This window comes from Coregonus lavaretus (assembly GCF_964263955.1).
Source record: "Coregonus lavaretus genome assembly, chromosome: 28".
Lineage (NCBI taxonomy): Eukaryota > Metazoa > Chordata > Actinopteri > Salmoniformes > Salmonidae > Coregonus > Coregonus lavaretus.
The window spans coordinates 20,136,547-20,280,725 of NC_140015.1; the positions used below are offsets into that span (position 1 = coordinate 20,136,547).

At 44.8% G+C, this 144,179-nt stretch overlaps 5 protein-coding genes and 1 pseudogene across 8 annotated transcripts in view; 4 read left to right on the plus strand and 2 right to left on the minus strand.

Annotated features, from left to right (window-relative positions):
- Positions 1 to 33,317: 33,317 nt before the first annotated feature.
- Positions 33,318 to 54,572, minus strand: LOC311104001 (uncharacterized protein). The gene is made up of 17 exons (XM_084145644.1): positions 54,372 to 54,572; positions 53,596 to 53,791; positions 53,260 to 53,443; positions 52,853 to 52,928; positions 52,490 to 52,638; positions 50,578 to 52,389; positions 47,831 to 48,280; positions 47,271 to 47,651; positions 43,967 to 44,086; positions 41,845 to 42,390; positions 41,286 to 41,729; positions 40,656 to 41,147; positions 39,979 to 40,521; positions 37,970 to 38,184; positions 36,872 to 37,163; positions 36,613 to 36,778; positions 33,318 to 36,297 (listed from the first exon to the last, which is right to left on the minus strand). The coding sequence occupies exons 2-17, from the start codon at positions 53,719 to 53,721 to the stop codon at positions 35,928 to 35,930; spliced, it is 6,366 nt and encodes a 2,121-aa protein (XP_084001770.1). The 5' UTR covers positions 53,722 to 53,791; positions 54,372 to 54,572; the 3' UTR covers positions 33,318 to 35,927.
- Positions 54,573 to 57,243: 2,671 nt separating this feature from the next.
- LOC311104011 (N-acetylmuramoyl-L-alanine amidase-like) lies at positions 57,244 to 61,385 on the minus strand. Its single transcript, XM_084145656.1, has 5 exons — positions 61,291 to 61,385; positions 60,175 to 61,020; positions 59,744 to 59,954; positions 57,755 to 58,049; positions 57,244 to 57,325 (listed from the first exon to the last, which is right to left on the minus strand). The coding sequence occupies exons 1-5, from the start codon at positions 61,370 to 61,372 to the stop codon at positions 57,311 to 57,313; spliced, it is 1,449 nt and encodes a 482-aa protein (XP_084001782.1). The 5' UTR covers positions 61,373 to 61,385; the 3' UTR covers positions 57,244 to 57,310.
- Positions 61,386 to 62,341: 956 nt separating this feature from the next.
- LOC311104019 (trafficking protein particle complex subunit 5-like) lies at positions 62,342 to 64,666 on the plus strand. Of its 2 annotated transcripts, none has more exons than XM_084145667.1 (3): positions 62,342 to 62,411; positions 63,134 to 63,406; positions 63,534 to 64,666. In XM_084145667.1, the coding sequence occupies exons 2-3, from the start codon at positions 63,137 to 63,139 to the stop codon at positions 63,828 to 63,830; spliced, it is 567 nt and encodes a 188-aa protein (XP_084001793.1). In that variant the 5' UTR covers positions 62,342 to 62,411; positions 63,134 to 63,136; the 3' UTR covers positions 63,831 to 64,666. The 2 variants fall into 2 exon arrangements, with proteins under 2 accessions (XP_084001793.1, XP_084001792.1); XM_084145666.1 differs by having other exon boundaries at positions 62,359 to 62,411; positions 63,119 to 63,406.
- A 476-nt stretch (positions 64,667 to 65,142) lies between these two features.
- On the plus strand, positions 65,143 to 79,393 carry LOC311104009 (mucolipin-1-like). Its single transcript, XM_084145654.1, has 14 exons — positions 65,143 to 65,330; positions 68,241 to 68,476; positions 68,579 to 68,740; positions 68,949 to 69,105; positions 69,862 to 69,946; positions 70,197 to 70,293; positions 72,455 to 72,554; positions 72,721 to 72,827; positions 76,214 to 76,363; positions 76,497 to 76,598; positions 76,749 to 76,871; positions 76,994 to 77,200; positions 77,447 to 77,603; positions 77,706 to 79,393. Exons 1-13 carry the CDS (start codon positions 65,291 to 65,293, stop codon positions 77,576 to 77,578), a joined length of 1,698 nt encoding a protein of 565 aa, XP_084001780.1. The 5' UTR covers positions 65,143 to 65,290; the 3' UTR covers positions 77,579 to 77,603; positions 77,706 to 79,393.
- A 5,020-nt stretch (positions 79,394 to 84,413) lies between these two features.
- On the plus strand, positions 84,414 to 113,245 carry LOC311104002 (uncharacterized protein). Of its 2 annotated transcripts, none has more exons than XM_084145645.1 (5): positions 84,414 to 84,679; positions 98,236 to 98,952; positions 99,323 to 99,410; positions 108,240 to 108,466; positions 108,734 to 113,245. In XM_084145645.1, exons 2-5 carry the CDS (start codon positions 98,331 to 98,333, stop codon positions 112,213 to 112,215), a joined length of 4,419 nt encoding a protein of 1,472 aa, XP_084001771.1. In that variant the 5' UTR covers positions 84,414 to 84,679; positions 98,236 to 98,330; the 3' UTR covers positions 112,216 to 113,245. The 2 variants fall into 2 exon arrangements, with proteins under 2 accessions (XP_084001771.1, XP_084001772.1); XM_084145646.1 differs by having other exon boundaries at positions 84,414 to 84,531.
- A 25,534-nt stretch (positions 113,246 to 138,779) lies between these two features.
- Positions 138,780 to 144,179, plus strand: part of LOC311104003 (serine/threonine-protein kinase N1-like) — a 15,560-nt pseudogene continuing 10,160 nt past the window's right edge. Inside the window, exons 1-8 of the transcript in view lie at positions 138,780 to 138,878; positions 141,059 to 141,180; positions 141,288 to 141,469; positions 141,621 to 141,763; positions 141,987 to 142,107; positions 143,189 to 143,334; positions 143,515 to 143,728; positions 143,971 to 144,162. The product of the transcript in view is annotated as a serine/threonine-protein kinase N1-like (transcript). The remainder of the gene's footprint in view (positions 138,879 to 141,058; positions 141,181 to 141,287; positions 141,470 to 141,620; positions 141,764 to 141,986; positions 142,108 to 143,188; positions 143,335 to 143,514; positions 143,729 to 143,970; positions 144,163 to 144,179) is intronic.

A 144,179-nucleotide genomic window follows, 5' to 3' on the forward strand; every position in this document is an offset into this window, starting at 1 on the left:
GGAATCAGCCCAGAACTACACGGGAGGATCTTGTCAATGATCTCAAGGCAGCTGGGACCATAGTCACCAAGAAAACTATTGGTAACACACTATGCCGTGAAGGACTGAAATCCTGCAGCGCCCGCAAAGTCCCCCTGCTCAAGAAAGCACATATACAGGCCCGTCTGAAGTTTGCCAATGAACATCTGAATGATTCAGAGGAGAACTGGGTGAAAGTGTTGTGGTCAGATGAGACCAAAATCGAGCTCTTTGGCATCAACTCAACTCGCCGTGTCTGGAGGAGGAAGAATGCTGCCTATGACCCCAAGAACACCATCCCCACCGTCAAACATGGCGGTGGAAACATTATGCTTTGGGGGTGTTTTTCTGCTAAGGGGACAGGACAACTTCACCGCATCAAAGGGACGATGGACGGGGCCATGTACCGTCAAATCTTGGGTGAGAACCTCCTTCCCTCAGCCAGGGCATTGAAAATGGGTCGTGGATGGGTATTCCAGCATGACAATGACCCAAAACACACGGCCAAGGCAACAAAGGAGTGGCTCAAGAAGAAGCACATTAAGGTCCTGGAGTGGCCTAGCCAGTCTCCAGACCTTAATCCCATAGAAAATCTGTGGAGGGAGCTGAAGGTTCGAGTTGCCAAATGTCAGCCTCGAAACCTTAATGACTTGGAGAAGATCTGCAAAGAGGAGTGGGACAAAATCCCTCCTGAGATGTGTGCAAACCTTGGGACCAACTACAAGAAACGCCACCAAGTACTAAGTCATGTTTTGCAGAGGGGGCAAATACTTATTTCCCTCATTAAAATGCAAATCAAAATTTTTTCTGGATTGTTTTGTTGTTATTCTGTCTCTCACTGTTCAAATAAACCTACCATTAAAATTATAGACTGATCATTTCTTTGCCAGTGGGCAAACGTACAAAATCAGCAGGGGATCAAATACTTTTTTCCCTCACTGTATATACATTTTACACTACCATCATTGGCACTGTTGTTGGGAATGTAGTGTGCTTGAGTGTATATCACATGTACACTGAACAAAAATATACTGTAAGTGTTGGTCCCATGTTGGTCCAACGCCCCTACCTTTGTTTTTAAGGTAGCTGTGACCAACAGATACATATCTGTATTCCCAATCATGTGAAATCAATAGATTAGGGCCTAATGAATTTATTTCAATTGACTGATTTCCTTATATGAACTGTAACTCAGTAAAATCTTAGAAATTGTAGCATGTTGCGTTTAGATTTTTGTGTATATCCGAATGTGTATATCCGAATGTTTTTTTGTTTTGTACTGTATGCATCGTGAGATGTATAGGGTATGTGTGTGTCTGTGTCTGTGTGCACAGTGCATGCGTGTTAATGGTAAAGTGCTTATTTGTATATATCAGAGTGTGGCTTGAACTGGGTGTTTGTGCTGTGCTGAGTCCAAGCCTCCAATAATAGCCCCATTCATCAGGTGCCAGCCCTCTCCTGCCTGCAGGGTCCCTGGGACAGACTGAACTGAAACCAGATGCTCTGGCTCCTCCACTGCACTGTGCATCCATGTAAAACTTCCCCTGATTCACTCTCATCTACTCTGAAGTGTTTTCCACACGCCTGTTATTTTCCCTTTATCCCCTGTGATTGGTTCACTCTCTGCGGTACCTTACAGTGGATTAAAATGCTGGGTCAACATCGAGGCTGCACCTGAGGGGGTTTTGGGGTTAGCCAAACTAGGCCAGAGAGATGTAATGGCAAAATGATCACTGTCTGGTTTTTACCATTCGATGACGTGTCCTGAGTGTTGCAGTCTGTCAAAGTTGTGCCTGATTGTAAAGTGATTGAACATTGTGGATACTTAGATACTTCCTCAGTCTACTCCCTCAGTCCCCAGAGGAAAGCTGGGTCCTATAGCATTTCTAAATTATGTGTTCAATGATACATCAATTAATCAATGATACATCTTCATGGTTATTCATTCCTGCTTTTAGTCCACACATAAGTCATCATGTAACCAAATAAGTTGTCATATATGCCTAAGACATAATATTAGCATATGTGTGGAAGCAGGAAGCTTATAAGAAATCCCGCTATGCCCTCCGACGAACCATCAAACAGGCAAAGCGTCAATACAGGACTAAGATCGAATCGTACTACACCGGCTCTGACGCTCGTCGGATGTGGCAGGGCTTGCAAACTATTACAGACTGCAAAGGGAAGCACAGCCGCGAGCTGCCCAGTGACACGAGCCTACCAGACGAGCTAAATTACTTCTATGCTCGCTTCGAGGCAAGTAACACTGAAACATGCATGAGAGCATCAGCTGTTCCGGACGACTGTGTGATCACACTCTCCGAAGCCGATGTGAATAAGACCTTTAAACAGGTCAACATTCACAAGGCTGCAGGGCCAGACGGATTACCAGGACATGTACTCCAAGCATGCGCTGACCAACTGTCAAGTGTCTTCACTGACATTTTCAACATGTCCCTGACTGAGTCTGTAATACAAACATGTTGCAGACCACCATAGTCCCTGTGCAAGAACACTAAGGTAACCTGCCTAAATGACTACCGACCTGTAGCACTCACGTCTGTAGCCATGAAGTGCTTTGAAAGGCTGGTCATGGCTCACATCAACACCATTATCCCAGAAACCCTAGACCCACTCCAATTTGCATACCGCTCCAACAGATCCACAGATGATGCAATCTCTATTGCGCTCCACACTGCTCTTTCACACCTGGACAAAAGGAACACCTATGTCAGAATGCTATTAATTGACTACAGCTCAGCGTTCAACACCATAGTGCCCTCAAAGCTCATCACTAAGCTACTACACCTGGGACTAAATACCTCCCTCTGCAACTGGATCCTGGACTTCCTGACGGGCCGCCCCCCAGGTGGTAAGGGTAGGGAACAACACATCCGCCACACTGATCCTCAACACGGGGGCCCCTCAGGGGTGCGTGCTCAGTCCCCTCCTGTACTCCCTGTTCACTCATGACTGCATGGCCAGGCACGACTGCAACACCATCATTAAGTTGCCGATGACACAACAGTGGTAGGCCTGATCACCGACAACGACGAGACAGCCTATAGGGAGAAGGTCAGAGACCTGGCCATGTGGTGCCAGGACAACAACCTCTCCCTCAACGTGATCAAGACAAAGGAGATGATTGTGGACTACAGGAAAAAGAAGAGGACCGAGCACGCCCCCATTCTCATCGACGGGGCTGTAGTGGAGCAGGTTGAGAGCTTCAAGTTCCTTTGTGTCCACATCACCAACAAAATAACATGGTCCAAGCACACCAAGACAGTTGTGAAGAGGGCACGACAAAACCTATTCCCCCTAAGGAGACTGAAATGATTTGGCATGGGTCCGGAGATCCTCAAAAGGTTCTACAGCTGCACCATCGAGAGCATCCTGACTGGTTGCATCACTGCCTGGTATGGCAAATGCTCGGCCTCTGACCGCAAGGCACTACAGAGGGTAGTGCGTACGGCCCAGTACATCACTGGGGCCAAGCTTCCTGCCATCCAGGACCTCTATACCAGGCGGTGTCAGAGGAAGGCCCTAAAAATTGTCAAAGACTCCAGCCACCCTAGTCATAGACTGTTCTCTCTGCTACCGCATGGCACCGGAACACCAAGTCTAGGTCCAAGAGGCTTCTAAACAGCTTCTACCACCAAGCCATAAGATTCCTGAACATCTAATCAAATGGCTACCCAGACTATTTGCGCCCCGCCCCCTCTTTTACACTGCTACTCTCTGTTTATTATTTACATTTAAGTCATTTAGCAGACGCTCTTATCCAGAGTGACTTACAGTTAGTGCATACATTTATTTTTATACTGGCCCCCCCTGGGAATCAAACCCACAACCCTGGCGTTGCAAATGCCATGCTCTACCAACTGAGCTACACGGACTATGCATAGTCACTTTAATAACTCTACCTACATGTACATATTACCTCAATTACCTCGACTAACCGGTGCCCCCGCACACTGACTCAGTATATAGCCTCGCTATTGTTATTTTTACTGCTGCTCTTTAATTATTTGTTTATTTTATTTCGTATTATTTTATATTGTATTTTTTTGTGTGATTTTTTTGGGGTATTCTTTCTTAAAACTGCATTGTTGGTTAAGGGCTTGTAAGTAAGCGTTTCACTGTAAGGTCTACACCTGTTGTATTCGGCGCATGTGACAAATACAAATAGGTTTGATTTGATTTGATTTGAATTGTGTGTACTATGAAATTGGTCAGAGACAATTCTATGACTTCAAGGTTCAGCTATAGTTGAGGTAATCAGTGAGGTTTTCCTGGCTTGATAAGTGCAGTTACCCCCCCCCCCCATCCGTATAGGCTATTTTTGGCCTCTTCAATATCTGGCTCAACCTCAGTGCTTGAACAATGCACAACAAAAGCACATCTAAACAATCAAGGGAAGGGTACAGTTCACCTTCCTTGTAATGTCACTAAGTCTGATTAACAGTCACTCTCCATTTCTATATAATATAATCTTTCATTTGATCTAGCAGTGGCATTTCTTCTCGACCCCCGAGGTCAAGGGGCCGTCCCGTGGTCCTCTGTAGCTCAATTGGTAGAGCATGGCGCTTGTAACGCCAGGGTAGTGGGTTCGATCCCCGGGACCACCCATACGTAAAATTGTATGCACACATGACTGTAAGTCCCTTTGGATAAAAGCGTCTGCTAAATGGCATATTATTATTATTAAACAACTCATCCTGCGCTGCAAACATGGACATCCTATTTGCATGGGTTTGTGTATCAAGGGACGCAAGCTAAACCTTTGTTTATTCCAGTTGGCTAATGCTGTATCAAAACAAGAGCAGGGGGGAAATAAGTTCTGCTGGCTGGAGTTTGCCGGCTATGGGACGCCTGTGAAGAGCCAACTAGCCCAAACAAACAGCAGTTCCTCTGATTGAGTCACCGTCCCTGGGAATCTGCTGTAAACAAGGCTGTCAACAGCAGCCGAGGCTTGATTGATCAATCATAATGTTCTGACACCCTCCAAAATCTCTCTGTGATACCTAGAGCTGGAGGACTGTAGCACAGCAGGTGTAAAAGTGTGTGTAATCAGAGGTGTAATCAACTACTGGGTCCATTCAGAAACGCCTTGAGAGATGATGCCACCAATCAAATATGGCTTGGCTACAGTAGTGAAGGCCATCATACTGAACCCTGTTCTGCATCGGGTGCCCATCTCTTAAATACGCTTAGGCTTCAGAGTGAGAGACTATTTACGTTCAAGGGGCTTATCTAACTGAGTGACTGCAGATGTCAATACCACTTCAAAAGATTTTCACCCCTCGGCAATCAAACACCTCAAACTGAAAACACATAACTTATCAACGTCATTAGCATTGAGCATAATGTGTGAGCAGGTCATTTGGGGAAACATAGTCTGACAGACAACTGCTCAGCGGATGTATCAGTCCCAGTTCCTTGGTGTGTTGCCAACCATGATAGGATCTCTCTTAAGGCACTTTCTAAATATCCATAAAGCTCTCTATGAAAGTTACTCCACTGACATAACCCTTGTAAAACATTAATGACTCTAGAAGCTTCTTGACCATCAGTCCCATCCAAAAACCTTAGCCTACAGAGAACATCTGACACATGTCTCCTATTGGAATGCGTGTCTGAGTTCTTTTTTTGCAAAAATACTGGTGGGGCTCACAGCCTTGCACTTTGAACCGCTCTTTTAACTAGGTCTGAGGAACACGTCATGGTGTGAGCCTGTTTTTCCTATGGGGAACTGGCCATGCCTCCAGATGCCTTGGCATTTAGCGCTGATGCAGTAAATCACCTAACGGCTGAGAGACGATCAGAGTATGATGATGAGCTCATTTGCCCTGTACCACCTGGGTGAGGTAACTCATGCTTCAATCTGCAACATCATCATAGGGCATGTCATCATGATGCTCTGTTGTCAGCATTGCTGCAGGTGCAGTATTGGAAGGATAGGCCCATGCACAGCATTCGAATCAAAGCGGCACTAGAATAAATACTGTACCTATGAGATGATGGGCAAGCCGGCCAACAACTTGAGAGGAGAGTTGAAAAGGTTGACATTGGTTTCTTTGACAGGCTCTTGGCTTAAGTGTTTATAGTTATTCACCCTGTGTCTCTAGACTTCAGTCTGTCTTGTGACCAGAGAGGACCCATCAACAATTAGGCACCGTTCACATTATGTCCCTTTAAGGGTTTCGGCGAGACGTCATCTCACTGACGTTCTGAGAACGTTCTAGGAACATTAAAACATGACATTAACCTCTGGACCATAAGACGACATTCAGTGCAGGTCCCCGTTTGGTTGCAGTATAACGTAATAATAAGGTATTTTGATGTCCATTAAGGAACGTTACGAAAAGGTTCCTATTTGGGTCTGATAGGATGTTATCCATGGGACATTTCATTATGGTCAAGGGGACGTCACATGATGATCCATTTTCTCTGGGGAATATTTGTTTAGTTCCCTGTAAGTTGCCAGGACATCATTGAGGACCATGTCAGGACCTTTTTATGATGTTCTCAGGACTTTCATTTTACTAGTCTTCAGGACGTCACGTGATGGTCCCAGGTGTCCCAAACCGTTATAAATAAAGTAAGGAAATAGTATGGGGGGTTTTAAGGTAAGTGGTATACTGTTCGGCTAAAATAGTGTGAAAAAGCTTTAATCAATGACTAAATAATTACATTTGACATGATCACTTAGTACTGACTTTTTAATATGACCCACAAAGCACCACAAAGTCTGTAGTATTCCCAGAAGTCCCCTACATATTCATTACCTATAATACATCTCTGCACTTAGCAAAAGAGTGCTATCTGCACTGCTATTTTAGTTATCAGTTAATCTGACTATTCTCTCATCATTGATTGAATTTACTTATGTCAGCAATTTGAGAGTTTTCTGTATAGTTGTTTAATGTTGGTGGGGCATATGATTTTGTTTTAATGTTACTCCTGAATCTGTTACGCTATGGTTCAACCCAGCACTCAGAGAAACAAACACGACTAAGGGAGTGGAGGAAACAAAAATTATTTTAATAAAAGTTCAATTTGTCTTAGTCCAAAAAACAACTAAAGAAAAGGAACAGAGTGGGCTAGTCGGCTCCGGAGGAAGGAGAGGCTGAGGCAGGCAGGCAGGCAGGCAGGCAGGCAGGGAGGTATGTCTGAACTGAAGACAAAACAAACGACAGGTTAAGGAGAGTAAAAAGCCAGGCTGAAGACTAAGATAATATAACTTTACTGGTGAGCCAAGTTACCGCTCTAGTAAGAACAACGATCTGGCGCCGGTGGAGAGCCATGCCCAGGAATTAGTAGTGCAGGTTGATGAGAGAATAGGATGCAGCTGCGTAGGCAGGAATCACTGGAAACAACCCGCAGCTGCACAGGAGAGGCAGATCCTGAGCACGCCCCCTGATCCACTCCAGACACACCCACATAAAGGGGACAAACACACATACAGATACAACAGACAAAGAGGGGACAAAACAAGGAGGAAGGGAAACAGAAAAGGGAGAGACAAGCTGCCCACATAACATAATCACTATGATAAATGTAATAGGTTTTCTTGAGTGTATTTTTAACAGCTTTACTTTGAAGTGCAAAGTGTAGTAACACAGATGAAATCAGTCATTGAAACAGACGGTGGCGTAGCAGGAAGATCGGAATGCCGTGATCCAAGAGGTTGTGAGTTCAAATCCGACATGTTAAATAACAATTACTGTATAAATAATCATTTTCAATGTAATCGTGTGTCAAATATGTATGTTAAATGCACAGTTTGTGTGTGTGGGGGGATGTCCCTAACATTGCCAACAGGCAAAGAGATGTGAATGGATCAGTGGTTCACCAGCAGGGCCTTGATGGGCTTGGCAACAGTAACAAGGGGTGATGTGTAATGAAACTAGTGCGCGTGTGCCCTAGGTAGAACACCTCCATGTCACCATGACCCAACGTCCTGAGAACGTTCTAAAATTATCCTTGGGGACGTCCCCGGAACAAACTGGGAACTAGACAAAACCTCCACAGGACCATAACACAATGTCCCGAGATCATCCTAAAATAGTCCTGGGAACTAACTGGGAACTAGACAAAACCTCCAAAGGACCATGAAACAAGGTCCTGACGACTTTAGGTGACCATTTCGTGAGCTTCCGGGGACGTCCTAACAACAATTGTTGTTTGCAGGGCAATAATAGGAGTGCAACCTGATGAAAGAGTACACTTCTTAATGAATCCTTAAATCACACAAACATCATTTACTGTAACTACTGGAAGACACTGTTGAGGAAGTGGACCCCAAAGATTTCATCCATCATATGACATCAACTAAACTAAACAAAGTCAAATACCAAACTATTTCCTGCAGGAATTAGCTCCTTTTTTTCAGCCAAAAGTCTGAGTGATGGAATCATTTTGTTTGTGCTCTGTTCTGAAGCCCATTCCCTTTGGCCAGACCAACTGTTCTCTAAGCTTCTGGACCAGACCCACATCTGTCCTTCCAGATCCCCTGATTTCAACAAACAGGCACACTCACAGTAGAGCACAGGTGTCAGTCCATTAGATCTGTTATCAAAAACAAATTGTTTTGATTTAGGTCACAAAATAAAATGTGCATATTGCTGAGTTCTGGTTAGTGTCACACAGTTTTAAACAGTGTCACATGCACTTCCTCTGAAACACTTGGTTCAAACCAATCATGGAAAAAACTGTATCAAAGATTATGTTGAAAAGACGTGCAAACCATTGACCATTCAACTGTTGTGATTCTTGTCTGCTAAATGGCATATTATCTCTCCCACCTGCATAGCTTTATGAATCAACATGTGACTTCACCCTGCATAACCCAGTGACCCCATTAGTAGGCCTTATGGGAAATGGATAAGAGTGCGAAACAATAGTCATATGAAGACAATATGCACTTAAGAAACAGTGGCTTGCGAAATTATTCACCCCCCTTGGCATTTTTCCTATTTTGTTGCCTTACAACCTGGAATGAAGATGGAGTTTTGGGGGGTTTGTATCATTTGATTTACACAACATGCCTACCACCTTGAAGATGCAAAATAATTTTTTTTGTGAAACAAACAAGAAATAAGACAAAAAAACAGAAAACTTGAGCGTGCATAACTATTCACCCCCCCAAAGTCAATACTTTGTAGAGCCACCTTTTGCAGCAATTACAGCTGCAAGTATCTTGGGGTATGTCTCTATAAGCTTGGCACATCTAGCCACTGGGATTTTTGCCCATTCTTCAAGGCAAAACTGCTCCAGCTCCTTCAAGTTGGATGGGTTCCGCTGGTGTGCAGCAATCTTTAAGTCATACCACAGATTCTCAATTGGATTGAGGTCTGGGCTTTGACTAGGCCATTCCAAGACATTTAAATGTTTCTCCTTAAACCACTCAAGTGTTGCTTTAGCAGTATGCTTAGGGTCATTGTCCTGCTGGAAGGTGAACCTCCGTCCCAGTCTCAAATCTCTGGAAGACTGAAACAGGTGTCCCTCAAGAATTTCCCTGTATTTAGCGCCAGCCATCATTCCTTCAATTCTGACCAGTTTCCCAGTCCCTGACAATGAAAAACATCCCCACAGCATGATGCTGCCACCACCATGCTTCACTGTGGGGATGGTGTTCTCGGGGTGATGAGAGGTGTTGGGTTTGCGCCAGACATAGTGTTTTCCTTGATGGCCAAAAAGCTCAATTTTAGTCTCATCTGACCAGAGTACCTTCTTCCATATGTTTGGGGAGTCTCCCAAATGCCTTTTGGCAAACACCAAACGTGTTTGCTTATTTTTTTCTTTAAGCAATGGCTTTTTTCTGGCCACTCTTCCGTAAAGCCCAGCTCTGTGGAGTGTACGGCTTAAAGTGGTCCTATGGACAGATACTCCAATCTCCGCTGTGGAGCTTTGCAGCTCCTTCAGGGTTATCTTTGGTCTCTTTGTTGCCTCTCTGATTAATGCCCTCCTTGCCTAGTCCGTGAGCTTTGGTGGGCGGCCCTCTCTTGGCAGGTTTGTTGTGGTGCCATATTCTTTCCATTTTTTAGTAGTGGATTTAATGGTGCTCCGTGGGATGTTCAAAGTTTTGGATATTTTTTTATAACCCAATCCTGATCTGTTCTTCTCCACAACTTTGTCCCTGACCTGTTTGGAGAGCTCCTTGGTCTTCATGGTGCCGCTAGCTTGGTGGTGCCCCTTGCTTAGTGGTGTTGCAGACTCTGGGGCCTTTCAGAACAGGTGTATATATACTGAGATCATGTGACACTTAGATTACACACAGGTGGACTTTATTTAACTAATTATGTGACTTCTGAAGGTAATTGGTTGCACCAGATCTTATTTAAGGTATTCATAGCACCACTTTCCGTTATTTAGTTTTTAGAATATTTTGAAACAAGTTATTTTTTTCATTTCACTTCACCAATTTGGACTATTTTATGTATGTCCATTACATGAAATCCAAATAAAAATCCATTTAAATTACAGGTTGCAATGTAACAAAATAGGGAAAAACGCCAAGGGGGATGAATACTTTTGCAAGGCACTGTACAGTATACACATAACAGCCTACTTTACCTCCTCATTCCATTGTTTTCCTCTCACCCAGGTAATGTGATAAGTCAGAAGCAATAACATCGCTGATCCTGGGAGCCTTGTTTAGAGATAAAGATAAACAGAGCAGGGTGGATCTGTGGATTAGGCTACACTTCACTCAACAGTTCTAGCTGCGCCTACGACTGGCACTGGATAAAGGCTAAATACTAAATGGAAATGTTTTAGTACTTATTTTTAGTAAAGAGAACAAAGAACAAAGAGAGTAAGGTTTTTAACGGGGAGCACTTTCTGGTACAACGAAACATGATGGTAAATGGTTTAGCTTAGTTACTATAATGTGAATGTATCAGTTGTTGACATTTTAAGTACAAAAAATGGTCGTTTTCAGCCTCAGGGCTGTGCACGTTAAAGCTGGGCACGTTCTGAATGGTGCACCAGCTGATCCTGGAATGGGGATTATGTGTAGAAGTGGAGGTTATGGAGGATATGGCTGGGAGTGAAGGTTACAACTTCAAAGAAACCACTAAGAAAGTTTTGCTCTAACCTGTTTAAAAGTCACCCTACCAACTCTTATGTCATATAAATCTGAAATCTCAACTCCAAATAAAGAAATCATTTTTGACATTTACAGCATTGATATTGAAGTCCAAAAAACATTTATGAAGCGCAAGAAGCCCTTTGTATTACTTTAAATCAAACGTCTTTACTCGAATTTTCCATTTGAAAAGACTCTTCTATTGAGGATGACATGTTAAAAGCAATATTTCCCAATTACTTCATGTTTTCAATACTTTTGGATTTATGAGCGGTGGGCTTCCATCTGTCTGTTCAGGAGCTCAACGATTGGATGTCCAAGTCCCTTGTAAATAACATGGAATCGTAATGCTTTTCACTCAGTATTGCATGATAGCAGACACACCAAATTCTTCAGTACATAATGTGCTCATCTGGAGTTAAGAAGCTACCACTGGGTCACAGTGAAAACGGCCAATAATGAATCTCTAGTCTGTTACCTCAGGCATACAGTAGCACTGAAACCTATTGAACGATAGCTTTGAAATAGATAGACCTTCTAAAAGAAACAATTTTTTTTTTTTTAAATGTAAGTGGGCAAGCAAATATATAGATTAATGTCTGCACGGAGGAGGGAAATAATACACAATATCTATACAGTACATAGTGTCTACAAAGTCTGACATAAATATGGGCAACATTAGGCAGGTTTGGACGCCATCTGTATTTTGTGGTGCAATGCATCATTCTAGCCTTTCTGGAGATTGATGGGTTCATAGTGACCACCAATGCTCCTGTGCGTGTGTGCGTGTGTGTGTGTGTGTGTGTGTGTGTGTGTGTGTGTGTGTGTGTGTGTGTGTGTGTGTGTGCATTAGTCATGGATGGAGATAAGTCTCAAGTGAGAGGAGGCATGGGGAATAAGGAATGAGGAGATACGGTATTCTGGAGACATCCTCTACAGTACATGATTTACATCAGTGAAGGTCTCTTACTGGGGAACCCACACTGTTCTTACCATCCTCCATGGGAGTCATTACATACAGTATATCCATATCTTTGGACCCAGTCCTGATATGAGTATAGACCAAAACAGACCACTGATAACACTAAAATATGGCTCTAAATCTGTAGTGATCAGCCTCTCTCATTGACTATGTGTTCCTCGTCCTTTTGTGGTCAGGCAGCGGTCAGAGACACCCTACTAATCCACACAGCTGGGTAGTATCATTCAGGCAGACTTCTGTGCAACGGCACATAAAGAAAGAAAAAAGAGAGCAGAAGGCTAACACTGCATCCCACACAGTGTTCTGAGTCGGGGGAGGACTGACGAACAGAGACATTTAGAATCATACTTTTCTGGCGCAACCTTATATGGACTTCATTCATCAACAACCACGCATTGACCAACATCTGTGTCATTTTGTAACTGAAGATTCAAGAGGAAGCATGTGAAAACTATGACAAAATTAAGAGGATATAAATACTCAACAGAAAAATGTTCACAGTGTGACAGAAAATCTAAATAGGACTAGTCACAGGGGTTTGATTTAATGGTCTTTAAAAGTTCTGCTGGCTATTCTGTCCACACACGTTGTTCCCTGTCTCTCACGTACAATCAATATTCCTCTCCTCAGATCCATCGACTGCCATTGACTGCACCTAAATTACAACTGTCTGTCAGCAGTTAGCCAATAGACCAGGCTAAAGGACTTATGCACAAAACACTATCTTCAATCTCTGGGTGAATGGATGGCAGCGATTCACTTTTCACATTCCTTCTTACTTCAGAATCACTGAGTTCGTTTTTGGCATTCCTCTATTTCAATGTGGGAGTTTATATTTAACTATGCATCAAGATACCTACAGTATCTATAAATGATGGAATAATGGCTACGCAAATTCTCAGAATAGACTCTGCTACGGTAACAGAGTAGGCTGTAGGGACTGGGTGTTACATATCTGTGCGGAATGTTTCTGTGTTAACATAGAGTAAACACCCCAAAATACAGCACTCTTAGGAAGTGTTGTACTTTGAGATTTTATCACCTCCTGTACTGGTTTTAGTTTTACGCTTTGTGTTTAAAACTGTGCAGTCCTGTTTAAAGTCTCAACCAAGGCACCCGCTATGTGTCACTGTGATGTAGCAGTAGTCCATTAGGGAATTATAAGATTTACGTAATCTATTTTTACCAGAAGTTCCATACAGTCTCACTTTTATTCCTTCCTGAGGGAAAGATTTGGGTTCATCCAAGGATACAGTACATGGCAAAACTTTGCATACTGAGCCATTCCTGGTTTGATTTTGAAGTTATGCATTTATTTTTTATTCTTTTTCATATTGAATCATTACTTTAAACTAAATGCTTCTCTTAGTTCCCTCTATTTAGTTGCATTTGACTGCCAGCTGCCTCAATGGCCTCACTATCCTCTGCAGTAGATGGGGGGGAACTGCAGTTACTGCAGTTTCTCAATAATTGGATTAAACACCCAAAAATGTATCACATTGTAACTAGATGAAGACAGGGCATGATCTGTCAATCAAACAAATGACATTAATCCAACATGAAATAAAATGTATGACTAAGTCAGTCAGTGAGAGCAGGAAACACCTCGACATATGACGTAATAGTAGTCTGAATGTTTTTATGACGGATGTCTGACAACTCTTCTCATTTGGCTCAGTAAAAAAAATAAGAGAATCCATGGAATACGTTTCGCTCAATATCTTAAGCAACCTGTTTGGGCCTTGTTGACTCTATTTTAATGTAACGAGGCAGAGGAATTAAATAAATCAGGCACATGAGAATAACTTTGTGGTGAAGCAATATGAGGGTGTCACGATCGTTTACGGACGAGACGGACCAACGACAAAACAACAAACGAAACGTGAAGTCCAAGGTAGACAAATAACATACCTCACACGGAACAAGATCCCACCACTGACTGGTGCCAAAAGGCTGCCTAAGTATGGTCCCCAATCAGAGACAACGAGCTACAGCTGCCTCTGATTGGGAACCACCCTGGCCAACATAGATCTAAACGATCTAGAAACGAAACATAGAAATAAACACAACACGAAATATACACACCCTGGCTCAACATTTAAGAGTCCCCAGAGCCAGGGCGTGACAGAGGGTCAGAGGTGACTAGAAAGGGAAAGGCGAGTTCGGCTGAGAATTTAGTAGAATCATTAAATCTATCATAAATAAACCCACATGCTTTTTCAGTCAACTGTGATGAGAGAGACCATCACTACTAGAACAGTCCCAATTGAATCATGCCGAACTGTGAGTGACCACAGAAATATTGTTTAGAGATGAGCCTACCCACTGGGAAAAAACTGGTTGAATCATTTCAACCCCAAAAATATATGCGATGACGTTGAATTAACGTGGAAAACTAATTGGAGTTGCAAAAAGTCATCAACGTAAGGGCATTTCATATTTTTTTCACCTAACTTTTAACCTAAATCCAATGACACAGTGACATGTTTTGTTGATTTCACATTGAATTCACAATGGTTGACAACTCAACCAAACGTAAATCAAAACTAGATGTTGAACTGATGTCTGTGCTTACATCCAACAACATAGTCAGTCCTAATTAAAATTTGCTCACAGGCGATTTTCATAAGCACTGAAATGCAGCATTCAGCAAAATGGAGCTGCTAAATACGACACTATCAATTATGCATGTTGAGGTAATGAGACATGGACTCATGAGAGCAGCAGCTAACTGGAACACTGATACTGTATGATGTCTCAATAGGAGTTTATTAGGTTGCAGCTTACCATGGGGCACAACTACCTCATTGATTCCCATCACAGCCAGGAAGAAGCCCAGCCTATAAATAAAATATGGTGTCCCGTGTGGATGAGCCCCAGACAGCAATTAAAACAGGATGCGGAGAAGACCTGGAGGAAAAAGGTGTGGAGGACACAACTGAGCAAATTATCACAATCAGGGCTTTCCCAGAATAGGAATCATGCAGGGTGGCGTTCTGAACATCTTGTCAATGGGAACATCTGAGCGGATTGGTGTAAGTCGCTCTGGATAAGAGCGTCTGCTAAATGACGTAAATGTAAATGTAATTGGCTGCCATCCCTACAGGGGACATAGCATGTATCATTATCCCACATAGTACATGTACAGGACAGGTGTAGGATCTAAAATTGCGGCAGTTTGCTACAGCAGGAAAATAATCCTGCAGCAAAAGGAAATTTGAATTATTATGTAGATTATTATTAATGGACATTTTTATAGGGGTTAATACATTTTTCGTAAGGGAAAATCTCATCTGAAATTTCAAAGTGTAAATTACAAACTTCAGAAGCCTTTTTAAACCTCAAATACACTACAAGTTTTAAATGTCCTGCATTGCAGGAAAGTTCTCCTGCAACAGGGTTGTGACGAGGACTGTACATCTGTTATATCCCACACATTAGATTTACCACCAGTGGGGTGTGAAGAAAAACAGGAAAAGGGCAGAAACAGAAAAATGTGTGGAAATCTCCACTGGAACAATATGTCTCAGCTGTGTGTTACCAGTTCCAATTGGATTTCATTTGGATACTCCCATCAAAGGCTTTCAAACGGTTACATTGATTTGGAAACACATCTAATAATCAGAGATCATGTTCACGAGTGCATGTGGAGAGGACTCATTACATTTATATTACATAGAAACATAAATGGAGCAAGTAGTTATTAACTTGTTTTTTAGCGTAGCCTTTGGTTTAGAGGGCAACAGAGACTGATGATCTGCACTATGGTGGAATCTAGCCCTTTATAGTGAAAGTATAAAGCTGAGGAGAAGCAAACAGGCCACATTAAGCCCCCTACTGAGTTCATGTATTTTGAACAGCATTATTACGCAGCATCGTAACACTGTCTATTCCATTCGTTTTCTATTCATTTCCAGTCAGAAAAGACATGAGCTCTGTGCTGTAAAACAATTTCACAAATCTGCATGATGTACTCTATACTGCCATGAGAAGAATCATTGTTTGACATGCAGAGAGGAGATATGTAGCCTCTGTTGACCCAACTCTCCATCCCAACTGTGATGGATGAAGCAAAAGCACACATATCAGTAATATCTGTATTGCATGAACTTTCCACACATACACAGTTCATGTATATGTATGACCAGTCTCTGAGTATGACACATGCCTTCATTTCCTCTGCTATACAACAATGGAGCAGAGAACATAATGATTTGAAGGCTTCCAGTCCTGTGTTCCAAAGGGTCTGGTCTGATGTATGGAAAAGGATTATCAAAGAGGGATCCCTCTGACTCCTGTACAGAGAGCCAAGAGCATGAATCAGAGTTACGAGAAATAGATCTGAACTCTGTTGCACTCAATGGAACAAGTGACAATTACTGAACCATAAAACTCGATTTCTGACCCTAATGTGTTGCTCTAATGTTCCACTCGAGTGATCACAGACTTGGCCCCAGAAAAAAGCTGGTCATTCTGGGTTTTCTCTCCCAACCAGATGTAGTAAACCCCTCTGCATCTTGGAAAAGGCCAGTTCAGTTTGATAGTGGGAATACGAAGAATTTGCTTCACTATTAGCCCCTTGGTTGCTGATCCTGATCAGAAGTCCCTTACTACTGTCTTTCCCTAAAGGGTAATATCTAGAAGAGGTTAATGTTTTGAGGCAAAATTCACAATCAGTGAACTGCAACTCATGTGAAATTGATGGGTTCCTTCGAATTTCATTCATACGCCTGATGGGTTCCTTCGAATTTCATTTGTAAGCCATGGCGCATGCAAAAAAGTTTCCAGTGTATTTTCAGTTATACTGACAACAATTTAGAAGATATTACTGAGTTATAGTTCATATAAGGAAATCAGTCAATTGAAATGAATTCATTAGGCCCTAATCTATGGATTTCACATGACTGGGCAGGGGTGCAGCCATTGGTGGGCCTGGGAGGGCATAGGCCCACCCACTTGGCAGCCAGGCCCACCCACTGGGGAGCCAGGCCCAGCCAATCAGAATGTGTTTTTCCCCACAAAAGGGCTTTATTGCTTAGTTCTATTGATTTAAAGGACTACGCAATCATGTTTGGTCAACGAAAACATTTTCCATAATCCATTTTTATTTCCATAAGCAAAGAAAGCTCTCATACCTAAACTAATGTCAGAGCATCTCTCTACCCCAAAAGCAGGAGATGATGTATATTATCACCTGCTAAATTTAACAAAGTGAAGAAGCGATGAGCGACTATTTACTGAAGTGGATGCTGTTTCTCTGTCAGGTTTGTTTAGACACGAGACTATCCTCTCCAAACAAATGTGCTCTCCTGAGACAAGAAAAGTGTGTTTTTCTCTAAACAGAATGTAGTGTTTTCAGCACAAGTCACAGGCCCAGCATGTGGCCAGCATAAACACTTATTCCTGTGCCAAACTAAGAGAGAGAGAGAGAGAGAGAGAGAGAGAGAGAGAGAGAGAGAGAGAGAGAGAGAGAGAGAGAGAGAGAAGAGAGAGAGAGAAAGAGAGAGGGAGACAGAGAAAGAGACAGAAAGACAGAGAGAGAGAGAGAGAGAGAGAGAGAGAGAGAGAGAGAGAGAGAGAGAGAGAGAGAGAGAGAGAGAGAGAGAGAGAGAGAGAGAGAGAGAGAGAGAGAGAGAGAGAGAGAGAGAGAGAGAGAGAGAGAGAGAGAGAGAGAGAGAGAGAGGAGGGGTGCAGCTAGGTCATGACTGCGACATTAGATCCCCTTCACCTTCCTCCGCTTGGTGCCGGGCTGGGTGTTTTGGCGGAAAAGGAAACGGCAAGGCCTTGCGTCCTTGTACTATGTCCCAGGGAGTGGACAGCCTGTTTCCATTTAAGGGTGAGTTACCTTGCCAGTGAGCTTGCTGTCCTGCTTGCTGTCCTGCTACAGCTTGCTGTGGCCGTGTTGCTTTTGCATGCATTTCAGACTGAATGGGTGTCTTGGCTCAAGCAGAGGAAAGAGGTTGGAGGCACGGCACAAAAAATATTTGTTTTGTGTGTCATATTAGACAACACGCCAGAAATGTCAAGTACACCTTCAGTTGGAGAAGATGCTGAGGAGAAGAGGAGGGAGAAGAGAACTAGACATCCTGAGAGAGAGAAACACATACAGGCTCAGGCTGACAGTGTGGAGGTTTAGTGTGTGACAAAGAGCAGGCCTTCTCCTCTGTCTGTCTGGAGGCGGACCGCATCAAAGAGACAAACAGATCCTGAAGGTTTCATCTTCACACTCTCTCTGTTTAGAAGCCTTGTCGGACAGCCCACTCACATAATCCTGTTTGATGAATGCTCTCACTGGGCCTCTGGAGACACCACTGCCAAACCCTGACTGGCTCACGGCTGAACTTCTTCATGCCAATGCTACGCTGTTGGTCTCTGTCAAAAAATGATTGAGATAAGAGTGGCAAGGCAAGGGGGACTCGTAGAGATTTTGAGTAGCAGAGTTTCTACCTCTAAGATGAGGTTTCAACCACATCTCTGCAAATTGCTATTTACAGAGTATTTCATTGGACACCTTTTCCAGTGACAGCATGTTTGATGCTTGTTGCCAATATGTGACAATATCTCAACCTATCCAAGCTGTACCAATGAACCATACATACAGTGGGGAAAAAAGTATTTAGTCAGCCACCAATTGTGCAAGTTCTCCCACTTAAAAAGATGAGAGAGGCCTGTAATTTTCATCATAGGTACACGTCAACTATGACAGACAAATTGAGAAAAAAAAATCCAGAAAATCACATTGTAGGATTTTTAATGAATTTATTGTCACGAACGCTGACAGATGAAGCAGACCAAGGCGCAGCGTGATAAGCGTACATTCTTTATAGAAGTACACAACACGAACCAAAACAATAAACCAAACGATACGTGAAGTCCTGGGTTAAACACAAAACCTTTCGGAACAAGATCCCACAATAAACAGTGCCAAACAGGCTGCCTAAGTATGGTCCCCAATCAGAGACAACGAGCTACAGCTGTCTCTGATTGGGAACCACCCTGGCCAACATAGAAATACACGAACTAGAACACAAACCTAGAAAACTAAACAAAGGAAAATCCACACCCTGGCTCAAAATTCAAGAGTCCCCAGAGCGCGGACTGCAACCGCGCCACACCAACACAAGAGGGTAGGGGTCGGGTGGGCATTCCGCCTCGGAGGCGGATCCGGCTCCGGGCGTGACCACCCCTCTATCTCTACCCCCCCGTAGCGCCCCTGGTCTGGACTGGCCCCGCTGGCCGGAGCTGGACTGGACACCGGTGGAGCGGATTGCTCTGGCTCCGGTGTGGAGCAGCTGACCGGTGCCGGACCAGGCACCGGTGGAACAGGCACGGACCGTGCTGGACTGACGACGCGCACTACTGGCTTGGTGCGGGGAGCAGGAACAGGCCGGACCGGGCTGACAACGTGCACCACTGGCTTGGTGCAGGGAGCAGGCACAGGCCGGACCGGGCTGACAACGCGCACCACTGGCTTGGTGCGGGGAGCAGGAACGGGCCGGACCGGGCTTAAGACGCGCACCACTGACTTGGTGCGGGAAGCAGGAACGGGCCGGACTGGGCTGATGACGCGCACCACTGGCTTGGTGCGGGGAGCAGGAACGGGCCGGACCGGGCTGACGACGCGCACCACTGGCTTGGTGCGGGGAGCAAGAACAGGCCGGACCGGGCTGACAACGCGCACCACTGGCTTGGTGCGGGGAGCAGGAACAGGCCGGACCGGGCTGACGACGCGCACCACAAGCTTGGTGCGGGGAGCAGGAACAGGCCGGACCGGGCTGGCGACGCGCACCACTGGCTTGGTTCGGGGAGCAGGAACGAGCCGGACCGGGCTGACGACGCGCACCATTGGCTTGGTGCGGGGAGCAGTAACAGGCCGGACCGGGCTGGCGACGCGCACCACAGGCTTAGTGCGGGGAGCAGGAACGGGCCTGACCGTACTGGGAACACACACCACTGGCCTTGTGCGGGAATCAGGAACGGGCCAGACCGGACTGGTGGTGACACACACCACTTGCTTGGTGCGAGGAGCGGGACTGGGTTTCCTCATAAACCTCCGCTCCCTCTGCTGCCTACTCAGTTCCTCTCGCCGTGCCTCCACACTCTCCTTTTCCCTCGTGACCAGTGACCCCCGTAACCTAGCGGCCTCCTCTGCTAACCGGCTGACCCGCTCTATCGCGGCCTCCTGCTGCCTCGTCGTCCACGGCGTGAGCCCCCACCTAAACATTTTTGGGCTTGTCTCTCCCCCGTGCTCATGGGCTCCATCCCTCTTGCCAGACTCTCACTCATCTCCTCCCAGGTCAATCCTCTCTCCTCGTCACGCTGCTTGATCCAGTCGAGGTGGGATCTTCTGTCACGATCGTCGAAGGAAGTGACGGACCAAGGCGCAGCGTGATAAGCGTACATTCTTTATAGAAGTACACTACACGAACCAAAACAATAAACCAAATGATACGTGAAGTCCTGGGTTAAACACAAAACCTTTCGGAACAAGATCCCACAATAAACAGTGCAAAAAAGGCTGCCTAAGTATGGTCCCCAATCAGAGACAACGAGCTACAGCTGTCTCTGATTGGGAAACACCCTGGCCAACATAGAAATACACGAACTAGAACACAAACCTAGAAAACTAAACAAAGGAAAATCCACACCCTGGCTCAACATTCAAGAGTCCCCAGAGCCAGGGCGTGACATTTATTTGCAAATTATGGTGGAAAATAAGTATTTGGTCACCTACAAACAAGCAAGATTTCTGGCTCTTACAGACCTGTAACTTCTTCTTTAAGAGGCTCCTCTGTCCTCCACTCGTTACCTGTATTAATGGCACCTGTTTGAACTTGTTATCAGTATAAAAGACACCTGTCCACAACCTCAAACAGTCACACTCCAAACTCCACTATGGCCAAGACCAAAGAGCTGTCAAAGGACACCAGAAACAAAATTGTAGACCTGCACCAGGCTGGGAAGACTGAATCTGCAATAGGTAAGCAGCTTGGTTTGAAGAAATCAACTGTGGGAGCAATTATTAGGAAATGGAAGACATACAAGACCACTGATAATCTCCCTCGATCTGGGGCTCCACGCAATATCTCACCCCGTGGGGTCAAAATGATCACAAGAACGGTGAGCAAAAATCCCAGAACCACACGGGGGGACCTAGTGAATGACCTGCAGAGAGCTGGGACCAAAGTAACAAAGCCTACCATCAGTAACACACTACGCCGCCAGGGACTCAAATCCTGCAGTGCCAGACGTGTCCCCCTGCTTAAGCCAGTACATGTCCAGGCCCGTCTGAAGTTTGCTAGAGTGCATTTGGATGATCCAGAAGAGGATTGGGAGAATGTCATATGGTCAGATGAAACCAAAATATAACTTTTTGGTAAAAACTCAACTCGTCGTGTTTGGAGGACAAAGAATGCTGAGTTGCATCCAAAGAACACCATACCTACTGTGAAGCATGGGGGTGGAAACATCATGCTTTGTGGCTGTTTTTCTGCAAAGGGACCAGGACGACTGATCCGTGTAAAGGAAAGAATGGATGGGGCCATGTATCGTGAGATTTTGAGTGAAAACCTCCTTCCATCAGCAAGGGCATTGAAGATGAAACGTGGCTGGGTCTTTCAGCATGACAATGATCCCAAACACACCGCCCGGGCAACGAAGGAGTGGCTTCGTAAGAAGCATTTCAAGGTCCTGGAGTGGCCTAGCCAGTCTCCAGATCTCAACCCCATAGAAAATCTTTGGAGGGAGTTGAAAGTCTGTGTTGCCCAGCGACAGCCCCAAAACATCACTGCTCTAGAGGAGATCTGCATGGAGGAATAGGCCAAAATACCAGCAACAGTGTGTGAAAACCTTGTGAAGACTTACAGAAAACGTTTGACCTGTGTCATTGCCAACAAAGGGTATATAACAAAGTATTGAGAAACTTTTGTTATTGACCAAATACTTATTTTCCACCATAATTTGCAAATAAATTCATTAAAAATCCTACAATGTGATTTTCTGGAGAGAAAAAAATCTCAGTTTGTCTGTCATAGTTGACGTGTACCTATGATGAAAATTACAGGCCTCTCTCATCTTTTTAAGTGGGAGAACTTGCACAATTGGTGGCTGACTAAATACTTTTTTCCCCCACTGTAATATCATGCTAAGTGAATGTTGGCTAAGATTTTCTTTAAAATAATTTCCCGATATTCATTCTATTATCATTAAATGCTTAGTAGGTTTCATTAGCTGCTATGAGCAAAGGGAAACTCTTTTGGACTCTCTCCCAAAATGTCGCCAAGAGAATGACTGGAAATCCCTCATGCTTTCCCACAGCCTTCTAATCGCTTAATTAAAACCAACTCTCTGACATCCTTCACATCTGCACACACACATGGTGAACAAATGACTTTCTCTCTTGAAAAAGAGTTAAAACAAGTGGTACTGGCACAAGGGTGTGTACTGGTGCAAGTTTGAAATATTACGTTGACATATTATACTGAACAAAAATATAAACGCAACATGTAAAGTGTTGGTCCCATCATCTCATGAGCTGAAATAAAAGGTCGCCAGGGTTGTGGGTTCGATTCCCACGGGGGGCCAGTATTAAAAAAATAAAAAATAAAATAATGTATGCACTCGCTCTGGATAAGAGTGTCTGCTAAATGACTAAAATGTAAATGTAAAAACACTTAATGAAGTATTCCTTAAAGAAGAGGTCTATCTGTCAGCTATCCCAGAGGATCTTCAGTAATAGCAGAGAGAGCTGAAAATACACCTGCAGCCAAGTCATGAAACTAATAAATCACTGTGGATTAAAACATGTCTGGTATCAAATGTCTGATGGCTTGTGTGTGAGAGAAGACATCAGAGACCAGCTTATCCCATGACATCCATCATACAACCCCATATCCATCTGAGACCCAGCAAATTATTTTTGTCCTCTCTAGTGGTTCTTGGTCCGTATCTCGGAGGCCATACAAGCCACTGTATTAAGTCCTGTTGTCCCTTTGAGAGGACATTCTGGGCTTTTCAATTATATCACATGTGTGGGGATGTGAACTTGACAACTGTATCTTGCTGGTTCTTTAAAAAAGGCTGCCGTCAAAATTAGCACATTTTATGGACATTTTAAAAGAAGCGTGTATAATTATTAATTATAATTTTTGTGAGTTTGACATTCAAATTGTTTCTAGTAAGTGAATATCTCAGGAATAGTTAAGTGAGTTGTCAGGACTCCGTAATAAATAAGAGCTTATCAAGAAATGTCCTCTGTAGTGGACATCCGGATGCCGCAACTATGTTTTTCACCTTCTGTACCCATTGACTGTAATGTTCATATTTATGTCCTAATAACCACTACAGAAGACAATTTTGCATTTACAATAAAATATAAATAACAATATTGTTTTGGTTTTCTCTTTCTTGGTAACATGTTTTTTTCCACCCCAAACACTTAAGTTATGTAAAAAAAAATAACAAATCACATAGTAAACTCTATTTAATCTACATGGTTCACTTCAAGTGGGAATTATAGGCCATATTTAATGAATTGTGTACATTTATGTGCAAACAGATAGCGACCTCAGACAATCTGCTGTGCATTCAGTTCACTGATGGCGTGTGCTATTTTAACATGGGACAAAGTAGTCACAAGCAGACCTTGTGTAGGTACCAGGTAGGAGTTGCGTGTCAGGGCATAGGCTAGGCTTTTATAGTTTCTGCTTCAAATGTACCTAGCAGATTGTCTTTTGTTTTGTTCTGCCTTTCAGATAATTCACATCTCTTATCGGAGTTTGAGCTGGTGTCCGTTTTCTGCAGTTCCTCCATTCACAGTCAACAGGCTGTAACATCTCAGATGTCCTCAAACATAATGGGGCTATATTCACATAGCTTGATTCAAGCATTGCTTTGTTCCATCCAGTCAATGGGAAAGTACACATGAGGACAACCCAGCTGGAACATAACGTTCTGAGAACCGTTTCTTAGAGCTTGGTGAGAGTGTGGCTGTCCTATGGTTATTTTGCATACAACTTTGCCTGAACTTTCTGGTAATGGTGCAGGTGTCACACTCTGGCTCTGGGGACTTTATATGTTGAGTCAGGGTGTGTAGATTCCGTGTGTTTTTTGTGCTGTGTTTTAGTGTCTAGTTGTTCTATGTCTAGGTTGGCCTGAGTGACTCCCAATCAGAGGCAACGAGTGTCAGCTGTTTGCTGGTTGTCTCTGATTGGGAGCCATATTTAAACTGTCGGTTTTCCTTTGTGTTTTGTGGGTTCTTGTTTCGTGTTGGTTGTGTTTGACCGTTTACTGTCACGTTACCGTCTTTTGTTGTTTTGATCGCGTTTCACTAAATAAATGAGTATGTTTGCCTGCAACGCTGCGCCTTGGTCCTCATCTTTGGTAGACGACCGTGACAGAAGAACCCACCAAAACTGGACCAAGCAGCGAGTCGAGGAGCCATCGCCAGGGAGATCCCTAGCAGATCTCCGTGGCAGCCTCGACTGGGTCAAGCCGAGGGAAGAGCAGAGAGAGTGGACGTGGGAACAATGGAGGAAGAGCCTCGACTGGGTCAAGCCCATTGAGGAGCTGAATAGCGGGAGTTGGAAGCAGAGGAGTGAGAGTTGGGCGAGAAGTATAGAGGCCTGGCCCACGGGGAGGAGAGAACCCCAGAAAATTTTTAGGGGGGGGCTCACGACGTGGACGACGGGGCAGCAGGAGGCCGCGAAGGAGCGGTCCAGCGGGTGTGCAGAGGAGGCCGCCAGGTTAAGGGGGCCACTGGTCACAGAGGAGAGGGAGAATGTGGAGGCACGGAGAGAGGTACTGGGGTGTGTTACCAGTCCGGTCCGGCCCGTTCCTGATCCCTGCGTAGGGCCAGTGGTGTGTGTCCTCAGTACGGTCCGGCCTGTTCCTGTTCCTCGCATCGAGCCTGTGGTGCGTGTCGTCAGCCCGGCCCGGCCTGTTCCTGCTCCCCACACCGAGCCTATGGTGCGCTTCGTCAGCCCTGTCCGGCCTGTTCCTGCTCCCCGCACAAAGTCTGTGGTGCGTTTCGTCAGCCCTGTCCGGCCCGTTCCTGCTCTCCGCACCAAGTCTGTGGTGCGCGTCGCCAGCCCAGTCCGGCCCATTCCTGCTCCCCGCACCAGGTCTGTGGTGCGTTTCGTCAGCCCTGTCCGGCCTGTTCCTGCTCTCCGCACCAAGTCTGTGGTGCGCGTCGCCAGCCCAGTCCGGCCCATTCCTGCTCCCCACACCAAGTCTGTGGGGCGTTTCGTCAGCCCTGTCCGGCCCGCTCCTGCTCTCCACACCAGGCCAGTGGTGTGCGTCGTCAGTCCGGTGAGGCCCGTTCCGGCTCCACGCACCAAGCCAGGGGTGCGTATCGTCAGCCCGGTCCGGTCCGTTGCTGCTCCACGCACCAAGCCAGAGGTGCGCATCGTCAGCCAGGTCCGGTCCGTTCCTGCCTCACGCGCCAAGCCAGGGGTGCGCGTCGTCAGTCCGGTGCCTGATCAGGTACTGGTCAGCTGCTCCACAACGGAGCTTAAGCAATCCGCTCCGTCGATGTCCAGTCCTGATCCAGTCAGCGGGGTCAGACCGGACCAGGGGCGCTACGGGGGGATTATGGAAGGGTGGTGGTCAAGCCCGGAGCCGGAGCCGCCTCCGAGGAGGAATGCCCACCCAGCCCTCCCCTGTTTGGGGTTTTGTTGAGGCGCGGTCGCAGTCCCTTTGGGGGGGGGTATTCTGTGGGAATTTCAGTACTTCAGCATAATGTTTCTTACAGGTTTCCTCATGGTTCTATTTAAAGTCATGTTCTCAAATTGTTCCGAGAATGTTAAGAAAACGTTCCATAAAAACCACAAGAAAACTTTAGTAACGTTCAGAGAACGTTCTAAGAATGTTATTCAAATCAAATTGTATTTGCCACATGCACCGAATACAACAGGTGCAGACCTTACAGTGAAATGCTTACTTATAAGCCCTTAACCAATGCAAATAGTCTGGGTAGCCATGATTTGCTGTTCAGGAGTATTATGGCTTGGGGGTAGAAGCTGTTTAGAAGCCTTTTGGACCTAGACTTGGCGCTCCGGTACCGCTTGCCGTGCGGTAGCAGAGAGAAGAGTCTATGACTAGGGTGGCTGGAGTCTTTGACAATTTTTAGGGCCTTCCTCTGACACCGCCTGGTATAGAGGTCCTGGATGGCAGGAAGCTTGGCCCCAGTGATGTACTGGGCCGTACGCACTACCGTCTGTAGTGCCTTGCGGTTGGAGGCCGAGCAGTTGCCATACCAGGCGGTGATGCAACCAGTCAGGATGCTCTTGATGGTGCAGCTGTATAACTTTTTGAGGATCTGCGGACCCATGCTAAATCTTTTCAGTCTCCTGAGGGGGAATAGGCTTTGTCGTGCCCTCTTCACGACTGTCTTGGTGTGTTTGGACTATGATAGTTTGTTTGTGATGTGGACACCAAGGAACTTGAAGCTCTCAACCTGTTCCTCTACAGCCCTGTCGATGAGAATGGGGGCGTGCTCAGTCCTCTTTTTTGTCCTGTAGTCCACAATCATCTCCTTTATCTTGATCACGTTGAGGGAGAGGTTGTTATCCTGGCACCACACGGCCAGATTCTGTCCTCATCGTTATCGGTGATCAGGCCTACCACTGTTGTGTCGTCGGCAAACTTTGTTTATTATTATTTATGTTTTTTTTCCCGCATATATATATATACATATATACACATACACACATATACACACATAAATACATATTCATACATATCCTTTAAAAAATATTTCCCTTTATTACTTTCCAACCCCACCACCCCTTCCCTAATTGGAGTAAACTAGTGAACAACAACGCTTAGGCCTCTACTTCCAGCTTATACATACTATATACATTTTATGGACCCAGTCAATTTTGCAATCATTCTATTTTGTTTGTTTTTACTCGTGAACTTCCTCTACCCTCAATCCCTCCGATCATCTTCATAATGTCCATCCGGTTTGCCTCTACATGCCATATCTTTCTAACTGTGCTCTTTCACAAAAGCTCTCAACCTATAACCTATATACTTATTATGGACACAGTATGCTTTACATTAGTTATCTTGTTGTTATTAGTTGTTATTAGTCCCATCCTTCAGCTCCATTCAACACCTCCCTTCTATCTCTTAACACCATCCATATTGGATTTCTATTTGCCATATATTTTTTAACTGTACTGTGATGTTTCACAAAAGTTCTGAACCCTTCTATTCTCATTGTTTCTACAGATTGTAAATTGAATATAAACATTTTTGCTAAAAGTATTATTATATTATTGATTGATTGACTATGACTTTTCAGATCACCCAGTAGTGCTATCTGCAGGGTTAGCTCCAGGTAAATATTGTAATCCTTCAGCCATTCCTGGACCTGTGACCAAAAACAAGCTACAAATGGACAGTACCAAAACAAATGATCTAATGATTCTGTCTCTTCGCAGCAAAATCTGCAGAGCTGGGAAGATTGTATCCCCCATATAAATAACATTATATTGGTAGCAAGAATTTTGTATAATAATTTAAATTGAAAAATTATAAGTTTTGAATCCGGCATCGTTTTGCGTATCAGTTCATAAACACTATGCCATGGAATCGGTACGTCAAAAATCTCTTCCCAACTATTTTGCAATCTATATGGGACGGCTGTCAATCCTTTGATCCTTAAATGAAACTGGTATACTTTTTTATTTATCACAATTTTCTTTAACCAATGATGTTCTTTAATGCAGGGCCGACAGACAAGTTCCTTACTTTTTCCCCCTTCCACTTTCCTCTTCCATTTTTGCGGTAATGCTGCAATTATTTGGTTGTAATTTTGGGTCGTCTGCAAACTTAATGATGGTGTTGGAGTCGTGCCTGGCCATGCAGTCATGGGTGAACAGGGAGTACAGGAGGGGACTGAGCACGCACCCATGAGGTGCCCCCGTGTTGAGGATCATCGTGGCAGATGTGTTGTTACCTACCCTTACCACCTGGGGGCGTCCCATCAGGAAGTCCAGGATCCAGTTGCAGAGGGAGGGGTTTAGTCCCAGGTGTCTTAGCTTAGTGATGAGCTTTGAGGGCACTATGGTGTTGAACGCTGAGCTCTAGTCAATGAATAGCATTCTCATGTAGGTGTTCCTCTTGTCCAGGTGGGAAAGGGCAGTGTGGAGTGCAATAGAGATTGCATCATCTGTGGATCTGTTGGGGTACACGTCCTGGTAATCCATCTGGACCTGCGGCCTTGTGAATGTTGACCTGCTTAAAAGTCTTACTCACATCGGCTATGGAGAGCGTGATCACATAGTCATCCGGAACAGCTGATGCTATCATGCATGCTTCAGTGTTGCTTGCCTCGAAGCGAGCATAGAAGTGATTTAGCTCGTCTGGTAGGCTTGTGTCACTGGGCAGCTCGCGGCTGTGCTTCCCTTTGTAGTCTGTAATAGTTTGCAAGCCCTGCCACATCCGACGAGCGTCAGAGCCGGTGTAATACAATTCAATCTTAGTCCTGTACTGACTCTTTGCCTGTTTGATGGTTCGTCGGAGGGTATAGCGGGATTTCTTATAAGTGTCCGGGTTAGAGTCCCGTTCCTTGAAAGCGGCAGCTCTACCATTTAGCTCAGTGCGGATGTTGCCTGTAATCCATGGCTTCTGGTTGGGGTATGTACGTACGGTCACTGTGGGGACGATGTCATCGATGCACTTATTGATGAAGCCAGTGACTGATGTGGTGCACTCCTCAATGCCATCGAAGAATCCCGGAACATATTCCAGTCTGTGCTAGCAAAACAGTCCTGTAACTTAGTATCTGCGTCATCTGACCACTTTTTTATTAACCGAGTCACTGGTGCTTCCTGCTTTAGTTTTTGCTTATAAGCAGGAATCAGGAGGATAGAGTTATGGTCAGATTTGCCAAATGGAGGGCGAGGGAGAGCTTTGTACGCGTCCCTGTGTGTGGAGTAAAGGTGGTCCAGAGTTTTTTTTCTTCTGGTTGCACATTTAACATGCTGGTAGAAATTAGGTAGAACGGATTTAAGTTTCCCTGCATTAAAGTCCCCGGCCACTAGGAGCGCTGCTTCTGGATGAGCGTTTTCCTGTTTGTTTATGGCCTTATACAGCTCATTGAGTGCAATCTTAGTGCCAGCATCGGTTTGTGGTGGTAAATAGACAGCTACGAAAAATATAGAAGAAAACTCTCTTGGTAAATAGTGTGGTCTACAGCTTATCTTGAGATACACTACCTCAGGCGAGCAAAACCTGAAGACTTCCTTAGTATTAGATTTTATGCACCAGCTGTTGTTTACAAATATACACAGACCGCCACCCCTTGTCTTACCAGAGTCAGCCGTTCTATCCTGCCATCTGTAAGTTATCCATGTCGTCGTTCAGTCACGACTTGGTGAAACATAAGATATTACATTTCTTAATGTCCCGTTGGTAGGATATCCTTGATCTTAGGTCGTCCATTTTGTTTTCAAATGATTGTACGTTGGCTAATAGGATTGATGGAAGAGGCAGATTATTCGCTCGCCGTCGGATCCTTACAAGGCACCCTGACCTATGTCCACGATATCTCTGTCTCTTTCTCATGCGAATGACGGGGATTTGGGCCTTGTCGGATGTCTGTAGAATATCCTTTGCGTCCGACTCGTTGAATAATTTTTTTCCGTCCAATACGAAGTGAGTAATCACTGTCCTGATATCCAGAAGCTCTTTTTGGTCATAAGAGACGGTGGCAGAAACATTATGTACAGAATAAATTACAAATAACGCGAAAAAACACACATAATAGCACAATTTGTTAGAGGGCCGTAAAACGGCAGCCATCTACACCGGTGCCATCTTTTCAGTCTTTCCATTCTCAGCATCAACAAAACTCTCTCTATCTTCTAACTTGTTAAATCAAATCAAAAAATCTAATTTTATTGGTCACTGTCACGCCCTGGCTCTGGGACTCTGTTATGTTGAGCCAGGGTGTGTTGTTTCTATGTGTTTTGTTTCTAGGTTCTTTATCTAGTTATTTGTTTCTAGGTTGGCCGGTGTGGTTCTCAATCATAGGCAATGTGAATCAGCTGTTGCTTGTTGTCTCTGATTGGGAACCATACTTAGGCAGCCTGTTTGGCCACAGTGTTTGTGGGATCTTGTTCCGTGTATGGTTAGTGTTTGTAACCAAGGACGTCACGTTATCGTTTTGTTGTTTTGTTCTCTAATAAATAAATAAGTATGTTCACTCATCACGCTGCGCATTGGTCCACTTCCTCCAGCGATCGTGACAGTCACATACACATATTTAGCAGATGTTATTGCGGGTGTAGCGAAATGCTTGTTAAGTGTGTTCAGGTGTGTTGGCCGCGCCCACTAATTGGCCACACCTGATCTTAGTGAGTGCTTGTTTCCTTTGAAATGGGGTCTGTTTGAATATACTAAAATGAACAGCTTTGTATGCATAAAAAAACATGACATACTAGCTCCATCCTAGTGGCCCAGAGGACTAAATCCATGGATAGAAAACCGAAGATTATAGGTTTGAATCTCACTGATGCTGTGTCACAATAAAAAATGTGTTTAAACGATTCATGTCTAAGGAAATTAATTTCTGTATGTTCTATCTGTGCTCGGAATTCAGAAAAGTTAATTCAAAATAAGATAGCAGTGTTATTGAAAGTTTTAAGGAAGTGATTCAAAAACTCAAAAAAAACTATAATTTCCTTTCAGAGTGTTAATAAAACCTCCCAGGAAAACTTAAAATTTGTACATTTGACATTTTAGTCATTTAGCAGACGCTCTTATCCAAAGCGACTTACAGTAGTGAGAGCATACATTTTAAAGGAATCAGAGTAAAACATTCTCAGAACCTCCCTGCAACCTAAAGACATTTTCGAAGAACAGGCAAAATGTTTACTTCTGTTCTCAGATTTTTTTTTTTTGTTTTACAAATGTTCAGTTTTAAAGTTCAGGAAATGGATGGCTTCGTTCCCACAACCAATGTGAAACCAAAAACATACGTTCCCACAACTTCCAAGGAACCAAATGTGCTAGCTGGGAACGCTGCCTTGTGCACCAACACAGAATGCATTTGTAATTTACTGTGAGACACTTTATGAAACATATTCAGGAATTAATCTAAAAATAGGTCTGATCACATGGGCTTTTACGCATTTTGCATGATGAAGGATTCATTGTGTTGTTTATGTATCATGCATACAAACGTTTTCTCTAGTGTGTCAACTGACAAATTACATCCTGGAATATATTTCTTCATATGTCAACATTTACAAAATGTTATATAATTTCCTTGTTTACAAAAATGCTGAATTTTTCATAAATAAATACGGAGTATGCTAACCAATAAAAAAAACGTCCTAATATTGAGTTGCACCCCCCCTCCCTCCTTTGGGTGGTGGACCATTCTTGATTCACACAGGAAACTGTTGAGCGTGAAAAACCCAGCAGTGTTGCAGTTCTTGACACAAACTGGTGTGCCTGGCACCTACTACCATAACCCGTTCAGGCACTTAAATATTTTGTCTTGCCCATTCACCCTCTGAATGGCACACATACACAATCCATATCTCAGTTTGGATTTAACAAGTGACATCAATAAGGGATCATAGCTTTCACCTGGATTCACCTGGTCAGTCTATGTCATGGAAAGAGCAGGTGTTCTTAATGTTTTGTACACTCAGTGTATAAAACAGATTTATGACTAAGGTGCGGAGTTAAGTATAGAGTAATCTGTCTGACAGATACAGTGACTTCATGTAGTCTATGGATGTCGGTCAGATTGGTACTGCATCTTCCACAATTCAAAGGAAGGCCCCTGACCTTAGTGTCATCATCTGTTTGCGCGGGTGGCTGGATAGTCCTGTTGTTTACCCATCCTGTATCCACAGTACGTAGAACAATATTCCTGATTGTTGTTACACCCCCTCGCTGTTTTGGCTGCCTCTTTGTTTGGTTCAACCCATTCTATTCATTGCAGGGTTAGTGACCCTTTTATTTTCCTCTGAAACATCTCCAGTCCACATCCCATGGGTTCCATCTGTCAGAGTTTCACACTAACATCTGGTGGGAAACGCATCCCTCAACACAGGAATTTGAAAGGAAAGTTGACACGAGTGTCAACAAAAAATGGGAGCCTGAAGTAACAAAGCAATATTTAATGTAAACAAAAACCAAGTATGTATAAAAATGCTTTCCATCCGTCCCAATGTTTAGTTTTCATGACTGAATTCATCTTGTCAAAATAATGACTCTATTAAGATGTTGGTATTATAAACACGGAAAACCATATGCCAACAAACTATCTAAGAGGCTGGGAGGGAAACCAGAGGGTTGAGATTTAAGTACTTGTTCACACACCACAAAACATGGCCAACAGTAACCAACCATGGACAGTAGCTACAAGTTTGTGATCTCCACCACTTTCAGCACCTCTCTCCACAGTAACCCCAGCAGTTGATAGACATCTACTGTGTGATAAAGTTATTCACCATATGAGGTTCCACCTCTGCTAGGATTCCAGAAGGAGAAGTCAGAAACCAATAGAACCTACAGCAGGTGTCAAACTCGTTCCATGGAGGGCCGAGTGTCTGCTGGTTTTTGGTTTCTACTTTTAATGTGTCCAATTAAGACGGATTTGCAGTCAAAGAAAATGTCAATGCTTTCAACAATTGTACAGCCATTCTATTGTAACTCGTTACTCACCGCATTGACTAGCTAGCTACATTAGCTCATTGACTTGAAGACACTGGGTCACAATGTAGGTTAATTGGAATTGATCTAGGAAGTGGCTCCCTGGGTTTCAGGAAGCAAGAATGTTGTCTTTAAATACTTTTTTTTATTTTTTTTTATCCCAATTGATTATGACAGTTGTGCAGAATCTCAGCATAATAAATTGGGGTAGTCAAGCCTGATAAATGTGTCACAAATCATACATAACATTTTCTTTCTTGACCTATTTTATAATCTTTCCTATTTTCTATATTGGATGTGCCTTCTGTTCTCAGGACAGAATACTTGTTGATCTTGTATTGTAAAAGCAGCTTCTTGATATTAAACATAGGGAGCCTCTTCAGGATGACTGTAACATAACCTGTCATTTAGCTCCTCCTGCTGGCCCAATACATGTTAGTAAAGTGTACTCCAACATTCTTTCCCTCTGAAGCCTTGCTGTCGGAAAGACATTACATTAACATGATCAAGCATTTAAGAACACTAAATTCAAAAGTGGCTGAGTTTGAAATCACATTTAATGTTTGTTCAGGAGCTGATTCACATGAACCTCAACCCTTTGTGTTCAGTACAATTCTTTAATCTTTTCATTATCATCATCAGATAATGGTCTTTGCTCTCCACAGACACTCACACACTCATTCACACACACACACCAACCCTCTGCAGCCAGTCATACCAGCTGAGGGGTATAAACAGGCAATCTTAAAGGGGACTTAGATGTAACACCAGCGGCAACTCATCTTACACGGTAACAGTCACATACCTGCCAGAGGCTAACCCTATCACGATGTGAACACTCACTGGTGGAGAAAAATCTGAACGTGCAAAAGTGGTCCCCTTTAAAGACTGAAGTATTTAGAGTCCTCTGATCTTAGGACATGACAATCACTAATTTTCTCCTGTCTTCAGTCACTCCCTATCCTCACCATCCCATTCTCATGAGCACCAATGTTCAGCTTAGAGAAACTAGCTAACAAAGAAAATAAAAAATACTCATCTAGGTTTCACCTTCCTGGACTGCAAATACAGAAATGCACAGAGCAATAAAAAATACATGGCATAGAAGGTTGAAACTAAATCACGATAAAAGGAATCAATATCTTTTTTTTTGTAACTAGCTGTTAATATAACTGTTAATAGCTCTATTAGCATCAACAGTTTCATAAGTACATGTAGTTATATATACGTATCTATACTCCATAAAGGTATGGGGAATTGTTAGGGTCGAACAGTCATGTTTTCAACATAGTTTAATGCTGGACCAAACTTGAAAAGTAAATTTCACTACGGACTCTTCAGTTATTGCGTCACTCTGCAGGCAATATAAACAGTTATCTGAAGCAACGTGAAGACGCCCCAATTTAGAAGCTGTTCCACCAGAGGACATACGTAATACGTCTGGATTTAAGGGCACCACTACTTCACAGAGCTCTGATAGAGCAACGCGTCAGTGCCCTGGGTGCAATAATGCAGTAGTGTAACAGTTCCATGAAGCCAAGGCCGCTTATGTATGTCACTGCAACAGTCAGTCAACTCTGTGGTTCACATACTGGGAGACACTGGATCCAGATGTACACCGATACATGTCCCTCATCCAACGAGGAGCCTTGGTTGCTCCGTAGCTGTGCAGAGCTCCTCTCTATGAACAGGTCCCATGTAAACAGCTTACAGAGGCGAGACCAGGGAGTAAACACACTCTTTGGCACATCCTTAGGAGAATGGCGGATGCAGTCAAGTCCTGATCAGACTAAATATTAGACCAGGTCCCATGATTAGCTAGATTTGAGCTATGGAGAGGTCCTGTGTGTTAGCTACTGTTTACCTCTGTCTAGCATTTAAAAGTCCCTGACAGACATACATATGCACCTCTTGTGCAAAAAAACACACAAACAAACACACATAGCTTATGCACTTAGATAAAAGTGTCACTGACCTAATTTCAAACATTCCAATGTTCTAATTGAGCCTAAAAACAACCTAGTTCACCACATTAAAATGTATAATAAATAACAACCAAGGTTTTGGGTTTCATTGACAAGGCAAGAAAGAAATGGGAACATTTGTCCTCATTGAAATAGTGACCTTCAACATTTCTATGGACCCTTTCATCTAAAGAATAGATGAGTATCATCAAGAGCTTAAATGCCATTAGCTAAACAGTGTTGGGGACATCAAACTATGCAATAACATAATGACCAATCAAATTTAACATGGCACAGTCATCTCAAAGAAGAAGTGCATTAAAAGGGATAGTTCACCCAAATTACAAAATTACACATGGCTAATTATGTAACTTGGGGGATCTATCCCTTTAACTACATTCAGAAAACGTTCAGAGTTACTGTGTGACTGCACCTGTCAGCCTAACACTAAGGTGAATGGGACGTCCCTTCAAGGTGCTGCTTCCTCTACAGGGTACTTCCTTTTCTCGCAAAGGGGCCTTTTCCCCGTCATCACTGCCCTAATCAATGTGGCATTTAGTTAAGTGCGCTGTGACATTGTCTACGTTAAAATTGCCTTTTCAAAATAAAAGTGTAAATGGGCGTTTTAAGTCTGTACCATAGACTAAGCATTAATACAAAAACATTATTTAAACTCCTTTTAAAATGTTGGTGAGGGGACTAAAGCAGGAGCCATGAGTGGGCTCCTCTTAAGTGCTTCAAATATAAATGGGGGAGCCTCTCAGGTCTTTGTAAAGCACCATTTAGAGCAGGGAGAGAGGTCAAAGTTCAATAGGGTTTGAGTTAACCTCTCGGTTAACCACTGAGCGGCAGGAAGAGTAACTGACCACGTTACAAACTGAACATTCAGTTCAAACAAGTCAAAACAAAGACGAAACAGCAGACCCCAAAGCCCTGGACAGTTGCAATCACACACTCTGGTCAGGGGATCTTGGGTTCCCATGGCAATGGGGCTTTGTAACCGTCTGCAGAGCTTCCTAGGAGAGGCTGGGGGTTGAGAGAGCTTTTGGGGGGAAAGCTTCTCTTTAAAACACTTCAACAACAGGTTCCCAGTGTTGAGGCCAAAGGAACAAGTGGATGGAAAAAAGGCATGGCAAAGATGTGGCAGAACAAAAGGGTTAGAAGAATGTGTGGATTGTTATGGACCTGGGGGTTACAATGCCGGGGTGGGGATGGGGATCAGGATTGGGGTGAGGGTGGACTCTGCTGAGGCTGTTGCCATTAGAGTGGCAGTGACAATTGGAGCAGACTCAGCCATAGGGGGAGGAGAGGGGCTGCAAGGAGGGAGGACAATAGGAGCTGTGGTGTGGGTGGAGGGTGGGGTTGAGGTGGGGGCAGGTGTTGTGGTGAACCTGGAGGTAGTGGCTGGGACTGAGGTTGAGGTTGGGTGGTGGTCTTGGGCTGGGGGGTCCGTGGCAGAGGGAGCAGGCTTGTTGTAGTTGAGGTTGAGGATGTGCTGCTGGAGGTGGCGGATCCAGTCCTCCTGCACAGAGAGAGGACCCTGGAACTCCACCTCACAGAACCTGCCGGAGAGAGGCAGAGTGCACACTGTTCTCACACAGAGTCATCATACAACCACAGCAGCTAGACTGGAACGGTAAATGGATATTTTCTTAAATTTCGTTTTAATAAACCAACAGATTATAATTATCATGAACGTTTTTTATGGCCCCTGGGCCGACAGACTATATGCAGTCATTCACACAACTTCCAAATCTCAAATGCCTCCCTATTCCCAAAATAGAGCATTACTTCTGACCAGGGCTATAAAGGAGTGCACTATATTGGGAATATGGCACACTTTGAGATTAGCCGATGAGTTCCCCAAAGAAACTCACCGGCACTTGAGGGAGTAGATCTTTCCCACCACTTTGACCAGGGGGGTGGAAGGGGGTTTGGGCACCAGGGCAGGAATAGTGCCGGTGCGAGGGGGCTTGGGGGTGCCACTGTCCCTCTCTCCTCCCTCTGAGTGAGAGGGGTGTTTAAGAGGTCGCCGCTCAAAGCCTGGACATGAGGAGGAGAGAACACCAGGCTGAGCATGAGATGGACAGGTATGTGTGTATGGCGAATAGTTGTGTGTGTTTGTGTCACACTCACCTCTGGGCAGGCGCACGTTGAGCTCGCTGCGGGCCACCTGTGTGTGGGGAGGGAGGGTGTTGGAGAGTTGGGCGGGGCTGGGACTGTGACTGCTATGGCTGGGTCGGGAGGGGGGAGTGAGACCGGCATCACCCTCTGCTGCCCGTGGTGATGCCAGGGTGAGCTCCCGGCCTACCCGTCTGGCCTGGGCCAGCCCCAGAGCCACCCACTGGGAGGAGGAGGAATGCTTCTGGGAGGGCACGGGGGGGAGGAGGTCAGAGTCGGACGATGGGGAGAGAGACGAGCTGCTTTTCTGCAACATAAAGGAGAGGAGAGGGATGAGTGCTTCTCATTAAAACAGCTGTCTCAATGTACTCTAATACAAGGACATTACAGAGTAAACTTCTAGTCTTTATGTGTGTCAACTCATAACAGAGGGAGTGACGCAAATACACAATGCTAATTCAGGAGGGATGGAAAAGTCTATTTTCTAGAACAGCAAAAGATAATTCATCTGAAGATGAAGGATCTATGCCACCCGGCACTCTGGTTACTATAGCAACTATTAAGTAATACCTAAGCCTGTTGTGTCCCCCACAGGGGAAATATGCTTATATGAGACTCTTTGTGTTGGGGCTACATGATAGCAGATCTGACTGAGGCATTTAAATCACAAAATGGCTGGTGGTGGCTGAGGCCAATTCTATTTTTTACGTTTAAAAGCTCATCTAATGGCAGGTGTTGTTAGTTTGAGAGAGCTAAAGCCTTATGGTAAATAATACACTTGACCTTTAATGATATGGGTTGTCCTGGTAATGTTCTAAACAGCCCTCACAATGTGCCGACAGCCCTCATAGCTGTCCGAAACCCACAACTTAACACAACTTAAATGGACGGGGTCGGCACTAATAAAAAACGACTTTGTAATATTGCAGCTTGATTGTGCATTGTGTGCACAATGTCACACTGTTTACTCTAAATCAATATAAATAATTGCTGCCTTCACATGGACATTGGAAAATAGAACTTTCGAGATAAATCCCACTGCAAGTATTGTGAGTAACACAGTCCTTTTACTATCATTAGATAAACTACAAAATAAATAAATTCCTCCCTGACCTTCTTGGAGGTGGAGCGGGTGGAGCCCTGCATGTAGCTGCGGTGCATCTCCACCACCTTGTGGGGCCGGCTGCGCATCCAGGCACTCAGCGTCTCGATGGGCGAACCGTTCACACACCACTCTGTCACGCCAAACTGCCGCAGGTGGGCCCGCGCGTGGCTAGCCAGCGCCTTGCGGTTCTCAAAGTAGAACCCACACAGCTCACAGCTGGCATCTGGGGAGGGGGTCAGGGGGTGAGAGAAGGCAAAGGAGGGGTGTTGTCGGTCAGAGCTGGGCATAAGTTAGAGACATTTGATTAATGTTTCATAAAATAAAATGTATATAAGATAACATACAGTGGCTTGCGAAAGTATTCACCCCCCTTGGCATTTTTCCTATTTTGTTGCCTTACACAACATGCCTACCACTTTGACGATGCAAAATATTTTTTCTTGTGAAACAAACAAGAAATAAGACAATAAAAAAAACAGAAAACTTGAGCGTGCATAACTACCCCCCCCCCCACCTTTTGCAGCAATTACAGCTGCAAGTCTCTTGGGGTATGTCTCTATAAGCTTGGCACATCTAGCCACTGGGATTTTTGCCCATTCTTCAAGGCAAAACTGCTCCAGCTCCTTCAAGTTGGATGGGTTGCGCTGGTGTACAGCAATCTTTAAGTCATACCACATATTCTCAATTGGATTGAGGTCTGGGCTTGGACTAGGCCATTCCAAGACATTTAAATGTTTCCCCTTAAACCACTCGAGTGTTGCTTTAGCAGTATGCATAGGGTCATTGTCCTGCTGGAAGGTGAACCTCCGTCCCAGTCTCAAATCTCTGGAAGACTGAAACAGGTTTCCCTCAAGAATTTCCCTGTATTTAGCGCCATCCATCATTCCTTCAATTCTGACCAGTTTCCCAGTCCCTGCCGATGAAAAACATCTCCACAGCATGATGCTGCCACCACCATGCTTCACTGTGGGGATGGTGTTCTCGTGGTGATGAGTGGTGTTTGGTTTGCACCAGACATAGTGTTTTCCTTGATGGCCAAAAAGCTCAATTTTAGTCTAATCTGACCAGAGCACCTTCTTCCATATGTTTGGGGAGTCTCCCACATGCCTTTTGGCAAACACCAAACGTGTTTGCTTATTTTTTTCTTTAAGCAATGGCTTTTTTCTGGCCACTCTTCCGTAAAGCCCAGCTCTGTGGAGTGTACAGCTTAAAGTGGTCCTATGGACCAATCTCCGCTGTGGAGCTTTGCAGCTCCTTCAGGGTTATCGTTGGTCTCTTTGTTGCCTCTCTGATTAATGCCATCCTTGCCTGGTTCGTGAGTTTTGGTGGGTGGCCCTCTCTTGGCAGGTTTGTTGGTGTGCCATATTCTTTCAATTTTTTTATAATGGATTTAATGGTGCTCCGTGGGATGTTCAAAGTTTCTGATATTTTTTTATAACCCAACCCTGATCTGTACTTCTCCACTACTTTGTCCCTGACGTGTTTAGAGAGCTCCTTGGTCTTCATGGTGCCGCTTGCTTGGTGGTGCCCCTTGCTTAGTGGTGTTGCAGACTCTGGGGCCTTTCAGAACAGGTGTATATATACTGAGATCATGTGACACTTAGATTGCACACAGGTGGACTTTATTTTACTAATTATGTGACTTCTGAAGGTAATTGGTTGCACCAGATCTTATTTAGGGGCTTCATAGCAAAGGGGGTGAATACATATGCACGCACCACTTTTACGTTATTTATTTTCTAGAATTTTTTGAAAGAAGTTATTTTTTTCATTTCACTTCATCAATTTGGACTATTTTGTGTCTGTCCATTACATGAAATCCAAATAGAAATCCATTTAAATTACAGGTTGTAATGCAACAAAGTAGGGGAAAAAATGCCAAGGGGGATGAATACTTTTGCAAGGCACTGTATGTGTCATTCTCTACCAAATGCAATGAGTCTGTACTAAAAGACAGCCAGCAAGTTAAAGGATGACTGCAACTCTTCTGAGGATCTTTAGTAAGGTCATGGCTTACCCAGGTGCCCTCCCACATGCTTGTCTGGAGAGGACTTCCCTTTGACAGAGAGGTCATGTGGCTGGGGCGAGAAGGGCTGGGGGTGGGGTGGTGACCTCTCGACTGGACAGCCCTCCTCCGACAGGGGTCTCTTACCCAGCAGGGACACCGCAAAAAACGTCCCGGCGGGAGGGGTGGAGGAGAGGCCCACCGCCCCCAGGCCGTGCTTATGAAGCCGGGAGCCAGAATGCAGCAGGTTGAGGGGGGATTTGCGGGAGAACCTGGGCGACTGGTAACCCAGGCCCCCCACCAGGCCTTCCCAAGTGGGGCTGGACCCCTGGCTGGTCTCCTTCTTCTGCCCCGGGGCCGGGGACGAGGTGCCCCCTTTCTTGTGCATGAGTTCTCTCAGGGTGTCTATGGGGGAGCCGTTGACTGACCACTCTGTGATGCCCATCTGGCGCAGGTGGGAACGGGCGTGGCTGGAGAGACCTTTACGGTTCTCAAAGTACTCCCCACAGAACTCACAGCGGATGTCCCGAGTGGGCTCTACTTCCTGGGCTGTGACTGTGGGAGGAACAAAGGGAGGGGGGAGGAGACAGAGAGATGGAAAAAGAGATAGTAGAGAATAAAAACAAGGCATCACTTCTGTATGGGTATTATCTCAATAACTACAAGATGGTCTTTCAACTTGGACTCACCCAAGTTAAGAGGGAGCATATTGTCAGAGCTGCTCCAGCTGCAATTCAGTGGCTCAGAGGAGTATCCCGCTGCTCCCCCCACCGCTCCTGGCATGGTGACTTCCAGCTGCATAGGCTCAGGCTTCAGCTTGACTATCAGGCCAGGGGAGGCTGGTGGAGCTGAGCCCATCTTACGCACTGTGGACTGGTGGCTGGGTGGGTGGGCGAAGGCAAAAGGGAGGCGACTCAGGATGCTGGGCGAGGCAGAGGAGGACAAGGGGGAGCGAGGGGGTCCGGGGGATGGAGGGGGAGATTTTAGGGGCTTGAGGGGCAGGGCGCAGGGTAGACCTCGACGTGTGATCAGCTCTCGCAAAGTGTCTATGGGGGAGCCATTGACTGTCCACTCTGTGATGCCCATCTGGCGCAGGTGGGAACGCGCGTGACTGGAGAGGCCTTTACGGTTTTCAAAATATTCCCCACAGAACTCACAGCCGATCTCCTTCACTGGTTCACCTGATGGAGAGATGGAGGGTAGAGATGAAGATCAACTTAAAATAAGCACCTCAAGAAACTGTACATCAACAAGTCACTGATGCTGTATTGATTTGAATGGAGTATGAATATAGTTTCCATCATATGACAAACACTCACTGTGGGGGATGGGCGTGAGTTCCCCGCCACTCAAACGGAAGACCTGTAATTGGGAGGACTTGGGACGTTTGGAGGGCGGGCCAAACATTGAGGAAGCTGAGGCAGAGATAGCTTTGGACCTAGATCCGCCTCCCATCGTAGTGACCTTGTAGAGGAGGGGTGAGGAGGAGGTGGTGAGGAGGGAGCGTTTGGGGGAGGAGAGGCTGGCTGTGAGGCCGCTGAGCCCCTGGGGCCCCTCAGGCTGCAGGGCGCTGGCTCTGTGCTTGAAGTCATCCGTGTGGATGAGCTGGTTTAGGAGGTCTATGGGGGAACCCTTGGACTCAGAGTACTCCACCCCAAAGTGACGCAGGTGGGCTCGGGCATGGCTGGACAGGCCCTTCCGCGTCTCGAACCAGGCGCCACACAACTGGCACACTATGTCCTTGTTGGGGTCCACCTCCAATGCTGCACAGATGAGGAAATGGGGGTATGAGGAAATGTTTTACTTCAGACACCTTTACAACCTGTGCATGAATCAGTAGGATATGAATGACCAGAGAGAGGGCACTGACACACTTACTGAGGTTGAGTGGGGCATCAGTCTCCTGTGGGGCCCAGAAGGGTTTAGCAGAGAGGTTAGAGGTGGTGCTCTTCATCCCTCCAGGCTTATGGTCTAGACAGCGCAGGGGGGAGGACACAGGCAGCAGGGAGGAGATGGGGGCCTTCCTCACCACAGGAGAGGGGGAGCAGGCCCTGATGAGGGAGGATGGGGGAGGGGAGGCCACAGGAGAGGGGGTGGAGGAGGGTGGAACTTTCACAGCTTTGGCCAGGATGGAGAGAGGGATGGGTTTCTCGTCCGTGTCTGTGTCTTCATATCTCTCCTCTTTCCGTGGGGTTGGCAGGACGTGAGGAGGCTTCTTGGCGACTGGGAGCCAGGGGAGGGGAGGGGGGAGGTGCCCATCCAGACCGCGCTCCTTGGTGATCTGGTAGAGCAGGTCGATGGGCGCCCCGCTGCTCTCCGACATGCCAATGCCCAGCTGGCGCAGGTGGGAACGGGCGTGACTAGATAGGCCCCGCCTTGTCTCGAAGGGGGCACTGCACACCTCACACTTTAACAAGTTAGACACTACAATACAGAGGACAACAGTGAGAGGGGAAAGGATGCAGCTGACCAGCAGACAGCAATACATACAGAATATGGAAAAATGTCAGTTTACACATTTTATTACAGCACTACTGTATGTATTATTACATCATTTATAGCACTTCAATTAAAGGATGGTGACAAAAAGAGCAGGAGGCTGTGTAGCTGAGAATTCTCAACTCCATGATACAATGGAGTTGAGTGGCAATGAGTTTGCTGCAATCTGTAGTTTTTGATAAAAATAGAATTTTACGCGACCTACACCGTTGTTTGTTAATGAAGAACAGCCCCGTCATTGCACAGGCGTTTTTTTTTTTTGGCAGGGGATGCATAGAATGCAATTGTTATCAAAAACTATGGATTACAACTCCCTCTGACAGCTCTATAACAATCTGGACAAGCACAGGTACACAGTAAGCATTCAAACATTTTTATTTTTTAAAGTATCGAGTGGCAGTGCATGTTTGAAGTTGCTAACTTCATACTCCATTGGAAAACAGTGAATTAAGCGGCGCAATTTGACAGAGGTCACATTATAGCCCTATTCGGACGGGACTAGTATTACTAGAGACGATGGTTATGTAATTAATACCCCAGCATTTGTATTATTCCAGAGAACAATTCGCACGGTGTACGTTTTTACAAACTGCTAATTCTTCATTTGTTGTCATTCAATTGACTCTTATGACTGAAGCCTGGAGGGTTTTATTCTAAGTGTGAAGAAACTTGCCAATTCCAAAAAAGTTTAGCCCAGTGGGGAATCGAGGATGCCCTGCTTTGCAATCTATTGCCTACATCAACAGCCACGGTTTCATTAAATAGGCCTAGGCACAATACTTTTTTATTGCACATTTAATTAAACTGACGTATTTGGTGATGTTCAACTTCAATTCATTGGCACAAAACGTAGCCTATAAACAAAGGTATTCACTGTGAAAGTTGATCCATTTAAGCCATTCATTTAAAATATATGCGTAGCACTTTGTTTATGCATCAATTTAGCAAATCAGTTATTGTTTTCTTGCGCAGCACCTGTCAAACTCGTTATGCACAGGACTAGTATTATCAGAGGACCTTGGAGTTTGCCAAAAAACAGTAGATTATTCTGGCTGGAGTTGTTACTCTCCTGCCATGTAAAAATGACTGACATGGCAGATTCGGACGGGACTAAAATTACGTGGTGTTTTGTGCTCTTGCACATAATTACATTACCCGACCTCCCCTAGTAAAACTAATCCCCTCCGAATATAAATTATGTTTTAATCATATACTACGGAATTCAGCACCCAAATAAAGAACACCTTGACACAGGACAAACAAGGTATGCATTAAAGAATGGCAATTTTATAGTCTGTTATCGACTCGATGTAGGTACACTCCGACAAAACTCATTGCCACTCAACTCCATTGAGACGTGATGTACCTATCGTGGAGTTGAGAATTCTCAGCTAGGGGCTGTGGTAACCTAAGCCACATCTGTCTGCCATCTAACAAAGCCTCCAGATCCCAGGGGACCTTTATGTCTCATCTCATCTTGTCCCATTTTGTTCAGTCTCACCCTTGATGTCAGCTTCATCCCTCGGGGAGGGGCTCTCTGGATCCAGGGAAAACAGCCCCTTCCTCCCTGGGCTGGAGGTCAAGCTGTCCAGTGCTGGCATCTGCTCTTCCTCCTCCCCACCTGAAACACATTACACAACCAATTGAATGAGTCATTAATTAAATAGTCATTAACCTGGTAGGATGTGATTAAACATGTAGCCTAAGGTCACCAGGAAAATTACATAAGTATTAATTTTGGTAACTAGTAATGCAGGAAAATACACAACATGACAAAAAGTATGTTGACACCTGCTCGTCGAACATCTCATTCCAAAATCATGGTCATTAATATAGAGTTGGTCCCCCCTTTGCTGCTATAACAGCCTTCAATCTTCTGTGTAGGCTTTCCACTAGATGTTGGAAAATTCCTGCAGGGACTTGCTTCCATTCAGCCACAAGAGCATTAGTGAGGTCGGGCACTGATGTTGGGCGATTAGGCCTGGCTCGCAGTCGGTGTTCCAATTCATCCCAAAGGTCTTCGATGGGGTTGAGGTCAGGGCTCTGTGCAGGCCAGTCAAGTTCTTCCACACCGATCTCGACAAACCATTTCTGTATCGACCTTGCTTTGTGCACAGGGGTATTGTCATGCTGAAACAGGAAAGGGCCTTCCACAAACTGTTGCCACAAAGTTGGAAGCATGAAAAACAGCCCCAGACCATTATTCCTCCTCCACCAAACTTTACAGTTGGCACTATGCACTGGGGCAGGTAGCGTTCTCCTGGCATCCACCAAATCCAGATGGTGAAGCGTGACTCATCACTCCAGAGAATGCATTTCCACTGCTCCAGAGTTTTACACCACTCCACCCGACGCTTGGCATTGCGCATGGTGATCTTAGGCTTGTGTGCGGCTGCTCGGCCATGGAAACCCATTTCATGAAGCTCCCGACGAACAGTTCTTGTGCTGACGTTGCTTCCAGAGGCAGTTTGGAACTCGGTAGTGAGTGTTGCAACCGAGGACAGACGATTTTATGCGCTACGCGCTTCAGAATTTGGCGGCCCCATTCTGTGAGCTTGTGTGGCCTACCACTTAGCGGCTGAGCCGTTGTTGCTCCTAGACGTTTCCACTTCACAATAACAGCACTTACAGTTGACCAGGGAACCTCTAGCAGGAAAAAATGTGATGAACTGACTTGTTGGAAAGGTGGCATCCTATGACGGTGCCACGTTGAAAGTCACTGAGCTCTTCAGTACAACCATTCTACTGCCAATATTTGTATATGGAGATTGCATGGCTGTGTGCTCGATTTTACACACCTGTCAGCAACGGGTGTGGCTGTAATAGCTGAATCCACTAACTTGAAGGGTTGTCCACATACTTTTGTATATATAGTGTATGCATAGGCAAATTAAATCATTTTTAAATAATACAATGTATTCTGTTTCTGTATGAATAACAAAAAATACATAAAACCTTTACAATGGAGTAGCTAATAATAATATGCTATTGATTAAAATAACTGCAATTTGCAGCGCTCATCAATTATTGGGGCTTCAGACATAGTCTGGCTAATAGTGGGCCCCTGTGTAGCTCAGTTGGTAAAGCATGGCGCCAGGGTTGTGGGTTCGATTCCCACGGGGACCAGTATGAAAAAATTTATGCACTCACTAACTGTAAGTCGCTCTGGATAAGAGCGTCTGCTAAATGACTAAACATTTTTTTTAAATGTAATAAATCACCTCTTCAAGTGTGTAGACCTGTGATAATCGCAAAACACTGTTCGTTTTCCTGCTGTTGTACATTTCGTAACAGACACATGCCTTTCATTGCGATGGTGTATTTCTGGGACAAAACTACCATTTTCTGCGACAAAACGGTAAATCATAAGCGACGTGAGTAGACAATGCTTTTTGTCTGGTGGGTGGCTCTGCGCTTGTCAATTGATCTCGTCTCAGGGTGCGTGCAGAGAAAATGACACCTTCGATTCTTCTCGCTTTGTTTGCAGCATCAAAAATGTGATCACTGCAGCAAAATGATACCTTGATTTGATAAAACTATGAAAAGTAACAAAGTTACAAAATTCGGAATGCAGTTTTCATTATATAGCAGTAGTAGGCCTACAGTAACATCAAGTAACCTGACACTTAATAAAGTGACACTTCGATGTATTTTTAAGATCTAAATAAGTTTTGATATCATTACAGATTTGCAGTCCGTTATTCCTGTATTATAAGCATGAAGCAATGCATTAATAAAGAATGACACCAGAGCGACCACATTCAAGAAATCAAAGGAAAGTAAAATGGCGAGGATTTGAGAACTGTAGGTAATTTTAGAAATCCTGCAGTATTGGAAATAGTGAACGTCATCCGAGACGCACAAAATATATCACACAAAAATAAATATGACAGTACGCATCAAATGTTGCAAAACACATTCCTGCGCGCGTAGCTACAGTGATACAAGCAACTCGAACAATGACAAGAATGACACATTTGTAGCCAATGCATTGACTTTGTCTATCGCACCTTTAGCGCGCGACAGTGATTTTAAATGGTCTCATATCATTTGAGTTTTTGATGGCTAATGTGTCTAGAGACAAATGTGACGTACCGCAAACAATACAGGCTACGACGCGACGTGCAACAATGAAGCCGATTAATGTTTAAAGGGCACGGCGTTACGGTGCGTGGTACTCACCGGTCAGTAGCTGCGGTGCATCGGACTCTCCGCAGCTAAAGCCAGACAGTTTTTCCTCTATTGTTTGTGTCTGCAGGGAGGTGGAAGCAGCCATTTTGCCCCCATACACATGCACCGCTAAACTAAGGCGTGACCAATCGAGCAGAGGCTGGGACAAACGCACTGAGCACCACATCAACCAGGGGCATCAGAGTCTCTCCCTCTAATATGCTTGATTTACAGTAACACTTTGTCCCAAATACTGCAGTTCATCATAGACAAGAAATCTGCTGCATCACACAAGTCTCACAACCAGGGACTGATGTTACAACACCAACAGGCAAAGTGCCACATCAGGAGAGTATTTCCATAATACAAAATAGTTGCAAAACTATTGCACATAATCGTTTTCAACATTCAATATCCCTTGTGCATTGCATTGCCACTGTAGTTACCATTGGGTTATCACATTCAGCACTGAGACATTTCTTTGGGAGTCTTATTCACGCTGACCAACCATCATGTAATCTACCAACAACCTATCAAAGAGTCACACCACAGTGTGTTGTATTCATAAACCACAATGCCAGCTCAAAAAGGCATCCTACAGTATACACACCAGGTACACACACACACACACACACCTTCAGTCTCACCAACGCTGTGGTCTTTCTTCCAAGGCTGAGAAGGTGACGAAGGCAGTAGGTTGGAGACTGTAGCACCTGTTGCCTCTTCACTCCCATCCCCTCCCCCTGGTTCTTCCTCCTCCGTCTCCAGGTCTTCCTCCTCCTCCTCCTCGTCTGAGGCTGGGCTGCGTGGGGGGGCTGTGGGGAGGACCAGGTCTGGGCGGCTGGAGAAGAGCTCCCGAAGGATATGGATGGGCGAGACAGTCACCTCCCAGTTAGTAATCCCAAAGTCCCGCAGGTGCGCCCTGGCGTGGCTGGACAGGCCAGCCCGGGTGTCAAAGCCAGCATTGCAGAACTCACAGCGCATCACACTGAACGTATCCGGGTCAAAGTTGGCAACTGAAGAGAGAGAAGGGCACATAAAAGGTTAGCAGTTTACAGAGCTACGCGGAAGTTGTACATATCCTCTACCCTGACTGATACTTGTTGTTACTTTGTTACATTATAGTGATTTACAAATATACCGCATCATACACCAGACAAGGTTCTAACAATGTAATAACAAAGATTCAAGATACCTTTTTTCTTCTTCTTCTGGTAGAAGAACTTCTTCTCGATGGCATTGACCTCCTCAGGGGATATGAAGTGGCGTACGTTGTAGCTTACGCCCACTCGGTTGAGGTGGCCCCTCACGTGATTGGCCAGCCCGATGCCATTGTGGAAGCGATCAGGGCAGTAGGGGCATTTCCTCTCCACGCTCTTCAGGGTCCCCGTCTCCTCATCAATCTCCTTATAATCCTCATCTGATATGCCCTCCGCTAGGAAACGCCGGATCTTCTCCTCTTCCTCTTCTTCTTCTTCGTCATGATCATCGTTGACATCATCATCGTCATTTTCAGCAGCAAAAACCTTGTTACTCTTCTTTTCAAAAGCAACCTTTGGATCCCCGTCCTCTTCCTTTTCCTTCACGGGCTTCCCTTCTGAAGAGCATGAGGCTGTGAGGCTCTGTTGTTTTAGAGAGGAGTCATCTAGAACAGGAAGGACATGTATATAGTATGAGGCTGAGCTGAGACAGCCATTTAGTACACAGTATTATAATAGAGAAGTGTTCAATCCCAGTCCTGGAGAGCCAATGTGTCGCTGGGTTTTTGCTGTGCCTGTAACTGGCTCAATCAATCTGCAACAGCAGATAAGATAACTTTATATCACATCAATGAACTACGTGCTGTAGTGGCACATCAAGAATAGGCATCATATACAGAGACTCTTCAGCACAGGGATGGAATAACACTACAGAGGCCATTCACACAGACGCAACATGAAGAACACAGTGATAAGATGCAATGGGGTGAAATTAGAAACAGACATCTATTCCCCTAGCAACTGAGCCTTTATAATGATTAGGGGAGAGCGCAAGGAAGATAAGGCTGACTATATTGTATTTGGTGAGGGGAGCCATTCATCACTGTATGCTACTTTACAACAGCCTGTCACTCACCCATCGCCTTGTCTCCCTCCCAACGGCCAAGGTAAGAGAGGAGAGTTTGTGGGTCAAAGCGGATGGGCTCATTGAGGACAAGGGGCAGCGTGTGTCTTAGCTGGGCCTGCTAGCCCTCAGTCAGCCCCAGGCACTCTGCTGCCCCACGCAGGCTGGCTGAGAAAATGCGTTTCAGCTGATTGGCCGGGGCAGGCACCTCCACAGGGCATGGAGGGGAAGCAACGGGCGACCCAGGTTCAGTTATGGGCCAGGCAGGGACTGCTGGGCATTCTCAGTTATGGCCAAACCCAGTGACTGATCTGCAGGCTTGTGATGGTATTTGATAGCATCACAAGCCACATCCAAGACAAAGGAGATGATTGTGGACTACAGGAAAAAAAAGAGGACTGAGCACGCCCCCATTCTCATCGACGGGGCTGTAGTGGAACAGGTTGAGAGCTTCAAGTTCCTTGGTGTCCACATCACCAACTAACTATCATGGTCCAAACACACCAAGACAGTTGTGAAGAGGGCACGACAAAGCCTATTCCCCCTCAGGAGACTGAAAAGATTTGGCATGGGTCCTCAGATCCTCAAAAAGTTATACAGCTGCACCATCGAGAGCATCCTGACTGGTTGCATCACCGCCTGGTATGGCAACTGCTCGGCCTCCGACCGCAAGGCACTACAGAGGGTAGTGCGTACGGCCCAGTACATCACTGGGGCCAAGCTTTCTGCCATCCAGGACCTATATACAGGCGATGTCAGAGGAAGGCCCTCAAAATTGTCAAAGACTCCAGCCACCCCAGTCATAGATTGTTCTCTCTGCTACCGCACGGCAAGCGGTACCGGAGCGCCAAGTCTAGGTCCAAAAAGCTTCTCAACAGCTTCTACCCCCAAGCCATAAGACTCCTGAACAGCTAATCATGGCTACCCAGACTATTTGCACCCCCACCCCATCTTTTTACGCTGCTGCTACTCTGTTAATTATTTATGCATAGTCACTTTAACTCTACCCACATGTATATATTACCTCAACTACCTCAACTAGCCGGTGCCCCCGCACATTGACTCTGCACCAGTACCCCCCTGTATATAGCCTCCCTACTGTTATTTTATTTTACTTCTGCTCTTTTTTTCTCAACACTTTTTTGTTGTTGTTGTTTTATTTAACTTTTTTATTAAGAAATAAATGCATTGTTGGTTAAGGGCTGTAAGTAAGCATTTCACAGTAATGTCTACACCTGTTGTATTCGGCACATGTGGCAAATACAATTTGATTTTATTTTATTTGATCCATGCAGCACAAGTTATGCATTCTACGTGAAAATAATTTCAATATCGAAGGACAAATATCAACTGTAAATGTCCAAGGTGAAAAAAAAATAAAAAAATATTGAATTGGAATTTGGAGTAGCCTCAGGAGTCCAAAATATTCTGGACAGTAGAATATTTTTGCTTATGGATATGCATTTAGTGTGGTCATTCTCTAGTGCAGTGTTTCCCAACTCCAGTCCTCGAGTACCCCAACCAGTACACATTTTTATTGTAACCCTGGACAACCACACCTGATTCAACTTGTCAACTAATCATCAGGCCCTTAATGAGTTGAATAAGGTGTTTTTTGTCCAGAGCTACAACAAAAATGTGTGTTTTTGGGAGTAGTCAAGGACTGGAGTTGGGAACCACTGCTCTAGTGCATCAGACCATTAACGATGAAAGGTTTGTCTCAGAATTAGCATGAGAGCAGTGCAATAGGTGAGACTCTTAAGAAAGTCTAAGGTACTGGCTTCTTTCAACTGTTTTCGAGATGGCTCGAGGGAGATACGTTCTGCATCTTAGTCTCACCTCGGAGGGATCGAGCCCTGGTGAGCGGTTTGGACCCCACAAGTGATTTAGTCTCTTTTTGGTTAATCTCAGTTGCCATGTCAGGGCTCTGGCCCTGGCTTTGTGCATCGTCGGTCTCAGGTGGCCCGCTGTCCAGTCTGGGATTTGGCCGGAGGAGTTCTGTCCCTGCCTTCCCTCTCCTATTTGCTCTCTTGTTCCCGATGGTCTTAAAGGCTATCTCTCTACGCTGGGGAGCTGTAGCAGTGTTTGATGGTTGGGGCTGTGTGTCACTGTCCTCCATGGCAGAGATCCAACTAGAGGAAGAAGACTTACTGGACTTTGACTGGCTTTGGCCCTCTGGTGGAGAGACATGCTTAGAAAGCTTATCAGAACATGGTGGAGAGGAGGCATCAATTCTGGACCCTGGACGGTTCATCTCTTCAGGCCCTTCCCCATAGATGGAGGTCTGCATGGGGTGAGCCACGTGTTGGTGCTCCTTCAGAGCAGTTTGACTGGAGGCCTGGAAGGCACACTGATCACAAGTGAGAGAGGTGGAGGCCAGGCCAGAGGCAGATCCAGGTGACTGGGGCGGCTTCACAGGAGAGAGCTTTGGTTGAAAGCGTGGAGAGGCTCGCTGCAGACCAGTAGGTTTCCTGTTGTGGGTCTTGGCATGGTTGGCCAATGCCTGTGAGGTGCGTGTACTGAAGTCACACTTGAGGCAGAGATAGCGACGATTGGCTGGGCCTTTGACCTTTGCTTTGACTGGGGTTTTGGCTCGAGCTTTGACTGGGGCCCGGACTAGAACTGGGACTGGATCTGGGACTGGCTCTGTGAATGGGACTGGAGCTGGGACTGGCTCTGTGAATGGGACTGGAGCTGGGACTGGCTCTGTGAATGGGACTGGAGCTGGGACTGGCTCTGTGAATGGGACTGGAGCTGGGACTGGCTCTGTGAATGGGACTGGAGCTGGGACTGGCTCTGTGAATGGGACTGGAGCTGGGACTGGCTCTGTGAATGGGACTGGAGCTTGAGTTGTGACTGGAGCTACAAATGGTTCTAGGACTGGGCTGGCAGGTTTGGTCACCTTGCTCGGCTTACCCTGCATAGTCTCCCCTTTCCCACTGTCGCTCAGCTTCCCAATCTCCTCCAGGATCTTCTGACGAGACTCCTGGTGTCGTCTGTGGTGGTCCGCCAGCACCAGCCTGTTTGACAGGTTCCATCCACACTCCACACACCGAAATCGCCTGCCCTTCACTCCGCGCTCCCTCCTGCCAGCCCCCGGCCTGCTCTGACTGTGCTCTTGCATATGATCCTGCAGGTAGACCTGCTTCTTGAAGTAAATGCTACATTCCACACAGGTGAAAATCTCTTCACCAAGCTCTCCCTCTCCTCCTCCTTCTTCTTCACCACCTTTTTCCTCTTCCACTTTCTCCAGATCCTCTGTTGCCTTTTCCAAGTCCTCCTTAAAGTCATAGATCCCTCCACTCACTTTCACTGGCCCCACGCTATTTGCTCTTGGGGAAGCACCCCGTGCCTTACTCCCAGCTTCTGTTGATGTACGTTCCCAGGTGCCCTGACCAGAGAAGGGCCTGAGCAGGGCCCTCTTCTTCTTCCGACGCTGGATGAAGGTGCAGTGTGCCCAGGGTGCTGGTGGGGGGCTCTCTGGGTCTGAGTCCCCAGGAAAGGTGTACACATCCCGCTCAGGCTCCTTGTCCTTCCCTGTCAGGTCCTCTTCCTCTCCTTCCTCCTCAATTTGGTGCCCCTCCTTTGATGTCACTTTGGACTGAAACAGTCTAGCTTTCTCCGATACATTCCAGACTCTGTCATATACCACTGTGGATGGTCAAGAGACAAAAGCATATTAGAAAAATAGTTATTTTGAAAAGAAACTACATTTTATCTCATGTTTTCCCTTGCTCCGCATCATGCTTACATTCCTTTGAACTGGGCTGGGCCTTCTTTGGCTCCTCCCTGTGTGTGCTAGGCTTGTCTTGATCCCGCTCCTCCACAGGGCTGGGTAGGTTTGACTCAGTGGGTAAGAGCTGCAGTTGGTCAGGTGCTTGGTCGTCCTCACTGTCAGGTCTGGACAAAATGATATAGAAAGAGACAGTTGTATGAGTGGGTCAGAAAGAACAATGAGTCCCTATCTGTCTATCTGAACATGTGTCTGCCTATCCTGTTAGTGTGTGTCACTTTATTTGACCACTCTGCTTTAATGTCTGTCTGCCTTGTGGTGTTGTGTCCTATCACACATAAATATCTTCCTGCTGGCTGCCCTTCTATTCCTCCATCTCACCTGAGTCCAGAGGAGGGGGATCCTGGGCTGTGGGCGGCCAGACCGTGAGGGTTAGAAAAGTGCTGTAGCTCCTCCTCTGACAGACAGCGCAACCCACAAAACAGACAACAACAGGAACATCACTTCACATGTCGGCCACCCACAGGTAAATTCACAGCCAAAGATATACAGTAGTCATTCCCAGTAAGAGACACAGTTCTGACTACAAGCAGACCGAGGAACATTAAAACATTCTGGAAGTGACAACAAATATAGCTGAGGTTGACAGCAACAAGTTTAACTGAGAGCATCACATTTAGGACGGCCCATAACTGCACTACTGACATAGACGGGACACACTTAAAAATTCAATAGTATTATTAATATTGTGCTCATACAAAGCTCAGTAATAAACCAGTCGTAGCTACCGTCTAGTGTCTCTTTCTCCGAGTCAGAGTCCCAGGTCAGGGAGGAGGGAAAGGCTGAGGGCCTGATGCTCCTCTGTGCACTCCTCCCTGGTTCCACCTGGGATAGGGGGCCTCCGGTCCTCTCAAAGTCCCCATTGCCACCACTGGACCATGGGCTCCCACTGAAGGTGAGTTCGTCTGAAACCTGTTGATGACATTGACACAATCTCACAGCTAGAGACAGCATTCTGAATGCAACTGACATTGATTCTGAAGTCTGTGATTTTCACTTATGTAAAAGCCTATGTTTCAGCAAATGCAGCATGTGGTGGTCGACCATGATAAGATTCTCCTTACCTGTAAGGTGTGATTTAGGAAGGTGTGGGTTGGGGTGTCCTGTGCTGAGAATGAGGGTGGGGGCCCATAGCTGCTCACAGAGGTGAAGGAATCCCTGGGGGAAAGAGAGTCCCCCTCCAGCTCCATGGTCCCAGAGCACAGTATGGCGTCCCACTACTGACCACTCAGTCTACATTATGTGTGGTGTTCTCTCCCACTGTTTTCATATACACAGACACACACACACACACACACATGGGGTACACTTCTGTAATACTGTCATTACATAGAGATAAGCAGCTCTCCAGAAAAGGTGTTCTGATGCACACAAGACAAGCAATTTCAAGTCATTGGAAAAGCATGTCACTAATTTGGGGGTCTGGGTTGGCCACTTGATTTTCTGCTTCAAATGCTGCATTGTCAGTTATTCACAATATCACACCGACACCTTGACGAATATGACAAATCGTAAATGCAAGAGTTGGTAACAAGCTTAGCGCAGTGGCGTCACAGGTTCAGCCCACTGCAATTCTTGGACTGACCCATTTTCACAATGTCTGGTGATATTGTGAGAATATATAATAGATTTCCTAAATGGCCACGTACAAAAGTAGACTTTTATTCAGGCCCTGTCTCGCTTGTTAGCTAAAAATAAACTCAAATGCAAGCAGCTAACACATCAAGGTGGAAAAAAATGCAATCTACCTGCAAGGACATTGTGGATGGATGTAGCAAGCATTATATGAATATGTGCAAAAATGTTTATAATGTTATAACGCCCGTTATTAAGTACTCACGGAAAACGGCCTGGCTTGTAGTCCGAGGAAAGGAGTTGTTTACGCACCGTTCTCCATGCTTTATATGGAACAAAGCTACGAATATCCTCAGTCCATTAATGCATATAGAGCGTGTTGCTATATTTTTATCACATCAGTGCTACATTTTTTTCCATGAGCCCGCTTGCAGAGACCACACAGTCGACTCCATGTTATTTGCCTGAAGGCACGCCACCGCTACGTGTGTGACGTCGATTGAGAACCGCGGTCAGGCTATCCCACTCAAATCCATGTTCCAATTGACGTGCGCCACTACACTGAAGATACGGTATTATGCTGATAGCTTGACCACGGATAGCTTGATCGCAGTAATGGACAGTGGAAAAGAGTTTGGAGAAAACGTTCAAGATCAACCTCTGCGGTCAAATTGATTGCATTGCACTGGAAAAGTGTGGTGGTAAAATGTGTGTGTGTAGTTGGCTGAATATAATGATTAATTACGAATAGTTTAGATTATAATACCAATGTCTCAAATAAAGTCCAGAACTAAAATTATATTGAGGATTTTACGCACTAGTATGTTTTTGCATTTATGATTAAAAATGATGAACAGAACAGAACAATATCACAAATAGTATACTAAAATGTGTAAAGCCTTGTTTGTCTTTTAAAAAGCGGTACAGTAGGTGACACTAGTGAGCTGCCTGTGACCAACAATCAGATTATGTATTTAGCCTATGTCTACAGTGGGGGAAAAAAGTATTTAGTCAGCCACCAATTGTGCAAGTCCTCCCACTTAAAAAGATGAGAGAGGCCTGTAATTTTCATCATAGGTACACGTCAACTATGACAGACAAATTGAGAAAAAAATCCAGAAAATCACATTGTAGGATTTTTAATGAATTTATTTGCAAATTATGGTGGAAAATAAGTATTTGGTCACCTACAAACAAGCAAGATTTCTGGCTCTCACAGACCTGTAACTTCTTCTTTAAGAGGCTCCTCTGTCCTCCACTCGTTACCTGTATTAATGGCACCTGTTTGAACTTGTTATCAGTATAAAAGACACCTGTCCACAACCTCAAACAGTCACACTCCAAACTCGACTATGGCCAAGACCAAAGAGCTGTCAAAGGACACCAGAAACAAAATTGTAGACCTGCACCAGGCTGGGAAGACTGAATCTGCAATAGGTAAGCTAAGCAGCTTGGTTTGAAGAAATCAACTGTGGGAGCAATTATTAGGAAATGGAAGACATACAAGACCACTGATAATCTCCCTCGATCTGGGGCTCCACGCAAGATCTCACCCCGTGGGGTCAAAATGATCACAAGAACGGTGAGCAAAAATCCCAGAACCACACGGGGGGACCTAGTGAATGACCTGCAGAGAGCTGGGACCAAAGTAACAAAGCCTACCATCAGTAACACACTACGCCGCCAGGGACTCAAATCCTGCAGTGCAAGACGTGTACCCCTGCTTAAGCCATTACATGTCCAGGCCCGTCTGAAGTTTGCTAGAGTGCATTTGGATGATCCAGAAGAGGATTGGGAGAATGTCATATGGTCAGATGAAACCAAAATAGAACTTTTTGGTAAAAACTCAACTCGTCGTGTTTGGAGGACAAAGAATGCTGAGTTGCATCCAAAGAACACCATACCTACTGTGAAGCATGGGGGTGGAAACATCATGCTTTGGGGCTGTTTTTCTGCAAAGGGACCAGGACGACTGATCCGTGTAAAGGAAAGAATGAATGGGGCCATGTATCGTGAGATTTTGAGTGAAACCCTCCTTCCATCAGCAAGGGCATTGAAGATGAAACGTGGCTGGGTCTTTCAGCATGACAATGATCCCAAACACACCGCCCGGGCAACGAAGGAGTGGCTTCGTAAGAAGCATTTCAAGGTCCTGGAGTGGCCTAGCCAGTCTCCAGATCTCAACCCCATAGAAAATCTTTGGAGGGAGTTGAAAGTCCGTGTTGCCCAGCGACAGCCCCAAAACATCACTGCTCTAGAGGAGATCTGCATGGAGGAATGGGCCAAAATACCAGCAACAGTGTGTGAAAACCTTGTGAAGACTTACAGAAAACGTTTGACCTGTGTCATTGGCAACAAAGGGTATATAACAAAGTATTGAGAAACTTTTGTTATTGACCAAATACTTATTTTCCACCATAATTTGCAAATAAATTCATAAAAAATCCTACAATGTGATTTTCTGGAGAAAAAAAATCTCATTTTGTCTGTCATAGTTGACATGTACCTATGATGAAAATTACAGGCCTCTCTCATCTTTTTAAGTGGGAGAACTTGCACAATTGGTGGCTGACTAAATACTTTTTTCCCCACTGTATGTAGATTTATGAAGACCTATCTTCCAGCCCATTTACTAAACTACATAATTTCTCACATCACAAACTGCATCAAATTGTGTAGTCTGCCCATAGGGTCGACAGGTAGCCTCGAGGTTAGAGCGTTGGGCCAGTAAGAGGTTGCTGGTTCGAATACTGGCACCGAGAAAGTGAAATAATCTGTTGCTGTGCCCTTGAGCAAGGCACTTTATCCTAATTGCTCCAGGTGCGCTGTACAATTGCGCCCCTGGCCATGACCCCACTCCCTGCGGGTGTCTCAGGGGAGTTGGGATATGCAAAAAAAGATATATCCATTAACAGAACAAATATATTAACCCCATACCTGTAGCAAGTTTTTTTTTAAACATTGTCTGGTCACAAAGGTCACCAGGTGTATGCAATGAAAAAGCTATAAATGCTGTCAATTGATTGATTGGTGCTGACGCAAAACTGATAACAGCAGAATTTCCTAACCTAATCAGAGTAACTATCAGAAAGTAATATCTAACAGTTGTTGATAAAGAAAGGCAAACACTGGAGGCATTTTAGATATTCAATATTTATTCTGTGATACTGGTCAAGATTAGTCACTCTACTTTTCACCATATCTTCAGTTTTGAACCTCCTGGGGAAAATGGAAAGAACAAAAGTAAGTTTGTGGAGAGATAAGACCATTAGACATGAAATAACAAAAACACATAGGCCTAATCATTGTTAATAACTGCCAAATAACCCCCACATATACATTACTACATGTACATACAGATGTTATTTTGAGTCAGTTTGCTACAGCAGAAAAATAATCCTGCAGCAACAGGAAATGTGAATTATTATGTGGATTATAATTAATGGATATTTTTGTAGGGGTTGATACATTTTTTGTAATGAAAAATCAAGTCAGAAATTTCAAAGTGGAAATTACAAACTTCTAAAGCATTTTTAAACCTCAAATACACAACAAGTTGTAAATGTCCTGCATTGCAGGAAAGTAATCCTGCAACAGGGTGATCAAATTAAGATCCTACATCTGTACATACTGCACACACTCTCTTACCCCAAAGTGCTCCCAGCCTGTGATCTCTGAGTAGAAGGCGTCTCCAGGACAGGAAGTGTTAACCAGCTGTCTGTGGCCATACAGGGTGAAGTTGCCGACCAGTCGCCCGCCTCCTACAGCACAGGATGCCAGACGATCTCTCACCAGCTCCATGGTCTGCTGCGATGGCAAACTGGAGGTGTAGTCACCAATGAATGACACCCCATAGCCCTTGGAGTTGTAGCCCTTAGTGTGAGCTCCTTGCCAGTGCCACCCACGCCCTTCATAGAGGTACCCGTCAGAGCCTGCCACAAAGCTGGAGGCAAACATTGGCAAGAGATGAGTGATTCATCATTTCATCATGAGTGATTCGTCATCAAGTCACATTTTGCTTGGTAAACAACAATTCCCAGAAGCATTGGACAGTGGCTAATTTCTAACTCCTAATTATGAGAGCGACACAGACACACACATATTCTGTATACTCAAACTTGACACATACATAAGCATTGTGGTTTGCGGGGAGGCTGTGTAGTGTACTTGCCTTCAGAAAGTATTCACACTTTTTCCACATTGTTGTGTTACAGCCTGAATTTTACATTTATTAAATTCAGATTTTGTGTCACCGGCCAACACACAATACCCTATAATGTCAAAGTGGAATTATGTTTTTAGACATTCATTATTAATGAAAAGCTGAAATGTCTTGAGTCAATAAGTATTAAACCCCTTTATCATGGCAAGCCTAAATAAATTCAGGAGTAAAAATGTGCTTACCAAGTCACATATTAAGTTGCATGGACTCACTCTGTGTGCAATAATAGTGTTTAACATGATTTTTTAATGACTACCTCATCTCTGTACCCCGGCCCACACATACAATTATCTACTGTATAAGGTCCCTCAGTCGAGCAGTGAATTTCAAAAACAGATTCAACCACAAAGACCAGAGAGGTTTTCCAATGCCTCGCAAAGAAGGGCACCTATTGGTAGATGGATAAATCAAAACAAAAAAGCAGACATTGAATATCCCTTTGAGCATGGTGAAGTTATTAATTACACTTTGGATGGTGTGTCAATACACCCAGTCACTACAAAGATACAGGTGTCCTTCCTAACTCAGTTGCCGGAGAGGAAGGAAACCACTCAGGGATTTCCCCATGAGGCCAATGGTGATTTTAAAACAGTTACAGAGTTTAATGGCTGTGATAGGAGTAAACTGAGGATGGATCAACAACATTGTAGTTACTCCACTAACCTAAATGACAAAGTGAAAAGAAGGAAGCCTGTACAGAATACAAATATTCCAAAACATGCATCCTGTTTGCAATAAGGCAATAAACCTAAAAACAAAGCTTTTTGTTTGGGGCAAATCGAACACAACACATCACTGAGTACCACTCTTCATATTTTCAAGCATGGTCGGTGGCTGCAACATGTTATGGATATGTTTGTCATTGGCAAGGGAGTTTTTTAGCATAAAAATAAATGGAATAGAGCTAAACACATGCAAAATCCTAGAGGAAAACCTGTTTCAAATTCACCTTTCAGCAAGACAATAACCTAATACACAAGGCCAAATATACACTGAAGTTGCATACCAAGACAACAATGATCAACAACCAACTTAACAGAGCTTGAAGAATTTTAAAAATAATAATGTGCAAATATTGTACAATCCAGATGTGCAAAACTCTTAGAGACTTACCCAGAAAGACTCACAGCAGTAATCGCTGCCAAAGGTGATTCTAACATGTATTTACTCAAGGGTGCGAATACTTATGTAAATTCGATATTTTTGTATTTAATTGTCAATACATTTGCAAGCGTTTCAACAACAAAAAAATCACTTTGTCATTATGGGGTATTGTGTGTAGATGGGTGAGATTCCTTTTTAAATGTAATTCATTTTGAATTCAGGCTGTAACACAACTAAATGTGGAATAAGTCACGGGGTATGAATACTTTCTGAAGGCACTGTATATCCTAAGACCTGTGTACTACACATACCTGTATCCAATATCGTCCCAGCCCCGGTCATCCTGGTGAAAGCGTTGCATGGACCTCATGTCTGCAGAGCACTGCTGAAAGGTGAGACAAGGCTGGCCAGGCTGGTAGGTGTGGTGGATGTACATGAACGAGAGGGGGAGGGACAGGGGGGTGGGAGTGCCCCGGTATGGTGCAGCCCCCCACTGACATCGCGGGATAATGGCTGGACAGTCTATAGGTAGGGAGATCCAGAGAGAGATTGAGTTTTAACATGTTTATCCACTCCTTTTTTCAACAATAAAAACATGTCTCAATTATTGTTACTATTTGTGCTTTCTTGGATCAAAGTCAAAATTATTCCAATAAATGTTGACCTATCCTTTTTAGCTTTCCTTGAACTACAGTAACCCTCTCTATCTCCACTGTCTCCCTCTGCAGTGGGGTTTACTTACCCATGTATCGGTGGACAAACTCGTTTATTCCTTCCCTCACCACAGCTGTCAGCTCTTCCTTTTCCTGTGCCAACATCGTAGAGTGGTCGATCAGTCTCCTCTGTAGGACCAGGGATCTCACCACCTGCCTCTGCAGGAGGGGCGGCCTGGCCAGTTCTCTGAAGTTCTCCCTGCGTAGTCGACTGATCAGACGAGCAGCAATGTCCTGTCCTTCCCCCTCAAGACGGTGACAGTAGTACCTCCTCAGTAGGCTGCTCAGCTTGAGAGGACGCTGGGACTGAGTTGAGACCTCCATCCCCAGAATCACACCATCCATACCGCCGTTAACCAGGGCATCGGTGGCGAGGGAGGGCTTGTCGGAGAGGGTAAAGACCTGAGGTGAGGTCACGTCGTCCCAGCAGCCATCAGGGCCCAGTCGTTGGGAGAGGAGAGAGCTGTGGAAGCGCTGGAAGGACAGGCCCAAGTTCCTAGCCAGAGTGAGGGGGTACAAGCCACGGACAAGACACCTCGTCTTAGACACTAGCCCAGCTTCGATACCCAGGAGGACTGGGCTCATAGCAACCGTGGTGCCATCAGCAGTAAGGACAACCCCTTCCTCTCTACCTCTCTCTGTCACCTTGTGGTGCATAGCCCTGCCAATGAAATCTGAGAGATTGGAGTCCATGACTGGTGCCTCTGAGGTGCTGTCCTCCCAGATAGTGCCCAAGAAGTGCTGCATGAACTCATCTCTGAGACCGGCTGCCCTGCGCAGGCCTCTCAACACAGCTACGGGCTCCAGTCCAGGGTTACTGTCTTCTACCTGCTCCAACACTCTGATGAAGTCATCCATATGCTGGGAGGACGTGACTGAAATCAGAAAACACACTTGTTTACATTTGATAATATTCAGCATCGCTTTTCTATAAACAGAAACTACATATTGTTCTGTAATGTGTATTAATAACTGCACCCTATATTGCCTAAAATAGCATTTTCTTGCAATATCTTACTCTAAGTAGCTGTAATGCATTTCCTTGCTGACTTTCTTGTTCTCTCTTGAAAAGAGTTTGACTGGTCACGACCTTTGAATAAAACTAAATAAATAGGAAAAAATTGAACACAAACAGATTCAGTTACCTTTGGTATCAGTGTGAGCACTGACCACGACCACAACAAGGGTCAGACACCATTTCCAGTGTGGTTCCATTGCGGAAATCATTGAGTCTTCAACACCCTGTGCTCCTTACATGTATTATCCATTGCCTCGGCTACCTTGAAACATTTATAGGAAGGCAAACACATCAAGTGAATTATGCAACCACTGTACAAACAGATAAGGTGCTGATTATTTTGAGCCATTTATTGAGGAACATGGTGTGGGAAATTGACAACTGTTAGGTAAGTGTGTTTGGACATGTGTGTTTGTCCTTATGGCTCAAGGTCTTTCTGAATTTAAATGTTTCATTGTTTACGTTATTGCATTACACCAGTGTCACAATTACAACCTTTAGGTGGGCAATTTATTTTCCTCTTCTCTTCGTGTACTTTGCATAGACTGTTGTTTCATAATATCTCAATATTAAACAGTAGTCTGTTTAAAACTACTGTACAACAGCATCACATTATGTGTTGTGTTTAAGTAACAGTCTCTTTTTAATCATTGAAAGGTCTGTGACACATGAGAATGGCCCTGGAAATACACAGCAAGACCTCACAAAAGACATTTGTCTCCCGAGTGGCGCAGTGGTCTAGAGATCCTGGTTCGAATCCAGGCTCTGCTGTAGCCGGCCGCAACCGGGAGACCAATGGGGCGGCGCACAAGTCGTCCAGGGTAGGGGAGGGAATGGCCGGCAGGGAGGTAGCTCAGTTGGTAGAGCATGGCGTTTGCAACGCCAGGGTTGTGGGTTCGTTTCCCATGGGGTATGAAAAAAAAAAAAAAAAAGAATAATGTAAATGTAAGTCGCTCTGGATAAGAGCGTCTGCTAAATGACGTTAATGTAATGTAAATTTCCATGCATGCATCCTTTTACAGGAATATTTTTTAAACCATGCAAGTGACTTCAGGACATCGTGCATTTTTCTGAACTTTTTCAATGCATGTAATTTAGATTACACTTGAGGCAATGGCTATATGTCAGATGAGCAACAAAGATGTGCACATGCACCGCTGATCATAGATCAGTGCTTTACTAGGACAAGACACGTGACCAGAACAGGAAGTCACCAGCACAGCAGCAGGTTTAAAACATTGAAACAAGGTAAGGGGTTTAAGGTCCTTGTATAAGAATAATTAACGAACTAAAGAAATATGTTTAGCCTGTTAACATTGTGAGTGACTGAGTTTTGGTCTTTCTGTCGTGGAGTGAGTTCGCTAGCTTGCTTGCCAATTTTAGCAAGCTAAATTAGCACTAGCTTGCAGCTACATTAGCTGGCTAGTTACGCTATCATCCAATATACTGAATCTTCCAATTTCATCTGCGCTAGCAGCCCCAGCTGCCACTTTGTTGTTTCTTCAATGCAATTAGCTCCTAATCTTTAGCTAATATCTTTGCGTATGTACTGTATGTAAAGAGTTTGACAGTTGCCTGACTCCTAGCCGCGCATGCGCCGATGCTAGCCCTCTTGAGGCGCGGCTACCTGAATCGCAAATGAACCCCCATAGGCCCTACCCCTTAACTTGACTGACGCGCGAGCCACGTGACTACACACCAGACTACACACCAGACTACTACCCCCCTAGGCACTTGTTTAAATATTTTTTTTAAACAATTATACACATCCAATACAAACTTGTTAAGACTGATAGGTAAACATGACTGTGCTTGAAGATCCTGCCCTCTAGGTCAGTTAGCTAGCTATAGCTAATCCTCAGATCTTTACGTGCTTAGGGTAGTGGTGAGGGGTTGATTTGGAATTCAGATGGCTAGCATATTATCACATCAGGCTATTTTACTTCTATTTACAGATCACTCTCTTTCAGAAAATGGACACTCGGTTCACGAGAGGAAAGTCAAACATCCTGGAACGACCTCTAACCCGTCCCAAGACTGAAGTCAGTGTGAGTGCCTTTGCACTGCTCTTCTCTGAGATGGTGCAGTACTGCCAGAGCCGCGTGTACTCTGTGTCCGAGCTGCAGCAACGCTTGGCAGACATGGGTCAGAGCGTTGGCGCCAGTATGCTGGACGTGCTGGTGCTGAGGGAGAAGAATGGGAAGAGGGAGACCAAGGTGCTTAACATACTGCTCTTCGTCAAGGTATGTGCTTGCATGGGCTCAAGGTAGATAACAAGTTCATATGTAACAGTCTCGTAAGGTGTAAGACCACTTGTCATTATGCCAATGCATAAGTACATGTCTATAATTTTCAATCTGCTTCATATAGGTGTCAGTATGGAAAGCCATGTTCGGTAAGGAGGCAGACAAGCTGGAGCAGGCCAACGATGACGACAAGACCTACTACATCATAGAGAAGGAGCCACTGATCAACGCTTACATCTCTGTGCCCAAGGAGAACAGCACACTAAACTGTGCTGCATTCACCGCTGGCATCGTAGAGGCCATTCTCACACACAGTGGCTTCCCTGCCAAGGTCACAGCCCACTGGCACAAGGGCACCACACTCATGATCAAGTTTGACGAAGCTGTGATAGCCAGAGACAAGGCCCTGGATGGCAGATAGGGGAGACAGGAGAGAGTGTAGGTGTACACATGATAGAATAAGAGAATGATGAAGATGATCATCATTATCACTATTAGGTCTCAGTTTGAGTGAACAAGCCTGTAATGTGAGATGTGGAATGAGTGGTCTGTCTGTAGTTAAGTCTGCATATGAGTTGTTGAGTTGTGAATATACAGTATATTGAGAAGTGAAACAGAATGTCTTTATATCACCACATGAGAGACTAAATATGAATTAATGATTACTCGTTAAGCCCAATTCAGAGCTATTATATTTATTTGGTCCAAGAAAGGTCCATATGAGATGACATTTATAAAGGTCAATGTTTCTTGTGAATCTCCTCAGTCAGTCAACCCTTATCTAATGACTGACATTCTCACTGACAGTGTATCTTAAACCAGCTCTCAAGACTGCATAGGACATATGTGAATGTCATCTCTTTTGTTTTAGATATCTCAAGACATTTCAGAATCACACAAAGGACCAACACATTGAAGATATGGGCTGCAGTATAATACACCAATATGTGCAATGGTTTACCCTCCAACTTTGAGTTTAACATGGTGCAATTAAAGACTGTCATTTTGTTCCCTAAACAAATATGACATTTTAAGCTATTATTCAAAATATGTGAAATGTGAAAGTTATCAGTGGTCATTTCCAGAGCATTGTGCTGGCAAAGATGTCCTGAGTTAGGGGTTTGTAGGTGTAGTTTCATTCTTCACCTTTATTTGTATTGTTTCTATCTAGACACGTTTGAAATACTTTTACTGTTTATCACCGTGTGTAAGCATTTTAGCAATTAATTTATATTAAAAGACTTGAGTAATTCTAAAGATCAGGTGATCATGTGTAGAAAATCGATGTATCCAGGGGTGTGTTCCGTTCGTTTGAACGCTTGCTACGTTCAACGATTTGTACTTAACATTTACATTTTAGTCATTTTGCAGACGCTATTATCTACACGTTTTCCCTAAACGTTCTTGGACAGAGTTTGAAGTACATTTGCTCCGTACGTTGGGTGTCCCGGAGTGTAGCTTGAAGAAATAAGTGACATATTTAAAGGGCAGCGGATGCATTTTGAACCCACAACCCCTCCCTCTTTTTCAACTGGTCGTTCAGTATGGCACTGTTTCCGTTCAATTGAACGTTCTATTACGTTTTTATGTACTGAACGCAGCCTAGCTTTGATCATTTTACTATCAATGCAAGGGTGGTGCTAATTGGGGCTTACAAACGCTATCACGAATTAGATATTTTGAGACCAATTACTTTTCCAGACAACATGTCACATGGTGATTGTCATGTGACCATTGGAAGCTGCGGCTTTGTGATTGTCGGCAAAGCCCATATTCTCTTGTAATTTGTTTCCTCAATGTTTAGCTTTCGGACAGTCCTAAACAATCATTTCTTATTGTATTTACGCTTATGAATTCATTAATGTCCTGCAAAGCATCGCCATGGCATCATCGAACTGTAACTGCACCCAAGACGGTACAGGTTGGTCATGTATTTCAATTTATCAGTCTAGCAGAAGCCTAATTCTTAAACTAAAGGTGTATACAATAACTATTTTCATAAGGATAATGTATTTCTTGTATAGTGTTAAATGAGAAGGCTGCATGTCATCTGTGAGTGCTCAGCATTGCAATAGGTTGATAATAGGCTAATTGTATGGCAATAATGCTTCCATTGCTGTATCATACCTAGCCCAAGAATATACTAAATGTTCTTTTCAGAAGCGAATTGACTCTGGCAGCCAAAACAGCCAAAGAATCCATCTAAACGTGAATCGATTCGCAAAAACATTAAGCCCTCTACTTTCATATCACATCAAAATAATTTCAAAAATGCAAAATATACTCTTAACAATTGCAGCCGATAGTATTTTTCAGTTACAACACGTTTGTGGCGTCCTTGTTCCCACACAGGTGTTGGGAGACGCAGATACATAATTAGCAGAGGTAGTCGCCTCTGTCTTCCGTAAACAAGCGCTGTAACATGGAAATATGTCCGTGTGGGAACCCTAACCCTATAAAGGTGTATTAATTGTTTGTTTTTTGTTTATGGAAAAGTATTTGTTGATATGAAAGTTAAGTTCCATATGTTTCCAAAACTGTATCCCTTGCAAGGCCTATTTCCTTTTAGAAAGAGCTTCAGGGCTCTTTCAGAGCCTTGGATGCCCAACTAACAAACGTTCCCACAACTTTAGAGAATGTTCCCTTAAAAGTCTCTTTAGGTCATTAACTCACTTTTTCATTGGGATGTGCAAGGAATGTTTCCAAGAGACCATCCCCTTAATCTCAAATAGAACTTGGTTGCCATGTTCTCCATAATTTAAGATATTAATGTTCTAACCACGTTTCATAAACATTGTGTCCAGTTTTCTGAGGGTTAGGAGAATATTCCATCAATGTCCCACCAAACAGCGCTGTATGGAAGCACAAAGCTGGTTGCCATGTTCTCAGAACATAAGTTAATGTTCTAGACGCGTTTCATGGGAACGTTGCAACAACATTTCTGTGTATCAGTTGTCAGGACATCGACAGATAGGCCAATAGTTTTCTGGAAAGGGCCTAACTATATTGGCCCATTAAGCACATGCCCTAGATATATCATTATTGGGACAGTTGTTGGGGCATTTGTCATTGGTAATGGAGGCCTGGGTTCAAGACCTGCTAGGAGAGTCACCCTACTCTCTCATTCTTAGCAATATACACTGAGTGTACAAAACATTAGGAACGCCTTCCTAATATTCAGTTGCTCCCCCTTTTGCCCTCAGAGCAGCCTCAATTCGTTGGGGCATGGACTCTACAAGGTGTCAATAAAAATAAAAAAACCAGAAATACCTTATTTACATAAGTATTCAGACCCTTTGCTATGAGACTCGTAATTGAGCTCCGGTGTATCCTGTTTCCATTGATCATCCTTGAGATGTTTCTACAACTTGATTGGAGTCCACCTGTGGTAAATTCAATTGATTGGACATGATTAGGAAAGGCACAGACATGTCTATCTAAGGTCCCACAGTTGACAGTGCATGTCAGAGCAAAAACCAAGCCATGAGGTCGAAGGAATCCTCCGTAGAGCTCCGAGACAGGATTGTGTCGAGGCACAGATCTGGGGAAGGGTACCAAAACATTTCTGCAGAATTGAAGGTCCCCATAAACACAGTGGCCTCCATCATTCTTAAATCGAAGAAGTTTGGAACCACCAAGACTCTTCCTAAAGCTGGCCATCCCGGCCAAACTGAGCAATCGGGGTAGAAGGGCCTTGGTCAGGGAGTTGACCAAGAACCCGATGGTCACTCTGACAGAGCTCCAGAGGTCCTCTGTGGAGATGGGAGAACCTTCCAGAAGGACAACCATCTCTGCAGCACTCCACCAATTAGGCCTTTATGGTAGAGTAGCCAGATGGAAGCCACTCCTCAGTAAAAGGCACGACAGCCCGCTTGGAGTTTTCCAAAAGGCACCTAAAGGACTCTCAGACCATGAGAAACAAGATTCTCTGGTCTGATGAAACCAAGATTGAACTCTTTGGCCTGAATGCCAACCGTCACGTCTGGAGGAAACCTGGCACCATCCCTACCGTGAAGCATGGTGGTGGCAGCATCACGCTGTGGGGAATTTTTTTAGCGGCAGGGACTGGGAGACTAGTCAGGATCGAGGGAAAAATGAACAGAGCAAAGTACAGAGAGATCTTTGATGAAAACCTGCTCCAGAGCGCTCAGGACCTCAGACTGGGGCCAAGGTTCACCTTCCAACAAGACAACGACCCTAAGCACACAGCCAAGTCATCGCAGGAGTGGCTTCGGAACAAGTCTCTGAATGTCCTTGAGTGGCCCAGCCAGAGCCCGGACTTGAACCCGATCGAACATCTCTGGAGAGACCTGAAAATAGCTGTGCAGCGACGCTCCCCATCCAACCTGACAGCACTTGAGAGGATCTGCAGAGAAGAATGGGAGAAACTCCCCAAATACAGGTGTGCCACGCTTGTAGCGTCATACCAAAGAATACTCGAGGCTGTAATCACTGCCAAAGGTGCTTCAACAAAGTACTGAGTAAAGGGTCTGAATACTTATGTAAATGTAATATTTCAGTTGTTTATTTTTAATACATTTGCAAACATTTCTAAAAACCTGATTTTGCTTTGTCATAATGGGTTATTTTATGTAGATTGAGGGGGAAAAAAACAATTTAATCCATTTTAGAATAAGGCTGTAACGTAACAATGTGGAACTAGTCAAGGGGTCTGAATACTTTTCTATTGAATGGGCTATATCATACCTACTGATCCAATGCATGCTTGAATTATATAGTTCTAGTAAAAATATAATACCACATCACTTTTTAGATATACCTTCTCTATGTTGTATGTAGGAACCCATGTCTGTCATTAATTCTCTCTCAGAGAAGGATGAGCTGTTCTCACCTGTGAGCAGCTACAGCTCCCATGACCTCAGTGGCGGGAACCCCCGGCTCACCGGTCTGGTAGGCTCAGAGCTCCGGCAACAGCAGGAGGAGGAGGCACTGCGGAGGAAGCTCAAGTACTTCTTCATGAGCCCCTGTGACAAGTACCACGCCAAGGGCCGCAAGCCCTTTAAACTGGTCCTGCAGCTGCTCAAGATCCTCATCGTCACTGTACAGGTGGGCCTTTACTGAACTGAAGAGTTGGTATTCATGATGGGGCTTCTCAGTTGATTTTGATGATTGTTTTAACCTTTAATCCCCTGTCACTCCCTTCTCTAGTTAGTCCTGTTTGGCTTGAGTAACCAGATGGTGGTGACATTCAAGGAAGAGAACACAGCATCCTTCAAACACCTTTTCCTTAAAGACTACCGGGATGGCTCTTCAATGGCAATCCACACACAGAGTGAACTCTATAGCCATATTTATTATGCTATAGATCAGGTACTAGTATCTCAGTACGCAACTCTAAACAGAGACAGGCAGATGAGTGACTTCTCAACCCTCTCATTTTGCTCTCTGTAATGCCTTATGTTATTGTTGTTTTTAAATTATATTTTGTCTTCATTGTCTGTCTATATTATGTCTTGCTATTAGTATAACTGTATGTTACCTATTACATTCATCACCCTTTCTATTTTATTTTCCTCAGTACCTGGCTCTACCACAGACATCAGTGGGGCGGTATGCATATGTGTGGGGTGAGGGTGTGAATGGGAGCGCCCTCTCTCTATGCCAGCGGTACTACAAGAGGGGCATCATCGACCCCATCAAAGACACCTTTGACATCGACCCCCAAGTTATCACCGGTACCCTGGCCGCATTCTCCTTTTTTTCTCCTTCTGTTTATTAAGTTGTCTATCAAATTCCCCCTTCATGTATTTCACATCAAAATCTGTCAGTCTTGGTTTTTTTTATCCACTGCCAGTTCTCTTTGGCCCGTAAGGAAGTGACTGTTAGTGAGTCAAAGCTCCACATATGTCAAGAGTTGCCCTCTAACCGTGCCCTACTTTCAGTGCTGAGAATAGATCCTGTCCATAAAAAGCACTAACCATATAAGTGCTATTTCCACTACCATCAGCAAAATAATAGTTGGAGAGCTGGCCAGATGGAAGTCTTCTGTTCAATTCACCTGCTGATTTCACAAAGATAGTTCATTAGCACACAGTTTTATGTGCTTTGGCAACGGACCATTGTTTGAAATGTTATCAGAAGTGTCAAGGTTGGCAACTTAACAGAAGTAGTTAAAGTAACCTTGTTTTTCAAAATGTTGAAATTGTGAAAGTCTATATTTTCCATTGGCTTTGGAAAAAAGTGAATAACGGAATACTTGCAAGTGTCAAATGTACACTGAGTATACAAAACATTAAGAAGACCTGAGTTTGAAGACTCAAGAGACAGATTCCAACATCTGTGAAATGTTGGGCGGGGGGTGCAACTCGATATTAGGAAGGTGTTCCTAATGTTTGGTTTACTCAGTGTATATGGTTCTGGAAATGAAAATCGTCTGGGTTTTTGTTCCTCTCTCTCAACTTCCTCTTACTCCATCCTTCTGTCCTTTTCAGATTGCGTTGGTGTTGACCCACTACCAAACCCTCCTTCTCCTCCTGATTACAGTGACTACAAGAACTTCACTCTCCAGTTTCACAAGTGAGACACCCACACAATGGTCTCCCTCGCTCCCTCTCCCCCTTTTATTATTGCATGCAATTCCTCATGGGGTTTTGAATCCCATTTTTGTAATTTTGTCAGTCCTTTCTTATGCTAATGTCACGAGTCATTTCAGCATTGCATATCAACATAGATAGAACATTACTAGGTAACATCACTTCTCTATTGAGATTACATGCATACATTCCTCTTACTGGATCTTGTCTCTCTTCTTCTTCTTGGTCTCCAGGCTGATCAATGTGACCATTCAGTTCCAGCTGAAGGCCATAAACATCCAGACCATCATCAACAATGAAATCCCAGACTGCTACACCTTTGCTATCATGGTGAGATGACCTATCAATTTCCCCTGAACAGCCCAGTCTTTCCCCAATATGCATTTAAATCGTGGTTGCCACTGCAAAAAAGATTAAATGATAAAAACAACAAATTAAATACAAAAATGTGGGATAGTAAAACGTTTTCAGTGTAAACTTAAGCGACTAAATACAGATATAACATACAGTGGGGAGAACGAGTATTTGATACACTGCCGATTTTGCAGGTTTTCCTACTTACAAAGCATGTAGAGGTCTATAATTTTTATCATAGGTACACTTCAACTGTGAGAGACGGAATCCAGAAAATCACATTTGTATGATTTAAGTAATTAATTTGCATTTTATTGCATGACATAAGTATTTGATACATCAGAAAAGCAGAACTTAATATTTGGTACAGAAACCTTTGTTTGCAGGTCTTGACCAGGTTTGCACACACTGCAGCAGGGATTTTGGCCCACTCCTCCATACAGACCTTCTCCAGATCCTTCAGGTTTCGGGGCTGTCGCTGGGCAATACGGACTTTCAGCTCCCTCCAAAGATTTTCTATTGGGTTCAGGTCTGGAGACTGGCTAGGCCACTCCAGGACCTTGAGATGCTTCTTACGGAGCCACTCCTTAGTTGCCCTGCCTGTGTGTTTCGGGTCGTTGTCATGCTGGAAGACCCAGCCACGACCCATCTTCAATGCTCTTACTGAGGGAAGGAGGTTGTTGGCCAAGATCTCGCGATACATGGCCCCATCCATCCTCCCCTCAATACGGTGCAGTCGTCCCGTCCCCTTTGCAGAAAAGCATCCCCAAAGAATGATGTTTCCACCTCCATGTTTCACGGTTGGGATGGTGTTCTTGGGGTTGTACTCATCCTTCTTCTTCCTCCAAACACGGCAAGTGGAGTTTAGACCAAAAAGCTCTATTTTTGTCTCATCAGACCACATGACCTTCTCCCATTCCTCCTCTGGATCATCCAGATGGTCATTGGCAAACTTCAGACGGGCCTGGACATGCGCTGGCTTGAGCAGGGGGACCTTGCGTGCGCTGCAGGATTTTAATCCATGGCGGCGTAGTGTGTTACTAATGGTTTTCTTTGAGACTGTGGTCCCAGCTCTCTTCAGGTCATTGACCAGGTCCTGCCGTGTAGTTCTGGGCTGATCCCTCACCTTCCTCATGATCATTGATGACCCACGAGGTGAGATCTTGCATGGAGCCCCAGACCGAGGGTGATTGACCGTCATCTTGAACTTCTTCCATTTTCTAATAATTGCGCCAACAGTTGTTGCCTTCTCACCAAGCTGCTTGCCTATTGTCCTGTAGCCCATCCCAGCCTTGTGCAGGTCTACAATTTTATTCCTGATGTCCTTACACAGCTCTCTGGTCTTGGCCATTGTGGAGAGGTTGGAGTCTGTTTGATTGAGTGTGTGGACAGGTGTCTTTTATACAGGTAACGAGTTCAAACAGGTGCAGTTAATACAGGTAATGAGTGGAGAACAGGAGGGCTTCTTAAAGAAAAACTAACAGGTCTGTGAGAGCCGGAGTTCTTACTGGTTGGTAGGTGATCAAATACTTATGTCATGCAATAAAATGCAAATGAATTACTTAAAAATCATACAATGTGATTTTCTGGATTTTTGTTTTAGATTCAGTCTCTCACAGTTGAAGTGTACCTATGATCAAAAATTACAGACCTCTACATGCTTTGTAAGTAGGAAAACCTGCAAAATCGGCAGTGTATCAAATACTTGTTCTCCCCACTGTATGTAGAAAATATATAATGGCGCAATATATTTTAAAATAAGATCATCTTTGAGAACTAACAAACACCAAAATAAAAGTCATGGCATGTGGCCCCCATTTATTTTGTTATAATTTTTGTGTCACTCAGATAGCATAAGAACACGGCATAAGCCATGACAAAATGTGTAGAATTGCAGGAAATTAGCTTTAAAACAGCAAAATTGTCTCAGCGGCCAAGAGGGCCAATAAAACCGCGCCATTGGCCATGCCCACTAGAACGCCACACCCCCTCGCCCAACTTTCCCACCGCTGCTGAAAAAAATCCTAGGGGAAGCACTGCAGCCCCATACAGTCCACTGTATCTTTAGACAGCTGTTATAAAGCCAGGATTTGTGTTGTAGCTACGTTTACAGTGTGTGTATTGTGGCTGCTGTCAGGTTGTCCTGGATAACAAGGCTCACAGCGGCAGAGTGAAGATCAGTCTGCTCAACCATGCTTCCATCAAGAAGTGCAAAGACCCCAACGTGTGGGGACATGGTGAGAGAAGGAGGGATGGGGGGGTACTGACGTTTTGATTGGGAGGTAAAGCTTGAGATTGATTCACTTCTTTCCTGCTGTTCCTTACTAGCCGTTTTCCTCTTCCTTCCCTTCACTCCCTGACTTAATTCATTCAAACACCCCTCCTCTCTTCTTCCTCCCATAGCGGAGAACTATGCACGGGAGGCTTTTGACGTGCTGGTGGCCATAGTGTGTCTGCTGTCCCTGCTGCTGTGTGGTCGCTCCATCGTCAGAGGCGTCATCCTACAACATGTAAGACCAAGGCTGAGCCCCAAAAGGCAAAAATGTTGTTACATTGTAATTATACTGAACAAAAATATAAACGCAACAATTTCAAAGATTTTACTGAGTTATAGTTCATAGAAGGAAATCAGTCAATTGAAATAAATTCATTCATTCATAGGCCCACCCACTTGGGAGCCAGGCACACCCTCTGGGGAGCCAGGCCCAGCCAGTCGGAATGAGTATTTCCCCCACAAAAGGGCTTTATTACAGACAGAAATACTTCTCAGCATCCTGACATATTTTCTCTTATCTTACCACCACTAATGAGATGGGTGTGCTTGATGCATGTTGAGTCGACATTCTCAAAGTCAGGGGGCGTGGTCGACAGTGCACACCTTATCTCTCCTGTTACATCCAACCTGGATCGATATTTGTTTTTAATGTAGACGAGAGCACTGAATCAGCGTACCATGAGTCCCTTTGAGTCAGGACCCAAAACTCATCCATAGCGACCCGTGTATTCGTTGTCTGCAGCATTCGATCACATGACCGCTCGATCAGCTGTTTGATTTCACTTACCGGCATGTCAACTGAGCCAGGATCACAGTCAAACGGATTTAGCTGATTCGGTCACTCATCTGTAGATTTTTTGGGGGGTATTTCCCCTGCATGCTTGCGTCCAGATTGTTCAGTTTCCCAAATATGTATGTTACATAGGCAAGGAGACACATTTTCTATTCATTACACAAATTCAACAAAGTCTGTTTTTTACATCCATTGCAAATGACAACAGTTCCTTTCTCAATTACATATTTTTTTACAACACTCCCCCTCGATAACCACCAAGCCTTGGTGTAGGAAATAGAACATTGTCATGCTCTGATCCCATATCTCCACAGGTTTGCGAACGGGCGTGCGCGATATAGTTTACAATCGAAGTTACCTGCTGCATATATCCAAGTTCTGCGCTCAGCTCTTTTGCCGCCAGTTGCTCTTGGTGTATCCATTATAGCTCAGTGGGTGTATCATACAATGCATCCATATGGCAGAGGGAGACCCATTCATAACTAAAGTGCAGAGGCCTGCCCACTGTCCTGCCATAGATGGAGCCCCATCTGTGCAAAAGCCCACCATTCGATCCCATGCAATCTCTTTTTCGTCAGTATAGCCAGCACACATAAGGTGGAGATTGAGTCATTCAGTCAGTTTACTCTTGACTGCTAGCTATAACATCAATTCTTAGTTTCACAGTGTTATCTGACAACGGTATTGATGTGTGTTTCTGTGCCTCTGTCGCCCCACATTTTGTTTTCACCTCATCAATTGCGGCCGGTAATATCAGTCTCTGCAATAGTGTGTTGTTTCATAGCATAGCGGGCTTAGCCATTCACCGTGGGAATGATTCCAGTGCAACGGTCAAGTGCAGCCTTTTCCCACGACCTAAGGGCGTTCTCTGGTCGAATTTAAACTTTTAGATTTGAATAATTTTCATTTAGATTTTTAATGTTAACCACATTACAATGATTTTGAGAGACAAAGACGGTAATATATACCGAACCAGTCAAAAGTTTGGCCACACCTACTCATTCAAGGGTTTCTCTTTATTTTTACTATTATTCTACATTGTAGAATAATAGTGAAGATATCAAAACAATGAAATAACACATATGGAATCATGTAGTAACCAAAAAAGTGTTAAACAAAGTAGCCACCCTTTGCCTTGATGACAGCTTTGTACACTCTTGGCATTCTCTCAACCAGCTTCACCTGGAATGCTTTTCCAACAGTCTTGTAGGAGTTCCCACATGCTGAGCACTTGTTGTCTGCTTTTCCTTCACTCTGCGGTACAACTCATCCCAAACCATCTCAATTGGGTTGAGGTCGGGTGATTGTGGAGGCCAGGTCATCTGATGCAGCACTACATCACTCTCCTTCATGGTAAAATAGCCCTTATACAGCCTGGTGGTGTGTTTTGGGTCATTGTCCTGTTGAAAAAACAAATGATAGTCCCACTAAGCGCAAACCAGATGGGATGGCGTATCGCTGCAGAATGCTGTGGTAGCCATGCTGGTTAAGTGTGCCTTGATTTAGAATTCAATCACAGACAGTGTCACCAGCGAAGCACCATCAAACCTCCTCCTCCATGCTTCACGGTTGGAACTACACATGCGGAAATCATACGTTCACCTACTCTGCGTCTCACAAAGACACAGCGGTTGGAACCAAAAATCTCAAATTTGAGGACAGATTTCCACCGGTCTAATGTCCATTGCTTGTGTTTCTTGGCCCAAGCAAGTCTCTTTTTTTTATTGGTGTCCTTTAGTAGTGGTTTCTTTGCAGCAATTCGACCATGAAGGCCTGATTCACACAGTCTCCTCTGAACAGTTGATGTTGAGATGTGTCTGTTACTTGAACTCTGTGAAGCGTTTATTTGGGCTGCAATCTGAGGTGCAGTTAACTCTAATGAACTTACCCTCTGCAGCAGAGGTAACTCTGGGTCTTCCTTTCCTGTGGCGGTCCTCATGAGAGCTAGTTTCATCATTGCGCTTGATGGTTTTTGCGACTGCACTTGAAGAAACATTCAAAGTTCTTGGAATTTTCCGTATTGACTGACCTTCATTTCTTAAAGTAATGATGGACTGTCATTTCTCTTTGCTGTTCTTGCCATAATATGGACTTGGTCTTTTACCAAATAGGGCTATCTTCTGTACCCCCCCCCCCTTGCTTTGGCACCCCAATGGTGGAACAAGCTCCCTCACGACGCCAGGACAGCGGAGTCACTCACCACCTTCCGGAGACATTTGAAACCCCACCTCTTTAAGGAATACCTGGGATAGGATAAAGTAATCCTTCTACCCCCCCTTACCCCCCCCCCCCCCCCAAAAAAAAAAAAAAAAAACAAAGATTGTAAAAAATAAATAAAAAATACATTGTAAAGTGGTTATCCCACTGGCTATAAGGTGAATGCACCAATTTGTAAGTCGCTCTGGATAAGAGCGTCTGCTAAATGACGTAAATGTAAATGTTGTCACAACACAACTGATTGGCTCAAACGCATTAAGAAGGAAATAAATTCCACAAATTAACTTTTAACAAGGCACATCTGTTAATTGAAATGCATTCCAGGTGACTACCTCATGAAGCTGGTTGAGAATGCCAAATCTAAAATATATTTTGATTTGGTTAACACTTATTTGGTTACTACATGATTCCATATGTGTTATTTCATAGTTTTGATGTCTTCACTATTATTCTACAATGTATAAAATAGTACAAATAAAGAGAACATTTTTTAACCAGGATTTTGGAAATTCTCCAGAGACCCCATTTTCATATCAGGCGACCCCTAGTTTGGGAACCGCTGGTTTATTATGTTCATTTGTCTGATCTGTCTCTTTGTGTTTGTCTGACAGGAGTATGTCCAGTTTTTCAGACACAGGCTGAATCACAGTGTGTGCTGGGCAGACAGGATGGAGTTCATTAACGGCTGGTTCATCCTGCTCATCATCAGTGACCTGCTCACCATCACTGGCAGCTTCATCAAGATTGGCATAGAGTCCAAGGTAATACAGAACAATGCATTTATTTTAGTTTTATATCTTTCCAGGCCTGCGCCAGTCCCCCCCACCCTTAGCGTTAGACAGAGCAAATAATGTAATTATTAATACAAATAATTACTTTGACTCTGTCCTTCAGAACATGTCGTTGTATGATGTGTGTGGGATTCTGCTCGGTACCTCCACTCTGCTGGTGTGGGTGGGAGTCCTCCGCTACCTCAGTTTCTTCCAGAAGTACAACGTGAGTGACACGCATATTCAGTCACACAAAAATGCACACATTGACATTTAAGCTGAATGGCTTTCTGAGGAGGTTTTGCATCACTTCCCACCTCTTTTTCTTTTTCCATGTGTAAATTAGTCTTACGTTTTCTCACTCCCTCACTCTCAGATCCTGATTGTGACACTGCGGGCTGCCTTCCCTAATGTAATCCGCTTCTGCCTCTGTGTAGCTGCCATATACCTGGGTTACTGCTTCTGTGGCTGGATCGTGCTGGGGCCCTACCATACCAAGGTATTTGGTCATGGACAGGACATACACACATATATATTTGTGTATTGTTAATGAATAATACAAATATATCACAAATAAACGTGTTCTAATATACCAATTCATCCTCCTCTCTGTCCCTGCAGTTCCGCTCTCTGTCCATGGTGTCAGAGTGCCTGTTTTCTCTGATCAACGGGGACGATATGTTTGTGACGTTTGCTGAGATGCAGAAGAGCAGCACGCTGGTGTGGGTGTTCAGCCAGGTCTACCTCTACACCTTCATCTCCCTCTTCATCTACATGGTGCTCTCCCTCTTCATCGCCCTCATCACCGGAGCCTACGATGCCATCATGGTACTGTGGATGGGAGGGGAGCGGGAGGGATAAAGGATGAGGGGGGTGATAGAAGGAGAGGATGAGTGATGGCGGGTGGAATGAGTGAATGGAGAAATGCAGGAGACATGATTTTAGGGACATTGAAATAAAAGATGGAGTGTTGACAAGTGCCATATGGAGAAAATGGTGCAATGTACAGAAAGTAGGATGGAAGAAGATTCTTTACAGTAGTTTCATCGAAGCACTCTGTTTGTCTCTCTACAGGCCCAAACCCAGGAGCCGATGCACATCACAGACCTGCATGCATTCATAGCAGAGTGTACTGATACACCTTGCTCTGGAAAGTTCCGTGGCCCAGAGGCATCCTCCTGTTCATTCTGCTGCTGCTGTGACTGATGAGGAGGAGAGAAAAGGGGAGAGCGTGAGTATGTTCGTGTGTGTGTCATTCAGGGTTTGATGTTTTTGTCTTTGAAGTCATCTCCATTCCATTGATATAGATTGGTAATTTGTCTCTATATTTCAGATCCACCAGTGGGAGGATATCTTCCGGGTGATCTGACCTTGGACTACACTGTCCTCTGTAGGATGTGGCGCGCCAGTGCATTTAAACTCACATAGACTGGTACAGTACAACCTACATGTTACTAACTGCTGTAGATCGCACATTAATATTTAAAATGCCAGTTCATTGGGTTTTTATAGCTAACAAGTTACATTCGTATGGCTAGCACATTCTGCTAACTAATTCATGACTGTAATACAGCAATATAGCTAGCTGTCGTTTCAGAGAGGAAACTGATTTTGCACAACGTATATCTGAATATGTCTTACTAAATAGGTTTTTTTGTTTATTTATGGTGCAATTGTTTTGATTTAAATTGTCGATAAGCCTTTGTTGAATTGGGTCTGCATGACCCTATGACTGAGGGAAGGCAATGGTTTAATTGTGCTTTACTGTGCCTGGGGGCCCTGAACGTTATGATTGTCCTCTGACTCAAGTTTATGACAGATACACACTAACAGACAGGCTGAAACATGCACACCATTATGTACTGAAGGCTACTCCCTATTTTCCTCTTTGGTCCTTTGTTCCCTTCTCCTCCTCTGGATGGGATGACTACATGTTCAAGGACCTGCAACCATAGTTAGTCATCAATACGTATGAAGCCTTTGGTGTAAAGAGCCAAGTGACCCTGGCCTGTACACCAATGCACTGCGAGACAGAGCCATAGTGGGTTTTATAGTGCACTGTACAGACTCCATATTGTTGAGGAAAAGCCTTTTTTAACAATGTTGTTTTAAAACCACCCTTATGAATTATTTTGTTGGATGACTGTTGCACCAAAATACAAGGCCAGTAAGGGAGGTTCAGTCTTTATTTTATGAGATATGTCTGACATTGTGATATTGAATTCAGTGTTCATTTATTGATTATCTTTCTGGGCAAATTAATTCTGCAAACCAGTATGTGGTCCAAATCATGATTCACTGAAGGAACGGGACTGAATTATCATATTTTATCTGTTTTGTTTGAAAAACCTTTTGAAGTGATGATGTAATTTCATAGTATGAAAGCTCATAGTGACGTTCATTAGGAGAAAAAAGGACTCTCATTGCACAAGATTCATAAGGGATCAAAAGGAAGGGAAGAGTTGTCAGGATAGGACAAATAGAGAAATCATTGATGCCTACCCAGAATGCACTGTTTCTGGTGAAGGTGTGTTTTTCCATGACATGTTTACTTGAATAAATAATCTTTGTATGTGTTGACGACCAGAAAATATGTACATTTTTCAATTATTTGAATGTTTTTACTTAGTACATTTATGTTGCTTGAGATTGTTATCAGGGACCCATATACGATGAGTCGTGATGACAGAGCTTGAAGCGGTGCTAAACGTCTCATGGCATACAGCACAGTGGAGCAGCAGAATACTTGTAAGGGCTGTAGTAGTACTGTATTTCTTAACTACATGTGTTTTATACTCTGCTAATGTGATAATTTCTGATGTATTTAATTGTTTTCCTCTTTTTTTCAAAATGTTGTGGTTGGTTAGACTGACACTAATAATTTTGGATGAGCATCTCACTTGTACAGATTTGTTTACTTTTTTTAAAGCTGTTTTCGTCTCATGCACTTTTTGTTCAGTACATTGCATTTCTGTGCCACCTCTCTATCGAATGCCAGTAAACCTCCTCCAATTAAAACTATTGAAAATCGTACTGTTTATTTCTACCAAGCAGAGTCCTATTTTCTGTTGATGTGGTCCATGTTATTACATGTAGCTTTTCTGCTCTCTCGTGTCAAGGACATTTACATTTAGTCCTCTTCATAGTCACTGAGGCAGAACAACCATTTCCTTTTGTCAATTATATCGGTTGAGTGGTCGACCTGTTATGAACTTTTAAAGGGTAATGTGACAAACTTGCTTTAAGACAGTTTTCTATGTATATGGATTGATGGTGAATTGTGCTTGTTCAGATCATCATTGGTTCTCATCCTCATGCCAGGGCCTGCCCAGTACAGTGCCCCTGTGACTGTGGTGGTATGATAGCATCACTAGAGGGAGACAGGTGCCTCTTGTCTGATTACACAACCTCTACCAGCCAGCCAGTCAAAGGAAATCAATATCTAAGAGGCCATAAAGAAAGAAGAGGAAACAGAAACGAAGGGGATGAGAGAGGGAAATAGTTTAGAGTAGCTTGTTTTAAAGGGCCAAAATGTACCACATGCCAGTACACATGCACATCTCAAAACAAAATATAAGTGAAAGGAGATAACATGGCCTATGTGAGCTTAGATAAATGCACATAATTGAAAAAGTACACAAATATATCAAGATCAGTGCAGAGATCTGCACAGTCAGTGCTCTTAATGTAGCTTAGTCTGAGTGGTATAGAGGAGAGGGGCCCCTGTTCGATACCTTAGTAGCAGCATGCATTATTAACGGCAGGATACAGCCAGCCAGGGCTGGGAAGCACTCCCACTAACCCATCAACCAGAAACTAGCCTGCCTGGACATCATCAGGTTTCAGGGTAACAATACCAATTAAACAGAAAGTCCTCTAAAGCTAGCCACATGGGACACAAGGCCTCCTCTATTTTAGTGTTTAGAGTGAAACTAGGTGATAACATGAGCTGCGTGTGGATTTTACTAGGCTGTGTGCATAATGCAGATGTAAGATTAAGATTGCTGTATCTGAAATGTTCTATTATGACATTTTGTTTTAACATAAACGTTCAAGTCAGCATGTCGCAATGAGATTAGGTTATCATTGACTGTAGTCGAAGTATGTAAGTATACAGTGAGGGGAAAAAAGTATTTGATCCCCTGCTGATTTTGTACTTTTGCCCACTGACAAAGAAATTATCAGTCTATAATTTTAATGGTAGGTTTATTTGAACAGTGAGAGACAGAATAACAACAACAAAATCCAGAAAAACGCATGTCAAAGATGTTATAAATTGATTTGCATTTTAATGAGGGAAATAAGTATTTGACCCCTCTGCAAAACATGACTTAGTACTTGGTGGCAAAACCCTTGTTGGCAATCACAGAGGTCAGACGTTTCTTGTAGTTGGCCACCAGGTTTGCACACATCTCAGGAGGGATTTTGTCCCACTCCACTTTGCAGATCTTCTCCAAGTCATTAATGTTTTGAGGCTGACGTTTGGCAACTCGAACCTTCAGCTCCCTCCACAGATTTTCTATGGGATTAAGGTCTGGAGACTGGCTAGGCCACTCCAGGACCTTAATGTGCTTCTTCTTGAGCCACTCTTTTGTTGCCTTGGCCCTGTGTTTTGGGTCATTGTCATGCTGGAATACCCATCCACGACCCATTTTCAATGCCCTGGCTGAGGGAAGGAGGTTCTCACCCAAGATTTGACGGTACATGGCCCGTCCATTGTACCTTTGATGCGGTGAAGTTGTTCTGTCCCCCCTTGTGGGGATGGTGTTCTTGGGGTCATAGGCAGCATTCCTCCTCCTCCAAACACAGCGAGTTGAGTTGATGCCAAAGAACTCCATTTTGGTCTCATCTGACCACAACACTTTCACCCAGTTCTCCTCTGAATCATTCAGATGTTCATTGGCAAACTTCAGACGGGCATGTATATGTGCTTTCTTGAGCAGGGGGACCTTGCGGGCGCTGCAGGATTTCAGTCCTTCACGGCGTAGTGTGTTACCAATTGTTTTCTTGGTGACTATGGTCCCAGCTGCCTTGAGATCATTGACAAGATCCTCCCGTGTAGTTCTAGGCTGATTCCTCACCGTTCTCATGATCATTGCAACTCCACGAGGTGAGATCTTGCATGGAACCCCAGGCCGAGGGAGATTGACAGTTCTTTTGTGTTTCTTCCATTTGTGAATAATCGCACCAACTGTTGTCACCTTCTCACCAAGCTGCTTGGAGATGGTCTTGTAGCCCATTCCAGCCTTGTGTAGGTCTACAATCTTGTCCCTGACATCCTTGGAGAGCTCTTTGGTCTTGGCCATGGTGGAGAGTTTGGAATCTGATTGATTGATTGCTTCTGTGGACAGGTGTCTTTTATACAGGTAACAAACTGAGATTAGGAGCACTCCCTTTAAGAGTGTGCTCCTAATCTCAGCTCGTTACCTGTATAAAAGACACCTGGGAGCCAGAAATCTTTCTGATTGAGAGGGGGTAAAATACTTATTTCCCTCATTAAAATGCAAATCAATTTATAACATTTGTGACATGCATTTTTCTGGATTTTTTTGTTGTTATTCTGTCTCTCACTGTTCAAATAAACCTACCATTAAAATTATAGACTGATCATTTCTTTGTCAGTGGGCAAACGTACAAAATCAGCAGGGGATCAAATACTTTTTTCCCTCACTGTATAGCCAGTTGTATGTGTGTGTTACATGTGTTCTTCAAGTGTGTTAGTATGCAGCGTGTCAATGACATGCTGTGTTGGCACATTCTGTTCTCCTGGGAGCCCATGCTCACACAACAGAAGCCGGTGCACTGCTGGCGTATGCTAACTTGTGAACATAGTATTCAGAGGCATGTAATGAAGATCAGGCTACCATGGACAGTGTGCCGTGTTGTAATGTTTACATCCTAGGTATTCGAAATCCATTTCTTGACCAGAAACACATGTCTGTGAATCTCCTTTGAGGATATTGAGTATGTCTGATAAGATGGGTGCGTCTCCATCTTTAGTTTTTTGTTTTTGCACAATACCTGCTTCCTCCTTTGTGTGATTTGACTGATATGAGAACAGCCTGTGTTACAGCACTCAAGCTTGTATGTGTGTCACTCTGTGTGTCTGCGCGCAAGTGTTAGTATGTTTGTGTGTATTCCTTGTCAAAGTTAACACAACAACATCCAGAGGCTTGGCTTTGCTTGACTGAGTGTGCGCCAGTCCTTTTGTGCTGCGTTGCCCCAGCTGGGCTGCTGGCCAGGGGAAAACAACAATGAGATAAATAACAGGGGAACTGGGTGGCGAGTACACTGCCCTGCCCCTTCCTGTCTCCACTGCAGCACACCACAGCCTGTGTGGAAAAAAACTTCCTCTCTTTGTTGTGCCTGTTTCACCAAGCCAATACGTCCATCACTGGCAGGCCGACACTAGTATAGCACCCCCAGCACCTCTCCCTCTCTTTACTGTGTGTGGTAGTTCTTGTGTGTGTGGGCTACCTCTGTTTAGTGTTTTTGCTATGTTCCTACTTCACTGCTTCCCCCACAATACATTACCTTCACTACATTTCTACAGTCTGCTTTGGTCTGTTTGACAGCAGGGTTATATATGAGAGTCATGTTAGTGAAGCCTGTGTAACTAATTGTGTGGGCCAGAGCATGTACCTTCACTGATCATTTTGAGAGAGAGAGAGAGAGAGAAGTGCGAGAAGAGCTGTAGGGAGTTGGGGTTATTACATGATAGAATACAAAACAAGCGATATCAATCTCAGCATATCAACAAAGGCATAGCAGCACCAGGCTACTTTACATTGCCTAGTGACAGTGTAACCATAACACAACCACACAGGTCAGCGCACCATTGAGCAACTGTTCACCGAGGTAAACATCCTGGGGAAATGAAATGTGTGTGTGTGTTATGATGAATTCCACAGGGCTAGAGCTGAAGGGGACACAATGTGAAGCACAATGCTCCCTAGCCAGTGCAGACCCCGGCACAAAAGCCTGGCTCATGTAGACAGCTCTGGCTGCCACTGGGAGAGCTGAACAGCAACAGTGCAGACGGATAGGCAGCATGCCCACCGAGACTGTCTCAGAAGTCTGGTGTGAAGACAGGAGCAGCACACACAGACAAAGCCTATGAAAAAACGCCCACAATCAGTAGAGGGAGACAACAATTGTGTCTGGGGGAGAAACACTGTACAGACAGCGGCAGCTCCTTCAGCCTTCCTCTGTTTCTATTCCCTCTTCATCTTGTTTCTGTCTCCTTCGATTCCGCAATGTCTCTGACTGTCACAATCTGACATAAAATTGTGTATCTTTATGCACTGGTGATTCTCCTGGCAGCCTCCTCTTTGACAGGTCAAACATGTTTGGTCTAGTCTGTGTTGGCGCTTGTCTGCAACAGATTAGATATCTTGTCCTTACAATAAAGAATGTGCCACTGCAATAAACCTAGTGTTATTAATATTTCTGGAAGATAGTGTTTAGGGATATGATGACAATATTACCTGATTATTTAACCTTACCACTGTTGCTACAATGTGTCAATCAATATGCATTATGTATGTGCAGCAGGCCATTTTTAGTTCTTGTATAACCAATAAAGATGTTTGTTTCATCACCATATTAGAATAATATGGTAGTAACTAAAATGGCAGTAGACCTAAAGAAAATCAAAATATGACAGACTTGCTGTGGTACACTTCGTGGCTGAAATCTCAGCATCCAGTGGTCCTGGAGAACACTAACATGCCACCATTGTGTGGAGAGAATGCACGGTTGAAAGAAACGGCGGGAGGTGTGTGCAGGATGAGTGTTGAGTCGGGCATTGAGGGGGGGTGTGGGCGCGGGAAAACTGGTGGAGGGATAGAGAAGGGGGAGACAACCGGTGCAACTTGGGAAGGATGGGGAGAAAGAAAGTAGGGTGACTTGAGAGATGACATCATTCCTCATTTGAATAAATCCAAGCCGGCGTAGTGATTGGTCGTGAGCTGGAGAAAGTCGAGTTACTTGGCTATTCATCCCTTTCAATTTCACCCCTGCGCGCTATGCCGTGGTAAAACCCTCTCCGCCTGTCCATCCGTCCCGGCCAGTAGTGCGTGGACTGCAAATCGTTTTTCCTTTCTTTGGCAGGGACGTGCATCACTTCTGAAAACGTCGGTCGACATAGACGTTTCTTGGTAATTTGGCCTCTTTCTCATCTTGTTCGGTTTCATTTTCCAATTTGTTACACTTTCTATTCGAGGATTCTGAAAGGAGTCGTAGGATATTGTCAAACACTGGGCGTAGCTGGAGATCAAGCTATAGCTAGCTAGCTACACTGCATTGGTAAGTCTAGAGACTAGTTGAGAGTTAGCATGCTAGCTAGCTGTATAACTAATTTGAAGCTTGCATTTTATATTTTCTGTGATTTTAAGTTACGATGTGATGCTTTAACAAATGCTTTTCGTTTTATATTTAGAGTTTGGTAGTTGGTCTGGGTAGAATGGGTGAATAATCATAGATAGTGGGTGAATGTCTTTGTCGACATTGTAAGTGTAATTCATGAATTCATATTGGAAACGCAGGTTAGCGTTTTTCGTCATTAATCTAGTCCTTGAGGCAGGTCTGCAGAGTGGTCACTAGCTGGCACAACCAGTCATAAAATCTGATTTTACACCTACCCTTAACCACACTACTAACCCTAATGCCCAACCTTTCAATTAAGACCAAAAATAAAGTTTTTGTGAATGTTTAAAATATAGCCAATTTTGACTTTGCAGCTGGCTCATCTAGCGGAAAACCGCTCAGTTATGCCTCCAGGGCAAGATTCATGACAATAAACGTCAACCTGCATTGGAAACGGCGCCATACAAATACGCTTTGTTTAAATTGTTACTAACTAAATAGGCTACTTGCTAAGTGAACGATCCACGCGAGTATGTTGCGCCGCACAAAAGCGAGAATAGGAGCAAGGGAATCGTTGCTTAATGGTTATCTAGCTAAGTATTTTTATTTATTTTTTTACGATGTAGCAATTGCAGTATCTTTGCTTTTCTTTCCTTGACTAGAGTTTCTGGATTTTCCTTCTGCCAGTGAGTTGCTCACGCCGCTCAGCCATAAAGAGGATGGCTAGATTCTGAATTCGATTGCAATGGAGGGGAGGGGGTGATGGGGCGGTGGCAGCCCTGTGTGGTGGCTGAAATTGATCACCAGCTATTTAGCTAACCGACGAATGAACTGGCTAAAATAACAGCCTTCCTTTTGTGAAGGGATCAGTGTGTAATCATTTGGATTATTTGCTTTTTCTAAATCAATTCGACGTATTCACTAAATTATATAAACTTTTCTTCTCTCAGGCTCTTCATCCTCCATTGCTGACGCCTATTGTTCTGTGCGGCCAAGTGGTCTCTAGTGAGAACGGCTTCGTTCTCTGCCCCAGGCGAAATGTTGGATAATTTAGGCTAATAATTATGTTGATGCCCACTATTTTTGCATTAGTATGCGAACATATAGCATAGGCTACTTTTGTAGGATTGCTTAAGTGCTATAGTTTTTTAGGTTGAGAGGTCTTTGAAGGCTCACACAATTTTTAGGATTATTAGAACCTGAGTCATGACAAGTGTTGTACTCTCAATGCAATAAAACACAGTTTGTTCAAACTGTATCATGTAGGCTAACATTGTGGCTTCAGACCATGAACTTGGAGCTATTTTTTGCTTGTATTAATATTATGCAACCAGACCACACTCCTCTCTCCAAAAGAACAATGGTGGGAAATGTTAGTCTCCAGAACCCTCAACCTGCAGTTACCATATACAACTAATCATTATAGATGGCCCACAGGCCTGACCTCTGGCCCTGATGTTCGGCTGACAATGAACGATATAGGGTGGTATCCAATTGGGGTAGTGGGCATGAGTAGGTCAATATTCTACAATGATCTGCCATGAGGTATTGATGCCACTTGGGAATAAATTGCATCCCAGGGTGATTAATGTGAGCACTTTTCAGACATTGCCTTGTCTGGCTTAGAGAGGCTCCAACATGCTAGTCAACCCTCTGGTGCATTAATGAGCGAAAGGCTGACTCACAAAGCCAGTGATGAGGCAGAGCGATAGACATGCTCAGACATGGGACTAATGCATTCACGTGAAATTAAATGTAGTTCCTGTTTTATCCAAGTGCTTTTGACTTGTTACGTTTTATAAAAGTGTATCTATCATGTGTCTATGAATCTAATGACGTTATGACAGATTTGGTTAAATGGTTAAAGTGGCTTGTTTTAGCAAAAGAGCGTTCTTTTTTTTTTACTTTCAACCAACGTGCAAGCATTGTGACATTTGGTACCAAATTCCCCCTGCCCACCTCACTTTTTCAATAGGCTGAAAATTGATTCCTCCTCCACTCGTGTCTCCGCAGGCATTTTGGTTATTACATTGTCTGTCACACCTATTTAAGTCTCTCCATTAATGCCATGCACATGTTTTAGTAAGCCTGTCGAAACAGTCAGGGCCAAAGGAGGGCGTAGATGTCTACGATCAGAAGAGATGCAATTCCATGCGGAATTCATGCTGTATCATTCTACTGTGATTTTATGACAGACAGCTCTTTGCTCTGCCCTTCCTCTGACCTATGCCGTGGGCTGTCGGGGAGATGCCTACAGTAATTTGTGCCTCAGGCGTAGTGGGCTAAATAGGTTGATTCAGTGACATCCCCAAACTGTGAATATTCTAATTGGTGTGTCCTCTGCCTGCCCTGGACTGGTCCCCTACTCACCAGATCCCTCCCAGGCGGAACCAAGGGCCAGGGTTCTGGTCTGGAAGCACGCGTTCGACTGCACCTATAGACTTGCTTCGGTACTGCAGTTTAACTGACGTCCGGCCCAGAAAGACAATTCCCATAGACGGCCCCATATAGAAGTCAGATTAGAAAATTCCTAATAAGACACTTTAGTCATCATTGGATGACGTGATGCTGTTGTCAATGCTCGAGTTGCTCCCTGTGCGCACTGAGTGCTAGTGTGCATGTGAGTTGGGCCGATTAAACCAGATGCAACCCGGATATAATAATAAATAAATAATATGCCATTTAGCAGACGCTTTTATCCAAAGCGACTTACAGTCATGCGTGCATACATTTTTGTGTATGGGTGGTCCCGGGGATCGAACCCACTACCTTGGCGTTACAAGCGCCGTGCTCTACCAGCTGAGCTACAGAGGACCACGATATAGATGGTCCATGAATCGGCCATCTTGGACGCTGTATGTAGTGCTTTTATTGCTCAGTGGGCTGAACTGTATGACCTTTGGCACTGTCTGTCACCATCGCTTATGAGTAAAGTCAGAGCTGACAACTGGCCTGCAGTCGTGAGATTATTTTAACCACAGACTTGGGACTGTAGTCGTGGTTTCTGCAGTGCCACACCATTGTTTGCTGTGGTCGTCACTACTGTAATGTGTACTTTCCAGATAAATGCCTGATAATTCTGCTACGGACATTGGTCCAGCCAAGATAGCTGCCTCAGTGGTATCACAGTTGTCAGTCCTGACAGTTGCTGCGCAGTTTTGAGGGTATATATGCCAGCAGCTGCAGTCATTTTCTGTGAGGCTCTGAATTCTTCCAGTGGGAGGCTGGATAATGGACATGGTTCAGAGCCCTGTTGCTATGCCCCCCTCAACACTTTCAGAATTTTGCCTGGATTGCTGTGGTCGCTGCAAGGCTGCGAAATGGCATAATGTCTGCTCAACATGGAAATGTTCTTAAATACTGTCAGAAACGAAAAGGTTGCTGGTTTCTAGTGTTTGCGCTTTGAGCTTCATTCCTGTAGCTGCAACAGTGCGTTCGGAAAGTCTTCAGACCCCTTGACTTTTTCCACATTTTGTTACGTTACAGCCTTATTCTAAAATGGATTAAATTGTCCCCCCTCCCCTCAATCTACACACAATACCCCATAATGACAAAGCAAAAACAAGTTTTTAGAAATGTTTGCTAATTTATTAAAAAATAAAAACTTTACATAAGTATTCAGAAGCTTTACTCAGTACTTTGTTGAAGCACCTTTGGCAGCGTTTACAGCCTCAAGTCTTTTTGGGTATGACGCTACAAGATTGGCACACAAGATTCTTCTCTGCAGATCCTCTCAAGCTCTTTCAGGTTGGATGGGGAGCGTCGCTGCACAGCTATGTTCAGGTCTCTCCAGAGATGTTCGATCGAGTTCAAGGCTGTGTGCTTAGGGTCGTTGTCCTGTTGGAAGGTGAACCCTTGCCCCAGCCTGAGGTCCTGAGCGCTCTGTAGCAGGTTTTCATCAAGAATCTCTCTGTGCTTTGCTCCGTTCATCTTTCCCTCGATCCTGACTAGTCTCCCAGTCCCTGCCGCTGAAAAACATCCCCACAGCATGCTGCTGCAACCACCATGCTTCACCGTAATGATGGTGTCAGGTTTCCTCAAAACGTGACGCTTGGCATTCAGGCCAAAGAGTTCAATCTTCATTTCATCAGGCCAGATAATCTTGTTTCTCATGGTCAGTCCTTTAGGTGCCCATTTGGCAAACTCCAAGCGGGCTGTTATGTGCCTATTTACTGTGGCTTCCGTCTGGCCACTCTACCATAAAGGCCTGATTGGTGGAGTGCTGCAAAGATGGTTGTCCTTCTGGAAGGTTCTCCCATCTCCATAGAGGACCTCTGGAGCTCTGTCAGTGACCATCGGGATCTTGGTCACCTCCCTGACAAGGCCCTTCTCCCCCAATTGCTCAGTTTGGCAGGGCGGCCATCTCTAGGAAGAGTCTTGGTGGTTCCAAACTTCTTCCATTTAAGAATGATGGAGGCCACTGTGTTCTTGGACCTTCAATGCTGCAGAAATTTTTTGGTACTCTTCCGCAGCTCTGTGCCTCGACACAATCCTGTCTCTGAGCTCTACAGACAATCCCTCCGACCTCTGCTTGGTTTTTGCTCTGACATGCACTGTCAACTGTGGGACCTTTTTATATAGACAGGTGTGTGTGCCTTTCCAAATCATGTCCAATCAATTGAATTGACCACAGGTGGACTCCAATCAAATTGTAGAAACATCTCAAGGATGATCAATGGAAACATGATGCACCTGAGCTCAATTTCGAGTCTCATAGCAAAGGTGCTGAATACTTATCTAAGGTATTTCAGGTATTTATTTGTAATACATTTGCAAAAATTTCTAAACCTGTTTTTGCTTTGACATTATGGAGTATTGTGTGTAGATTTGGGGGGGGGGGGACAATTTAATCCATTTTAGAATTAGGCTGTAACGTAACAAAAATGTGGAAGAAGTCAAGGTACACAGTAAGTATTGGTTGCCATGGCTTCCACCTGTTTACTGTCAGTTGTTGGGTTGCATTTGTTCTGGCCGATGCAATCAGCATTATATCAGTGCTGTGGCAGCCTGTCTATATCACCGGCCAGTCTGGGATGACATGGATGCCTAAAGGTCTTGATGACAGAATGATGGCTACATTTATGACAGTTGACAGGGGGGATTTGTCAGACGTTTTGATGTCATTTGAAATGCTATTGTCCTGTTATTTCTATTTTAAGAAGCCTTTTGACCCAACCAAGTCCCAAATACCATGTCAATTTCTGGGTAAAGGCAAGGTACAGTTTTATGTGGTGTTAGCCCAGCTGTTATTTTGCTGAAAAGCCCTGGTTAGCCCTGGTGGTGTGGACAACCTGTGAGGGATCAGATTCCATCTGGAACGTGTCTGCTCTGCTTCAAACAGGAGGACATAATCCTCTTATGGCCAGAGAGCTGGAGCCTCAAGGGTATGTTTTGCTGTCCCGTCCAGATGCCTGCCTTGTTCCTCTCCGTCCTATCTGGTGTCATCGATCCAACCCACCAGCTGGCCCTATCTGGCCTAATGTCATTTACCCCCTGAGTGGAGTCTGTCAGTGGGCACACTGCCCATTATGGAGAAGGACCTGCTCTTCAAGTTACAAATTACCCTCTCTTTCAGTCCCTCCACACCAGCTTCACTGGTGGGTAACCCCCAGGCAAGGGACTCCATCAGTGGAACATGTCCCTGTGTCCCTCGCTAATGCACTGACTCCTATCCCCATCTGAGTAGCCCACATCCCCACTTTCTCCCCCACGATCAATATCGGCATGGTCAAGATCACACCCACCCCGCTGTTCCTCTCAGCGGTCTTCTGTAGCTAGACGTGCACTGTTGGGACCTTGTTTGTTGTCGGCTCTGTCTCTCCATTGTTGTGATGGACCCAGGTCTTTTTGTTTGGTTTCTGGGACACACTGGGCCTCTGTCCTGGGCTCTCTCTGTCTCTGTGGGTTGTCTCTGGGCTGGCGCTGGAGGACAGTCGGCCTGATCGTACAGGATTAGCATATCTCTTTGTCCAGGGTTAACAAGCTCTGTCATGTGTTAATCTCCCTGTCCCCAGGGAGCCAAGTCTCCTGAGGCTGGGAGATGGGTGACTCTGGTAAAGGGGGGGTAGTGTGTGTGTGTTTGGGAACAGCATATTCACAGGATGGGTCCGGGAGCAAAGGCATGTGACGAAGATGGGTGTCGCCAGTCTTTTTAGATGGTACCCTTCGCTCACTTGAAGTCTCTACCTGTCGTGCCATGGCGGTACAGACTCTAAACCTGCTTTTGGCTCCTACTAAACCTCTTCAGAGCACAAGGATTACAGTCAGTCACATCACATGGTTCTGTGATCCAGGTGTCTGTCACACAAGATGTTGCCTCGACTCACACAGGCAGCAGCCCAGTAAACAAGAGAAGCATATTCCTGAACTGAGTTTACTTGGGCCATTGTCTGTTACCAAGACCATTGCGTTGTCAATGGAAATCATAAGGTTGAAACCATTGTGCATTGTAGGCTATAGCCCAGGAGATGGCAGCTGATTTGGACAGTTTCTGCTCTGTCTGGGGAGTTAATGTGTCCATGGCCTCATTTGTCAGGCATGTCCTGACGTCACTGTCCGAGAAGGGCCTCACAATCCCTTCTCGTCTCCCTCCTACACCGTGTCCAGGGAAGGAATTCCGTGGAGAGGAGTCAACTTTGTTTGTAGAGTTTTGTTTGTGTGTAGGGTAGGGGTGGCTTTCTGACCTTTGGCCGGGCCTGTTTGGGAATGTGCGAGCAGTGATTAGTATCAGGGTGATGAAGGCAGCACACTGACTCAGCTGGGACGGTGTCATGCGTCTTTTGTACCCCCCCCTGGCTCCCCTTTCTTAGCTGGGCAGCGCACAGCAACAATCAGTCCCTCAGTCTCTTGGGTTCTTTTTAGATAGCCGCCCGAAGGCTACAGAAGTGTATAATGGTTTCTATTAAAGCAGAGAGAGGGACTGTACCATGCAGGGAAAGCGTCCTGCTAATTGAGTTTAGAAATAGACTGGTGTGTGCAGAAGTTGCTGAAAGAGACTATGATGATCTTAGGTATGGTGTTATGTAATGCTTTTATGATGATGCTCATGACGTCTCTTGAAGCCTCGGGTAGCATGTATTTTTGGATGTAATCTATTGTAAGTTCCTGAATGACATTTAATCAAACTTGCAGATTTGTTATTTTCCACAATGTATTAATTGTATTTTGCAATAAATTCTGATATTAGTAATGAACAGCAGCTGTTCAGGGTTTAGTGCCAAGGTTTCCCTCAGAGATGATACATGATAGAGCGTATCAATGGGGGGCATTTTGCTTTTGGAGGCGGTGCTGTAAGTTTCTGTTTTAGGCCCTCTCCGTAGCACCCTCTAGCACTCATCTGTTTCCTTTCTCTTCTTTTGTATCAGAACCATCTGCCCCAACCCCAAATTCAATAATGTTGCCATGGGTCTAACCTTCTCTTAGAACAAGATGTAAGACTGGTAGTACCTACCACCCATGTGCATTCTGGTTTCAGCTGCTACAGTACAGTCTCTTTCAATTCCCCAGACTTGCCTTCGGACTCAATGCTGCATCATTCAACAAAATGTTTATTGTGGTCTGATCCTCAAAGCACCATGTCTGTTGTGTATGCCTGTCCTCCCTCAGAGGAATAGTGGAACGCTTAGCCTGAGCAGGCGGATTGGGGATGCTGCAGGGTTTCCGTTTTTGAGTGGGGCTCCTTAGCTCTGCCCCCACGGAACTATGCCAGCGTGTGGTGCCTCAAACATTTAATGTTCACTGTAACATATTGGAATGTTCATTCAAATCGTTTAACTGAAATTAACACGTTCACTTCGAACAGAAGCCTTGTGGAACTCTCCTCAGCAGTGTTGAATAAGAGCAGTGGTTTCTAGATGAAGACGCCACACAGTCTCAACATTTAAACTGAGAGATGGTCTGTCAACACAGGCACCAGGGCGTATTAACACTGGCCGAGGAGGAAAGACACCGGATCCCAGTGTTTGCAGCATGTGGCGATGAATGTGTGTTGATGATAGATTCAGAGGCCGTTAAACTGGCCTCTTCAAACCAGACTCCCGACCGTTAACTCTTGAATACTCTCTCTGGTGCCAGGGTTATCAATTCTATCGTTAGGCATTAAGGGAAGGTTACGGGAGTGTTAGGAAAAGCACACTAAACTGATCTCCTGCTCGCTTGCCCCAGCTTCCTTCCGCTACAATCCTCCCATTGATGGCTATTTCCAGCTGACCCTGGGGGACATGCAGGCACAGATAATGTATGTACACACAGCAGTGTAGTAGGAAAGCAGTGGCGGTTGCCATTGCTAGCTATTCATAAGTGCCTTTGACCGCTGTGATTTTCAGTAGCCAGTCTCTTGTTCCTGGCAAAGGGAGGCTCTGATTAGACATGCACACACAGGCCACCAGCAGGGCTGACATTAAGTTAGCATTTAGCTCACCCACTCCTGCTGGGGACATTAATTGGGAATTGAACATGTATAATTTACCCCAATAGGTTTTTGTCGATCATTTTATCAAACAAATTGACCAAATGCCCCAAAAGAGAACCATACACATGCAAAGGCTTGTATAGGCGTACACACTGAGACTGTATGCACAGTTTTTTAAAAGGAGGACAAAGTGAAGATTACCGTTAGAATATGCTCATGACCTGATTATCGAAGGAGGACTCTTACGCTTGTCTGTCTAGACAATCAGAAAGGCTGGGATCTCCCAGTGCTGTTGGAGGCCTGCCAGATATCTGCAGTATAGGCCTATACGTGTCTACAGTGTCTGAGACGCACTGAGGCAGGTTAGTTTACATTGAATATGGGTCTTAGAGGACGATCACACTTTGCCCAGCTGGTGTTCTATTGTCAGCTGCTGAAGTGCATTAAGCATCTTGTCTATGATTGATTAACAATAATGAGATAAAGGTGTGTGTGTGTGTGTGTGTGTGTGCCTTCATCCTATTGTTTGCGTTCTCCTTGAGGTGACGGTGAACCCCTGCCCTTGGTGGTGTGTGTATGTATAATATTTTATGACCTCAGTGTGTGTGTGTTCTCTTTGTTCCCTGTAGCTGTGTTGCTCATCGGTGAGTCTTGTAGAGAATGTTATGAGTTATGTGGGATGCAGTTTGATAAGATGGGGTGGCTGTTTGGGAAGATATCGAAACCATCACTGTCCAAGGGACATTTTAAAAGCTAGAACTTAGTGGGGGAAAAAAAGTATTTAGTCAGCCACCAATTGTGCAAGTTCTCCCACTTAAAAAGATGAGAGGCCTGTAATTTTCATCATAGGTACACGTCAACTATGACAGACAAAATGAGAAAAGAAAATCCAGAAAATCACATTGTAGGATTTGTAATGAATTTATTTGCAAATTATGGTGGAAAATAAGTATTTGGTCACCTACAAACAAGCAAGATTTCTGGCTCTCACAGACCTGTAACTTCTTCTTTAAGAGGCTCCTCTGTCCTCCACTCGTTACCTGTATTAATGGCACCTGTTTGAACTTGTTATCAGTATAAAAGACACCTGTCCACAACCTCAAACAGTCACACTCCAAACTCCACTATGGCCAAGACCAAAGAGCTGTCAAAGGACACCAGAAACAAAATTGTAGACCTGCACCAGGCTGGGAAGACTGAATCTGCAATAGGTAAGCTAAGCAGCTTGGTTTGAAGAAATCAACTGTGGGAGCAATTATTAGGAAATGGAAGACATACAAGACCACTGATAATCTCCCTCGATCTGGGGCTCCACGCAAGATCTCACCCAGTGGGGTCAAAATGATCACAAGAACGGTGAGCAAAAATCCCAGAACCACACGGTTGACCTGCAGAGAGCTGGGACCAAAGTAACAAAGCCTACCATCAGTAACACACTACGCCGCCAGGGACTCAAATCCTGCAGTGCCAGACGTGTCCCCCTGCTTAAGCCAGTACATGTCCAGGCCCGTCTGAAGTTTGCCAGAGTGCATTTGGATGATCCAGAAGAGGATTGGGAGAATGTCATATGGTCAGATGAAACCAAAATATAACTTTTTGGTAAAAACTCAACTCGTCGTGTTTGGAGGACAAAGAATGCTGAGTTGCATCCAAAGAACACCATACCTACTGTGAAGCATTGGGGTGGAAACATCATGCTTTGGGGCTGTTTTTCTGCAAAGGGACCAGGACGACTGATCCGTGTAAAGGAAAGAATGAATGGGGCCATGTATCGTGAGATTTTAAGTGAAACCCTCCTTCCATCAGCAAGGGCATTGAAGATGAAACGTGGCTGGGTCTTTCAGCATGACAATGATCCCAAACACACCGCCCGGGCAACGAAGGAGTGGCTTCGTAAGAAGCATTTCAAGGTCCCGGAGTGGCCTAGCCAGTCTCCAGATCTCAACCCCATAGAAAATCTTTGGAGGGAGTTGAAAGTCCGTGTTGCCCAGCGACAGCCCCAAAACATCACTGCTCTAGAGGAGATCTGCATGGAGGAATGGGCCAAAATACCAGCAACAGTGTGTGAAAACCTTGTGAAGACTTACAGAAAACGTTTGACCTGTGTCATTGCCAACAAAGGGTATATAACAAAGTATTGAGAAACTTTTGTTATTGACCAAATACTTATTTTCCACCATAATTTGCAAATAAATTCATTACAAATCCTACAATGTGATTTTCTGTATTTTTTTTTCTCATTTTGTCTGTCATAGTTGACGTGTACCTATGATGAAAATTACAGGCCTCTCTCATCTTTTTAAGTGGGAGAACTTGCACAATTGGTGGCTGACTAAATACTTTTTTCCCCCACTGTATTTATCTTTCTAAACCTAAACTAAGGAGTAAAAACTGTAACTCTACATGACAGTAACAACAAATACGTCTGTACTCTTCCTCTCTTTATTGCTACCCTAAATAACGAAGAGTCCTCCAGACTACATGGACAGGAAGTTGTTCCTCTCCTCTTGGGAGGTGGCGAGTGTCCTTGGGGTCATGTTGTGATGCAGCTGGTTGACCCTCCAGGGCAGGCCACAGACTCACTGCCTTGTCATCTTCTATCTGGGCTATAACTCACATCTTCTAGCCCAGGGTTCTTCAATTCCGGTCCTGGAGGGCCAAAACACTTCTGTTTTTTATTTCTACCTGGTAGTTAATTGCACTCACCTGGTGTCCCAGGTCTGAATTAGCCCCTGATTAGAAGGAGAGGATGAAAAACAGAGGTGTTTCGGCCCTCCAGGACCGGAATTGAAGAACCCTGTTCTAGCCGTTTAGCTACCGACAGCTTCTGATATACCACTCCAATGAACAAAGTATTATTGACACACTACCATCTGTGGAGAATCAGCTTGAGATGTTTTACGAACAGGGAATCCTAAAGCCATCCGTCTCTAATCAAGCATATGACTGCAAAGACAATCCAAAAATATTTCACCAAAGACAACTACAACATTGCAGGGTTGTCCAAAGTCAGTCAAAATATTGCCAATGCCAACATGTATCATTGGGCGTGGTTGTATATTCCCACTACACAGGGTGATGTAGACGGGGCGAGGGCCGTAGACTAGAGCAGTGTAATCTCCCAGCTGGAGGAAAAAGAGCAGTGTTCCTCTGGCTGAGGGCTGGAGATTTATCACCACAACAGAGCAGAGCATGCCTGGGAAAAGCACAGTCAAACCGTCTGGCTGTTCAGCAACCGCAGGAGTAGAACAGGACAGAACACAGGAAGGGGAGGTAGAGGGAGGAAGGCACCGATTGGACTTTACTTTTTCTAGTTGAGTTGTCGGGGCTATCGATGTCAGAGTCCCTGGTGTCAATCTGGAGTTTGATTTTGTGTTTGGTTTTCTTTTTGAAGGGTTGGTCAGGGCAGGGGTCTGATGTTAGTGTAGAGCTCTGTTATAGGCAGAGCAGCCTTGTGTGAGGTCTCGGTATTCTTGAACAGAGCGCCTCTGTTGGACTGAGCTTGAAATATAAATGTGTGAAACACGGTTGCTGTTGCTTTCACTTGCCTCCAACACACACACACATCCACCTCATTCCAAATGTGACTGGTGTGTCACTTAATTAAGCTGATTGCCCTGTGCGCTGTGGCAGGGCTCTCCTCCCCCTCACTGCCACTATGTTGTCTGAGGAGGTCTGTCACAGTGTGTGTTTGTGTGTGCTGCTTGCGGTATGGATTATCTCCCCAGGGCTTTTCCCGCTCTCTTTCTCCTTCTCTCTCTTCCCCTCTGGCCTTGCTCAGCTGCTCAGGCCATCTGTGCGAACGCAAACAGAGAACAGAGGGGGAGAAGGAGAGTGCGAGGGTGGGGGAAGTTGAGGAAAAGGCTTGGAGAAAATGGGAGGTTTGGCAGGGGAATGAAGGAAGGCACAGTAACGTATTTAGTTTTAGAGGATGAGTAAGGGATGAGCGCAGAGAGAAAGGGGGTCTGTGTGGGGAGTGGTTCCAGGAAGCTGACCGCATAAAGACTGACTCTCTCCTCTATAAAGAAGGGGAGAAGCAGCATGTGGGAGAGGGAGGGGCTGAGCGGAAGTGGAGAGGCCTTCTGGAGTCCGAGCAGCGTACTGTCGTTCCAAGCTTTGCAGACTGTATCCCCACTCCGGTTCCCATGCTCCTCAAGCCAAGCCACTTCCTCTACCTCTGAGCTGGCCTCAGTGTTACTTCACCATGGAGCCAAGTCTCCTGTCCTGTCGGACAACTAGGACTCTCTATGTTTCACTGTTATTAGGCCTCTGCTCCACACTGCAGGCCTTACCTCTCCACCCTCCCTGACAGCAAAGCATCTGTGTTTATGGTACGTCTCCAGCGTGACTGCCTACTAGTCAGTGCTTATGGCATTGTTGACATGCATGTCTTTTCCCCTCAGCGTGACCTTTACATCTCCATCGTAAGTGGAGGTTTGGTTCACCACATCTGAGTGGTGTGTGGTTACATAGCTTTGCTGTCTTGTCTGATGAACTAGAGCATGTTGTAGAGAGCGCGTTTTGACTCGGTTTGTTATGAGTAAGGGATTTTTGCGATTCCACTCGCTTGAGAGTTCAGTTGAAGGAAGGCTCGTCTTCCACACTAGTGAGTCTAATGCCTCTTCTGTATGTAGACCTAGCATATAAAGCACTCAAGTGTGTTCTCTGGCTTGTTAATGTTTTTTTTTAAATTTTATGATTTGCTAGCTCTCTCTGTTTGCCTCGAGTTTGTACTTAGATTAGAATGTGTCTACATCGTTTTTGATGTTTGCTTCCCCAATAATATATTGTGTCACGTATCGTGTGCGAGTCCCCTCCAGGGTTGTTAAGCAATGAAGCTCTCTGCAGAAGGGCACATTCTGTTCTGTCTGCTCCTAATCTGTTAGGATCATTGACCTTAAACACATTTGCTATACTTTCAAAACAATATTTCTGCATACACAGTATGTAGCGTTTGTCTGTATATCTGTGTCTGTAGGGAAGTCTTCATCTGATCCCTCTGTGCCCTGTCTGCTGATATGAAGGCTGTGTCATTCATGTCCAGTCTTGTCACAGCCTGACGATACTCTCCTCTTCTCTTTGCCAGATCAGACTCCACCATCGCCTGAGTGCAGTCACCATCTTCAGTCTCAAGCTCTCCAGCCCTCCTCTGCAGAGACGGACAGCCAGGACTGAGGGGAGATGAAACCAGATGGGGTTGCCACGGCAGCGATGGAGCCAATGGAAGCACTGGAAGCTGATCCGGTAAACGAGCCCGTTGTGATGGGGGAGGAGCCTAACCAGGCGGTGCCAGCACCTCAGATGGAGGGAGTTGGCCAGCAGGGAGAGATGGGGCAGGGCGAGCCTCATCCAGAGCCAGTCCAGGAGGCCCCCACCAAGACGGGGAACAGCAAGTCTGCAGCAGACTCCAAAGCCAAGACCAAGGCCCCTGCTGCTAAGACGAAGCCTGGGACCACCGCCACAATTAAGACCACGACAGGACCAGGGTCTCGACCCAACACCGCCCAGAGCCGCCTGACCAATGGGGTTTCCAAGCCCCATGCCAACGGAGTAGCCAAGAAGACCACCACTGGGGCCCCAGAGAAGACCACGCCCAAGAGGCCCGTAGGCACAGCTGGCGCCCCCACCACTAAGACCACCACCAAAGTGGGTGAGAAGAAGCCTGCGGGCACCACCCGCCCCACCTCGGCTCCCGCTGCCACCAACGGGGTGAAGGCCACCACAGGAACAGCAGCAAAGAAGACACCTGCGGCGCCAACTAATGGTGTCAAAACCACCACCACCGCTGCTAAGAAGCCCACAGGTAGGCTAACATTTAGGACCAGTAGTTTTGAGTCACTGAAAGTTACATGAAGCCTTGCATTTGTCATCGGTTGCAAATTGTCTTCTGTACACAGCAAATGTAAATTTTCCCTGAGGCAAAGTATGACATTGTACTGTTTTGTATTGTGACGGTTGGCATACAGCCCCTCCAGATGGATTCAGTTCAAGATGTATGACACGCTGGAATGACTGCAACAAATATAGAAATCCATTGGCCTGGTTCCTCAGGAAATAAATGTTATGATATAAATCATTGGCTGCGTCTTTGAAATGAAATGATCTCACCCATGTCGTATATCTGGCTCTTTGTCCTTCTCTCTCCTTCACCTTCCCATATCTCATCTCCCCAGCTCCCCGGCCTGTCTCTGCAGATACCACCAAGCCCAGCACTGCCGCCGCTCCCAAGCCTGATAGGCCTCCTGTTTCCAAGACAACCAGGTAGGCCAACCATTGGTGTAGAGCTCGGAGCCCCTCCCCTGGGGAGAGGCTGTGGGAGTGTGTGGATAACATAGTAGGCAGTGGTACATAATTGGTCCTCACTTCAGACATCCTCCAGGCAAAAGCTGATTGTCTGTCTGTACCTAGCTGGGCAGCCTTTTGTTTGATGCCGATTTCAATTCACTACGCAGTACAGGTGCAACTACAACAGCAGTAATTAATTGTTCAATAAATTCAGCGTAACGCTCCAGTTGAGACTGAGAAGCCAGTTGCTTCATTTGGGGAATGTTACAGGCTGAAAGGGACTGGTTAAAACACTCTGGAGAAACGGGCACAATGTCCCTACACAGAGAGGGACTTTAAGAAGTCCTCAGAAGTAGGCCAGCAGTCACTCTGAGCCAGGCCTTGCAGCGCTGTTTTGGGTTTGCAAATCGCATCCAGAGATTACTCTGCACCCCTCAGAATAAATAACAACCAACTCTAGGAGACAGACTAGGCTGTTTTGGACCTCTGTTTGGCAGTGCGTACAATCAGGTCCGATTACGCACAGACAGTACCTGAGTCACGCTGTGTGACCCCAGGGTGGAACTCCAGAGAGTCACGGGCTGCTGCGAGGTGGCTCAACGAGCCCTTTGTCTGTGAAGAGTGGAGGATGATCAGGGATGTCCTAAGGTGTTTGGCTGTCCTTTGAATAGGCCCTCACTCCCCCCGCCCAACCTCTTTCCCCTTTGTGTACCAAGGGAACTGTGGTCTCTTTCTTACTTTCATAGTTCCTTACTTACATAGCTCCCCCTCCAACAATCTTAACAGGATCTAGCGAGTACATACTAGTCAACAGATAGCGATTTTAGCATTTTTTTGTGAGTGCGACGATCTGTGGTAAAGTTAAACTATGAGGTAAGTGAGAACTTTATTCCATGCATTACAGAACAAAACAGTTCATTTTGCATTGTGCAACATATGGCTAAGGGAGATACCGTGGAGGCTGATGGGCGCAGAGAGCGTTGTGTACCCAGCCAGTCAGCCTGCGTGGGGGGGTGTAATAGACTGTGACAGGGCCATACATTTCAGCTTTAATTAGATTTATGCACCCTCTTTAATGCATGCCTGTATCAGATGAGTGTCTGAGTGCAGAGTGGATACGTTCTGGCATATCAGACCTAGCCTGTCTACCCTGGTCACTGAGACCACTGACTCACACACACAACACCATTTATTCAACTTCACTCTCAGGAGATGTTTTGTTATCAGACCGAAAAGATGGGAAAGCAAATATAGTTGTTTTACGATCCTACAGCTACAAATGGCCTAAATCTAATTTGACTGAATCATATCATTATGGCTGTGATGATTATGGAATAATCAGTAGGCTAATTGTCATGCAAATGGCTACTGTTATCATAATTGTGATTTTTATAAAACAAATGTTTTGAGCTTGTAATGCATCTTTGAAAATATCCTACGAGATGCGTAATGAATACAACAAAGCTTTGGTGACACTCCCATCTCTTTGACAAGAGCCATATATTTGGAGAGTTTGGACATTGAAGTTTATGCATTTTATGATGCATTTACATGACACTGCATTCCATGGCAGCCATAATAGCTCCCCATGGGCAATATTGACCAATAGCAGTTCACTGAACTTTCTGAATTTTAAACAATGCCATGTACAAGATTCCAAATTTTCGTCATGAATGGATAAATGGAATGCTCAAAGGCTTTAACATTCTAAAAGTTGGCCCAACTATAAATATATCGCTCTGGTTTTGACCGCTTGGAACTTTTGGAAATGAAGTTTCTCTCCAACTGAGCTGTTTTGCTCGTAACATGATTAAGCTACCAACTTTACCCAATTCACGTAAAAATTAAAAACTGCTATTGGGTAAACTAGTGTACAAAACATTAGGAACACCTGTCCAGGTGAAAGCTATGATCCCATGATATCACCTGATACATCCACTTCAATCAGTGTAGATGAAGGAGAGGAGACAGGTTAAAGAAGGATTTTGAGATGGTTGAGACATGGATTGTGTATGTGTGCCATTCAGAGGGTGAGTGGGCAAGACTATGGGAAGCATTGGAATCAACCTAGGCCAGCATCCCTGTGGAATGCTTTCGACACCTTGTAGTCCATGCCCCGACGAATTGTTCTGAGGGCAAAAGGGGGTGCAACTCAATATTAGGAAGGTGTTCCTGATGTTTTGTACACTCCGTGTATACTTGGAATATAAAGTTGAATCTCCTTTCACCTAAAAGGAAGGTATTAAGACGATTATTATATATTTTTTGTTCCCGGATATTGCTCATAATTGTCGGTTACACAATTATACAATAATTATACCAGCCCTACGCGTCATGGCTATTTTGTTTTGTTTCCATTGACATTTAGCAAGTCCGAAATGTTTTATTTTTTTTTTTATTTTTTTTCTTCTATTTTGGTGTCACTGCTCTGACCCCATCCAAACACTAGATCCACTCTGCTGGTGACACATCTCAGATTTATTCTGAAATTCAATCTCAGACTTTCAGTCGGTGGCAGCTGAAAATATGGATTTTAGTTTCAGTGTGTGAAATGAATAGTCTGGAGCAGCCCATGATTTCTCTATTCCTCCACTCCCTTTACAAAAGCACTCCATTTAATACCGGCCACTACATCCTGGTTGGTTGGTGGGTGTAGTAGATGTGTGAACGCTATTTGGCCGTGATGTGAGTGTGACATTGTTTTTGCAGTACCAGTTCGGCTGTGTGATGAGGTGTGCACACATTTGCCCAAGCTAACACTGTTGTGCATGTAGGGCTGTGTTTGTACTCGCTGTGTGCCTGCCCGCTGTTTGATACTGATTGCCTGTATGACGTTAGCTATACAGCTTGTGACAGGAAACCTTTGCATCTGATTTAGTGTATGCTGAGAAAGAAGTCATTATGTGGTGTTGGACACAGTGTGTGTTGTGGGGGAAGGTATGTGTGTGTCAGTTTGTCGGCTTTTGAGTCATAGTTGAGATGATATCATGCAGCGCATATCATTGATCATTGGTTATGGGTGTTCTTGCATGCATTTGCTAGTGTTGTGTTGTGTATATGCTGTGCAGGCCTGTATTGCTGGGAGGCTGTATATGTTAATCAGCATGCTGTATGTGTGCATGTAGTCAGAACAACAAAATGGCGATGACGATAGTTGCCCTGTTGCTGGCTCCTAGCCAACTTCACCAGTCTTATTTTAGTGTTCTTTTTTATTTATTTCCTCAATGTTTCTGGTATTATTTATTACTTCTATTTTTGACTTGACTCTTTTGTTGATATTGATTAAAACCTCAAGGATCGGACCCTTTTTCCCAATTTTCGCCTAAAATGTCATACCCAAAACTAACTGCCTGTAGCTCAGGACCTGAAGCAAGGATATGCATATTCTTGATATAATTTCAAAGGAAACTCTTTGAAGTTTGTGGAAATGTGAAATTAATGTAGGAGAATATAACCATTAGATCTGGTAAAAGATAATACAAACAAAAAAAATGCATCGTCTTGTTGCATCGTCTTTGAAATGCAAGAGAAAGGCCAGACAGTGATGTAGGATTCTAGATTAAATGTAATGTTGTCCACCAGATGGCAGCAGTGTGTGTGCAAAGTTTCAGACTGATCCATTGAAGAATTACATCGCTACACAATATTTTGTATCAAGTCTGCCAGGAGTTTTCCCAAATGTGCCGAATTGGTTTTCAAGTACATAACTATAGAGAACATACAAAAATGCTATGGTAATACAACATTTAAGTTTGCACACCCCCAGGAATGTCATAAATGATGTATAATTAGCTTCCCTACAGAAAAGACACTAACCTTCACACATCTAGATGGCCGGGCGGGGTGGGTGTGGAGTAAGAGGTCAAACTGTAGAACCCAGTTCCTACATTTGAATATAAAAATTGATTTTTCAAACAAAACGACACTACATTTTATCTCTGGGACCCTCAGGATGACAAATCAGAGCAAGATTACTGAATGTAAGTACATTATTTACCTTAAGAGTTGAATGTGCCAAACCAGTTGCCGTGATAAGTGTTTTATTGTTGTGCACTATCCTCAAACCATAGCATGTTTTTTTTTTTTTTTTCTGTAATAGCTACTGTAAATTGGACACTGCAGTTAGATTAACAAGAATTTTAAGCTTTCTGCCCATATAAGACATGTCTATGTCCTGGAAAGTTGGCTGATGTTTACAACACCATTCTAGTCACATATCGCATTGAGCAACAACCGTCCCATAGAGGTTAATGTACCGCATTGTTGACGGATACCTGCTGTACACTATGTGACAAATAAAATGTGATTTGGTGGTATTTACCCAGTATGACTGTGGGGATGGGGGGAGGAGGAGGTGTAGTATGTTAGCTGAACATGTTGTACATGTCCACGTCCTGGCCTCACTTCTGCAGATGGCTTCAGTAGCGTGAACCACATAAAGGGCTGAGGAGGGTGGATGCTACACGGATGAATAAGGCATATGTCCTGTTGAGCACTGTCACTGCTAGGAGTGCATATGGACTGAGAGGGGACTGAACGCAGCGAGGTGGTGGGGGATCTAAAATAGAAAAAGGGAGATGTACCCCACGCACACTACACAGTACCCTGGACCTGGGCCCTAATGAACAGTGCAGTGTTGGGCCTATATTGAATGAGCGTCAGTGGTCGTCTATGAATTTACATTTACATTTTAGTCATTTAGCAGACGCTCTTATCCAGAGCGACTTAGTTAGTGAATACATATTATTTTTTATACTGGCCCCCCGTGGGAATCGAACCCACAACCTATCAACTGAGCTACATCCCTGCCGGCCATTCCCTCCCCTACCCTGGACGAAGCTGGGCCAATTGTGCGCCGCCCATGAGTCTCCCGGTCACGGCCGGCTGCGACAGAGCCTGGATTCGAACCAGGATCTCTAGTGGCACAGTTAGCACTGCGATGCAGTGCCTTAGACCACTGCGCCACTTTGGAGGAAGCCATGAAAGGCTAGGAGAAGAGGACAGGGGTGGTGGGTCTCTCTCCTCCCCAGTCCTAGTCATGCTGCACTGTCCAATAATAGAGCAGTAGGCTGCCAGTCGTGTACAGTGTGATATAGCTGTGCCAGTCGTGTACAGTGTGATATAGCTGTGCCAGTCGTGTACAGTGTGATATAGCTGTGCCAGTCGTGTACAGTGTGATATAGCTGTGCCAGTCGTGTACAGTGTGATATAGCTGTGCCAGTCGTGTACAGTGTGATATAGCTAGCTTTGCCAGTCATGTACAATATGAAGCAGCCCAGTTGTGCATGCTGTAAATCTCCTCCCCTGCTGGGCTGTGGGTATGACAGGCAGGCTAAGCAGACAACTCTGTGACGCAGTCTCCCATAGCCATGGTTTTATGGGAGGTGCAACCACAGACCTAATCACTTAAAGGATCTGGTGGCAACGGGGTGTGTGTGTGTGTGTGTGAGCTCATGCTCTAGAAGTGTGATGGATGTTGCAGAGGGCTCTCTGGGAAAGCAGTGGTTTTATAGGCCTCTTCCTCACCACACTCATACAGCCCTATTCTGTTCTACAGGGATGTGCATCGTCACCCACCCACCAGGCTCTACCTGCTCTTTATTCTCTCACTGGTTTCCTCTTTGTCCCTTTACTGCTAGGGGATGGAAACCATTTTACTGTTACTCGACACCTCAGTTGGTTGACTGGCCTTTTGATATCTTGTTATTTATTTTTAAACGTTATTTTCCTCAAGCAGAAACAACCAAGAAGCCAGCTATAGCTGGTTTATCAGGTTAAGGCGGCACCCTGTGTAATGTCTATCCTTTTGCTCAAAGCCCTTGAGTGCTGATGCGGCAGTATAAGGATCTCCCTAGCTCCAAGGCAACTAACTACCTGGTGAATTTCTCTTGGAAATGTCAAGGACTGATACCTTTTTGTTCCTGGGTTGGAGTGAGATTCCTGTGGTGTTCCCATATCTGCAGCCCTGTGTGGATGTCCTGGAGGTAGAATCCCCTCCTTTAACCAGGGTGAAGAGTCCCTCCCAGCCTTTCTGCTGAATTAAAACTATCTCTAATGTGCCAGTTGTCTCCCTGGGAGGAGGTCCATGGCCATGGTAGCTGTCTCTTTGCTGTTAGCTGGCTCTGCTGCAGGGGAGGCGCTAGCCTTGCTTACGCATCTCATTGACTTAATCGTAGCCCCACTTTGATTTGCCACAGGAAGGCACACCAGGCGACCTGATTTTTATGTTGATCACTACAAAGTTCCACATCGTTCCAGAATGCGTAATGAAACTAACATGTTTTTTTTTTTTTTTACCTCGGGCGACTTTGGTGAACTTTAAGTGTCACTGCGCTCGTTTTTAAGCTTCAGTGCATTTCTAGGCTTTTACTCTACATTTGCTTTAACCCCAATTTGTGATGATTCTCCTAATGGCAAGGCCTTCAGCAAATTTGAGAAAAACAGTGCACAGCATTTTTCCTTCATTGTGGGCAAGTGCAAGCAATTGAGCTCTGATTAAGAGTCTAAAATTATCAACACTACCTCAGTCATTTGGGTGACCGTGATCTTAATTAGAGAATTTAAAAAAGCTTAAAACAATTCAAGCATCATTGCACTGTAATGCCTCAATGGAGTATTTTCATTGTGCCTACCTGCCGAGAAGCATGTATTAATTTTGTAACACTTCCTGCCTTTTTTAAATTGTTCGACCATGCCCCATTATTCTATAGCGGCCACACTGGCTCCTACAACAGTGAGAGGACCTCTTTGAGAAGCGACATTTGATATAAGTTGGTAGAGCATGGCGCTTGCAACGCCAGGGTTGTGGGTTCGTTTCCCACGGGGGGCCAGTATGAAAATATGAAAATATATGCATTCACTAACTGTAAGTCGCTCTGGATAAGAGCGTCTGCTAAATGACTAAAATGTAAATGTGATATAAGGTTAATGGTGTGTAATCGGATGAGCACTTCAGCGATTTTCCTTTCTCTCTCACTCCCTCTCTCCTACTGCCTTTGACGATGGCCTTCTAATCTCTCTTGCTTCCCTACCTAAATTGAGTCATCTTGTCATTTTGGATTAGCCATATTCCTTTCATCACACAGATTAAGATAAATATTCTGTCATAATCTCTCCTGCATTCTCTCTCCCAGCTGCGCTCTACCCTCTATTCACTTCGTCCTGTAATCTAATCTTTAATTCAATTTTTTCTGTCAGCACACGCTTTTACAAATCTTACTTATTATCTTTACTTTTATTTTTAGTATGTCCTCATTTACGTCTAGACCTGTCGGATTGGTACCGGAGGAAACCACAGTGAATGTCACATTCTGCTAGCTCGTAGTTAATCAGTTGAGGGTTCAGATAATTAAAAAGCTATTCTTCTGGACTAGGTTATATCACGCATACTAATAGAGAAAATGTCCAGTTTTTGTGATCTAACTAAGGATGGAAACAATGGCCTTTTGTACCATGACCTAGGCTGTTAATGCTTTATAAGGAGCCTTATTCTAGTCTAGACGTCACCACACCAAACAATATCATTAACATGCACTTGTCTGCCAAGAGCTTGTAATCACTCTTATCATTACAGTAATAACAGGCTGTCTTTGTTTTGGTACAACAGGATCATCAGCTGTTTCCCTCCCTCCTCACAACTCTCTACCTATGACAACTCATACTGTACAAGGAAGGAAGCTGTGCGGTCACATTCTGACAGTCAATTTTGGACATTCTCAATGTTACTGCACGGTCTCCTCAAGTTGTAATCCATTGCTAGTGTCCAGTGGGCATTATGTTTAGGCTAGATGTTACCAGACAGGCAGTGTGTTTTTTCCATTAGGCCTGCACTTGGCAGGGTGTGCATGGCACTCTGGACTTCCTTGCAGGGTAGAAACTGGCAGCGTTTGCACTTGTACAATGAATATGCTTTTAACTCCATCCATAGTTCCAACAGGGATTTGAATAAGTTATTTCTGTACTCTGTCTGAATTAAAGATGAACATGACCCCAGCGATTTTCCCTCTCCCCGCCGCTGATGCTAACTCTGTTCTTTATTTAGAGGCGGTGGTGCAGTGCAGCGTAGGCTAAGGAGATCTCACGACTGTGTCACTGGATGTCGGTTACTTTGCACTGGCCTGACGTGGAAGCTACTTGTCCAAGTGGGCTGCCAGGCAGTGTGCACATTACCCTTATGTCAGGAGAGGTGGGCCTGGATGTAGCACGGAGGAGGATGGAGATGGGGGTGGGCTCCATTATATATGTGTGGTGTGACTCATCTCCCAGACTGCACTGCTTCAGATGCCTCAGGGTGTTGTGATGATGTGGGGGTTGCTGTATTAGTGCCCTGTCAGGCACTGAAGAGATGAGGAGTGAATGGAAGTTGACTCCTCTCCCTCTTCTTCCTCTCATGTTCTTGTTGTGTTCTCTCCATCATCACTTGGTTTATGACCTCTCTCTAGTGTCTGGCAGGGCTGTAGAAGTGACTAACAGAATGACTTGTGAACACAGTCGACAGGGCCTCTTGCTCCCTGTCACAACCGCTCTGTGAATTTATGGCCCAGGGTTTACCAGCATGTGGAACTCGAGGGATATGGCGTTCTCTTGAAGATGCAAAAGAGTCTGTTTAAACATTGGTGTTAGTTTGTCACTTTATTTGTATTGATATATTTAGCACTAGCAGTCACGTCTCCATTTCGATATTTTATCACCTCCAGAAAATACTGCTCCACGGTGTCTGGTAGATGACCACAAAACTAATGTCCCCCCTGGTTTGAAAGCCGTGCTCAGTGATTCTGACCCCACCCGTCTCCTGTTCTCCCTCAGGCCTGCCACTGGTGCTCCAGGATCTCGCCCTGCCTCTGCTGCAGCCAGGCCAGCCACAGCCAGCACAGCCAAGAGCTCCACATCCACAGCCAAGCCTGGCGCCACCACGGCTAAAACCACCTCCACCACCCCCAGACCAGCCTCTGCCAAAGCCGGCTCTACAACACCCACTGCTGGACGGACCCCAACATCACAGCCCTCAAAAACCACAACTCCCATCAAGAAAGGTACGAGGGGGACATCAGTTGAAGTTCTAATTAGTAATTTTTAACAGCAACGTTTTATTACTAGCATTACACATTCTTCACCATTATTAAATATTAGATAATTTGTTCATCATAATACATGTTCTGTCCAACGCTTGTCCTTTTCATCTTCACAATCAGCTGCTTGTGTTATGCTCTTCCTCTAGATGTTACCAAATCAGCTGATTGTGTTATGCTCTTCCTCTAGATGTTACCAAATCAGCTGATTGTGTTATGTTCTTCCTCTAGATGTTACCAAATCAGCTGCTGCAGCCACCAAGAAGCCTGCAGCAGCTCCTCTCACTCGCGCCTCACCAGCCAAGACCACCAAACCTGAGACTCCCAAATCAGCCTCCACATCCAAGCCAGACTCCACCCCCAAGAAGCCGGCTGCCAGCAGCAAGGCCGCAGACACCAAGAAGACACCAAGCAAGCCCACGCCTTCAAAGGATGTCAGTGCTGGTCCCAAGACCCCTGGCACCAAGCCAGCAGGGAAGGCTTCCACCCCTAAGAAGACTGTGGGCAGCAACACCCCCATGGCAGTGAAGCGTGGCCCCAAGCCCACAACGGCGGCAGAGCCCGCAGGTGAGACGCAGGACGCCGCTGTGGCTGTCGCCATAGCTGCAGCTGCCTCGGCTGCTGTGGTTTCCATGGCAACATCGGAAGAAGCAGTGGTGGCTGCAGTCCCAGAGGAGAAGGAGACTGTGCCCCCTCAGGCCAGCCAGCCAGAGGAAGCCCCAGAGGAGAAGGAGACTGTGCCCCCTCAGGCCAGCCAGCCAGAGGAAGCCCCAGAGGAGAAGGAGACTGTGCCCCCTCAGGCCAGCCAGCCAGAGGAAGCCCCAGAGGAGAAGGAGACTGTGCCCCCTCAGGCCAGCCAGCCAGAGGAAGCCCCAGAGGAGAAGGAGACTGTGCCCCCTCAGGCCAGCCAGCCAGAGGAAGCCCCAGAGGCCTTTATCCCTCAGCTGTCAGCTCAGCTGGACCTGGTCCACCTGGAAGAGCCAGCAGACACAGTGTCTCCTCTGGGCACCACAGTAATGTCCCCTCCATGCTCCCCCACCGAGCCCATGTCCCCAGTCAGGGAGCCCCAGAATGCCTCTGCTCTGCTGGACATGCACGTCCAGCCAGAACCCTGGTCCCAGAGCCAGTCTTCCATGGTGCCACAGAGCCCAATCCAGGAGGAGGTGAGCTTCCAGCCAGACCCCTGGGCCCAGAACCAGTCTGCCATGGCTCCTCAGAGCCCAGTCCAGGAGGAAGTGAGATTCCAGCCAGACCCCTGTGCCCAGAACCAGTCTGCCATGGCTCCACAGAGCCCAGTCCAGGAGGAAGTGAGATTCCAGACAGACCCCTGTGCCCAGAACCAGTCTGCCATGGCTCCACAGAGCCCGGTCCAGGAGGAGGTGAAATTCCAGACAGACCCCTGGGCTCAGAACCAGTCTGCCATAACTCCACAGAGCCCGGTCCAGGAGGAGGTGAGGTTCCAGCCAGATGAGCAGCAGGAGGACCTCCTCATTCCCTCCTCTACAGCACCTCCTGCATTCAGCATGATGTCTCAGCCCATGGATGACTTCACCTCAGTGTTCCGGGTCTCTCCCTCTCAGGACCAGGAGGAGGCAGTGGAGAAGGCGGATGAGGAGATCAACGAAGATGATGACGATGAGGAGGAGGAGGAGGAAGAGGAGAGGACGGTGGGCAAGCCGACATCACTGTTTGACATGAGTAGCTCTCAGCCCTCAGAGGAGGCCAAGCCTTCAGGCTTCGGTGGTGCCACCGGTTGGCATGGGGAAGATCTCTTGTCAGGGATGGACTCTGAGGATGTGAGCAGCCGCCTGCAGGGGTCGTCAGAGATGAGCAACACCCAGCACACGGCCCTGCTGGAGGGAACCGAGAGCTCCGACGCCCTGGTAGACTCCAGCCTCAAGGGCTCCGAGGGAGAAGGGGCCTTTATGGGCTCCCCCAACGTGGAGACCCTGGCCAACGAAGATGAGGATGAGGAGGAGGAAGATGAGGAGGAGGAAGATGAGGAGGATAGGAAGATGTGCAAGCCGACGTCACTGTTTGACATGAGTAGCTCTCAGCCCTCAGAGGAGGCCAAGCCTGCAGGCTTCGGTGGTGCCACCGGTTGGCATGGGGAAGACCTCTTGTCAGGGATGTACTCTGAGGATGTGAGCAGCCGCCTGCAGGGGTCGTCAGAGATGAGCAACACCCAGCACACGGCCCTGCTGGAGGGAACCGAGAGCTCCGACGCCCTGGTAGACTCCAGCCTCAAGGGCTCCGAGGGAGAAGGGGCCTTTATGGGCTCCCCCAACGTGGAGACCCTGGCCAACGATGATGATGAGGAGCGAGTTGATGTTGATGATATGGACGTGAGCTCAGAGCGGGCAAAGGACCACCGGAAGGTGCGTCAGCAGGAGGATGAGGAGGATGATGAAGATGTGGAGATGCCCAGCGAAGGGGTGACGGAGAGTGGCCTGGAGAGCTGTGGGAACGCAGACGAGGACGACTACACAGAGGAGGACCGCTTGGATAACCTCAACCGCTCGCCCATCCCACCTTCCTCAGCCTGGGGTCAGACCAACCCCTTCACTGACCCCTGGGCCCAGCCCCCCCTCTCCTCCCCCCACACCGCCTCCAGCCCTCTGTCTGACCACGGGGCTGCCGACCCTGAGACGCCCACCCAGTCCTCTGCCCAGGCCTGGTTGGGTCTCAGCGCCCCCTCCCTGATGCCCCAGTCAGAGCAGCCCTCAGAGCCCCAGTCTGCCCCTGAGGAGATGGAGAGCTCCGCCCCAGTGGAGGCCTCTGCCCCCCCAGGGCCCCCTGCTGTGGGCATGTCTCAGTCCAGCACCCTGAGCGGCACGGCCCTGGCCGTCCACAGCAGCAGTGAAACCAGCACGCCCGAGGAGCTCCGCGACTACGACAGCAGCTCCGGGGTGGAGTCACGCTCTGACAAGCAGCAGACCCCCGTGCCCTCCAATGTGCAGCCCGACCTGGAGCAGGACTTGGGCATCCATCTGGAGCGAGGTGACGAGGAGGAGGAGGCTGAGACTCTCCCTGCTGATGAGGTCCTGGGAGCAGGCCCTCCTACTGCCCCCGCCTCTGCCCCCTCCTCCCCCTCCACCTCGGTAGACGAGGCCAGCGACATGGAGGGTGAGATGCAGATCAACGACCCAGATGTCCCCATCGCCATGGATGACAGCACTGAGTTCGACAGCCCACCGCCCTCCCGTATCCTGCCTGCCCTGGAAGAGGACGAAGAGGTGGTGGAGGCGCCGGCCGGAGAAGGAGAGGAGGACGGGGGTGGCGGCACGCCCCAGTCTGCCAACTCGGTGGCGTCTTACGGCTTCGACTGTACCATGTCCAACTCCAATGCCCACTCCACGGCCGAGAGCTGCGGCAAGAGTCCAGGCATCTTTTCCCTGGAGAACGAGGACCAGCTACCCGAGGAGGCCAAAGATCCCTCCCTCATCAAGGAGCTGACCCTGCCAGCAGCGGCCGCCCAGTCAGAGGACCTGCTGGGAGGCCCCGTAGACCTGCTGCCCCTGGGCCAGCCTGGGGACCAGCACCACTACATGCTGGAGGGGAAGATGGAGGCTGACGACCTGGAGGAGTCCAACACCCTGGAGGACGCCCTCCGCCTGGGGCCCCAGCATGCCGGGGAGGCCAGCGAGGGCCAGCCACCCTACTACTCTGCCATATGCGATAAGACTGATAACTTTCTGGCAGGTAACGTATAAGTCCCTCCCCCTGGAATGCACCTTCTCCCTCGCACCCCTCCCCCTTACTTGTTGTTGTTAGTTTTTCTCTCCAGTTGGGTTAGATGGTTTAGAACAACAAGCAAATGATGGTAGGAGAAAAGAAAAGCAAGGGGAACGAAAAAGACTGTAGATCAGTGAAGCCTCCCTCTTTCATACTACTATTATGGTTATGAATGTATGGCACTCCTTTATGTACAATAGCTACTAGCTACCATTTTCTATTAGAATGTTCTTTTTAAGTAACACTGCATACTCCATAACCCCTGAGGGGGCATTGACTGACTGGTCCGTTGTGACAAAGCTCTTAATAGAAAAGGAGACAAAACGAGAATGGACTCTACCTACATGTGTATTTATCCTACTGTTTTTACCAAACAAATGTCAATTATTTTTTTTGTACTTGTTTTGTTTGTTTTTTGTTGGAACCCAGTCCTCCCTACCCTATGTACACACACTCCAGTTTGTCCTGCACCATAGAGATAGTCCTACTCTCTCTTTTTTAAAAGTTTGTCTTCCTTTTTCAAGACTTTACCATTTTAGTATCGAATAAAGGCTAGATATTTAACATGGCTTTCCTCCCCTTACAGTTTTGTTGAGGTCGGTATGGGAGTGTTAGATTGAAGTTTGTCTAGTTTTAATTTACGCTACAGGAAGTTTGCCTCTCCCTGCATAGATTATCATGGCAAGTAACGTTGTCATGTACAGTGTGTTTTGAGGCATCTGGTTTTAAGTGGTCATGCTTCATGCCTCACTTAGTTGATCATTTGTGCTTCAGAACCAACTAACAACTATTTGTGGAAAAAACTCTGCATTCCTCTGCATTTAGAATGATGCTCACTGAAAACGATATTCTCACTGAAACGCTTTTAGTGGTATTGGAAATTTCAACTTGCATGTACTAACATTTAAATTGTATCTGATTAAACCATTATACACTAGGGATGTTCATAAATGAATGGTTCACACTAAGTAGGTTTTTCAAAATTCCATTAAACACCATTGCAAGGCACATTGTTCCTGTTTCTTGTTATTTCCCATTAGTGTAGCATGTCTCAATTGTTGTCTAGGTCAGTTTTATGTATTTAAATGACATTCCTATGATATCACTGTCCCCACCATGGTAATAACTTCCCATCAGGAAGTTACGTTTTATCTGTGGAATGGTGTTGATGCGCAATGGAATTTTGGTTAGGAGGCAATCCACCTGGTGTCCCATACCCTGTTTTCCAGCATGTATATGTTTCTCTCTGACTGCCATGGATTCAACACAGACCAACACCACATTTGTAAACATTCTTGGTAGGTGGTACTCCGCAAACAGACACCAGGGAAGACTCCTGCTCATGGGTCCCTGTACTGTATGTCCTGAAGCTTTTACACCCACCGCTCCTCTTCCTCTGCGATGTGAAGCCTGCTCCAACCTGCCTGTATCTTCCCGAATGCTCCACTCACACCCACCCAACACACTCACACAAACCTACTGGCATAACCCCACACCCACCTACCTAAATGCATCCTAAGAAGAAGCTGAAGCGGATGAGCGATCTCTGAATCCCTGTCCTGCCTGCTCCTGCTCAACCTTGACAAGGAAAACCCTTGGATCCCTGTGTTTGTTGGTACAGAAATCACAGCATCCCTTATTCCTCCTCTCCTACCTTCTGCACCATTATGGTCTTTCTAAAAAATGGTGGGATAGAATACTTTCAAAACAGTCCGGCGTATGTGGTGACCCTAAACATATGAAGAAGCTATATGGTTGGTCGATACAAGTTTTCAGAGTAGTTTATGATTTGGTTCTTAAGGAAAATGGTTAATCCCTTGTGTCCCTTTTTTTGTCAGGTCTTGCATGTTAATTCTCATGTTATCAAAATCTAGCAATTATGTGGTGATATTTCCCTGGGACATTATCAGATGTGTCAATTCACATTTGTATTAATGGTGGTTAAATGCCAGACTAGAGGCAGGGGAGATTAATTGCTCCTAGTCATGCGATCTATATCCCTTATTAGGGATACATATAATTGTTCTGACATCTTGTGGGCAAAGACTTGAGCCAAAATGATTACTAACAATGTTGCGCACCACTTTATTTCAGGGTATGAGTAGGTTGCAAGTGGATCTGAGTTACCTAAACTCTGATGCAATTACGTGAGATTTTATTCTGGGTTTCCGAGATTAGAATTATCAGACGAATTTGGGCAAGAGATTACATTTAAGATGTGATTGGCCACTGCTGTTACATCTGTTTCGATAATATCCTGTCCCGTGTCAGGAACTGTCTGAATTGTCATTGTATCACATTAAATGTATAGACATGTACTGTAGTAGCTGTTGAAAAACGGCTCCACAATTTAACATCATCCTAGTTCAACCTCAGCTCAACGTAATCTTCATAACCTTTTCTCCAAATTATTTGAGAGCAAACTCTAGACCTCATTTGACACTGATACTGAAAGTCAATATAGTTGATGGGTTATGTAATATGTATTAGATTAGGTCGTAGATGGTGGCAAGTACTCCAATCAGACAGATGTAATGTTAATAATGAGAGTCATTGCATGTTCCAATAAGATGATTTAGGATGAGTCCAGGATGCATGCAAGCCTTTGTACTCGTGTTCTGCTACTCCGTTCGAGTTTACCCTCGGGGACATTTGAAGCCAGACCACAAAGATTCGATGTGACGGTCTGATCAGTAAGAATTTGATCTGTCCTCCCACACCACAAATGTATACCCCAAAATAACAGGATACAACAACTTTGGTTTATTCTGATATTTAGATGAGCAAATATACAACAGAATATTAGAAGATAACTGTGGTCAAATTTTTATTTATTTGTCCTTTTTCAACTGATTGAGACAGATGTTTCTGTTGTTTTGTTTGCTTTATCCCTTTGTGGAAAGATGTCAATCCCTCAGCACTTCCCTCTTATTTCGCTTTACGTCTTCCCTCCACTCCTTTTGATACTTCTCCTTGAATCCTCTGTCGCTGGCCCTGGATGCTGTCCTATCCCTCCTTTTTGGTGCATGCATCTCTAACGCACATCCCAAGTTATCTTGACTGTCTAGCAGGAGGGCTCAAGAGTGAAGAAGCGGAGACCGAAGAGTCACAACAGAGGCATAGAGAGCCACCCTTTGTCCTACGGAAGGAGGAGATACAGGATGAGCCAACCATGGGCCTACAGGAAGAGGACCACATCCAGCTTCCACCTCATCTCGTAGTGAACGGCCACTACCTCGCGGAGCAGCAGTGCAACCGGAGACCCACCGACACCTCCTCCAGGTCCCCCCAGTCTGCAGCTGTGGCCAACGGTCAGCTGTGCAGGCTGGAGCAGCACCAGAAGCACCTGAGAGAGTTGCAGCGGCAGGAGCAGGAGAGGCAGAAGAGGCAGTGGCTGGAGGAGGAGTGTCTGAGGCAGGTAAAGCAGATGCAGCTGGAGAGGCAGCGTCGGGAGCTCCTCCAGCTCCAACTGCAGCAGCAGCAGCAGGAGCACAGACACCGCCGCCAGGTGCTGCAGTGGCAGCTAGAGCTGGAGCAACAGCTCAAACAACAGCTCCGACAGCAGCAGAAACAGCAGCAGTTGAGGAGTCCGTCTGCAGTCATGCTCTCCCCGTCCTCCGGGCTCTGCACCATCTATGAGGCCATGGAAACCAGCGAGGATGAGGATGAGGGTGAGGAAAGGGAGCAGAACAGAGAGGGGGAAACGAGGATGGAGCAGGAGAAGTGGACATCCAAGCAGACCTGGCCAGAGTCACGCCAGCAGTGGCCGCGTCCTGTTCCTCCAATGGACCTGGACTGGAGCAAGAAGGTGGACATCGTCCAGCAGCTCATCAACCAAACCCTGCTGCTGTCCGGGGACAGAGGTTGCCCCCCTCTGCTCCTGCTGCCTGTGGGGAGTGGGGGCACCCTGAGCCCCCTGGAGAGCAGCATGTGGCCCAACCTGCTGCTCCCGCTCAGTCCCCCCTCTGCCACTGTCACCTCTGTCAGCAGCTACTCCCCAGACAGCCAGGGCAGCTCCCCCCAGGGAGACTGGACCGTGGTGGAGCTGGAGACACAGCACTGAAAGCCAGGAAAGGAGGAGGACACACTACTCATCACTGTCATATCTATACACTGTATACTGTTTACACACGACACAAGTTTGCACTGCATCTCCACACTACAAATCCACGTCATTAACCAATATAACAGCGAGGTACACTGATTAAACCACACAATCTCACAAAAGAGCATGCTATACATTATAACCTCATATCTACAAAGAAATCCACATTCACTGTATTGTAAAACTAATCTTCAGAGAATGCAATATATTATTAATCTTCATCAGTGGAGAATTAAGAATGGCACATCCCCCATTGGTACTTCATCTAATATATTGTAATAATACACATAGGATACTATATATATATATATATATATATATATATATATATATATATATATATATACATATACATATACATATATATGTGTATATGTATATATATATATGTATATATATATATATGTATATATATATATATGTATATATATATATATATATGTATGTATATAGTTTAACTCCTTTGTGTATTTCTTCAAACCGAAATCAAAATTGTATTAATAACTACACTATGAACCTTATTCTGAGAGATAGTTATGACAAATTGCACTTGTTGATCAATTTTAAATGTTACAGGTAAATGGGACTAGATTAGACTTGGTTGTGTTAAATTATCAGCTTCAAATCCTCAGAGAATATGTTTTGTATGTGGAGAAAATACTGCTGCTAGTTACGGCCTGGAGCAAATGGACTGCTTTGAATTGACGCAATCCTTTGTAGGAGAACAGCCTTTTAAGGAGAGCGCAATGTCTCTATAAAATAATTGGGCTGTCACTCACAGGAAAAAAGGGAGGGTGAGAGAAGGACTTCCTTGTTCTGCTCTGCCTTTCACACAGTGGTGGTGAGTGGATTGGTGGAAGCTGGGAGGGGGTGGGGGGGTCTCACCCTGCATTCCAAAGCTATAACCTCATTTCTCGGATCTGCCTTTATTCAATGGGTTTCCGAGGTTACCAATGATGTCATGATAGGAGAGAAACTGAGAAGTCTGAGACAGCGACCCTACCACACTGTGGGAACTTGCACATTCAAGAGAGCGCAACACTAAGCACTGACAAAAATGTAACTAACTGTTCAGAGAATTACATCAACATACATTGCCCTTTATTAAATACGTCCCAGGAGAGGGAGTTATTTGCGGTAGTGATGAGGCGATGTTGTGAGATGGGAAACTGGATATGAAGTGTTGGAAAGACTTTAACATTGTACTAAAGAAGTGGCGTGTATGACCAATGCCATAATGGGTTAAAGGAGGGGGAAACAAGGTTCCTGAAGCCTCAAGCTTGAGTACATGTAGGCTACATTTGTCATATGAATATCCTTCATCTATCTCCATCATGTCAACAGTTGATCCATCAACATAAATTGATGCCAGCTGTCTCTGTTTTGGAGTTTTAAATACTAGTTTTGATTCCTGCTTGTACTACTTAGTGTCAGGTCTACTATAGTATGTCACGTATGTACATCATATTTAGGAAGGCTACACAACGGTTTGGTAGGGATTCAGTCGGGATGTAAAATGTAAAGCAATGTTTATACATTTTATATAATTCTACTGTTATGTGCAATCAGAAATGTATGGTGAATTGTGCAATATTACTCATATCAGTTGCACATAATTTAGTTTAGACTTGATTAGATATTTTTTGTTTATGTAAGTCTGTTCTAATTTTAGCATCTATACAGGTATATGTAGTATCCATTAATTTTGTATTTGCATTAATTATTATTAAAGGATGTTGTACTGTACGTCCTCTTTTAGTTCCGTTTGTAAATAGAGGTAGATGAACACTGCCACCTAATGGTTGAGTTAGACTACTGTAAACAAATACTGTAAGCCATGTAATCTGTTTTATCCATTGTTATCAGTACAGTAGGATACAAAATATTAGTATTGTGCAAGCACATCTATGGAACTCTATTTTGACTGGTAGGTTAGGCTAATCTCTGCTTCATAATATTAGAAAAAGTAAAAATGTATGTGATGCTGTGTATGACAACTCATTTCAGTTTGAATGCAGCATTTGTGAAAATGATATTTATGTAATACATTGTCCTTTAAGCCAGGTGTGTCAAACTCATTTTGCCTGTGGGCCGCATTCGGTCTTCACCGAGGTCCGGAGGGCCGCATTTAAAATGTATTATAGTCCAGTATCCATAAATGCTTGTCTAGCTTTCGTTTCAATTACTGTTAGCAAGCTGGACAGAGTGAAGAGACTATACATGTAGATACATTATCATTTCTACACAGTCTCGATTTGGTTTTAGACCTTTCAATGACGATTGAGATCATCCCCCCTCAAAAAAATAAATAACATAATTGTCGTCTCCGTTGCTGCAGGATTCTTTTCCTGCTGTAGAAAACTGGCTCAAATTAAGATCCTACATCTGTATAGACTATGACTGGCCAATATCAAACAGTACAGTTCAAATAGTCACCAGAGGCATACCATTAAGTACATTATAGGTCAAATCAGAGTTTAGAAAACCTAATATTATTTTCAAGCTCCTTCATTGACTCTTGATACATTTTGCTAAAAGGATCTTATTATTAAACTGATGCTATTAAGTTGGTTGATATTGAGTTGTGGTTGTTGTAGACTGTGATAGGCCTACTGTATTGTAATTCACTATTTTAAGATTATTTTTAGGCTTGTGTCTGATACATGTATCACTGTTAAGTCAATTAATATAGTCATAATTTTGAAATAAAAAGACTTTCAACTAGCTTTTCTTTCTATTTTGTAACCAGGTTGGCAATGGCAACAAACACATTGATATGCTGACAGCATAACATTTTAGTCATTTAGCAGACGCTCTTATCCAGAGCAGTTAGGGTTAAGTGCATTGCTCAAGGGCACATCAACAGATGTTTCACCTAGTCGGCTCGGGGATTAGAACCAGCGACCTTTCGGTTACTGGCACAACGCTCTTAACCACTAAGCTACCTGCCGCCAGACAGATGACATGTAGTCCCTCTTGTCTTGACAGAGGGGTTGCCTCCACTGAAGTAGGCTATATATGAACGCGGTTGCCTCCCACAATGTACAAATGTTCAGGCTTCCTAGGGTCTGGGTTTCCAGGCTTTCCTCATAGACTAGAAGTAACATAGTAAACGGAAATCCGGAACACTTAAATTAGTATGATATGTTACATTTGGTATGGTTACATAAGACCGAAGGTTACTGAAGACAACAATAAAAGGAGGGTGGATGGGTGGGCGTATAATGTGAATGTCTAGCAATCCAATGGTTGCGTATTCAAATCTCATCATGGATAACTGTAGCATTTTAGCTAATTAGAAACTTTGCAACTACTTACTACTTTGCAACTACTTTGCCCTTTAACCTAACTCCTACCTTAACCCCTAGCCTAGCTAACTTTAGCGTTAGCCACCTAGCTTATGTTAGCGACAACAAATTGGAATTTGTAACATATCATACATATTCCAAATTAGTAACATATTGTCCGTATTGCAATTCGTTACATATCATACGATTTGTAATTCGTAGCATATCATACGAAATGGATGATGGACACCGACAAATTAATACATGATGTAACATATCATACTATTTGAGAGTCCCGGATTTCCGTTTACTATGTTACGTCTACCCCTGAGTCCAGGTTGCAACCTTTCGGAGACTAGATGTCATGTACAGTTTGAGCTACAGTTTGGCCAACTAACCACTAGGCATCGCTAGTCTCATTCAGTGATAGCCAGAGTTGGACAAAGAGTTGCTTAGCCTAAGCCTACCCTGTACAATATTATGTGAATTAAGCATGTGGCTTCAAGTGTAACCATCAATTTATTATCCCATTATGGTTAACATGCCATTAAGTCTCTCTCAATCCATTTAGTTCCACTACAACAAATTAACAGTGGTAGGGTAGGTAGGTAGGCAGACTCGGCCCATATGAATAAGGCGATATCACCAATAGGTAGTTTTTAGGGTTGCCAAGTTGTGAAGGAGGGCTCGCTCTATGAAATTCCTTTAAAAAAAGGCGCGAAATTGTTTATTGCAATTGTAGTGATCACAATTGTAGTGATCACATGACCAATACGACGCGCGCCACCCCTCACTTGCGCTGTGCTACCCTCACTGGTTAGTTGCCGCCTCGAGCAACGAGCATCAGACAGTTTTTATACTGTTGATTGACGACCACGCATGCACAAAAGACCTCTTAGCAAGGGAGGAGTGGCGTAGGATAGCATACATTTTCTCACAGTAAGAAAATGTCAGGTATTTATTTGTGTTTTATGGATATTTCGCCTGGACTTAAACTGGAGAGGATAAGGTGAGCGGTATGCTACGTAAGCGGTAGGCTATGTTATGTAGACATAACGGTACTTGTTCATAAACTGATGATAGGCTTGACGATGCAATGCAATTATGGAAATAATAGCCTAATAATAATGTAGATTTTCGAGAGTGAGTGAGAAATTGAACGATATCCATTTAGTATTATTTCTGTAGCTGTCTTGTTCTCCAATTACATGGGGTAGAATGTCATATGAACCAGCGAACGTCAGCCTTCAAACTACACAACAACATAGTTGAAACAGGTGGACACGGTGATACGTAACTTCTTGCTCTTTTGGAACATGGACTAAAGAAGAGAATGATAGGCCGACAATGTTTATTTTGTCGATGCTCTCGCTCACCTGGGCAGAGACACACGCCCGTCAACTCTCCGTACAGTTCACTGTCGTTTTAAAGTGCTGAGGATATTCGCCAATTTTGACCTGCTCTATGACTGCAAATAACTACACACGGACAGGAACTGATTCGAAGGTATCGTAGATCACTAAAATGATTTGATAATCAAGAATTCATCAGCTTCATTGAAGAATACTTTGTCATCCCACCACTGTGGTAGCCTGTGTGATACACAAGACACCAGATGGCTAACAACGACTCGATGCAAGTAAGTTTTCTAAGTTATCTCTGGACAGTGGTTTTAGGTTAGCCTGTGTTTGTCCTATTCGAAGAGATGCGTGCAGGTCATATTGTAGGCTATTTCTGCTCATTGGGTTCGTAGTGACGTCATTGCACGACCACGACTGATGGTGGACAGGTACCCTACTAGTTCAAAGGGCCAAAGTACCATGGTGGTTTTAGACAGGTAGTAGCCCACTATAACCTACTGATCATTTAGTCCACACCCACACCATCACCTTGAAACTTCAGGTCTGTGTTTTCTGGCCCCCATGTTTGCAATGGTCAAACAGGGCATAATAATGGCAGGTGCTTACAGTGTGTTACTAAAGCAGTCTAACATATTTGTGCGGGTGTAGACAAAAGTAATGACGTATTGATGATGTGTAGACCAACAAATACTGTACACACATATGTCTACTTTTTATATCTCATCCACCATATGGTAAAGAAATTACCTGTATGTAGCAGTAAAGAGAGGGCCATTTCTTATGGTACGTAGTTGTTCCACTCAGGTGAGTTACAGTGGAGGGTGTCAGAACCAAGGACCTAATTAAACAGGTCATGTTACCTAATGCTGCTTACACAGGTGTCATCTCAGTTCAGGAAACTGCATAGGAGGGAATTGTTTCAAATTTAGGGTCAGGTTGAACTCACGCCAGAACCCAACACATTAATATCTGTCTGCTGCAGCCTTGCAGGTAACCCACTGAGTTTGGGTCAGACCAAAGTCAGTGGTCCAGTACAAAGTTCAAATAGTAAGATACATAAAACTACACAAGTTAGTGTATTACATGTAATCGACATTCAGTGTACAGATGTGGTCAAAAATACAAGTTTACACAGGCAGCCCGATTCTGATCTATTTTTCCAGTAATTGGTCTTTTGACCAATCACATCAGATCTTTTCATATCAGCTCTTTTTCAGACCTGATCTGATTGGTAAAACTACTAATTAATGACAAAAGATCCAAATTGTGCTGCCTGTGTAAACGCAGCCTTTTTTCTTCTAAAATAAGTTGAAATAGAAAAAATGTTAGAACTGCACAGAACCAAAAATAAGAAAATAAAAACTACTGAAATTGAGACTTTTTCACTTCAAAGAAAATAAAAAGTCATGGATTATATCATTCAAAATTCTAATTAATTTGGTTGGAGGCAGTGATTCTCATTTACTGTGTAATTTATTTAACCTGTGGTAAGTTGCAGGTACATACAGGGTAAAAATAGCCTTCAACCAGTTTTGAAAAGAAAAAATGGAACATTCTGCTCAATTGCAATTCATTGTAAAGTGCAAGGGTGCCAATATATTTTACCACATCTCTTACTACAAGGCATTTGTGCAACATCAGGGCCGGCCCTTGCCTTTTGAGGGACCTAAGCTAAATGTTGTTGGGGGGCCCCACCTCACGGAAAAAATATTTTAGTGGCCCCCCTCTTGACGACGTAAAGAAAAACGTTTTAGAGATAATTTCCTGCAGTTCTACAAATGTTGCCATGGGGTGCAGAGAAAATGTTGCAGTTTTAAGGCAAGTTTGTGTAAATGTTTTACATTTTGCCATGGAAAGGAGAGGAAATTTGGCAATTTTATAACAAATTTCATGCAATTCTACTAATTTGCCATGGGGCGGAGAGAATTTTTTCCGTTTTACAGCTAATTCCCTGAAATTCTAAACATTTTGCCATAGGGCTAATTGATTGACTTATGTCGCTTATGCCCAGGGCAGGCCGGTGCAACATCATGTAAAGTATGACCTACTGAACACTGAGGGTCAGCAAGTAGCCTAAGCCTATATCTCTAGGTATCAGTGTCAGGTAAGCATCCGGTATCAAGGACACATCTAGGCTACAGTAAGTTCCTTCTAGTGGTGCCACTGTCAGACTTCTTCCCCCAGGGATTTTCTTCCCGAAACTTGAGGTCAATAATTTCTTTTAAATGTTCTCAATAAAATAAAATGGCATGTACATAATAATGCTTATGACTATAAAATTGGGGGTGGCCTCTTGACTGACGTAAGTAGGACTAGTTAGTGTTTCCATGAAAGAGAAGGTTTCCTGATTCCTGGAAAGCTAGCACTGTGACTGTGGGCAACACACATCAGAGGAGGGTAACAGGGCCTAAATGGTAATTGTTCATGTTTTGTATTCTCTTGTTCTAGCTCTAGGCCTATGTTCTTCACTCTTCTTTTTCAGTTATGTTTTGCTTGTTTTGCAATGAGAGAGAAAATATTGCTTTGGATGGAAAATAAACATGCATTGACTTTGTGGAAGTAATAATAGGCCCTGCAGGACTTTCATATATTTTAGGGATCTTTACTACCATTTTAGCTTATTGAAAAACACCCAGCATTTCAAGCATTTCAATGGGGTTTAATTTAAACAGCAAACAATCCCCAATTTCTGGTTTTACACTGAACAAAATATTAACGCAACATTCAACAATTTCAAAGATTTTACGGAGTTACAGTTCATACACGGAAATCAGTCAATTGAAATAAATAAATTAGGCCCTAATGTGGATTTCACATGACTGGGAATACAGATATGCATCTGTTGGTCACAGTTACCTTAAAAAAAAAGTAGGGGCATGGATCAGAAAACCAGTCAGTATCTGGTGTGACCACATTTGCCCCATGCAGTGCAACACATTTCCTTGGCATAGAGTTGATCAGGCTGTTGATTGTGGCCTGTGGAATGTTGTCCCACTCCTCTTCAATGGCTGTGGGAAGTTGCTGGATATTGGCGGGAACTAGAAAACGCTGTCGTACATGTCGATCAAGAGCATCCCAAACATGCTCAATGGGTGACATGTCTGGTGAGTATGCAGGCCATGGAAGAACTGGGAAATTTTTTGCTTCCAGGAATTGTGTACAGATCCTTGCAACATGAGGTGATGGCGGCTGATAAATGACACGACAGTGAGCCTCAGGAATTCGTCATGGTATCTGTGTGCATTCAAATTGCCATCGATAAAATGCAATTGTGTTCGTTGTCCGTAGCTTATGCCTGCCCATACCATAACCCCACCGCCACCATGGGGCACTCTGTTCACAATTTGAAATCAGCAAACCGCTCGCCCACACGACGCCATGTCTGCCATCTGCCCGGTACAGTTGAAACCAGGATTCATCCGTGAAGAGCACACTTTTCCAGCGTGCCAGTGGCCATAAAAATATTACAATTTTCCCACGTTACGACGTTGAACTGCAATCAGGTCAAGACCCTGGTGAGGACGACAAGGAAGCAGATGAGCTTCCCTGAGATGGTTTCTGACAGTTTGTGCAGACATTTGTCGGTTGTGCAAACCCACAGTTTCATCAGCTGTCCAGGTAGCTGGTCTCAGACGATCCCGCAGGTGAAGAAGCCGGATGTGGAGGTCCTGGGCTGGCGCGGTTACAAGTGGTCTACGGTTGTGACGCCGGTTGGACGTACTGCCAAATTATCTAAATCAACGTTGGAGGCGGCTTATGGTAGAGAAATTAGCATTAAATTCTCTGGCAACAGCTCTGGTGGACATTCCTGCAGTAACCATGCCAATTGCATGCTCCCTCAACACTTGAGACAACTGTGGCATTGTGTTGTGTGACAAAACTGCAAATGTTATTGTCCCCAGCACAAGGTGCACCTGTGTAATTATCATGCTGTTTAATCAGCTTCTTGATATGCCGAACCTGTCAGATGGATGGATTATCTTGGCAAAGGAGAAATGCTCACTAACAGGGACGTTAACAAATTTGTGTACAACATTTAAGCGAAATAAGCTTTTTGTGCGTATGGAACATTTCTGGAATCATTTATTTCAGCTCATGAAACATTGGACTAACACTTTACATGTTGCGTTTATATTTTTGTTCAGTGTAGATTGTAGCATGGAGAAGAATGCTGTCTCCAGGAGCAGTAGATTGGCTATACAGTTGAAGTCAGAAGTTTACATACACCTTAGCCAAATACATTTAAACTCAGTTCCTGACATTTAATCCTAGTAAGAATTCCCTGTCTTAGGTCAGTTAGGATCACCACTTTATTTTAAGAATGTGAATTGTCAGAATAATAGTAGAGAGAATGATTTATTTCAGATTTTATTTCTTTCATCACATTCCCAGTGGGTCAGAAGTTTACATACACTCAATTACTATTTGGTAGCATTGCCTTTAAATTGTTTAACTTGGGTCAAACGTTTCGCATAGCCTTCCACAAGCTTCCCACAATAAATTGGGTGAATTTTGGGCCATTCCTCCTGACAGAGCTAGTGTAACTGAGTCAGGTTTGTAGGCCTCCTTGCTTGCACACGCTTTTTCAGTTCTGCCCACAAATTTTCTATAGGATTGAGGTCAGGGCTTTGTGATGGCCACTCCAATACCTTGACTTTGTTGTCCTTAAGCCATTTTGCCACAACTTTTAAAGTATGCTTGGGGTCATTGTCCATTTGGAAGACCCATTTGCGACCAAGCTTTAACTTCCTGACTGATGTCTTGAGATGTTGCTTCAATATATCCACATAATTTTCCTTCCTCATGATGCCATCTATTTTGTGAAGTGCACCAGTCCCTCCTGCAGCAAAGCACCCCCACAGCATGATGCTGCCACCCCCGTGCTTCACGGTTGGGATGGTGTTCTTCGGCTTGCAAGCCCCCCCTTTTTCCTCCAAACATAACGATGGTCATTATGGCCAAACAGTTCTATTTTTGTTTCATCAGACCAGAGGACATTTCTCCAAAAAGTACGATCTTCGTCCCAATGTGCAGTTGCAAACCGTAGTCTGGCTTTTTTATGGCGGTTTTGGAGCAGTGGCTTCTTCCTTGCTGAGTGGCCTTTCAGGTTATGTCGATATAGGACTCATTTTACTGTGGATATAGATACTTTTGTACCTGTTTCCTCCAGCATCTTCACAAGGTCCTTTGCTGTTGTTCTGGGATTGATTTGTACTTTTCGCACCAAAGTACGTTCATCTCTAGGAGACAGAACGCGTCTTCTTCCTGAGCGGTATGACGGCTGCGTGGTCCCATGGTGTTTATACTTGCGTACTATTGTTTGTACAGGTGAACGTGGTACCTTCAGGTGTTTGGAAATTGCTCCCAAGGATGAACCAGACTTGTGGAGGTCTATAATTTTTTTTCTGAGGTCTTGGCTGATTTCTTTTGATTTTCCCAGGATGTCAAGGAAAGGGGCACTGAGTTTGAAGGTAGGCCTTGAAATACATCCACAGGTACACCTCCAATTGACTCAAATGATGTCAATTAGCCTATCAGAAGCTTCTAAAGCCATGACATAATTTTCTGGAATTTTCCAAGCTGTTTAAAGGAACAGTCAACTTAGTGTATGTAAACTTCTGACCCACTGGAATTGTGATACAGTAAATTATAAGTGAAATAATCTGTCTGTAAACAATTGTTGGAAAAATTACTTGTGTCATGCACAAAGTAGATGTCCTAACCGACTTGCCAAAACTATAGTTTGTTAACAAGACATTTGTGGAGTGGTTGAAAAACAAGTTTTAATGACTCCAACCTAAGTGTGCGTAAACTTCCGACTTCAACTGTAGATACTGAGAGATTGCTGATTGAGATCAAGCAGGCACGTTGGCAATGATGGACGCCCCTGTCGCAGCAGACCTATACTCTGCATAGTGATTGGGCTTGATTGTTCTATTTCCCCTCAATGTCCCCTGGGTTTTATGGAAGGGATGGGGGTCACAAATGAGCAGAGCTACAGCACATTACTCAGTCCTTACAAGACCTCTCTCTTTCTTTCAGCCCATAAGACTGATCTCACTCTTCTCTTTCCCTCAGTTTCCCCCTCTCACACATTATCCATATTATCCAGTGCATAGGATAGGGCTTAGTCCATCATGGTGTATTGGTTTCTCTCTCTCTCTCTCTCTCTCTCTCTCTCTCTCTCTCTCTCTCTCTCTCTCTCTCTCTCTCTCTCTCTCTCTCTCTCTCTCTCTCTCTCTCTCTCTCTCTCTCTCTCTCTCTCTCTCTCTCTCTCTCTCTCTCTCTCTCTCTCTCTCTCTCTCTCTCTCTCTCTCTCATGTATTGATTTGATGTTTGTTTATTTGCTTACTCCCTGCTCCCCAGACAGCTTCACTGAGTGTAAAGCAAGAATCCCCCTGGGTATTTGGGTCTTGTGCATTGATAACACACCACCCTTATAGACCTATGTTGCAGCCATCCTCTCATGCATTTTTAAAAATATATTGTGGTTGCAGCCAGCTGGTCATTATGTATGTACAACGATTCTCTGCCTTTTTTTGCTTTTTGCCAAATGGCTTTTTATTGATCACGCCAGAGAGTGGAAACATTTTCTCTGTCAGTACATTTCTTTAATGGCATCGAAGACTTCCTCCACACTCAGGCCGACTAAATGTAAAATGTAAGAGAGAGATTCAGCCTCAGCTCAGGATTAGATCTGTCTTTCATACAGAAAAGTGAGAAATGTGCACCAACATGCCCCTCTCATCCTCCAGTCAAGTAACTGGCATTTCAACGGTATTAATATATCCTATCCTCCTTTAGACCACAAAATTCGAGCGAAATAAGCTTTTTGTGCGTGTGGAAAATTTCTGGGATCTTTTATTTCAGCTCATGAAACATGGGACCAACACTTTACATGTTGCGTTTATATTTTTGTTCAGTATATATCTTTTTTTTTACTGTTTGGACTAGTATACATGATCCCAACCCATGTCCCCATGAGCATGTCACAAAGCCAAACCTACCTTGCCCATCCAGTCAGTCTTAACAACAGCTGTTCCTTTGGCAATCCAGTTATAGTTCTACTCGTTTTTATTGATTTTGTTGTCGAGCTGAGGAGCGTCGCGCAGCATGGTATAAATTGCAGTACATATTGTGCTCTTCTGGAAAAACGATTTGCAGTAACGTCTTTGTTGTTGTAATATCGCAAACGGATGTGGCTGCTTCACCATTAAGGATTCAAGCTTTAAGTGGAAGCTATGCTGAGAGAGAGAGAGATTTCTGTTTTGTGGCGGATCTACTTTCAACACTTTGTTGGTCTGAGGAATGAGCAGCAACAGTATTGCTTCTCTCTATCCAGCCCTCTGTCCACATCTGCCTGGCTCCAGTATGAAAAATGTATGCACTCACTATCTGTAAGTCGCTCTGGATAAGAGCGTCTGCTAAATGACTAAAATCTAAATCTCCTGACTTACACCGATAAGGGCTTCACTGACATGCTTTATAGGTGCTTAATGCTACAGCCCCCTCACCTAGAGGCGTCAGGCGAGGACGCTGCACACTGTACCAAAAGCTCTGAAAAAAGAAGGAATTGGAAAACAGATTTTTAATGGACACGAGAGCAGATTAAAAATGATTATGGCAGAGGGGATAAGAGCGCGTCCTATAAAGCTGATGATTATCCGTCTTTAGTTCTGCTGACGATTACGGCAGGCGTCCGCAAACAGGAGGGCAAAGACAGCACCAATATGTGTGCCTGTATGTTGTTGACTAATGTGCATAACTGAGTAATGAGCACAGTACTGTTGTGTGTACGAAGCTGTGAAGGCACAGCACTGGTGGATTGCACGTGCTATAAAAAATGTAATAGTAATGTGCATAATTCCTTCCTCACAGTACACTAAAACAAATGCCTAGTCAACAGTGGGAACACCAGCTGAAAATACCGTAAGTATCCCTAGTGTGATTGATGCAAGGTGGGGTACAATTTGGGAGGAGTAAACCGAGCTATTCAGAGCTATAGTGTGGTTGAGACCCCACAGAAGCAGCAGGAAGGAGAGCTGGAGGGTGGTTATAACTGCCATACCACCGATATGAAACCACAGCAATTATCAAGATGACAAGCTGCAACTTCAGCTCAATTAGGAATCTGACTCACAACCAAACAGTCTCTCTCTCTCTCTCACAAACACACAAACATAGATTTTGAGTTATTTCAGTGGTATTCGGGCACAGTAACAGGCAGACGCCCTGAGTGGGGCATTAGTCATGGCTGAGCTGTGGCAGATTTGAATCGGTCTGCTGTAAAATCACTCCCTTCCCTGTTTTTTTTAATCAACCACTGTCCTGAGGCTGTGTTTGTGGAGTGGAGTTCACATTCTAACACAGCGTGCTTCTCAGTCAGTCATTCAGACTCCTCTCTCTCTCTCCCTACCCCCCACTGGGCCTTAGTGAGTGGGAGGATGTATCTATCGACCCTGGACCGGCTCGCTGCGGAAATCCCCACGCCAGACCTAGGGGTGGGCGATATGAGCTAAAATTCATATCACGATATTTTCCACTGTCCAGACGATATCGATATGATATCACGATATATGACGTAAAAAAATATGAATCACATTTTAATATCCCTTCTTGGTTAAATTATATTAGTTAAGGAAAAATATGTATTTGAACCTTATATAACCAGAAAGAGTGAGGCATTGGACCGTATGGACCTGAAAAGTTTTTATTTGTATTGTGCAAACATGCATTCCGTAAACATGAGGTAGGTAGGCCTATATATATATATATATATATATAAATTAGATATTAAGTAAAATTAAATAAAAAATAACAGGAGATAAAGAAAATAAGGTAATTACAAATTCAAATACGTGTGTTTGTTTTGGCTACGGTCCGTAGATATGTAAAAAACTAACCGTTTGAAACTAAACCTTTCAAGCCTCAACCATCAATTATCAACAATATCAACAAATCTTCACTAGAACTTTCTTCACAAGTTCCGTGCCAGGAATACCAGCATGTTGACTGTTTCTGGCTTTAGTGCTGCCCTGTGACATGTCACCACATTGCCCCCAGTGCTGAATGCCCTCTCAGAGCGGGCACTTGTGGCAGGGATGCATAAGTATTTCTTTGCCAGACAACTCACACGTGGAAAATTAGATCCGTGAAATCGCCACCACTCCAAAGGATCAGACTCGCTGTCTGCTGCCGTTGCCAGAATGTAGCTATTCAGCTCTTGCTCAATGATCTGCCTCTCTGAACATGAGGCAGGTGCACTGCTGGTCTGCTTAAAGAAGCTCCCAAGGCTCTTCTTGGGCTTCTTGCCTGATTGATGAGCAGTGGAAGCTTCTTTCTCCCTGTCAGTGTGATCCTCTGCAAGAGACGATTTTCCCAGGGCTGTGTTCTCCACCAGGAGGGCTTCGGTCTCTGAGGCAGCTCTCACCTTAAAAAATGAAAATAATTAAACTTTATTTGTATAGCACCTTTCATACATAAAATGCAGCCCAAAGTGCTTTACATTTGAAGCAATAAAACAAGAACAAATGAATAAATACCTTAATGTCCTCCAGTTTCTCAGCGGACATGTACCTGGTCTTGAACCTTGGATCTAGAAAGGTAGCCATGGAGAGCAGCTCATCTGTTGCAGGGTCAGTGTACTTGTTATTCAAGTAATCAAGAACCTTGATCTTGATCTCTTTGGTCAGTTCTGTATCGTCCTTGCTCAGATTTAGAACCTCTGCATTTAACAGATTGATGACAGGCTTCAAATAGGACACGCTCACATACGCTTCTCCTGACAGGGCATCTGTAAAGTCCTGGAGTGGCTTCAGTGCTGCTGTGACTGATTCCAAGACCTGGATGTCTTGCCAGGTAGGTACAAGGTGCCGTGTCTTTTTGTCCCCTGCCAGGACCTGTGTAATGGCCTTTTCCTGCTCCAGGACTCTTTCCATCATTTTCAGACGAGATCCCCACCTTGTCTGAGATTCTGTGATGAGCTTGTGCAGGGGCAGGCTTAGTTCATTCTGTGCTGTCATCAGGGCCTTCTGCTTTTTCCAGCTGTATGAGAACGTGCTAACCACCTTTTTGCAAACCCCTGTGGCCCGGGAAATCGCACACCCCTGTGGCCCGGGAGCGTTTTGGACACTCCTCTCTGGAAATTGGGAATAAGAAATCAAAATAATAGGGTGAAAAATAATCAAATCACAATACAATAATAATTAATAATAATGCATTTTTATATAGAAATCACAATACAATATAACTTTTAATCTTTGTTTGAGGATTTACGGCATTTACATTCAACTGTTACACATTTTACAAATCTGATGTGCTTAGATTTAGCCTACGGTACATGGCTGATGTGAGCTGTATTTTTTCTTAATAATAAGCATCATACAGGGTAGGCCTAGGCTACAGTCCTGAAACTTACCAATAGCATTGTGCAGCCTGTGTCCGAAACATCCAAGGTTTGCCCACTTGTTCAGCTGCAATGCCTTGATCATGTTCGATCCGCTGTCGGTCGTCATACAAACTTGACGCGACTCTTTTAATCCCCAGGACGACAGTATGTCCCTCAGCCCACCTGCAATTATTTCCCCGGTGTGGTCGTCTGGGAAATAAGACGTCTGTAGGCACTTACTTTTCAGTTTCCAGTCACCGTCTATGTAATGGATTGTGAGGCTTATATAAGGTTCTGTGGTACGACTTGACCATAGATCGGCAGTAGTGGAGAAGAATGGAATGTTATTTATCTCACTGTAAACTCTGTCCCAGCATTCTGTGTAAAGCTGTGGCAGGCATTTTTGGCTAAAATATTTGCGGCTCGGGATCTCATATCTTGGGTCCAGAGTTTGAATCAACTTTCTGAACCCCTCTTTCTCCACAGTTTGAATCGGTACCATGTCCTTCGCTATGTGATTTGTAATCGCAGCTGTGATGTCTATCCATTTTTTGCTCGTCTTCTCATAGCAAGTACCGGCAGCAAATGATGATATAATTGATTGTTGAGTGCGAGTCTGGCTTGTCTTCGGGCGAGCTCCTGGGCTTACTGTCTCACGCATTCTGGTGCATTGTTCATACTCACGGACATGTATGTTTTTTAAGTGATTGAACAGGTTGGTCGTGTTTCCACCTTTTGCTAAGACAACACGACGACACAACTTGCATAGGGTAGTGTTTTGGTCGGGGTCGGAGATTTTAAAGCCAAACCAGTTCCAAACAACAGAGGTGCCCCCTTTCTTCTTAACCAATTTATCCTCCTGCTCTTGAGCAACATCAATTTCTGTGTTTTCGCTCATCCTGGATTGTAAAGTTTTCCCCCAATAGTTAACCTGCCTCCTAACTGCAGCTGCCTGCACACTTCTTTGTTGCTAGCACTACATGCGTGCAACAAGTGCATGCGACGTGCGCTCATAAAAATAGGTCAACATATTAACATACATTCTTTTATTCGTAAGAACCAAGAAAGGTTGGATAAAAAATAAAAATAAAAGATGTAGCTACTTAGTACTATCACTCAGTTGAAATTTGGAACAAAAAAATATTGATGCAAAATTCGAATTTATGAATTCTGAATAAATCGCGGTATCCATGATATTGCTAAATCCATATCATGGCGCGGCACAATACCGGTTTTTACTATCAAACCGGTATATCGCCCACTCCTAGCCAGACCATCTGAGTCAGAGCCAGGAGTCACACAGCTTGGAGCCCCAGCCTGCCTGGAGTCAGAGCACAGAGACACACACAACCCCATGGGCCAAGAATTTGTCTCTCGCTCTCTGTCTCTGTCTCCGTGTCTCTCGCTCTCGGTCTCTGTCTCCGTGTCTCTCGCTCTCTGTCTCTGTCTCCGTGTCTCTCGCTCTCTGTCTCTGTCTCCGTGTCTCTCGCTCTCTGTCTCCGTGTCTCTCGCTCTCTGTCTCTGTCTCCGTGTCTCTCGCTCTCTGTCTCTGTCTCCGTGTCTCTCGCTCTCTGTCTCCGTGTCTCTCGCTCTCTGTCTCTGTCTCCGTGTCTCTCGCTCTCTGTCTCCGTGTCTCTCGCTCTCTGTCTCTGTCTCCGTGTCTCTCGCTCTCTGTCTCTGTCTCCGTGTCTCTCGCTCTCTGTCTCCGTGTCTCTCGCTCTCTGTCTCTGTCTCCGTGTCTCTCGCTCTCTGTCTCCGTGTCTCTCGCCATGTGCTAAGTTGCTGACTAGATAAGATCAAAGGAATGGCATCAGTTAACATGGCTGTGAATGCGTCGTCCCATAAATCGCCTCATTAATTCTCCCTCTGCTCTGTGTAATGACCTGATCCAGGATGTGTTGTAGGTCACCAACTTTGTTTGTATGTGCTGCTTTATGCAGGTGGGTGTTCAGTAGAGCATTAATAACAGAGTAGTCTACTTTAATAAATGATTCCCTGGTAATGTCAGAATTCTCGATCCATTGCTCTACATGATTGGGACACAGATAGAGAGACACATTTGTACTTCCCTTTGGGATGTTGTTTGGAAATGCAGTCTTCAACCCTCTGTGGCCTGAACAGAGACTGATTGTGGCAGTGCTCACAATGGACAAAGCCAGCAACACAAACACATGAGCATTTATTGAAGTCTCTTGAGAAGATGGACCCCTCCACAATGCTGCTTTTCATGGGGATAGACTCTTCCCCAGCTGTGGACCGGGCACTCCTAGCACACACACACACACACACACACACACACAGTCTTGTACAACAAACCTTGTGGGGACACAAAATTCAGTCACATTCAAAATTCTATTTTCCCTAACTCTAACCCTTACCCTAACCTTAACCCCAAAGCCTAACCTTAACCATAACCCTAAACCTAACCCTAGCTCTTAACCCTAACCCTAAACCTAATTGTAACCCTAACACTAAATGTAACCTTAACCCTAAACCCCCTAGAAATAGCATTTGACTTTGTGGGGACTAACAAAATGTCACAAAATGTTTGTTTGTTTACTATTCTTGTGGGGACTTCTGGTCCCCACAAGTATAGTTAAACACGTCCACACACACACATAATCTCCCGCCATACTTACAGGTTAAAGTTGACTATTTATTGACACAGAGTTTGGATATCCTCTATTACACCGTATTTTTGATACAAAGCACACAGAAAAAGGCCAAAACATACAAAGTTCAAAGTTCAATATGCTGATTCAGAGGCTTAATTATACAGTCTCACCTAAACATTTCCACTGGTATATGGTATTGTAGGATTAGGAAGCCACTAGGCCTCACACATTAAGCTAATTGTCCAAGGTACTCTCTGTAAACCCTTTCATAAATACAGTGCGCTAGCATAGCCTTTCTCTACCCTGCAGTAATGACACCCCTCTAACTGTTTTGTACACTCTGTACTCCAACTCCGCCACTGGGAGCGTGTTGTCACAATTAGGAGTATTGATTCTCCACACTCAGCCTCACTACTCTCTAAGTTTCCACTGACATGGACTTCCATGCTGTTTTATTCATAACTCTTCAGTTGGTGTGTATATTAATTATCTGAGTGGTAGCGCTTTCAATGTGATTTGTTTGTCTGCTGTGAACAGTGGTTAAGCAGCACATCAAGGGAAGGGGAGGAGGGAGGAGGGGAGTGAGCGGTAATTGGAATTCTCTGTCGCTCCTCCCCAGGCCCTCTTAACCCAAATCCCAGCCACTGCATGCCTGCTGCCTGCTGAATGGGACTGTGTGGAGATGAGAGGATGTGAGGGGAATTCAGACAAGCTCACATATCTCTCCTATTTCCCTGGAACCTTTCGCTCTCTCTCTCTCCCTCCCTCATTCTGTCACTGTCTGGGTCTCTAGATGACAGTGCAAAGGGAGAACACACTATTAGACATAATGCCTCACTGATATAACTTTGGTAACAAAATCACTTGGGATTACAAGACAATGTGTAGTCACTAGGTCATGAAATTGATGGATAATTGTGATATTGAGAGAGTTCTGTACACTCTTTTAAACACTCTTTCTCTCCTCACATTTACTTTCTAACTATCTCTCTATCTCTTTGTTTTTTGGAAACAGCCGATGTTCCCTGCTGACCCCAGAGGTCACTGTTTCTCATCCCCTGACACTTGTAGCACAACACCATGTTCATTCTCGCTCCTTCAGCGGCAACCACTATCAGCACACCTGACCTTGTGGCACACCTCTGTGCTTTTAACAGCTTTCTCAAGGAAGACCTTGATGGATCATCTACAGGGCCACTGTCTGTCACCTACCTGCACATCCACTCCCACACAGTGGCTTCACATTGCTTCTGGTTTAATCCATGACCTCAACTCCAAAACATTTCATCATCATCATCCTTCAGCTTGTTCCTGGAACTGCCAATCCCCCAGCAGTTCCCCCATCCCTCATTTCTCTTCCAAAAATATATCCCATCAGAGCACACATGACTGAGCTGGAAAGGACATTGTTATTAAATGATCATGACTTATACATTAGTGCCTCATAGCATATTGCTGCTGCTTAATTGATAGGCTTTCTCATTTCCCTGTCATTATCATTACTGATATTTGCTTATGCATCACCAAGCATCACAGGTGTGAAGGAGTGAGTTGGGAGGGAAGTGGCACAGATAGACAAGTGTGCTTCCCTTAAAGTCAGCCCCAATGAGATGGGCTTTATGTTTATTTATAGAGGCAGGGGAGGCGAGCCGGCAGACCATTAACTTCATCAAAGGGATGGCTGCATCGAGCTGAGAGGAGCTACTCCACACAACGCCGAGGCTGGCCTAGGGTTGCCTCAATCAGGGCTTCAGACTGACACAACCTCACTGAATCAGTCACTGACAGGAAGAGGCTGGAGGCAACATGGACACTCTGGCTGTTCTGCTGGGTCACTGCTCTCACTGCTGTTTGTCTATAAACTTTACCTGTTTTGCTATGGTTATTCATCCTCTCTAGTAGGGCTGGGCGATATATACAATTAATTTGATTCATTCGAATGTATGTTTTTGCACGATATTCCAAATGCCTGTATCTCAAGAATCAAGTTTCATTTTTATGAGCGTTTATGTCCGCTTGTTCTCATGTTGTGTTTTTGGTCTTGTCTTCTTCTGTGCTGTGTGCACCTTCCCATTTACATGCATTGGGCTTATTTTGGACAGATTTTGGCGAGAGTGAAACCTCGCTTCACGTCTTCCTCTCTGTTTACACACACACACCAAGCCCCTCCCCCTGCCACTCACACCAATAAAGTTGAAAGATCACTTCTGACTCTCTGACAAGCGGTTTCAACTCGCTATTTGCATTTGAGGTTTGGTCCAACAGAATCGGCCATATGGACACATTGAGACATTATTTTATTGTAATAGAGGTTAACCTTTAACGATACAATTTTTATGTCTCAACTACTCAAATTGCGAACAGAGCAGACACTACTAAAACAGGAGTAACATTGATTCTGGAAAATTCATGCTAGTTTTTCATGCGCGGCATTGCAGTACCACGTACCACTAGCAGCATTTTAGCCAAAGACTGTTATACTAGCTGTCTAGTCTGTGTTTTATAAATGTGCAATAATCATAAAACACAATTATATAAGCAATTGGCAAATTGTTCTCATTCTGAAAAATAAGGTAGGCCACTTGATTTCAACATCTGAACAAAGTGGACAGGATAGCATGCTGTTCAAACAGTTGGAGTTGGACAGAAGGGTGTGTTCATAACAATTCAACTGTTCTGCCTTGTTAGCTGGCAAATAGATCCAAGTTGGCTAAACATGAAATATAAAGATTAGCTGGCCAGTCACTAGCACGTGGGCTTGTGCTTGAGAGATTGTTTATGAGACCTGTGTTAATTTTCTCTAATGCCTGCTACAAGAAGTGAGTCATTATTAGTGAATGTGCATTATGCATGGTTCTGGTTCTGGTTTGAACAAAAAGGCTATTTTCATAGACTTAAAAGCCAGATCAGTCATTATTTTTTGATAAAATAATTACATTATTAGTGGGGCTTATATTTAGCCTAATTTCACAGCCCTGAATTCATTTGATTATTGCTGACTGTTTGAAATGTAGTTTATTTTACCTTTAATTGTACAACAAAGCTTATTTAGAGAAAACATAAAAACAATTTAGATATATATTGTGAATCACCCACCAGCCTTACTCCCTAGGGTTGCAAAATTCCGGAAACTGGTTTTCCAGAAATCCTGTTAGGAGGATTACGGATTTCCTGCATATTCCCTATTGATTCCAGGAATCCTCCAACGTGATTTCGGGAAAACCAGGGAATTTATTGAAAGTTCCACGAATTTTGCAACCCTAATCCTCCCTCACTCTCACTCTCCGGTTCCCTGTTCTGTGAAGCAGCTGTGCCTCTGTTCCTCTCCATGGGTGTTCTTCTCCATGTGGCCTGATGCTATTTATAGACAACATGCTTCTGTTGTAACATGATCATATGACTGCTGTGCGTCAATGTTTCCCTGTTTAGGACAAAAGACAAGAATAGTTATTGATTCCCTTAGCTTTTATTATTAGGTGTATTTAACTATTTATGACTGATTTTTCAGTGACTGATTTGAAAGCTTTTTGTGGTTTCCTGGTTGTGATATCTTGGCCTTTGACCGTCTTCACTCAGCTGTGCTCTCTACATCCTCCTGTGCCTCTCACCTCTCCCCCAAATTAACACACACACACCGGTTGCATCACGGCCTGGTACAGGAATCGCTCCGTCCACAACTGCAAGGCCCTTTAGTGGGTGGTGAAGATTGGCGAGTACATCACTGTGCTCCCACCCATCCAGCACATCTACTCGAAACAGTGCCAGAGGAAGGCCCGCAGCATTATCAAGGACCCAACACACCCCAGCCACGAGCTGTTCACTCCCTTACAGTCAGGCAGACGGTATCGGAGCATGAGGTCTGATACCAACAGGCTCAGAGACAGTTTCTATCCAAAAGCCATCAGACTGCTAAACACTTGAACTGGACTGACCACCTGCTCTGATTCTCCACACCTTAGCACACATGCACTCACTCACTCACTCACTCACTCACTCACTCACTCACACACACACACACTCGCACACTCACTCATACACATATACATTCATGCTACACACACGCTGCTGCCACCAGACTCTTGTTATGATTGCCAAATACTGCACAATTTAAACACTTGCCCACCAATCCCCCCTTCCCCAAAACAGGTGTAAATATTGGACTATAAATTGTACCTTCCTGTATTATACTTATGCTAAAATGTTTATTCTATTCTAATGAGCCATTTACTTTATGTTCGTATTCTTATATTTTATTATTTCTTATTGTTGTTGCATTGTCGAGAAGGAACCTGCAAGTAAGCATTTCGTTGGACGGTGTATACCATGTGTATCCCGTACATACAACTAATAAAGCTTGAAGCTTGAAACACACACAGCGTCTAGCAGTGTGTTTGAAGTGATCAGTGTCTATCACAGCAGCCTGTCGCTATGCTAAGAGCAGCCAACAGCAGGAAGCAAAGTGGCATTGCTCACTCGCTTACAAAACCACACCACTCTCCTCTGTGTGTGTGTGTTTCTGTAGTGTTACTGTTAGTCTCTCTCTAGGCTAGAGAGCAGAACAGGAAGCAGTGGGGTGGGGCTGGGGCTGTGTCGCTCTCTCTCTTCCTACCTCTTTCTCGCTCACTCACTTCGGATTGAGTCTCTTTTGATTCCTGGCGGGAAGGAAGCACATCCCGGATTTGAGGAGGCAGGAATAGCTCTCTGTACTTTGAGTGGCGGTTCTGGTGTGAGAGTGTGTAACGGGGCAGAGGGGAGGGGTTGGGCAACACAGAGAGCCAGGGTGGGCCATGGCCAGCGAGGGAGCTTTGGCGGACTGCCCAAGGGAGCACACTGCTGCAGACCACCCCACTCACACTGAACAGGACCAGGGGGACACCGAGTCTTCGGTAGGCACACTCTGTCTGGGCACCATACAACATGGCTGCCTTCCACACTACAGTGTGTTTGTGAGTTTCCTCTCCGCTTTCTGCTTCATGTTCACTTCCTTCTCAAATCATGCCATTTCTGATGACTCATGTCGGAGCTGCTTTTAGTATCGTCGCATTGTTTTCAGCCCCATCTGAGTGGAGAACTGCCTCTATTTAATTGCTCTGTATTGTTCCACTGGAGGGCATTGCTAAATGGCTAAATGTATAGTAGTGAGTCACATCGTTAATGGTCCGGCCCTTTCCTCTTTCCTCTTATGTCATTGCCTCTCAGCTATTCTTCTCTCCTCTGTGCCACTGTTGCTCACCTCCTGCCTCAGTATTAGTGGCTGTTCATTTTAAGAAGAGTGTGTCTGTCAAACTAGTGTGTTGTATGTGTGTCTCAGTTCTGCTCAACAAGTGGGTGTTCTTCCTGTCTTAGTCCTAAATCTCTCTATTCCTCCCTCGTCTTTCTCTCTCATTGTATGTTCTCTACCTCCATTTCTAGATGAGTTTAGTGCAGAGAAGGGCAGGGCTGCGAGCACAATGAACCTATAGCCTTGGTGTTGTTACGACAGTAGCACCATGCTCCATTTGGCCCACAACTTGTGATCGCGTTGATACCTACAGTACTATTTCCGCTTTATATCTACCTCTGTGTCCCTTCACAACAAATAGACAAACATTTCTGTGAGCAATTTGACACAACATTAGGTGATCAGGTCCGCTATGTGAAATATTCCCAGATTATCATTACTACTCTGCACTGTTGTTGTGCAATGTTTCCTGTGTAATAGCCTGTGTAAGTAGCCCTCGAAAGCCCCATAGCTGGGCTTGGCCATGAGGGCTGGCTGCAGCCTGCAGCCTGCAGCCTGCTGTATTGCATTGCAGATGGATTATGGTTCTAATGAGAGTCTGCCTGGTAGGAGCCGGGCTCTGCTCTGTTCTGCCTGGCGTGGTGCTGAACAGGCCAATAGGGACACTGCTGTAATCAGATCTGCAGGCTGGAGCCAGGGCTGGGTCTCTGAGTGGCGTACAGCAGTCAGTCAGTCGTTATGTGAAGGGAGGGACTGGGACTGCTCTGTCTGTCTGTCTGTCTGTCTGTCTGTCTCCATGTTGTAGGATCTGGGCTCTGTTCAGCTCTAATGATGAGCTGACCTCTGTTTGATTGTTGCTAATGTCAGTTGTTGGGGATTTACTGTGATAGTGTTGCATGCAGGGTTTTGTGTGTGTGTGTGTATGTGAGTGCATGCATGCAAGTGTGTTTATATGCATGCAATGCCGTTGCATGCATGTATGTCTGTATTTGTGCCTAATGCCTAACACACTGTTGTGTGTTTGTGTGCTGTATCTGTCTGTGTGGCTGGCTGAGAGCTGGCGTGCTGACATCGTGTCTGTGTGTATCAGTAGCTCTGAGCAGGAACAAGCCCTGATAGATTGTAGACTCTATTAATGCTGCTCTGATCTGGTTACCATCAGGAGGGGACGTGAGCGCTCAGGCCTTGACTCACTTAACGTCTCAGTCTCACTCTGCTGCTCTTGGAGACTCAGCTCTCTGAAGGGAACCGCTCAACTCACTGACTGCTCTTCTCTCTGTCACAACTCCTTTTTAAGTCACAGCCTCTCTCTCCCTGTGTCTTCCTCAGTTTGTCTCTTTCTGCTGCTGTCTTGGCCTGTTATATCTACTCTAGCCATGGATCTACAGTACTTTTACTCTTTGCTGCATTGCAGTCACACAGGATGTGAGCTGAAATGTTGGGCTCTTTGGTTTGGGCTCTTGCCTCTGGGACCAATTGAAACGCGTTAGCCTGCTCTGTCTCTCTCTCTCTCTCGCTCTCTTCCTTTTCCATGTACAGATGAATGCTCCTCTCTCTCCTAATGTTTGCTGCCAGCTTAGCGCTGCTCAGTTAGTCCCTCTGACCTACAGGTCTGTGTGGGAGGCATCTGGGGTCAAAGGTGAACACAACCTAGTCCCTAATTAGGCCCTTTTCCCAGAGAGTGGTTTTGCATCGAATTGGAAATACGGCAGACCTTTGGTTATTGTCTCTCTGCTATCACCGCAATGTCATCTTGGCACAATACATGTCGCAATGTATTTGACCAATGCTAACCTATTATCCATTCTCCCTCCCCCTCTCCTCCTCTTCCTCTCCCCCTGTCAGAGTGACCCAGGTGGGATGTCAGTGCTGGAGCAGCTGGGTCTGGACCAGAGCTCAGACTTCTCTGACTCCAGCATTCAGCAGCACCTGGACGAAGAGAGGGATCGCATCCGCCGGGAGATCAGGTCAGCATTACTAATTTACTATTCAATCATTTCTATGATGTATTGATTAGCTACTCATTGTGTGATACTACTACTTATGAAAAGTCCTTGTGATTTGACTGGATCAGGAAGGAGCTGAAGATCAAGGAGGGGGCAGAGAACCTGAGGAGAGCCACCACAGACAAGAAGAATGCCCAGCAGGTGGACAGCCAGCTCCGCAGCTCCAACCGCAGACTGGACAGCCTGCACACTCAGTTACAGGAGCTGGACGCTCACATCGTGGTCAAAGGAGGGGACGACAACAACACAGGTATCACTGACGGGGATGGAACTATGAAACGAATGGAGCGTAGCCTTATACCATTGGATGGATTCAACCAAAAGTTGTAATGTAGAAACATGTTGGACATTGTTAATGATTATAATAACTGTCAGTTAATACCATGACCTTTGACCCTCAGATGCCCCCAAGTCTCCCGGGGCGCGCAGCCGCTCGGCCAATCAGGACCGGATCACGGCTCTGGAGCGCCAGCTCAACATCGAGCTCAAGTGCAAACAGGGAGCAGAGAACATGATCCCCATCTATGCCAATGGAGTCACCAAGGTACTGGACCTGACTGGACCACCTAACCCCTCTAATATATACATCTACTGTACCCTCTCTACAATACAGCCAGCCCCTTCACAATCTCTCTTTCTCATGTCTCTAGTCAGATCTTCTCCCAGCCTGTACCCTGATTCTTCTCTGAGTAGTAAAGGTTAGCAGGGTTGTGTATTTGTGAGCTGTCTGCTATTCCAATGTCCTCACTGTACGGTGTCCCTTGTAGGACAAGAAGATGCATCAGACAGCCCAGCAGATGCTGCAGGACAGCAAGACCAAGATTGACATCATCCGCATGCAGATCCGCAAGGCCATGCAGGCCACTGAGCAAACTGAAGATAACCAGGGTAAATATCTGTCTGTCTGTCTTTTTAACTGTCTGTCTGTCTCTGCCTGCCTGCCTGCCTGCCTGCCTGCCTGCTTGTCTGTCCATCTACCTGTCTGACTGTCTGTCTCTCCATCCCTCTGTGTCTGTCTGATCTAATCTGTACATCGATCGTTAAATATTTGATGAAGTGTGGGTAACAGATCAATGCCCTCCTCAGAAGTGCAGAGTGGACATTATTATAACCTACTCCACTCACACACAGTTTTGCATTACAGTCCACTCCACTCCATACACCACACACACACACTCACACACACTCACACACACACACACACTCAGGCTCACTTCCATACAGAGTGCAGGTTAAGGCCTTATTGATGTTCCTGCATCCCTATGATGTTTTTTATTTGATAAAAAATATTATTTTTTATTATAAGGGGATAGATTGTAAATTCCATCAATGTAATTGTCTGCATCACTTCCAATCCCCCATGTTTTTCCCCACAGCAAGAAGTCCTGCTTCTTTTACCCGAGGTTAGAGACAGAGGGAAAGAGGGAGAGAGAGAAAGATGAGGAAACCAATAGTAAGATATGGAAAGTGGGGAGAGAGAACGAGAAAGCGAGTGAGAAGATGGGAAAAGCACAGGAAGCAAAGAGACAGATTTAGGCCCATATCGTTAATGGATCGCTGTGTCTATTTCCCTCTCCCTACCTTCTTCTCTCTACCTTCCTCCCTTCTTTGGTTTAAGAATAGATCAGAGCTGCATTTAGCCTCATGAGTCATGAACCATCCCTAATTTAGGACACACACAGATGCACACAAACCCATCAAAACCTCACATTATCTTGATTTTGATTTGCAGTACTGATTACTTTATCATATTATGAAAGATAACTATATACATACTGGTTTAAAGTTACAGAGTTCGATTTAATTTCCCCCACATGTTTTACTTGATCATATTATTATGTTATTATTATATTATTACATTATCCTTACTGAGTATTGTATACAGTATGCATTTTTTGTTTGTTTTTTATCAGCTGGCCATACAGTAAATGGTTTGTTATCGCTCTCCCCCCCCCCCCTCTCTCCCCAGGTAAGCCAGACACGTGTGGGGTGGAGCTGCGTGTGGAGGAGCTGTGGCATCATTACCGTGTGGAGCACGCCATGGCTGAGGGAGCCAAGAACATGCTGAGGCTGCTGGGAGCAGGGAAGGTCCAGGACAAGAAGGCCATGTCAGAGGTCAGAGTCCACATACAGGACTACTGTATGGATCTCACACATGAACGCACACTTAATGCACACATATACACACACACATACATAAAAACACACAAAAAACACACCATTTAGAGCACATTTAAATACACACACACAAACACACACACCATTGTAACCCCCCTCTCTCCTCTCTCCCCCCAGGCCCAGTGTGGTCTGAGTGAGTCGTCCCAGCGCTGTGACCTGCTGAGAGGCTCTCTGGAGCAGCGTCTGCTGGAACTGACGGAGGACCACCCCAAGGCCTGCCTCATCAAGGAGGAGCTGGTGCTGGCCTCCTCCTCAGCCTTCAGCTCCAGACACGGAACCCCCTATGTACACAACCAGTACAGCACCCTCTGCAAGCCCTCCCCACTCACTGGTACATACACTCATAATCTATCACTGACTCTTACAGCCTCTCTATAGTCTATCACTGACTCTTACAGCCTCTCTCTAGTCTCTCACTACCCCTCTGTCTATACCTCGCTGAAGGCTCTAACGCATCAGAAACTCATGGATTCAATTGAATATCTCCCACATATCCAGTGTCTGAAGTTATAAACCGTTTGAAGCAGGTATGATACTCTCACTTCTACTCAAACATCTCTCTCTCTCTCGTAGGTACCCTGCAGGTGCGTCTGCTGGGCTGTGTGGGGGTGTTGGAGGTGGTCCCGGGACGCAGTAGAGGAACCCCGGTGGTCTTGCCATGCTACATCCCAGGTGATGGACGCTCCTTCAAACTCAGTGGTCTCTACAGCCGCAGCACCAGCAGCATGAGCCTCAGGATCCCTTGCAAGACCGACGAACTCTCCTGTAAGTGTGTGTGTGGG

Coding starts and splice junctions, on each gene's coding strand:
- LOC311104011 (XM_084145656.1), bottom strand. CDS start 61,372: ATGATTTCCGCAATGGAACCACACTGGAAATGGTGTCTGACCCTTGTT. Junction 61,021..61,290: donor TGCTCACACTGATACCAAAG/GTAACTGAATCT, acceptor TTCTGATTTCAG/TCACGTCCTCCCAGCATATG. Junction 58,050..59,743: donor TGGGACGATATTGGATACAG/GTATGTGTAGTA, acceptor GTTTGCCTCCAG/CTTTGTGGCAGGCTCTGACG.
- LOC311104009 (XM_084145654.1), top strand. CDS start 65,291: ATGGCATCATCGAACTGTAACTGCACCCAAGACGGTACAG. Junction 76,364..76,496: donor AGATTGGCATAGAGTCCAAG/GTAATACAGAAC, acceptor TCTGTCCTTCAG/AACATGTCGTTGTATGATGT. Junction 77,201..77,446: donor GAGCCTACGATGCCATCATG/GTACTGTGGATG, acceptor GTCTCTCTACAG/GCCCAAACCCAGGAGCCGAT.
- LOC311104001 (XM_084145644.1), bottom strand. CDS start 53,721: ATGGAGCTGGAGGGGGACTCTCTTTCCCCCAGGGATTCCTTCACCTCT. Junction 47,652..47,830: donor CCAGAAGAAGAAGAAAAAAG/GTATCTTGAATC, acceptor CTCTCTCTTCAG/TTGCCAACTTTGACCCGGAT. Junction 41,730..41,844: donor TGATGCCCCACTCAACCTCA/GTAAGTGTGTCA, acceptor TCATCTGTGCAG/CATTGGAGGTGGACCCCAAC.
- LOC311104002 (XM_084145645.1), top strand. CDS start 98,331: ATGAAACCAGATGGGGTTGCCACGGCAGCGATGGAGCCAATGGAAGCA. Junction 98,953..99,322: donor CGCTGCTAAGAAGCCCACAG/GTAGGCTAACAT, acceptor TCATCTCCCCAG/CTCCCCGGCCTGTCTCTGCA. Junction 108,467..108,733: donor CACAACTCCCATCAAGAAAG/GTACGAGGGGGA, acceptor TTCTTCCTCTAG/ATGTTACCAAATCAGCTGCT.
- LOC311104019 (XM_084145667.1), top strand. CDS start 63,137: ATGGACACTCGGTTCACGAGAGGAAAGTCAAACATCCTGGAACGACCT. Junction 63,407..63,533: donor ACATACTGCTCTTCGTCAAG/GTATGTGCTTGC, acceptor TGCTTCATATAG/GTGTCAGTATGGAAAGCCAT.